The following is a 130,641-nucleotide window of genomic DNA, read 5'->3' on the forward strand; positions in this document are numbered from 1 at the left end:
GGGATCTCAGGTCACGGGATGCCATCCAAGCCTCTGCCGCCATGACGGAGGGGTGGGGACAGAGGCTGTGATTTCCTAACAGAGGTGGAGAGGTGTGCAGGCAAAGGGGAGGCAGCAGTGTCCTGGGGTGGGGGTGGGGGGCAGCTCTGGGAGGGGCGCCAAGGAGCTCAGTGGCATAGCTCTTTCAGGGGTTCAGCCACAAATCCTGCCAGGGCTGTGGCAGACAGCATTCGCCAGAGCAGAAACTCAGCTTTCAAGCAAGAGGGAAGATCATTTTAAAAAATCTAGCAGAGACCCAGGGCAGTCAGAAGCACTGGGAAGGTGTGGAAGGAGGGAGTGCAGAGGGTGTGGAAGGAGCCGGGAGAGATTCCGGGCAGTGATGGGCGATGGATCCTTCTGTTGGGTAAGCCTCCTTGTGCTGACCAGATCAGGGCTGGCAGCATGGCTCTGGAGCTGCTGGTAGAACTCACAGGTAGCCTTTCTCAATCCCCTAAACCCAGAGTGCTTCAACCAGGTAAGGCCCTCTCCCACACCCTCAGGGGGGAGAACCCAGACTCTGGAGGGTCAGAATCCCCAAGAGCACAAGATAGCGGTCACCCTGGCAGCCACTCCTCTCCTGCCCCCCACCAACGTGAGGAGGGAAGGCCATGCTCTAGGCTTCCTGTCACAGGAGGGGCAAGGCTGGGGACAGATGCAGTGTCACACCATGGAGCTACCACTGCTGTGGCTGCCCCTTTTCTCCACTAGTGGGCCACTGGACCTGGGGTGGCCCCCACGGGCTTCCTCTCCTGCCTCCGATGCACCCCGTGACTGCTAGCTAATGAGCTTATGCTCCACAGGGACCTCACAGCCCACATTCATATTTCCTCTTCATCCTCTAGCTTGTCACATGTCCCGGGTCTCAGGAAGGTTCCACCTTGCACCTAGTCATTTAGCCCGGACTCCTGTGGCCAAGAAGGCTCGTCCCTCCTTCACCCGCCTCATGGGGTCACGTAAGGCCTTTGCAGGTGCTCAGGGGTTCACCAAGCGGAGAAGGCTGGTCCTTCAAGGCTGTGCCATTGAACTGCTGGGTCAGAGCCTCCCTGTGCAGACTCACCTCCACCAGGACAAGACTTCACGAGCCCACACCAGTCTCTAAATGCTGCTTAAGAGCGAGCAAGGGCCAGGCTTTCAGATCTTCCTTCTCCGGGGCCTGTGCATGCTGGCTCCACAGTGCCTCTGTGGTCTGCAGGCCATGACTGAACCTCTGTCCCCTGCACTGAAGTCATGGTCTATATGTGTTCCCCTACCAGACCAGAGAGGGACGAACGTGCTCATGCTTGCTGATGTGGGGCGGAGCACAGTGACACCGCATGACACGCAGAGCTGTTAGCTACCACAGATGGCTATTGGGGTTCATGCCAGAGAGCCACTCTGCAAGTCTCACAGGGAGACTCCTGCTAGGCTCCAGGTTCCGGCAGGAAGATTGCTAGTCTGCTTGCAGATGACAGTGACCAGATCTGAGGATGACCAGAAGCCAAATCCCCCCAGCCACTGTGAGAAGAAGTACCAGCCTGCATTGTTATTTCTGGAAACTTCTTTCTCAAGCTGGTCATTTATGAAAACTTCTCTAGCTCTTGGGTCAGATCACAGCTTGTTGTCTCCTCTCCTGGTTGGCCTTGAAGTCATTGGTGTACCCGACACTCACTGCTCTGGGTTAGGTACAATGTGTTGTTAAACAGTTTTGTAAACCAAGCCAGACCTTCAAACAACTTGGCTTCTCTCGTACTCAGTCACAAATGTACCATAAATGCTAGGCCTTGTCCCTTGTGTGGTCTTTCTGCTTAGGCCGTATTTAATCCTCAGGTCAGGGCAGTCCATCCCCAGGCCAAGCCTGCAAACCTGGACACAATCACATACAGGAGATCAAACAGAAACGTTTACTTGGGAAATATTTTTAACTTTATATCTATAAACCACAGATTGCAAACCAGCAACCCAAATGCCATATTTGCCAGGAAGGCATTTATTTGGAAGTATTGCATTAAAATCTTCCAACTCGGATGCCTTTAAGATGGGCACTTCTTCCTTCTTTGCCTCAGGCCCTGGCTGCCCTGATGGCTCGCCCTCCCCAGCCCTGCTCATCCATGAGCCTGCTCAGCTCTCGAAGCCTTTTGAGCCCCACCTAGACCAAGCATCCTGTGAGGTCCCAGAGGGCCCCAGGGACTGAGGCCGGGTGGTCCCTGAGACCCGCAGAGTGGCTCTTCGTGTTACTGAGACATGGCCTTGACGAACACATTTCCATCTCCCTTTGCTCTTTTGAGACTCTTGGTGAGGATTCCTGGCCCTGGGAGCCAAGGATGCAGGAGCCTCCTGGTCAGGGAGATTCCAGGAGGGGGACCCAAGGGGCCCCAAACAATGGGTTTGGGTGGGGTTCATGCAGCAGCTTCTGCCAAGCGAGGGAGTTCTGAGAGTGCATGAGACCCCGCAGACAGTTCCTATATTTTCACAGCCAATGAAAACCGGCTGCTGCAGCAAAGGCTGCCGAGGGCACCAGCTATTTTTAGCGCTCTTCTCTGCCACGCTGGCAGAAGCGCCCTGCTCAATGGCAGGCGATGGGCTGCGTGTGCTCAGGGAGGAATGCAGCCCCTGAAGCACTTCCAGGGAGAGTGAGCTTCCTTAGAAGGCAGGAGAACGTGGATGGAATGGCTGAGGGAGGCGAGGGGACGCGTGTCCATCCTTGAGATCTCTGGGGACAAGCAAATTTGCGAGAACCTGCCTATGAATGTGCTTACGCGAAAAATAGATTATTCTGAAACTCCAAGGAAAACAAGGATTTAAGTGATAATTAGAATGCACTGGGGAAGGACTGTCCTGTGTGGTTCAGTTGTGTCTGGGACCCTGGAGCCACTCACATAAACTCCCTGCCGACACTTACTTCCCGAATCAAAGCCTTTGGCCAATTGGTGGCAATTGATGCTAAACAGCCCCGGTCTTGAATGCAGGCTTTTCCCAGGGCAGCCTCACAGAAAGAAAGTTTCTGAATTTATTCTGAAGCAGAGCAGAATAGAGTGTAATTAGAATACATTTTAATTTGGGATGTTGATTCTGAATCAGATAAATCATGTATTTGTTGCTGTTTCTGGAAAGGGCGAGTATTTATTTTTGTTACCCTGAAGTTGTGTCTAGTAGCATCGATTCCCTTGACGAAGGGGAAATACAACAGACTGTTTATTGTGTGTGAATGAAGACCAGGCTCTCTGTTGCCAAAGTGCTCTTTTGCTTTCCAGAAAAACAAAGATAGAGACATTATTGAGGTCTTCCTGCACAGCCTTAAGCTAATGCCCAACCATATGCTCTCCAGTCCCCACCATAGGTCGTAAGCCTTCCATCTGGCCCAGGAATTAATGAAGACCACCAGGAAGTGAAGAAGGTGGGACCCGGTGTGGCCTGGGGTGTCTGCTGCAGCCACCAACGCCTGACTCCGGGGGTTCAGCAAGGCTGAGGCCGCCGTGGACAGTCACATAATGAGCTGGCTCTCCTGGATCGCAGACAGGGAGCCACAGTAAACTCTCAATGTCATCCCATTAGTTCAAGTGTCTGCTTCTGACGAAACTGCAAATCTCTGTTCCTGTGGCTTTGCTTTTTCTTGGTAAACTACCAAGAAAGTTGCTTTAGAAGAATGGAGCACACACCGCTGAGTGAACCATGCAGTCCCTGTTAAATGACACAAATGGCTGTGTGTCACGGGGGCACCCAGTGCCACAGTGGCTGAGCCATGCCCTCCTTTCCAGAGCCCCGCTGACCCACGCGGAAGCCCATCCATCCTGCTGGTGACTGGCATGGGAAGACCACGTAACCTGATTCTGACCATAGGACTGCCACGCGCTTGCTTCAAGTTTCCAGGGCCTTCCTATCATGCCAGAGTAGAACCAGCAGCTCCTTCCCCAGGGGGAAGATTTAGGGAACCTGGCGGGACTGTCTTGCCTTTTGAATTTCAGTCCATAAATCAACTCAAGAGGTCTTGCCTTCACCCCCAGGGCTCATCAGAGTCCCCTGCAGGGGACGTGCCCTCGTGTACTGAGGGTTTGCGGTTTGCCTTCCATCTGACCTGCCACGTGGGCTGCACAGGAGCAGGGGGTGACTGCTGGTGCCCCCCTGGAGTGGGCCTTATCTAACTCTGGGCATGTGTGAGGCGTTTACTGGATGAGGGTTCCGATGAACTCGTGTGCGTGAGGTTGTGAGCTGCCACAACTCTCCCGAGTGAACAGACGGGAGGACTGTTTCCTCAGAAGGAGGTTGATGGCTGACAGCTGTGACGGTGGCTCAAACCCAGTTTCAGTTCCCAAACTGAAGAGCGGCAGAGAACTGGGCACCCAGAACCACCAGGTGCACACATGTCCCAGGCTCGTGGCCACTGTAGCTGTCCCTGGACCACCGGACATCAGGTGGGGTCCTCAACCAAAGGACCACCCTCAGTGCAGTCCTGGGCTACAGTATCGTCTAGGAAGAGCTCAGGACATCTGCTCTGTCTGTGAGTCCCTCCTTCCTTTCTGTTAGAGAAACCAGAAGTGGACAACAAAGTCTGTCTGGCCACCGTCCTTGGGAAGACCCTCGCATGTCACTTGATTTTGTCTCCACTTCCAGCTCTATAGGCTCATGTCCCTGGTCATCAATGTTGTTTGTGGCTTCTCCTCATCCCACCTCTGGGTCACCTGGACTTCCAGGGGATGGTTCCAGGTGTGCCCACACCTCTCTGCCTCAGTGATCCACATCTCTCCGCTCAGGGACTTTCCCCACCGCAGTGTGTACAGGGCAGCCCAGAAATGCAGGAATTTAACACAAGGAGAGACAGAGCCAATAGATAAGCACCAGCTTCCTGTTCCCTGTGACATGTCCCCAGCTCCCCAGAGCTCCCCAATGTGACTGAGCTCTGGGCATGCACAGTCGGTCACTTTCTCTAAATTAATACACTTTTGTTGACTTTATCACTCTTTGTCTTGCTTCTCAATGGTCCCTTTGTGTGTCTCTCTTACCTTCCCCCAAAGAACTACCTGCTGCCCAAACATGCCCAGGGCCTGCTTTTGGAGGACCCAAACTAAGACTGGGCTACCCATGACCAGTCCGCCTCCTGACCTAAGCCGGCCAGCAGCTGCTCTCACTCCAGTCTCCAGGAGCAGGCATCCCTGACTGGTGCCTGGGCTTCTCTTTCTTCCTTGGTGCTGGTTCTGTTTCCAGTATCTCCTGGAAAATCGTGCAACTGTGGAGATGGATCATCTTTTGAAAGCAGACGTGCGTGGCCAGCTTCCTGTGTAGGTCCAGACACATGGTCCCAGCTGACTTTGTAACAGCAGGTGGAGGCTCCCAGGCCCCTGCATGGGCAGGAGCCACTTGGAGAGCATGCTCTGTGCACACAGGGCCTTGCTTTTTCCTATCACTCACCACCACATCTTCTTCCACAAGAACTAGACTTAAAACACTCCTCCTTCCGTGTTTTGCTCTTCGGCAACACCGTGCCCACGATGTGAGTTGTGGAATCTGAATACCACAAGAGGGGTCTCCGAATGGGCCCCACGTGGGCCTCTAAGGTGAGACCACACTTGCATGTGATTCCAGGCACACAGGGAGGCCCTGGGAGTCCAGCGGGCCTCGGAGCTGCTCGCCAGCTGCAGTCAGCCCAAGGGAGGGGGGAGACCAGCAGCTTCGAGGCTCATCCAGAAAGGAAACCAACAAGGAGCAACCGGAGGGCCGCGCCTGGCCTGGGCCCAGCTGCCCGACACCACGGCCAGCTCCTCACTTCCCCAGAAGCCGCACCCAGCGAGGTGGGACCCTGAGACTGGCCCCTGGGGAACAGCAGGGTCCAGCTGGAAGTCCAACAAGGGAAATTTGGCAGGGAAATAGGAACCATCCCCTAAAAATGAGTCACCACAGGGAAAGAAATTTAAGATGGATCTCAATGTTCATAATATGAGCTTCCTACAAAAAGCTTGGCCCGGCTCCATGGCTGGGATTTCTTTTTAATTCTATAGAAAATTGTAAAGAAGAATGGAAAGCAGAGCGCAGCTGCTCCATGGTCCAGTCGGATGTAGATGGACATGGAGGACTGGGAGGGCCTGCAGCAGAGACCCGCAGAGCCCTCGTGACAGCCTGGACAGGGGCCCGGGCACTCAGCTTCCTCCCCAAGGCCCAAGGCAGAGGCACTCAGTATAACAAAAAAGGGACAGAAACTACTAGGAGGGAACGGGTCAGAAAGACCCTCTCCGTCCCCAAGGCAGGAACGGAAGGTCTTGGGAAGGGACAGAAGAGGGTGTGCTTTCTCCCAGAAGGACTACGTCTCAGATTCAACCTCCAGAGCAACATCTAGAAACCTCGAGAGAATGACGTTGAGGGTGCCTTGGAAAGGAGTATGCCCTTGGAGCTTGGGGAGAGTTGTTGGGTCACAACACACCCATCAGGTCACAAACTGGACCATTCTGACCCTCTGTTTCATCATCTGTAAAACTAGGTCAATGACTGCTGGTCAACAGCAGTGTGTGAGATAATGTATGAGCACCTGGTGCTGAGCCTGGCGCCCAGAGCTACGAGATAAAGACGGCGTGACCTCACCCTGTCACACTGGCCGCTAGAACAGCCCAACACCTCAGGGCCTCAGCCTGGTAGAAATTTATCTCAAGATGCCGCAGTCTTGGCTGGGCACAGAATCACGAGCCACCACACCTTGTAGATTCAAACAGCAATTCTTTATTCCCCAACTCACACCGGCCTCCACACACACACGTTCTGGGGAAATCCCAGTTCTGCTGCCGCCCAATTCACCTACTCCACGAGGCTTTCTTTTCCAATACTTTCTGAATCTCACGAGAACTCAACGGGAACAAGCAGCAGGAACACCCTAATCCCAGCAGCAATAATCTTCAACCTCCAACTTCCCTAAAACCCCTATTGAATTAAACCGGGAACGCCCTAAACCCAAGGACCGGGGATACTTCCTCAAACCTGATCAGCTCTAAACCCGGATGTGCCTTCCTTGAGCAAGGTCACCTGACATGCAATGTCAACAGCGAAATCCATTTAACATGGGGTACACTAGCAAGGAAATTTCGATGCGTCATTTCTACTTGGCAATGGCCCTCAGCATCAAGACCCAAAGCAGTGTTCCTGATTGGCCAGCCTCCTTCTACATGGCAAGCCAGAGGCAGACCCAGAGAGTGCTGGGTGAGCGTTAGGGTCAGGGATCAAGGAAGGACACGGAGTCCTCCATGTGGTCTGGCCAAGGAGGGGACTTGGAAGGAGAGAGCAGCAAGCTGTCAGGGGTGCGAACTGCAGGGCTCAGATGGCACCCGCTGAGCCCTAAGCTGGACGGATGATCTGACAAAGGGTTTGGCTTTATTTGCTTTGTGGGAATAAATATGAAAAACTGAATGCAAAGATCATGCCAACCAGTGCACGTACGGGACCAAAACGCAGCCAGGCCCACCTCCGGCTACACTTCTCTGCCGTCACTCATTCTGGTCTCCCAGGAGTGTCTGCAGCAGACCGGGCTGCCCTGGCACCTGGTCCACACACGGCAGCCAGGGTGCTTTGCAGCTCACAGCCCTGTGCAGCCCTGGGGCCGCTCCCTGTCCTGCGACCCCCGGCCCCAGCCTCCGTCTGCCCCACTGAGGTGCCTCACTGTCGGGGTCCCCTCTGCCCAGAGCTTCCTGGGTCCTTCCTCTGCTTGGCCAAACCTGCCTTCTCTATGAGGCCTCTGTGGTTCCCAGCTGAGACCTGGTGACACAGTCGTGAGTGTCCCCACCCAGTGTTGCCAACCACTTCCCTTGTCACCTGCCTGTCCCCACAGCCCTCATTCATCATCTTCCACAGCAGCCTGCCCTTTGTTCATGGGTCATGTTCACTGGGCTTTGTCTTCCTCCTCCCCGGGGCGGGGTCCAGGTCTGGTTTCCTCCTGAGCTCCTCCCAAAGCCCAGAGCGGCACAGAGCCCGTGCCAGCCGCTGCTGCGCAGGTTGATGCCACCCATGAGTTGCTGGATGTCACTGAACAAAATGGAATTACGTGGATTTGGAGTGGCTGGGCCCACAACTGCCCTCCACTTGAGGGGGAACTCGCGCTGGGTTACAAGGCAGGTTGGGTGGCGGGCTAGACGCAGGGCAGCCAGGAGGGTGCTCTGGGTGAGCGGGCTTCTCAGGGCTCCGGTCTCCCTCCTGCAGCCGGCGGCTCTCACGTCTGAGCATCCCTGGGTAGGACTGAGGGTCTGGTCCTGGTCATAAGAGCGTCCCCTCCTCAGGGCCACCAGGCACCAAGTGCATAAGAGGGAGAGGACCAGGGAGGTTGCATGACCATTCTTCTCAGCCGCCCGCCCAGCCCCACAGGGGCCCACCAGGCTCAGTCCCGTGAGACACTCCAGTGCCCACCTGTGCTGACCCTGAGACTAACGCTGTGGAGCTGGGGACCAGTGACCAAACGGCTCAGTGCAGACCGTAAAATAGCTTAAATTTACAAAGGGTGTGGTTTTCACATCAAAATATGTTCTAGCTTAAAGTACCTGGTTGACAAAGGTAAAACGAGACAGAAACGGAAGAAAGTCCTTCCTGGTGGGGAAGTGGCAGGGGGACCCCCTCCTTCCACGGCGGCCGAAGCCCTCTTGAAGGCTGGGGCATCGTCCTGTGGGTGCTCCCAGCTTCTGGGGCCGCCCAGGAGGCGCACCCTTGGTGCCAGGGCCTGGAGGAGGTAGCAGAAGGTGTCGGGGACATGCAGGTAGCATCAGGAAATGGTGTGGAGCCAGGAGCAGGGCAGCCGTGAGGGTCCGAGGGGAGAAGAGTGGGCTCCAGTCTCAGGTGCAGCCAGCCACCAGGCGGAGGGCAGTCTCCCGGGAACTCGCCGACCCGCCCCTCCCCTCACAGCCCTCGCCACCCACAGGCAGCGCTCTGTGACCTCTTGGGTGACCCCAGGCTGTGTCACAACACCTCATGAGAAGACCAGCCACAGGGCTGCGTGTCCTCTGCGTCCACTCTTGCTTCCACGCCCACCCCTGCCCTTCTTCAGACCTCAGGATCTTTGAAACTTGCCACTTGGGGAACCCCACCGACTTCTCGTCAGCCACCACCTGCCCGTCTCCCTGTCTACCGTGGTCCCCCCAGTCCATCCCAGCTGATCCCAGTACTCACAAGGACCATCCACTCACCCTCGCTCCTCAGTTCTGGGGCCTCTTCGCCTCCACCCCACCTCCGTCGCTGATGTGGACAGTTACCCCGCCTGTCCCCTCGGGTAACCAGAGTCCCCCTACCCTCTACTGCAGCACAGTCCCCTCCCAGGATGCCCAGGTCCACCACTGGGACCATCCCTGGAAGACCCCACACCTGTCCTTCTCTTTATCAAATCCACCTGGAGAAGCCCCAGCCCTGGCGGAGGCCAGCTGCCTGCCCTCCTGTGTCTACGTCAGAGCCGCCACAGAAAAAGCACCGTCAGGAGGCACAGAGGCCCTGTGACCACCAGCCCCCACAGGCAGCCGGGTCCGCCTCCACGCCAGCTCACCTCCCAGCAAGTCCCCACTTCCCACCCCCCGCAAGAGCTCTTGTGAGAGCCCCTCCCTCCCCAGACCCCTGCTGTCCCTGTCTCTGGCCTGTCCCTCTTTCCCCTGAAGAGTTCTAAGCCATAAGAAGAGCTTTGTCATATTCTCGCTCCCAGTTCCACAAATGGCCTTTGTCCACCTTCTCTCTCCCTCCCCCGTTCTGAGGGTGGAACTTCACTTCTGGCTCCGTTTCGTCCCTCTTCAGGTTCAGCAGGCAGGTCTCCAGGGAGCCACTCTGCCCTGACCCCATAAGTCTCCCCTCTCTCATTAGGCATTCCCAGTGACACAGCCCTGCACTGGGTATTGGCCCCACGGTATGTGGCATGACAGAGACCTTCTGCACGGCAGCCCCCAAGGACGCCCTTGGGTCTGTACAACCCCTGCCCATCCACCACCCAGTGCCTTATCTGCCCCACAGCCAGTTCACCCAGCCATCTACCTGGAGTGTGTCATCTCCTACTCTCTGACTCAACTGAGACTCCAGCAGCCTTGAGCTGCCCAGGGACAGGGACAGAGCAGAGCACAGGTGAAGTGAACTGAAATCGGGGGTGGGGTGGCGTGCTGGCGGCAGAGGGCCTGTCTCTGGAGCACCTCAAGTGAGTCCTCCAGCAGTGGCCCACCCAGCGTATTTGTGGCACGCCTGGAACAGGTCTCAGAGTGCCATGGATACAGGTCAGCGGGTCTGACCACTTCCCTGGCTCTGGAGGCTGCGTATATGAGCCTCTGGGCCACGAGCATTCTCCTACCCATGAGGCCTGGGGCCAGTGTCCTCATAAGCAGAGGAACCAATGAGCCACCCTCCAGGGCCACCAGCCACCAGGGGCAGTGGGTGTAAAAGACCCCAGCCCCCTCACCTCTCCGCTGAGCTCCAAGGCACAACAGAGAGTCAAGCTCCCGCACTTTGTGACAGTGGCCTTCCTGTCCCCATCTCACTCCTGAATTAGCTGCTCAGTGGCTTCTTCGCGCCTCCCAGGAAGCTGAATCCCCAGATCAGAGTCTGCTTTGGGGGGAAGCAGGTTTTGATAACGCAGGCCACGCTATGTCCAGGCAGATCAGTCATCAGGGAAGACCACGAGGGGCAAGGCAGGGCTCGGCCCGTGGCGGAGGCACACAGCTCTCTGCTCCTGAAGTTCCACAGGGTTGACATTGGGTGCCTGGGGGACCCTGTTCTCCCTGTGGATCCCCAAGGGCCACAGCTCAGAGCCCTGAACTGGCACTTCCCCAGTAACTGCTGAGACAGAAGACGACAAGGGAAAGGTCCCCGAGGCCTCAAAATGGCAGAGCAGACTTCTGCTCAGAGGCCACACATGTCCTTCACCTCCAGTGGAAAGGGACAGACATTCAACGGATGCTCTCCCTGAAGCTGAGGCCCTACCAGGCCTTAAGACCACCCTCAAAGACTCAGGGCCCGTGGCAGGACAGGGTCTGCCTCCTTCCTCCCACCACCACTGCATCTAGGGCTGGAGACCAGCTTACGCTGTGCCCACCCAACCACTGGCCCCGTGGAAAGAGAGCAGTGGCTAAGCAGAGGGTTGGAGGTACGAGACATGTTTATTTCCCAGGGAGCCAACAAGCAGCTGGAGGCCAGCTTCTCACTGCCCCTGCCTCCGGAGGCTGGGCTACTGGGTGAAAGAACTCAGTGCCAAGAGCCTGTGGACGACCGACAGGAGGGGGAGGATTCACCCACAGTCAGCTCCCCCAGGCTAGGCCCCTGCTGATTCCTCCAGAGAACTAGAATCTACCTCCGCAGGGCGTCGGCTCCAGCCACCTGCCGCAGGTGGGACCACGGGCAGAGCAGGGCAAGAGAGCAGCGGCAACAGTGGCCCAGCTCAGCCCTTGCCTTGGGAGTGCAGCTCAGAGGCTCAGCGTGGAACTCCACCACCTGCAGGAGAAGGGGGCTGAGAGCGGCCTCAGCTCCCTCCAGGATGCATCTCGCCTGTGCTGGGAGCAGGATGTGAGGTGTCAGAAATGCACAGGACTCAGCCTGAAGGTCCAGTGGTGACAGTTCTGTGGACCGAGGATGACGAGGGGTGGCAGGATCTGGCCAAGAGCTCACCACGGGGCTGCTACCAGCCTGCCAGCCACAGACCGGCACAGCAGAGCTGGGAGCCGATATTGGGGATGCTAAGGCTGTGCCAAAGGCGGAATAGTGACACAGTTAAAGAAAAGTCCTAAGCCACCATACCTTAGGATGGGACCTTATTGGAAGTATGGTCAGTGCAGGTGTAGCTAAGACTGGGACGTGCTAAGCCGGGGTGCGAGCAATCCAGCCTGACTGGCATCCTCACAGGAAGATGCCGTGTGGAGACAGAGGCACAAAGAGCAGCCCCGTGACCTCAAAGTCACAGACCGTGTGCTGCCACTGCAAGCCCCGGGGCACCAAGGTGACAGCCACCACCAGAAGGAAGAGACAAGAAAGGGACGAGGATGGAACGAGGACCAGGAAGGACCCTCCCTCTGCGGTTCAGGGGCTCATCCTTGACAACGGTGAGAACTGACTTTTGTCTTAAACCACCAGGTTTGGGCCCTTTGTGACGGCAGCCCTTGCCCACCCAGGCAGACGGCTTCGAGCCCTGCACCCCACCTGCTCACTCAGACCTTTGCTCGGGCCAAGAGCTCGGTCAAGTACACGCTGCCCAAGGGAGGCTCCAGGCATATTCACCTGGGGGGCTCAGGTACTGTGGTAGTGGCCCTGAGAAAGTCCCCAAATGCCCATTTCGTGCCTACCACTAAAATCCTTTGAGGGGCTCTGGGTGGGTCCACTGGATGCTAAAATAGGGATCTTCAAAGACAAGGGGTCAGGCCTGACCCAGAACTGGAAGGGCCAATGGGAATAAAGGAGCAGCTTGTGGTGCTGGTACTCAGTGGTGCTGGGGAAGGGCACCCTGGGATGCTTCAAAGACCAGGTGAGACCACCTGCCCATGAAGGCTCCCGAAGGGTCCCCCAAGCTTTCATTCCACTGGAGCTACCCCAGGGTTCCACTGGGCCCTCCAGTCCCAACAAAATGAGACACACTCAAATCCCCAACCTCATGGGCCACAAAGCCTCGAGTCCTTCCCAGGATTCCCACGAATTCCAGTAGAGCTCAGCCCACAGCATCCTTGGCTTCTCACACACGGACATGGCCACAGAGCTCAATCCCTCCCCAGTTTCTACAAAGGTGCCCCCACTCCAAGAGTCTAGAACTTTCCTTCAAGGATCCTGGTGGGCATCCTGGGCCTTGGGGATCCTGCAACCCCTCAGCTCCGCATGCCCCACCCTCCCTCCTGCTGTCCGCCCTCCCACAGGTCACGTGGCAAAACCACCCTTCAAGCCATCTTCCTTCTGCTCGCCAAGGTTCTGGAGTCCACCTGCAGCACCATCGGGCTGCAGGCATTTTGCTGGACACATTCCCTTTTCTTCCTCGGGGGACGCCAGCATGTGTGTGCGTTTTGTGGATTATTTCTGAAGGTAGGAGGAAAAGATTCCCAGGGAAACCACTGAGGCAGGAGCAAGCCAAACCCAGGGAAGAGTCACTGTAGATGTGGACAGGTAGGAGGCTGAGGCTCTGGTCAACCCAAAGGTGGAGGACAGAGAGCATGGCGACCTGCGCTCCTGAGATGGGAAGGCTCCAGGGCCCCTGGCTGTGCACCTGAGGCTGGATCCACCTGTGCCAGCCGCCCACCTGGCACAGCACCCAGCACAGCCTGGGACCAGAGGCCAGGCAGGGCCGTGCCTTATGACCCTGGGGTGAGTCTGACAATCCTTGCTCTGGACACAAGACAGCCAAGGGCCAAAGCACAACACTTTCAATATACTTTATTAAAAAGTTTCTTTGTATAAATTTCCTAAACATTTTAAAATTAAAATTAAACCCCACCCCTCACTCAAAATAAAAACAACAACATTAGAGGAATGCCAAAAATATTCCCTATCATGGCTTGCTTTTAATTCTTTAATTAAGGCTTTGGTCCCAACAGTGCACACAGGTCAGGGGATTCTGCTTTCTTCTAACTAGAGCACTTGTTAGAGGGTTGAGAAGAAGAAATTAGCTCAAAGCCTAATCCAGGAAACTGGGGATGAAAAGGTTGGCTCTTGTCTCTGCATCTAAAGTTGCACTTAACTAAGGAGGAAATGAACCAAGCGTAAGCAGGTGGAGCAGCTGTGGTGTGGGGTGTGACGCTCTAGGCCACTGGAGCCCCAGGGGAGCTGCACCAGGAATGTTCACACATGGCCCACGGTGGAGAGCTGTCACAAGTTCCAGGTGCAGACGTCACTGCAGGAGACGAGGAGCGAGGGTCCACAGACTCGTTTAGCACCATATTGACAGACAGGTTGCAAGGCAGAAGGTTCCTCCAGATTCGAGTGTCACTCAAAGCATGAAACAGCACAGTGCCGGGCTCCCCGGAGCTTCTGCAGAGACAGCTGGAAAGGCCGCTCCATCTCAGAGGTATGCGTCGCGCCAGCGCGCTTAGGTGCCAACCACGTCGATGACTCCAGGTTTGGTGAGCACTGAGCGTGGGGGAGAGAAGAGGATGGGGAAGCACATCACTGACCAAGAAGGACGTGCACTCACCAGGGCATGACCCCACAAACTCTGCTGTTCACCCCTTCACGCTGCCTGTTCAGGAATGTCCCTGGTACCCCATGACCTGCTGGGCTGGAGCCTGGGGCTGTTTGTGCCCTCAGAGTCCACACACCCTCCCCAAGTCATCTACCTGGACTTCATGCCAACTGAACTCTGCCCATTGTGCACTGACCCCAGGCCTCTGCCCAGCTGCTTAATTCAAATACCAAGTATGTTGCCCAAGGGGATGGACATATATTGGATGGGCCCAGAGTCAGCATTGTTATTTACAGAAAGCAAAATTACTTAAAGATAAGCATATGCGGGGATTTATCTTTGGTGTTATTTCTAATTGATCATGATATTATTTTTCTCATAATCATGTTTGGTGCAATATGTTGAGTAACGGGGACTTGGTAACATTTCTGAAGAGTGGTAAGTAGTTGGCCAAAAAAAAGAAAGTATGTTTCTAGAAAAAAAATGTAATTTGAAAAATTAAATTCACAGAGGTTTGTTTGTAAAATTTTAAATTGTGCTTATTCTGTATCCTTATCTGAGGATACAGTTTATCTTTTTTCATTTGTATCATAATCACTGTAATTCAAATATTCCTCAAGGGCAGTTATTGACCTGGTCTCTTATTTGCGGCAGCCAATCACAGAGAATCACTTACCATGACCGCAAACTTTTTCACATTGTTCCTGTGATTCAAAGTTGTTTTCGTTTCCACCACAGCCTCCGAACCAGAACCTGGCGCAGTTCTTGGTGCCTGGGTCATAGTACCACTTGAGGTTGAAGTCCCTGCAGGTACCTATCTCCATGGGCAGCTTACATATATCTGCAGTTACAGGGGAGAAGGGCCTCCATTAGGCTCCATTAGACTGAAACACGGCCAGCTGCAGTCTAACCAGAACACTGGGCCAGGAAAACAGGTCAGTTTCCACGAGGAAAAGCCCCTTCCCCTGACTGAGCCTGTGTCCTCGCTGACATGGGGACAGAATAATCACTCAGCTTTGCAAGGAATGAACAAAGCTTCCCCATGGTTCACGGACGACGCTGGAATCCCAAATGTTAGCTCTCCTCCTTGGAAACTGGAAACAAGATGAACGGCTGATCCTCTTCCCACTCACGAGACCGCTGACTCCCTGATTCCTTCTATGCTGATTCCTCAGAGAAGAAACTGATTTAAACCATGTGGAGCTTCCCATTCCTTGGGAAAACGGCATTTAAATAACAGCTCAAAACTAAAGCTGCTCACTTCACTGCAAGCCAAGTAGACTGGAAATCAAAGGCAAAGTGGGAATGAAGAACCTGTAAGAATGTGCGTGTGCTCACACACATGTGCAGCTGAGCTTTTTCGAGAACTGCCAAATCAAACAAGTTCAAACAACTACCACTGAGGCAGAATTCACCACCGCCAAGACGCCACCGAGGAGCATTCTTCCTCCTGTTGAGGAAGTCAAGCGGGCCACGGTCCCTCCCGGCCTGCAGAGGAGAGCTGGCAGCTCAGGCACGCTCCGATGTCTGTTTACAGAGTTCTCTGGCAAACTCCAGAGGAGATACACGGATGTCAACTGTTATCTGAAAGTTTGAAAAATGTAAACCTCCTTGGGACAAAACTCCCTGGGGTGGATGAGGCTGCGTGTTTGTGTGAGTAGCTCATGAGCCTAAATCTCCCAGCTCTGCCCAGAACAGCGGCCATCCCACTGTCCTTGATCCCTAGCGAGGCACAGCTGTGGGGTGGGGGCAGTGTGGGCACCTGCAGTTGTGACCAGCACAAAAGGGGAAAGAACCCAAAGTCTCGGGGTTGCCATCAAATCTTGGGTCAGCTGTGATGCAGCAGACTCTAAGCTACACAGGACCGAGGCTCAGAATTGTCTCCAATGACCCTGGCTGCTGAGGGGAGGCTGTCCCGCAAGACTGGGGGCTGCCAGCGCTTCATCCACACCTCCTAGGTGCAGACCCCTTCAGAGGTGGAGAGAGCCAGGGGCCACACCAAGAGCTTTCAAGGCCCAAAGACACAGAATAAAATGGCAACGATTTACAACAACCACCTTCTTCCTCTCGAATGTGCCTGGGGCCTCCAGGGTGCTGTGCAGGGAACCGAGCAAGGCAAGACTGTGGATCGCTGGACAAGCTCCCCGCTCACCGTGGAGCCCCACAGGCCTGAGAGCCAGGCCAGCTGTCTGCTGGGCTTTCTCCTCTCCTCCTGGAGGATGCCCCAAATGGCACACATTTATTCACAATTTTAAAAAGAAAGAAAGAAAACCAAATATCCTCAGGGTGCATCTGGTCTGAGCACTGCAACTGATGGTCACACTCCGAAGCAGAGACGGACAGACCATCTTGAAGACAGCAGCTGCTCTTCAACCAAGTAGAGCAAATATTTATAGCTGTTTATCTGAACTTGTGAGGTTCAGTTCTTTAAATTATTATTAAAAGTCAGATTTTCCCCTACTACTCCATCTTGTGCTAAACAATGATCTATATCCACAATGGAACTTGGCTAACCAAATACTGTGTTTCATCAGGACTAAGAAATTTTAATTTTAAGATGCAATGCTATTTTCTGTTCCCAGAATACTACCAGCCAGGCAGGATATGTGGTCAGTTGTAGGTCACATTTCAGTTTCAGAAGTGTTACAATGAGGGGAAATGTGCACCTTATAGTCAATAAAATAAGTAAAAGATGAGTGACCACAAAAATGAGCTCCTCCAGATTGGCCCAGTGACGTCTGCTTGGACAAAACGTGACCAGTTCACAGACTGCCAATGTCTAGAACAAGTAATACAGAATGTTAATTATTTTGGTGAGTTTCTGCATTGGACTCTTCCTTAACTCATATGGGTAAGCCAATAGTTTAGGACTCTTTTTGCAATATTGCATAATGTAAACTTCCTGGCTTTGATTTTGTTTGGACACCTCAGAGAGGTGCCTTTGGTAACATCTAAATTTCTATACAAAGTCTCCTTAGCCAAAATTAGATGGGGGAGGGGAGAGGTGGCAACAAACCCTAAAACCAAAATTGACAGCACATGGTACTGTCAGCTGTCCTGGTGACAAAGCCTGAGGCTCGGTGCCTGGTATGAACTCTCGATGTTCTTAGGCTGTGATGCGAGTGAGAGATCTTCCCATCACCTCTAGCTAATGGCCATATCTGCAGGCAACACATGGACCCCAGGAAAGGGCTGGGGTGTGACTTTTTAGGTGCTGAAGAAAGCAAAGGTAGAAAGGGTTTTTTTGTGTGTGTGTTGGATGGAGGAAGAGGATTAATTTTATTTTGTTTAAAAAAAAATACAAGTTTTGCTGGGCACAGTGGCACGCACCTATAATCCCAGTGACTTGGAAGGCTGAGGCAAGACGATTGCAAATTGGAGGTCAGTCTGAACAACTTAGTAAGAACCTGTCCCAAAATAAAAAATACAAAGGGCGGGGATGTGGCTCAGCCGTGGGGCACCTAGATTCATTCCCTAGTACTGCAAAAAAAACTTTTACCATTTCAAACAGAATCATGTAGTACTGCGAAACCTAGGATCCTGAATGGCAGGTAATGAGGCTGTAGTCCCACTAGTGGAACCAACCCTCGTTGCCAGTCAGGGTCTTACACTCAGGGTCTTGCAGGAAGCCATTTCCCTCTAGACCAAACAGGGCCAGGACTTATGTGGGAGACAAAGAATCCCGTAGCCACTCTGTCCAACATATGTGCCCGTGTCTGTCAAATTCTCCATAAGCAGGCATCTCTTGGGTTGGGGGTGTAGCTCAATGTAAAGCTTGTGTTTAGCTTGAACTCAACCCCTAGCATCAAAGCAAAAACAAGATTCTCTTAAAATGTGGCTTTTGAAACAGGAAAACGTTAATGTACGCAATGGAAAGCTCAAATATCACTGCTGGTCATCTCCTTCCCCTGAATTAGATGCCTAGGGCCAGGGCCTTTCATTTCCTTGTGTTCTTGCACCAATTTCTAAATGGACTCAAACATGGGTCCAAAATGGTAAACTAGGGCAAAAAATGCAGGTTGTCAGGTGGAATCTTTTATTCATGGAAGTAAAGAATTGCTAACATTTCACACTGAGAAAGAGACACACCTTTGTGAATCTAAACTGAGTTTGTAATAAGTTAATGGTCCGTAAGATAAAATGAATCAAAATGCATGCATGTCCATTTGGAAAAGCTGGTTTTAAAACTTAATTTTGCCTGAGTTGTTTAGAAAATACATCTTGAAGAAATAATGCATATTGTGATCATTAATAATTGGATACAAATTGTACCTGCAACTATAGAGTGTAGTTACTCTATTTTTTAAAGTTATTTAATAAGGAGTGATTAGTTGACACTCCCTTCTTCAATTCTAAAAAATATAAATATTATTAAAGTATTTTACTTCTGCTGAAGAGAGTGTCTAAGAGGATAAGCCGGGCAGGGGACGAGGCTGGGGAGAAGGGAAGACCAGCTTTCATCTCTTTAATTCTAGTTACCCCTTCCTTGCTGTTGCGGTCCATTTTGGATTTCAATCATTTTGAAGTAAACATCCAATTATTTTAATTCAAAAAAAAGCTCCCAAGAGTGGCATGCATGTGGGGGCACACCCAATGGTCATGGCCAACGTGAACTGAGTACCTTCTCCCGGCCAAGCGCTGTTCTACCTCTGTGCAGGCTGCAGAGATCAAGGGTGCAGGGCCTTGCTCTTAAGAAAGGCAGGGAGCTTGCGTCTCCATGCTATCTGAATCACTGAGTGGGAAATCCACACACAGGCACGTGCACAACACACGTGACATGGTCAGAGAACACGCTCTTGAGTGACGGGACCCACCAGTGTCAAGGGTTCAGTGTGTCAGACGCCCTGCATTCTGAGGGAAGCCCAGGCTGCCATCTCAATACCTCTTCTCTCTCTGTCATGTGGGGAGGAGGTGCCTGCGTTGGGAGTCTGGCTGGAAGACAGTCTCCTAGTTCTGAGACTTGCAACTCCACCAGAAAAAACAAAAACGGCCCCCTCAGACTGTGTTTCAAGATTAGGTTGTGTATGTTAGCTCAGCGCTGTTTATCCATGCTTATCCTTCTGGACCACACATACGAGAACCAGAAACTTCCCCAGGCTTGCCGACTTGTGGTCACTCCAAGTCATGTTCTCTCCGTGAAGCACAAGTTTGCGAGACATTTTACAACCTCCACTACCAGGGACGGAGTCAGCCCTGGGCTTGGGGTGGGGGCTTGAGACTTCAGCGCCTCGGAGAGTGCACTGGGTCTGCCCGGTTCACGTTTTGGAGGAATCTGGTGTATTCCTTGCAACTTCCCTTTGAGGTCAATCCTCTTGTCTGGGAAGCCTTTGTGGGGTTCAGAAACTGGAGCTGCAGGACAGTCCTTTGATGCAGGACTCACGAAGCTGCTTATGAACAGAAATCAAAACTTGAGTCTTCTCCCAGCCCTACCGACATCACATGTGCCTACCTCCAGCTTCTTAGCTTGAGTTGAAAACCACAGGATCAAAATCTTTTGTCCAGTCTTTTTATACGATCTCTAAGAAGCTAAAACTTTATTACCCCATCTACTAGAACACCTGGCTTATTTCCATAAGTTTATATTAAGGAGAGAATGTCCTAGTTTTCTACCAGCCTTTCCTTTTAAAAGGTGAAAGAAATTTAAAAGACATGTGGCCATTCTGACGGACCAATTGCTCAACTTGTCTCCAAAGGCAAACTATAATTCAACAGTATTCAGTTCTGTAAGTAGGTCACTTATCAGCCCTTATTAAACACCAGTGTGTAACAGCCACAATTCCCACGTGAATCAGTGACCCTCCTAGTAACTCTGTGCTTGGCATCTCTACGGGTGGTCCTGTATGCGGGGATTGCGAACATGCTGGTGTGTGTGGACACAGCGAAGGTCTGTCAGTGGAAGAAAGCACTCTGGCAGGAGGCCTCCACTGCCCAGCAGCCCCAAAGAGGCAGGTATGGAGTTACCAAATGCTCAGAACCATCTAATTTGATTTAAATAGATGAAATGGGATGCATCCACTACAGAAGCATGAGGTAGAGAAATGAGCATCATTTCAGAGACTTACAGTGGAAAAGAGTAAAATGAGGAATCTACAAGACAGATCCAAGAACCACACAAGATAGTTCAGAATAATAAAGTGCTGTTGCTTCTCTCAATGCATAGTAAATCTATGCCACCTGCTGACTTGTCACACAGCCTCAGCTGCTCCTAAATCTAGCACAGCATGAAACCAGCCACAAACACCCTCCATTAGAATTCATTACAGAAGTACCCATTGTAACCCAAGATGGTCCTCCTCCTGAATGGGGTGACACAGCAAAAGTGATTGAATCGTTTTCATATGTTCTCACATGTAGCAGAAACTTATGCTTTGGGGTCTGTAAAACAATGTTATACCTAAAATCCCATGGAAGACCATGGGGTAGGTCTACCGGGCTAGCAGGCCCCCAATGATACGGTCAGTGACCGTAAGGTTCTGCCTCAGAACCAGGGACTGGTCGTGGGCCAAGGTGACAGCAAGGTCATAAAAATAAGAACTAGGGGGCTCAGGCTTCTCCCAGTGGAGTTTGGCACTGTTTTTATGTTACTACCAAATCTTTTGCTGCATACACTTAGGCAAAACAGTGACCTCTTTAGTGATCATCTCTCAAGGACGAACAAGGCCAGCAACAGCTGTGTGTACCCAAATCATGGCTACCCCATCGCTGATAAATGTTAGCTGAGCGCACACCTGGGCTCAGCACCCGAGAGAGCAGAACACGAGAGCAAGCCAGGCTGTGTGCTCAGGACCTGGGATCACAGCACCCCAGGGGTCACATTCAAACCCAGGCATCTCACGGCTCCAATCTGGACCATCCTGTTTTCTCCCAAGCAGTTTCATTTATGGGAGTGAATCATGGAGGGGACAAAGCCTGCTCTTCACACCACCATAGACCACCATCCACTTGAGTCTCCAACAAGGCACAGAGGATTCGGCCTGGAGCCTTAGAAGCAACTCCCACTCAATTTCCTCTGCAAATCTTGTGGCAGGCAAGGTACAGCTTCATTTACAGCTGGGAACATGCAGACTGACACCATCTGGGCCTCTCAGAGCCAACTTGGAACTTTCCCCATAGAGGTCATGGGAACTAGACCCAGGGAGAGGAGCTAGAATCAAGACTTTGAAAACTTTAAAATTCTTGGAAGAATTCCCCGAGTGCCCCCAGAGCACCTCATTTTTGTAGCTTACCTGTCTCAGTAAGAGCCAAGGGTTCTGTGTTCACCATTAGATTGATGGTTGCACTAGAAGCTGACCTTGCTGGTTGTGGAGGTGGAAGTGGAGGCTGAGTTTTCCCTGTAAAAGAAAAATGCATGCAAACCTAGGCAAACCAGAAACCAGCCACCGAGAACTCCGCAGCAATCCAGGCACAGCGGCCTTCAGGGTGGGCCACTGAAACGGGATTCAGAAGTCCCCACATGCTACTTATGCTGTGGTCTGCAAGGTGACATGGGTTACCAAGCAGGTGGAGGAAACCCTTTCATCTCCACTAACCTCTTCCACAGCATCCAAGAAAACCGAAGGCCAGGGTGGGGCAGGTCTCTGACTCCTGGGGATGCTGAGCCTGACCAGTGGCTGCCAAGGGGAATCACCCCCCTCCCCCTGTGATCCCCCCCCCCTTGTGATCCCCCATCTGAGTCACACTGGCCTGAAAAGAAGAGGGACCTGGCCTGCCTCCACCACCCTGGAGCAGTGGAGGTCAAGAGGAAGGAACTCAGAAAGAAAGAGAGGGCCCCTGGGAAGGCAGTCTTCAGTGTCGGGCCGAGCTGGCAGAGCATGAGACTGGGGGGCCAGGGAGGCAGAGGCTGCTGGCCTCGATGCCCTGGGAGCGAGTCCTCATAGTCTCTCCATTGCTCCCTAAGAAGGTTGTGACTCACGGCTACTTTCCAGGGCCAGGTGGGGCAGCAGAGACCCCCACCTTAGCAGGCTGCTCTCAGGCACAGAGAACCTGGTTTCCTGCGTACAGCAGCCAAAACCCAAGAGCCAGAGCACATTCACATGGAACCCCCTTTTATTCTGTTGCTCTATAAACTCAGGGTGTGACCAAAGCACCCTGGATTCTTATTTTTCCATTTAAACGTTGCTGGTACTTCAGGGTAGATGCCATCACGATGGCGCCCTCCTGTCCCACTGGGTATCCCATGTAGAAAGCAGGCCCCGGCTGCCCGTGAGGCCACCTGTACTCACTGGTACTGAAGCTTCCTTGGTAGATGGCTTTGACCTGTGACCGCAGGTAGCAGACCACCACCACATGGTAGGTCTGCCCGGCCAGCAGGCCCCCAATGACGCGGCTGGTGACTGTGAGGTTCTGCCTCAGAACCAGGGACCGGTCGTGGGCCAAGGTGACAGCAAGGTCGTAAAAATAAGAACTAGGAGGCTCAGGCTTCTCCCAGTGGAGTCTGGCACTGTTCTCGGTGATCTCAGATACCTGGACTTCTCGGGACGCCTTAGCTGAAAGACAGACCAGAGCAGAGCGTGGAGGTAAAGAATAGGGCCTGTGGGACTGTGCCACCCATCGAGGAGGACACCTGAAAGCCATGAGTCAGCACAATTGATCCGGAAGTTGAACTAATTTCTCCTTCAAGCTCCTGAGAAATACTGTCACACTCAGCATGTGTGAAACATGAAGTTCACTAATTAAGAATAATTAAAAGCCTCATTACTCACCAGCAAGGTACATAACCTCCTTTTGAAAATCTCCATTGTTAAGGGGATACTTTGAAAATGCGAGATCTGGAGAGCTACAGGAAGACGCTCAGGACAAAATGAGCCTTGCCATTTAAAATCTAAGTCATGAAACTTTAGGGCATAGCATGAAATTCTGTTAAAGGGATTTCTGCTTCCACTCTGCTCATGAACAGAAAGCAATTCCCACCTTTCCTGAGCACATATATTCTGCCTGATGGTCCTCTACAGGGGTGACTTTCTTAGCATCTTTTAGTATCCACTTTGAGGAAGATAACCCACACACGCTGGGCGCCTCGAACCCAGCTACCTCTCGTACCTGTCAGAGTCGGACACGCATCTTTCCTACGTTCAGGAGCTTGCAGGGTAGTCTTTGGGCGAGGATGATCACCCAGATCGTAATCAATACGTAATATTGCCACAGTGCACAGCCTGAGACCCTATTCTGTGACCGTATGCCTCACAGCAGGGACAAAGTTTACGATCACCAAGGGCGATCACCAACCACATTCCTACTGCAAACCGGCCTCCAAGGGCATGCTCAGAGGGGCCTGTGAGGGTGTAGCAAGGCAGCCCCAGCTGGGCTTCTTACCCATGGGCTTGGCAGCAACTGGCTTGGTGGCAGCTGGCTTGGCCTGGGACCTAGGAGCCTCGGGCTTGGTGGCTGCTGGCTTTGCAGGAGGGGCAGGGGGTCTCACAGCTGCAGGTTTCGCCGCTGCCGCTGCCTTAGCCACCACTGCAGGTCGGGCCGTGGCCGGCTTGGTGGCCACAGGCTTGGCAGCCGCGGGCTTGGCAGGGACAGGCCGTGCGGCAGCTGGCTTGGCAGGCGGCAAGTTCACAATGGTGGCTGGTTTTGTTGTGGTGGTCACCGGCTTTGTTGTGGTCACTGGCTTCATTGTGGTCACTGGTTTGGATGTTGGACTTGATGTAACATTATTTGGAATGTTTCTGTTAAAACAGATTAAAGGTTACCTCCACCTGTAACTTTGCATGTTATCTAAGTAGGCGATGACATCAACCCAAGGATCTACGGGAAATGTGCTGTTTTAGCAAAAATGCTTGCCCTATAGTTTTTTAGAGATTAGGCATAGTATTGCACATGTTCAAAGTTTCTTAATTTTAGAATCTGTAACACTAAAAAAAGATATTGAATGGCATCTAAAAATAGAATCCTTAAAAATAAAGCTTACATGGTACTATAAGAACATCTGACATCTTATTTTCAATTTATTTTTAAAAGACAGAAACAAGATATAAGAGAATAAATAATATTAATAGTGTTCTAATTATAACACTTAACAAACTGAAACATACATTAAAATTAAATAAAATTAGTAATTAGTTATTTTCACTGTAAAAAGGTGTCCACTCATCAAAATGCCACGTTGAACTAGAAAGTTAAGTTAGCATATAACATTTTGCTCCTATGGCTCATTGTTGGCTGAAAATGTGTGTATCTTTTGTTTGTGTCAATTTTTGTGTATGTGTACAAAGCAACAGTGGGCTGGGGTCGTGGCTCAGCGGTAGAGCATTAGCCTAGCACATGCGAGGCCCTGGGTTTGATCCTCAGCACCACAAAAAAATAAATAAATAAAATAAAGTTATTGTGTCCAACTACAACTAAAAAATAAATTTAAAAAAAATCTACAACAGCATCAAACAATGCAACAGCACAGATCCATGCTTCATTCTTGCTTTTAGATGAAAATTCAACTACTTTACAGCTGTATCATGCTACAAATCATATGCAGGATATTTTCAAGCTGATATCATAAAAGTACAAATACTGTTACTTTGTTCATTCAGTTCTCCTAAAGATGAGACAGTTGAGCCAACTTTAGAGAATATTTCAGAAAAAAATGGGGTCCATGGAAGGCTGGAAGAGTAGATAGAGCCTGTGAACCTGGATCCGGCTGGGCTGGCATCCCAGTGCCTGGGGAGGGTCGTAGCTGCCTTGGTCATGACTTTCAGCGTACTAGGCAGGGATTTGGCACCACTCCCTCTGACGATGGGGGCAGGAGCTGAAGGACTTACAGAGTGATAGAGAGAAGGGTCTGCAACAGAGAGAGGTGGCTCTCCCGCACCCCCAGGTCAGCTGGGGAACTGACTTTAGTTTTCCAAGGATGGTTTCACTTCTCATCTGGTGCAAAGAACCTCCACCCCCACTTAAGTGTGACATACTGTGGCAGTCCCTTAAGGAGCACAAACAGCTGACACCCACATGAGCTCAGCTCCTGCAACCATGTCCCCCTCCACCCCACCTAGTCCTCTCATGTGGCCACATTCTCCTCCTCTCTGTTCCTAGAGTTGGCACCAGAAATGGAGCAGGGCATGGGCCATGGAGCAGGTCCACAAGCAGCAACACCACAGTACAGTGGTCCTCCAGTCTCCCAGCTCTCGTTCCTCTTCCTGGAAGGCATACATGTTGCCTCCCAGGGCTGCCACCTCCACATGCTACTGCAGCATTAATAATTGTAAGATTATTACAATTATTAATGCTTTGCTTAATACTTTTTTGTATTCAGTTCTTACAAAATCCTATCACACAGGGCTGGGGTTGTGGCTCAGTGGTAGAGTGCTTGCCTAGTATGCATGAAGCACTGGGTTCAATTCTCAGCACCACATAGAAATAAAAACAAATAAAGTAAATGTCTATCAACAACTAAAAACTATTTAAAAAAAAAAAAAGAAAAGAAATCCTGTCACACCAGTTACGATAGACTATTTGGACATACGGCCTCAAACATCTACTTTCTCTGTGTCCATACTCTGAATAATGTGACACACCAGGTCCCCCCTTGTCCTAGTTTTCCACCGTTAAATCTAGGCCAGTTTTTGGACATGGGTTTTGGCTAACAGATGTGGTAGAAGTCAGCAGTGTACCAGGTCTCTTAGGTTTCAAGATTCTTGGCACACTGCCACCGTCTTTCCATGGTACCAGCCTGGTCACCTTATAAACAAACAGGCTAGCCTGCTGGAAGATGAGAGACCCATGGAACAGAGGTGAACCAATCCAGTGGAGACCATTCTGGACCTGCCAGTCCATATCTACAAGTGGCTGACCACAGCACACTCAAGAGCCCAGCAGAGACCAGAAGAACCACCCAGCTGAGCCCAGCCAGAATTCTAAATGAAATAAATAATCATTGCTATAAGCCATTCCACTGAGTTTTGGGTAGTTTGTTATGCAGCAAAAGCTACCCAATATAACAAATTCTTTAAGAACATCCTACATTACCTTTGAGACATCATACTATCTGAATTTCAATGTCCTCCTCCATAAAGTTAGAGGATGACCTCTGCATTCCACCTATAGCACCACAAGTTTTTAAAAATAATTATAATCACTTACACTTGTTTGTGACCAAACTTCATAGCAGTTGCTGGTTGGTCCCCTTGGAACCAATCACACTGTTTCCTAATATCTGGGGACAAGTAAAAAGCATTTTCACCTAGAGAAAAACAAGAAAAAAATATTTGAACTGCACATGAGTCACATGAAAATTAAAATCAGTCTGATAGGACTAGAGATAATGCTTAGTTGGCCATAAATATTTATCAAATTGACTGGTTCTTCCAGACAAGCTAAGCCCAGTGATGTTATCCATTAAGGGTGATGGTACAAGATTCATACCCCATCTCAGGCCAGTATGTTCTACTTGGTATTTGAGTGATTGGGTCAAAGATGGTACTCACTCAATGTGAAGAAGAAGACAGGAATAGAAGAAAACTCAAGAGGAGAGCTTAGCAAGTTCCAAACTCCAAAAGTCAAATTATAGTCCAATTACAGTTCATATTTTCTCAGAGCTTTGCTCGATACACTTTTGTTTTTAACCTTCTGAAGATAGGAACAGCGATCCCTGGGTGAACGTGTGGCTTTCCTTTGCTTCACGTTTCCCTGGTGTGTTCTGGGGGAAAGGCCTTCACAGACTTTCCCTTGGACCATAAATACTCAGCGGGGCCCTGTGTGTTCACACTTTGTAGAGCCCCCATCGGGGTGATACACAGCCTCTGCTTGTTTGACTATGCATTGTACCAGACCCCCCCAAAAAAATGACCAGTGGTCCAGATAACAGATGGCCCAAGTTTGGCATCCAGGTTTACCAAGCACAGGCCTTGGGAGAGGGAGTACCCACAGTGAGCTGGGGCAGACAGGGTGAGTTTTGATGCATTTGATAAGAAGGTGGGGGAATATTCTAGGGAGGAACATCCCCAGTGGCAAAGATACAGGGGAAGCAAGCATGGGCCTGGTGGCTAATCCCAGATCAATGCCCCCCACAGGATACACTTCTGTAAGGCATCAGCTTATTGGGGCATGAATAATGAATGTCTGGTTGACCCCCGTGCCCACCCAGCAAACCTCTGGAACACCAATAGCATCTTACGGCAAGGAGGTCCCCATCAAATTTGGGATTAAAAATGAGTAAACGAGGACCAGGACTGTTGTCTGTGTGTCCCCTGCTGATGCTGGCTCCTAAGAGCATTTCTAGCATATGACGGCATCACATCTACTTGTTGAGCAAATGGACATGTTCATGTCAGCTCACTGGTATCTCTCCTGTGGCTACCTGCCTGCCCCAGTGGCCTGGACTCTGGGGCCAGCACAGAGCATGGCCAGACAAGTGCTAGGCTCCGCAGGACTTACTGCTGACAAAGGACGGCAGCAGTCTCCCAAAGCGCATCAAAGGCTCCTCGTTGAGCTCAGTCGACTTGTCCACTAGTTTGAAAAAGACATCGTTGGGCTCGCTGGCAAAGCCATACACCTCCTTGACGTTCACCTTCCTGCCAATGCCCAGGACCACAAAGAAGTAGCCCTTGCACTTGGCCTGGAGGACAGCTCTCTGGGCCTCCTCCAGCTGCTGCTGCTGCATCTTGCCTGTCAGCATCAGCACCACGATCTTCAGGTCCCGGGGGTTGGGGGCACTTTCAAAGACGTTCTCTATGGTGTACTCGATGGCACTGCCCAAGGCCTGGGTCCCCTGCAGCTGCGTCATGCCCCGGCTCAGGAAGTCCAGCAGCTTCTCCTTGGAGCCGTAGTCGGTCAGGGAGAACTCCACCCGCACAGGCGGCACGCTGGCGTTGCTCACAGACTCGAAGGGGGCTTGCTGCACGACGGCCACCCTGGCAAAGTGCTGCGAGGCCTTGGGGTCTGGGCTCAGGTCCAGCTGCCTGACCAGGTAGCCTATGTACTTCTTCATCTCGTTGAACTGGAACAAAGTGGTGGCCTCTGAGCTGTCCAGGATGAAAGCCAGGTCAATGTCCTCATCGCTGCCTGCTGCTCTCCTGTCCCTGAAGGCTGGCCTCCAGCTACCAAATCCGCAGGACGGGTCGATGTTGCAGATGTCTGCAAAGAAGCACGGCAGCCCATTTATCCTGGGCTCCCGCAGCAGCCCTGTGGGCCTCTCTGCTGGGAGTCTGGGTACTCAGAACTGCCACCCAAGACGGAAACCTATGATCTCTCAACTTGATTGTGGCCAGATATCAGCTCTCACCCCCTAAAATTCATTAGAAGAACCAATCAGTAAAGCACTCCCTTTATCATCTCCAGACCATCATTTCAAACGAAAAGGGAACATTATCTCCATTCTTCGCCACTCTTTGAAGAAATAGGTTCTAAAAGGTCACTTTAGCCAAACATTTTAATCCCATATTTTAAGGCTGTAACTGGAATGGGGCCACCTTCTCCTTTGACTCCCTCTAGAAGAGAGGCTCTGTGTGGGGAGGTCCACTTTAAATAAGGAGGCCCCTCGTCGGCATTTCATTGGCCCCCAGGAGCCTCTTAGTTTAACTCCAGCGCTTCAGACAGTCTCACTAGGAGGTCCCCCCTGGCTGTGGTCCTGAATCGCAGTGGATAGACTTTCCCCTGGAGAAGACCTTACCCAGGCAAACGTGGCAAGTGAGCACGTTCTTCAGGAAGTCCGTGAGGTCCCTCCTTGCAGGCAGGACGAGGGCGTGCCCCACCGCTGTGTTGTTGATCTGGTTTAAACAAAAGGAGATGCCTGGTATGGGAGGGTTGGTGACAGGGAACTATTTGAACATACAGGAACAAATCCAAGTCACATCAGTGGACCAGCTTCCCAGGGGCTCAGAACCTTCCACCTGGGTCGGGGGAGGGGAGTGGTGCTGTCTAAGAGGAAGGCCCAGGGCTTGTTCTAAGGGATGGGCTGAGTTCCTGCACCTTCTGCTGGGCCTCATGTGAAATGATTCCACCTCTCTGGGGTTCTGTTTCTTCAGCTCTATTACAGGGTTATGGTACCTTCCCGCTAAAGGAGTTATTTGGTGGATTAAACGAGATGATGTAAGTCAAACGTCTGGTGTGTCCTCTAACAAATACCGGGGACTTAGATATTGGATTACTTTTAGCAACAGCAGCAGTTGGCAAATGTGAGCCCCATCCAGTCCCCACCCTTTGAGGCTTCGATAGTGACCAAGCCCACAGGAAATCACTCCCAGAAGGGAAGAGCTCTGCCCATCACAGTGGCTGGCGTGCAAGCTGTCACTCCTCGTCAACTTGAGTGAGAGAGTGAAGGATAAAGGAAGAATCCTTTCTTCATTCCAGAAACCCCACTGTCAAGAATCACCTGTGCGTCAGGTCACTCCGCCCACATAGGGGGGAGGCATGAAGAGGGAACCCTCACAAACACAGTTCCAACTGGACCCCAGGCCCAGTGTCCTGTGCTCAAACTGGACCACACAGTCCCGCAGGATAAGGCACTGAGGGACGGTGGCCATGGCCACTGTCCCCTGCCCATGCAGGCAGAGGGCAACAGAACACCATGTTGAAGGGAAGACACTGGACACCATCACCCCAGCCTCCCCTTACAGGAGAGAGACCTAAGGCCCTGGGAGGGCAAGCAGGCCAGGAGGGGACCAGCACCAAGGCCCCGGATCCAGGTCAGGGGCTCCTGCCTTTCGTACCCCTTGACCACATGCTTTGGACAGACCCAGCAGAAGTGGCCCTGGATAAACATTAATTCATCAATTACAGCAAGTCAACGTTAGTATCAGCTGGGAAGGGCACATGTCCCAGAGGCCCAGGGAAGGTTGGCCTGGCCGTGCACATTGGGACCAGAAGGGACACGGCCACACCACCCTCTTGGGAGGCAGAGGGAATCCACCAACACTGACGCTGGACTCGGTGATGAGGCCCAGAGCCTCACTAGCAGGTCAGAGCTGCAGACCGTGAGGAGGGACCTGGAGGGGTGGCTGGCGCTGCACCCGTGCCAGAGCCTCGGACACCTACAGAGGTCCTCAGCTTGGCCTCACCAGGACGCGAGTCCACCCTGGAGAGCGGGGTGTGCTGAGAAGCTCCCCGGGGCGGGAGGAGGGAGAGGCCGCAGCGGCCGCGGAGCCCAGACCTGCAGGGCGCTGACGAGCTGCCGGTCCTCCTGGCTCGTGAGGAACAGCGGGGTGATGCCCGCGTCCGAGAGCTTGAGCACGGCCTCGCGGAGCTGCGGGGAGGCCCTGGTGGGCTTGTTGCTGAAGAAGACGGCCACCTTCCGCATCAGGAACCCACTCCTCACACGCTTAAACGTGTTTCTGGCCACGAAGGACATGGCTGTCTCCAGGCTCTGCTGCTTGGATGTCAGTGGCACCTGGAGGTTCCTGATGCTCTCCAGGAGGGCGGACTTCTTCCTGGAGTCGGCAAACCTGATCTCTGTGGTCACCTCGCTGTTGTAGGTGACCACAGCCACACGGGCCCCCCTGGGGCAGTTGCTCTCCGCAATGGTCAAGCCGTCCACCACCTTCAGAAGAACGTCTCGCATCCGGCTGAACGTGTCCTGGGTGACCCCCTCAGAGGTGTCCAAAGCAAAGGCTAGCTCCGTCGGGAAGACGGGGCATTCCAGGGGCCCTGTGGAGAGTGGCGGGTTGGCAAACAGTACTCACTGGAAGGGTCTTCTCTCCTCAGAAGAGAGTGGTACCACCGCAGTCACTTACCATAGCAGCAAGCTAGAAGGAGAAGGAGAAGAAATGGTGAAGGGCAGGTCTACGGCTTGAGGGTTCAAAGGTAAAGATACACGTGTCAGGGCCAAGAAGGTCTGCACTTACGGCATTTGTCTTTGATGCTCTGGACAAGGGCACATTGCTTTAAAAGAAAATGGAAGAGCGTGTGAGGAGAGCGGGAGCAAGGCCGGCAGGACAATGGTTTGCTCTGGACGCATGCAACTTACGTCAATGGAGTCGCCTCGATTGCCTTTGTGACCCTGTAAAACCAATGGAGGACAGGCTGAGAGGCACAGCTGTTGTGCGGATGTGGCGTTCAGAGGAACTGCCTTTGGCCCACGCTAATGTGACGGGAGCAAGGCAGACCCTTGGTAACTTTGGCCACTCCAGCCCCTCGCTCTAAACTCGCCTTCATTGCTCGGACCACACAGCAGAGAAGACCCAGAACAGCAGTGCGTCCCTTGGGGGGCAGCCTGGCTTGCAGAGTAGCTGCATACCCTCATCCTAGGGGCCTGTCACCCATTAATGGCCAGTCCACACCTGAGCCTGAGCCTGGATACCCCCTCTCCCGAGAGGAGAGCTTGCACACAGAAGCCGGGGGAAGGCATCGCTAAGCCATCCCAGGCCCTCGGGGTCCACAGCCTCCCATCTCGACTGGACTGACCCCACCTACCCCCGGCTCTAAGGACAGAGCTAGGCTGCCTCAGCAGCTCACCCCAAGGCCTCATACCCTGACGGCCACCCTGCTCCACCCAAACAAGGCCCTTCATCTGTCCCTCCAGGAGTCACTTTTACAACCCAAAATCACCTTTTCTATTCACCTGTGAACCTCATCAATTTCAATCAGAAACAAAGTAAAATAAGGACACAACGATATTAGTAAGAGTCCTCCTGGCTCCTGGTGGAAGCATGGCTAGTGGCTTCTCAGCCACATCTGGAGATCCCATGGAGATTCAGTGGGCAAAGGGAGACTCCCCAAACCAGGACCTGACACAGGTAGACCACCCCCATGAGATGCAAACAAGACGCACTGAGTTTGCTCTTGTTTTCCCCTCACAGGCCGATATTAGGAAATTATAAGGCAAATCACAGCGTTCCCTGGACTGCAGAGAACCTCAGAAAACACTTGCTTTTGGTTTATAGGCTGGGGATCAGATCAGGACCTGGTTCATCCTCAGCATAGGCTCTGCACCTAGCCACACCCAGCTCCCAGGAAACAGGTTGTTTAAAGTTCCTTGTTATTCCAAAATTCAAAAGTTCTTTTCCCCATTATAATATCAGAAGGGCAGTGTTTTCTCAAAAAATAACAAAACCCAGCCCATTCTTGTGAGGAAAACATGGGGGAGTCTCTAGGGACCCATGGAAAGCCCTCAGCCTTACCCACCCCTGGGCTGAGGTGGAGCTAGATGGGTACTTACGGATGGTCCCGGGTAGCCAGGGTCTCCCTTCTGTCCGACAGCCCCCGGAAGTCCTGAATTTCCCTAGAGTGGGTAGAACAGACCCTGCTCATTCCCAGCTCCTGCAGCTGGGAAGGATGGTGAAGGCGATCGACCCAACATCCCACACCCCCACTGAGTCCCCACCCAAGGGATGCAAACGCCCCACAAGTCAAGTGCAGAACAAGGGATCTGGACACTGGTGTCACTTCACATGACTGTGTTCTCTGGCAGGTTCAGGTGGGACAAAGGCTTGCCCACCAACCAACCAAAGGGTTAGCTCGAATGCCCAAGAGATTCGGTCACCGCTAATGAGTAGAGGATCTCTTGTGTGGATGACTGATCATGCTTCCAACTCCACCTTGAGTAAACATGCCTCACTTGACTGCCTTCGCTGACCACATTCACAGCGCCATCACCCTCACTGCCCACCTGCACTGCAGGCTGGAGATAAGTCTTAGCCATGTTCGCCTCCGCCTAGAGCATGGGTCCCTAATTCAAGACCCGATGCAGTCTTAGGAGGGCAAGGAAAGTCCACTGAAGAGAGAAATCCAGATCCGGGAGCAGCTAACAGAAGAGGAGGCTCATCGCCAGAGCTGCAGAGCCTGTGGTCCAACCAGGAGCCCTCGTAAGTGGCCCCGACACCTAGCAAGCCCTGCTGCCCCACTGTCCGGGGCCCTGGCCAAATGTGACTGCACAGACTCCCAAAGTCCCCCGACTTGAGCCTCCCTCACGACCCACTGGGGGTGACCGGGGGCTGGGCACCTTGAGGCATCCTAGGGGAGGGGGCTCTGAGGACTGCCCAGTGGGCAGGAGGGCAAGGAGGAAGGTCGCAGACCACAGCCACAGGGGGCCATGAGACACTGGCCTAGGACCTGGGGCTCCTGCTCTTTCACCCCATGGTGGCACTGGCCAGGCCCAAAGGAAGGGCAATTTCCCGGGCCTTGGCAGTTAGTGATGCTGTTCTGCACGTAGCCATTCCCAGCTGCGGCCCAGGCCCAGGCGAGCTCACCCTTCGGCCTCTGATGCCTTTGGGTCCAGGTGTTCCAGCTCCCCCGGGCTCACCAGGGACTCCCTGGAAGAGAACCAAAAAATAGCACATCAAGCTCTGGAACAGAAGGTCCAGCTGGGGACCGTGGGCAGGACTGCCGTGAGGCGTCTCGACCACACTCTCCAGGACAGCCAGGTGGTGACGGACTGGCTTCTTCAGGGCTGCCAGCGTCCTGGTGGCACTTGCTGACAGCCTGGGTTATTTAATCAGCAGTGAGAGAATCCCATAAGCTACCGCATTTTACAGCTTCTCAAGTCCTCTGGTTGCACTCTTACTCCAGGGAACCGCACGAGTGCTGTGCTGTCACCTCCTTTTGCTAGAAGAGGGAGTACCCCGGAGAGGGTGGGGTCTTTCCCAGGGAGGTGGAGTGAGTATGTGGCCACTGAAGCCAAGATGATGTGATTTTTGGTTCACAGACACACAGACTCCTGCAAACCCCGTGCTGAGGCTCCATTTCCAGGGAAGATTTACCTTTGGTCCTGGGTACCCAGGGAATCCTCTTTCTCCCTGTAAAACACAAATAAGTGACTCAATATTGGGTACCAACTTAAAATCACCTAGAATCATCAAACATAAACATCTATCACCAAAATACAATGAGATTTAAACAGAGAATTCTCTAAATCATGAGACAACAGGGACTTTTCCAGAGCCTCACAGGACATACTTTTTTGCCTCTGCGTCCTTCACTGCCAACTCCATCTCGCCCGTCATCTCCCTAGAAGGACAAGAGAACATCACTGCCTGTGCCCCTGTGGCCACTGAATAGCCACCTTGGCTGCCCTGCTGCTGTCCTGAGCAGACAGTCCCCGAGGCCCTGAAATGTCCCCAGACCAGGACCAGGAGAAGGAATGCGTCCCACCCTCCCCCAACCTACGGGTGTGTGAACAAAGCCATGTCCAGAGGCGGAGGGCACAGAGGACCTCTTAGCAACCCCGGGCAGAGGACTGCGAATATGGAGAAGGATGAGTGCTCTGAATGAGCGGCTCGCCCGCGAGAACTGCAGCCTGCAAACATCAAGTACTGTTGGACGCAGAGCTCGGCAAACCAGGGAATCCTAGAGTTGGAAGGAATCTTGGGGCCACCTCACGAACATCATCCAGGAGTCTTTGAGGCTACTAAAAACAGGGATCATGAACCCAACTCTCGGGCTCTCTTGGCTCCTCTGGGCCCAGAGCTCACTCCCCCATCTCTGAGCCCCTTCCTGTCCTCCTGAGGCACCCTGTCCAGATGACTCTCCTTCCAAATGCCTCCTCTCCATGCCCACCACCTGTCCCCAGCCCTCTCCTGTGGGACATTCAGAACGAGCACCGTCAACTCCTCGAAAAGCATCAGAACAATTCATATGAAATCTACATTGATACATCTAAAATCAACACTTTGATAATTTACAATTTTAAATAGACACCAAGAGTTAAAGAGCAATCACCCCAAATGTCCGGAAGCAGACTCAGGGAGAGGTTGCTTTCAGTGATCTGAATAGATCTTAAAGTCTGATTTTTCCCCTCTGCTTCTGAGACTAAAAGTAATAGAAATAGGATTTTTTTTAACTTCAATTAGCCGAAGACAAGAAACACAAGAGAAATATTTTAAAACTTGGGGTTCATAACGTCTGATGAGCACAGTCTGTACAGAGTTTTCAGGTGTAATGACTCATTTTAGAAAATTCCCAGCGAATCATAGGTTTCCTTTTCCTACACAGAAACATATATGACAAAATCACTGTTAGCGAGACTTGTATGAGTTTAGATAACCGTCTCAAAAATTAGTAATGATGATTTCTGTTCCTAGGATGTCTCATTCAGAAGAAACAGTCTCCCTTGGACTGAGACCTTACCTAATCCAATCCCACGTTAACCCAAGCACCTGAACTTGTTTGAAGAAAAGCTCCAGCAGGTCAAGTGTGTGGGGTCTAAAGTTGCTTCAAGCTCTGGAAAACCCCGCCTTCACCTAGCAGAGAGGCTCCGCACTCCCTTCCTCGCCAATTAAGTGAGGCATTTTGAAACTTACGGGCTGGTTACAAGCAGCAGATTCCAGGATTTTCCGTCGTATCCCCAGTAATACAAAAAGCAATGCCCAGTCGCCTCCCATGGGAACCGAGGTCCCAGCTTCCCTACTGCCCCAGAATCAGCAGCGCACAGAGTGCCCGGGCCTTACCGTCTCCCCGCGAGGGCCGCGGTTCCCGACTCCTCCCTTTGGCCCTGGCTCTCCAGGCTCGCCCTGGACACGAGAGGACGGGGGGGGGGGGGGGACACGGTGAGTGAGGCTGGGGCGCAGTGGCTCCAACCCTGCTGCTGCTCGGCCGCTGTCCCCCAGGGCCTCTGAAAGCTCAGGTTCTATGAGGTCATTTATAATTGCAATGAGCCAGACGCAGAAAGACAGACCCCAGTGTCCTCCCTGACGTGCAGAAGCCATGAGAACAACTGAGAGGAGAGCAAGCCATGGTCAGGAGGCTGGGAAGGTGCAGGGGACGGAGAGGCTGGGCCACAGCAACCCACGCAATTGGAAAGGGGAACGCGTCCTGTCGTGTGGCACAGGAGGTGTCCAGCTTCAACGTCATTGTACAGCTCCAGAACACTGGAGGAGTCAGTCCATAGGTTCCCACCACGAAGACACACTGTGCACTGCATACCCACATGGAAGATCACACCGCACCCCTGATAGGTAGTTACCATATGTCAATCTAAAAAGTCACATGTATTGTTTAAAACTGCAGCATTCATATGTGGAGCATGAGAAAGAAGTCAGAGGGTTGGCGCTTATTCCCCCAGGGCGCTCCCGCCTTCTGGGGAAGAGTCAGGTGCTCAGCCCTTGTGGCACAAGTCCCTGGGGTCTAGGTCTCTATGACTTCACAGTGCACAGAGCTGCTGCGTGTGCTCTGCCCAGATGTAAAAATCGTGGCGCCCTGTGGTATTGAGACCATGCAGAGCTGTGCCCAGCTGCTCTGGGGAACCGGAGGACACTGCTCCCTCAGCTGGCGTCAGGCAAGAATGGACCAGATTACCAGCCAGCGAGTGGGGGGGGGGCTTGGTCAGGAGAGAGCAGCCCACTGGGCGGGTCGTGGTGAGCACCGTGATGGGGCTGGTGAGTGCTGTCCGCAGGGCAGCACGGAGGAGGAGGCATGTGAAAACTAAGCAGAGTCTTCAGTGAGGCCGAGGGGACATGTGCCTCCACCCAGGTCCCCGCCCTCAGAAAAGCTCTTCCTTGCTCCAGACAAACCTTTCTTCCCAGGGGACCAGTTCTGCCACGTTCTCCAGGAACCCCAGCAGGACCTCCACTTCCCTGTGGCACAAGGAAAGGGGTGTGTCACGAAAGGGTCACCATCCAAGCCCACGGGTCCCTGAACCCCAGCTCCTCCCTGTGTGGAGGTCAAGCCCAAGGGCAGGTGAACTATGCTGCCTACGGATCCCAGGCACTTGACGTTCAAAGGTTGACATGCACAGAAATGGTTGGTGCCAGTCTCAGATATCAGCATGACCGCCCAGAGCCCTGGGTCAGGACTCTGCATGTTGAAGCTAATTCACATGCAAATGTTAGGTTCCTAACAAGCCCCTGACTTTATGGGACTGTGTTTCCCCTTCTATGCTCCACCCCACAATGGGCAACTGGTATCCAGAGGTACTTAAGTGTCTGCTGAGTGAATGGGTAAATCAGTGAATGAAAGTCAACCTTACAACGGGTGCAGCCTACACAACCCAGCAACGGCCCTAGAGGAGCCGATGGGAAGCACAGTCTCATGGATGCTTCTGGGCTATTGGTAACTTCAACTATTTGGGCAATTTTGCACCTGTGCCCTTGAATTCTTGGTTAACCAGAAGTTCAACAAATGTTAAAAAAAATACAACCCAGAAACTTAAAAACTAGTTATTTATCTATTCTCAAGAGATAAAGGACTTTCTAAGCAATGACTGACAGCTGTCACCGAGTGGCCTCCACACCACACACTCCTTCACACCTGGTAGGTACACGAGCAGGGCCACCAGCTGACCAGCCACGGCCACGTCCTGCAGCCAGTGACGACATGGCTCCCTGCCTACCATCTCGGGCATGAGAGAAACCTGAATGGGGTGGGGTCCTAGCACTGGAGCCCACTCAACAATGGCACCTTGCTTCTGCTCTTCCATGGCTGAGACACATGCTGACACCTGCAGTCACAGCAAGCTCACACCTTCTGCTCTGAACTGCAGGTGGAGGGACCCCACACTAAGAGCTGAATTAGAGGGGCTCTCTCTGGGGGCCCAGCGTGAGGTGTCTGCTAACATTAGCGTATCTACCCATTTTAGTAGATTTCATTAGATTTTATCCAGTTCCATCCTGAGACTCCCGAGATGAGGCACTTCCTCCCCTGTTTGCCACCCAGGGCTCACATTTGGGAGAAACAGATCAGGACACAGAGGTCACTGGATCACTAAGAAATGGGGTCTCATTTTCTCCCACTGAGAGGACCGAAGATAGACCCAGGGTTTGTGTTGCAGTCTAGAGTTGAGGGACAGGCCCACCTACAGTCCCATCACCCAGGAAGCCCCAGCCTGGCCAGGTTCTGGGCCATCTATTTAGCTACAGAGGGGAGGTCAGATGGAGACACTTACCCGAGGTCCAGAAATACCTTGCTCCCCCATCAGGCCTGGAGGACCAATGGGACCAGGTGGGCCCTGAGGAGTGAAAGACCACTGTAAGTCCTGCTGAGGGGACCCATGTGACCTTTACGCATAGTCACCAGAGGTGGAGACAACCCAATCACTCAACAGTTGACAAATAAAACCACTGTGTTATGTCCACGCAGTGGAACATTACTCAGCCATGAAAAGGAATGAGATTCTGGCACATGCCACACATGGATAAAACTCAAAAATCTTTTACTAAGTGAAAGGTACCACACTCAAAAGTCACCCATGAAATGATTGCATTCATAAGAAATGTCCAAAATAGACAAATACATAAAAACAAGGACTGGTGGTGACCAGGGGCTTAGGGGGTGACTTTGTACAAAGTCACTTCGGGGGCTAATAAAAATGCTTGAGACCACTGCACAAGACTGAAGGCACATCATACCCCCAACTACACATTGTCAAATAGCCAATTCTGTGTGCATACCACCTTGATCTTAAAACCACGAAACACCAGGGAACCTGGGCAGAGTCACAAGCCTGTGACCGTAGGAGCACCCACCTGTGCGCCTCTGGTGCCCTGCTCTCCCTCGAAGCCCAGCTGGCCTGGACCGCCCCTGTTGCCCTTTGGGACAAGAGAGGAAGAGTCAGCCTGGCTCACAGGGCCACACAGAAACACAGCTCTCCCAGGCCAGATGACAGACAGGGTCACCTGGGTCACCCCGGGACGAGACACCAGACACAGGCAGCCACCTCTGCACGTTAAAACGTCTCTCACCCTGCCTCACCTGATCCTCAGGAGGGCTTTGTGAAATGAGGATGCTTTAGACCCACGCCTGTCCCACGCCTGTCCCTCACAGGCCAGAGGACCAGCTGAGGGACATGTCAGGGACATCCCCTGATCAGTCATGTCCCCTTCATTTCACCCCCACGCTCCCCTGGGGACCTTTCCCCTATTGAAGGGGCTGAGTTCGAGGGGCTGGTAGAAACAGTGGCCGTGACGGCCCAGGAGGGCATCTGACCCCTGGGCTGGATGTGCCCAGCAGTAAGGGGCAGCGTGCCTCCAGGAGAGATGCCCAGCCTGGACTCACCTTAGCTCCTGCGGGTCCCCTTCGGCCAAAGCCGCCCTGTGGAAAGTCACACACTGTGAGAGGAGACGGGGACTCTGGCATGGACCCGGGGCACCTGAGCCCAGCCCGGGTATCCCCACTGCTGGCCCCAGGGTCAGAAACTACGCCCAGGCACCGGGGGGACCCGCACCAAGGACGCCCACCTCACCCCCACCGCAGAGAGCCCTGCTTCCTTGTCACTCTTACAAATCAAAGGGGAGTTTCCAGAATCACTTCCAATCCGCCAAGCAGCACAAGAGTCCCCAGCCAAGTGCAGTGAGGACCGCGGGACAGCGACCTGCCTGGCTTCCTCCCCTTCCTCAGCCACAGCGAGCAGCAGGGACAAGGATGACACTCGCTGCGTCCAGGTCCGACCCGTCCCTGAACCTGGAAGTCCTGTGCACTGAGGTCAGCCTTGTCCCTGGGACACCTGTTCCTGGACACGCCAGAGGTGGCTCTGGTTCCGACACGTGCACTGGCCCGTAGTAACCCAGAGGTTCAAGACGGGAGCTCGGGAACGTCCTGGATCATCTGTGCAAGGCCCCCTTCCAAAGGGGACACCCTAGAGTTTGGTCTGAGGCCCTAGTGCCCACTGACTCATTACCCAGGCCAGAGGCAGGTGTGTGAAGAGTCATGTCGCCCAGTGGCTGGGGGGACGCAATTCATCATTTCAGTTCATCACAATTGAAGCCAACTGTCTGCACCCTGCGCTTCAAGTCATTTCAGGAAACTGCTTACAAACCGAGTCATGAGAGCTTATGGCCACCAGAAATGAACATTTCCACGTTTGTTTTCCATTGTGTAACTCTACAGCATTATAATGTTCAAATCTTTAAGGTATCGTTTTCAATATTTGCTGGCCTGTGGATTTTGGAAGCATGACGAGTGTTCAGTTGATTACAAGGGAGCCTGTCCCTTAGAAAGCCCCTCACACAGTCGGCCACTGGGACCTGAATGTGCTTCTGCTATTCCCACGGTGGCTGGGGACCCATTCCCAGCTGCCCAGGCCCAGTGTAGCTTTCATCCTCTGTTCCTGTCAGAGCAGAGACCTGCCCTAGGCACATCATAAATGACCCAGTCTGTAGTATTCTAGCAGCACAGCCCAGAATGGGCAGATAAAGATGGCCTCAGAAATCCCTGTAAGGTTACTCAATGAAGAGCCGCTGAGTGACCGGGTACCAGGCAGTGCTGGGCAGATCATGTGGCACTTGCTGAGAATCACCGCAGGGTCCCCAAAGCCCTAAGGTACTCACATCCTTCCCAGTTTCTCCTGGACTTCCTGATACGCCGTCTCTCCCTGGGAGACCCTGGTGTGGGGGAAAAGAATGGCGTGAGATGCTGACCCACAGAGATGAACTTCTAACCCTGGCACAGTGCCCGAAGGGGTCAGGAAGGGTCAGTCCCGGGGAAGAGCCTGTCTGCAGGAGGAGGAAGTGTCAGCCTCAGGTCCGTCCCCACTTCCGCGAGCCTTTGGCTTGACCCACACTTCCATAAATACCTAAGGGGCATGTGTTCTGCCAAGGCACAGCCTGCTTGGCAGGGGCTGCTCTGGCCCTGGAGATCCCTCAGAGCCGGGCACATACTCGCCAGCCTCACGGGGCCTCTGCTGGGGGCCACATGACTCTCACATCAAAGGCCACAGCATGGCCTCTGCAGCTGCTGCTGAGCCAGTGTGAGAGTCATTTCTTCAGCCCTGAGCTCAGGGGAACAGGAACAGAGCACGGTACCATGGGGCCGATGTCACCAGTCTCTCCTTTGGGTCCTCTCTGCTGGCTGTCCCGTCCTGATTCACCCTGAGAACAACATGAGCCAGGGAATGAGTCTGTGTATCAGGAAAGCCACGGCCCTACGGCCCAGAAGTATCAGCGGTGACGTGAGCACAAGGCTCTGCAGCACAGGGCCACATCCCACCCAGATAGCATCCATCCACTGTGACGGAGCCGAGCAGGGCGTCAGCAAGCCGCTCTGGGAGGAGAATGCCCAGGTCACTGGAACCTGTCCTTCGTCACAGAGGCTGGGGTCCCAGGGGACAGGCGGGTCAGAAGTGGACCCTTTTACAGAGCCATAAAACAAGGAAAGCGGGAAATGGTTTCCAAAAGCAGATTTAAAGTGTCCTGAGACAGCACTGTGGAAAGCCTCTGAGGTCTCCCTGTGACACCAGCGGCAGATGCTCCTCTCTGTGGCTGGGGACAAACGTCACCCAGCAACCCCGGGTTGCAGGAGGAGCACAGCAGGCACAGGAACATATCACGGGGTTCCAGTGAGGTCCCTCCTCCCCATGCCCCGCTACCTCCCCACAGCTCAGGACAGATGAGAAACCTTACCGGGTCGCCGCGGATGCCCACGTCCCCTCTCTCTCCTTTGTCTCCCTTAGGTCCTTTGTCACCCTAAATGAACACAGAAGTAGAAGCTAAAAGCTCAGCGTTTTGGAGGTTTTTAAATGGATTTTATTGAGTGTATTTGAGGTTCACAGCATGATGCTATGGGATATACGTAGCCAGCAAAATGATGTCCACAGTGAAGAAAACGGACATTTCTTGTCACACACATTTACTTTGTTTTCGTGACAAGAGCAGAAGAAATCCGCTTACTCAGCCCAGATCCCCAGTACTGTCCTACTCCACCAGCTACAGTTGTACTGAACACCAGGTCCCCACACTCCTCACCGGGTTTTTGTCTCGCCCTGAATATCCCAGGCTCCGATTCCTGCCCCTTGACTGGAACGGGGTCACCATGTGCTCACTTGACATGAGGGCAAAACCCCTTCTACATGTTTCTGAATTACTTAGTGAACCCACAAAAATCTACTGGGGAGCCAGGCACTGGGGACTTATTTATAACAAAAGAAACTCAGTCCCTGCCCTGTGGGACATACTCTCCAAGCCAGGAGATGCTGTGTGTTGTGTCAGAGATAGCTGGGGACTTGAGGGACATCCGGGTTGTACCTGCAGGGAGGAGGTCAGGGAAGGCTGCCTGGAGGAAGTGGGCTTATCGCAGATGAATAAAGGAAATACCTAGGTCCTAGAGGGGATGTTCGTGTTCCCTCCATAAGCGCAGCACTGTGGAAGTTCACCTACCCGTCTCCCTGGGCTCCCCTTCTCTCCAGAAGACCCCGGCAGCCCCTTGTCTCCCTGCCAAAGACAACAGAAAAATCACACAGTGCACAGCTTCCGCTGTGGACCAGGGGGCTCGTTTCTAGAACTTTTGGGACCCGGAGTGGTTTGACTCAACAAGTAAAATCACTCACCTCTTCCCCATCGAGACCGTCCAGGCCGATCTCTCCCAATTCGCCCTGAGAGGGAGCAAGGCAGACAGGTGAGTGTTGGGGGAGATGGGGAGACAGACGGGGGGAAGTTTTCCAAAAACAAAAACGAGCACAAATACCTTCTCTCCTGGGAATCCTCGAGAGCCCTGGAAGGCAAGGGACGGGAGGGTGAGTTCTTCCTGCCCGGCTGGGTAGCTGGGGCGAGGAGGCCGGAGGCCGCCCCCACCCCCCTTGAACCCCTAGTGTCTGAAAACTGCTGCTTCGGCTTCCTCTCTTCGTCATGTGGGGGCCATGAACTGATTTGCCTGGGGCTGACACTGGCAGGCGGAGTGGCCCCGAGAGAAGAGATAGTACTCTCAAGGCCAAGGCCAACTGAGAGACTGAGGGGTAAAGGGCCTCCCTCAACACCTGCCTGGAGCTTCAGCACAGAGGAGAGACTCCGGCAGCACCAGCCGATCCTTGGCTTTCTGGCTCTCCCAGGCCCAGGGCGCGAGGCCACCTGGCCCTGGCCTCCCACCGCCCTCGTGACTGTCTCCTGACTGCTCTGTATTTCCACGGCTCCTCCGTTCCCAGGCTCCCTTCCAGCTGGGGCCAGCTCCACGCTCCTGACCCACCCATCAGGCTGCCTTCTGATGAGGCCCCGGCTGCCAGACACTGAGAACGGAGGGGCTGGTGTGTCCTCCTGCAAGCGCGTCAGCCTGAGCACGTGTCACCCTGTGAATGTGTGTCACCCTACAAGCACCAACCTGACCCCACACTGTACCTTCACTCCTCTCTGGCCCGGGCAGCCCTGGAAGCCTTGAGTGCCGTTCACACCAGGGGGACCTCGCTCGCCCTGTTGCGAGAAAGGAAGCATCAGGCAAGCTGAGCCCTCGTCCTGTCTCCCCAGCCCTGCAAACAGAGAGCCAGGGAGGGGTTTCCCTGCAACGATGCTTGTGCAGTTTGGGGAGTCAGAAGGACCTCAGCAGCCAGAACCAGGCCTGGAGGGACCTGTAGCTGCCCTAGAGAGAACAGGCTACGGGAGGGTTGCAGCTCCAAAGGGCACTACTGGCCCCGGGGTGGCCCAGGGAAGGTGCTGGACTCTCACAGAGGACCTGTCCTCTCGCCACTCCTCTGCATGGTCTTGGCCCCCAGCTGTCCAGTGGGGCCAGGCCAGCATCTCTGCAGGGGTCCTAGAGAACCCACCTACTTCCCACGACCTCTTGTCCCCTACTCCAGGGCAGGACCTTGTTCTAGGGTCCCAAAGCCTCCCAGGACCACATCTGTCCCAGGCCCACATCTGGCCCAGGCCCTGCCCCCAAAGGCCCTGCTGGGGGCTCTTCTACCCTCCACAGCCCCCCAGATACTGAAGAGGGATCCAGAATACCCCACCTGGGAGACGTTCCCACAGGAGTGACCACAGCCCTGCCTAGTGCCGTGCTCGGCTCTCTCACCTCCACCTCTCTGTTCCCTGGTCTCAGCTTGGTAGACTCTGCTGGCCCTCTGTCTCACAGACGAAGCACGTCCCCACCCCCACCCACATCTGTCACACTCACATTATGACACTACTTTCCACAGCGTAGAAATCTGAGGAAATCTGTTAAGGATGTTGGAAGAGAATTTTTCTCTCAGAGAGAAGCCACCAGCCACCGCACAGCTGATGGACACAACTCACCCCAGCACAGAGGGGACAGGAGACAAGAGCTTAAGGGACAGGGCAGCGTGCACTTACTGGTCCGCCCTCATCACCAGGGTAACCTCGGTAGCCATCTTCTCCAGGAATGCCCTGAAACACAGCACACGGTCCCTGTTAAACCCGGGCTCCTCCTTCTGCATCCCTCCCTGGGAGCCCGTCGCTGGGCAGAGTGGAGCTGAAACCCAGCAGGGCTTCGGGTGTTGCCTAGACTTTAACGCCTCTGGGCTGTCCCTTGACGAGGAAGCCTGCTGGCTTCCTGCTAGAAGCCCGTGCTAAGAACCCAGCTGCCCAGCACAGGGAGGCCACCAGACGCAGTGCCACTGTCCGTAGTAGTTTAGGAAATGAGGAACCAGTCTATTAAAGAAGAGATTCCCTCATCCCCTGGAAGAGGAGACTGGCAGACGCGTGGACCTCCCCGCACCTTCTCCAGCAGGCCCTAAGCAATGCCCCCTCCTTGCCACATATTAGAGAAGTGACCCAGCTGAGTCATGGTCGGCTTTGAGGCAGGTGTAGGCTCAAGTCTAAGGGAGGGTCAAGTATGCCACACACCTTTGGCCCGATGGTGCCGATGGGCCCGCGGTCTCCCCTTTCTCCAGAGCACTTGCAGGGAACCCCACAGCAAGCCTTCTCAGCAATGTTGTCCTGCCAAAGTGAAGAAGAGCACAGGGTTCAGACAGCAAGAAACGGCGAGCCAAAAGTCATGAATATGCTGATAAAGATCGAGGCTGACACATGTGGGCTTCGCAGTGTGAGACATGGTCACCCAAGGGGCAGTCCCGCAAAGACAGGCCTGGCTGAGGGTTCAGCTCCACGAACAGCAGGAGGGAGTCACCAAAAGGAAAGAAAAGAGCAACCACAGTAAGGTAGATTTCCTCCACTAGGTCCCCATAGTGGCCACGTTTCTAAAAGCTTCCAACACAGACAGCCAAGCTTCAAATTTGAAGTATAACTACCCCATGTTTAGAGTCCAGTGCAAACCTAACCAACAGACTGCATCTGGCCAGGACTGAAGATGGTTCCAAAACAGAGAGGCAGGGCATGGCTTCTGCAGAGCTGTCCTCCGAGAAAACGGCACCAGCCTGGAGGGGACCCTGGAGCCACCGTAGGTTGGAGCAGACACAAGTGGCCCCAGCCACTGAGCCGCAAAGGCCACAACCCAACTCCAGGTCACCAGGGCCTGGAACACCCCCCCACACACACACTTCACACTTCTGTCCACCCTACCGCCTGACCTGAAGAGGCAAGGGCACAACCCAGATGCGTTTCCATCTGCTGAGCCAGCGGAGGCCACATGCGTGTTCTTGCAATAAGCTTCCTAGAGCTCTCACTTTCTCCCCTGTCCCAGATTCGTCAACTGACTCGACCCAGTAAAAACTTCTAACTCCAGCCAGGAAGAAGGTAGGAGGGAAGGAGGGGCAGAGGCAGCTCATCCCAGCCACTTGGTTCTCTATTGCCACCATCAAAGAACCCTAGTTCTCCACTGGGGCCTGCCTCCAGCATCTCCCAGGCCACGAGGCAACTCCGCCTGCTGAGAGAGGCTGGGCTGGGTGAAGAGAAGCCTCAGGGGAAGGCAATGAAAGCTGCCCCCCCCCCAGGGGCCTTGGCCTTCCTTTTCAGGTGACATCTTGTTTTCATCATGTAAATTCTCAGATACTGGGGGGGCTGCTGCCTGTCCGGGGCTGGTCAGTGGCAAGCTTCTGCCTTCCCAGCAATCTTACGAATGCAAAGTCATTATAAGAAGCTACAATTCTCCAGGAACCGTGGCACACGCCTGGAATCCCAGCAGCTTGGGAGGCTGAGGCAGGAGGATCACAGGTTCAAAGCCAGCCTCAGCAGCTTCACAAGTCTATAAACAACTTAGTGAGACCCTGTCTCAAAATAAAAAATTAAAAATATAAAAGGGGGGGTTGGGTATTTAGCTCAGTGGCAGGACACTTGCCTGAGGAGCACGCGGCCCTGAGTTTGGTCTTCAGCCCTGGTGGGGGGGAAAAGGGTGGACAGGGGTGGCTGGGGACGGTGCAAAAAAGCCACTGCTCCTGGGCACAGAGGACTTCCTGGCCGCGGGTCTGCAGACCCACCGACCCACCTTCCAGCTGTTGATGCTCCAGCTCCAAGCTGGCTCCTCAAGGATCCACACACAGGGCAACAAGGCCGGTCCCAAGTGAACTGAACAAATTAAATCATCACCCAGAGCCCTGTCCCCGCTCCCCAGGCCATAACTGGCTTCCTGGTGTTGAGATGCCAAAACCACCATACCTAAATCACAGCAAAGACCTCGAAATAAAACTCACGAGCTGCTCTGCCAGTTCATAATCTAAATCCAGCAGGTTGAGCCGCAGGGGCCTGTCATACATGAACCCTCGCCCGAACTCCAGCTGCGTCAGCTGCTCCAGGTTGGCTACCCGCTCCAGGCCCACCAGGATCAGGGCGTGGACTCCTGCAGGAGAGATGGGCACTCAGCTCACCCAGGCCTGTCAGAGCCGCCACATGGTTTTCCTGGCTGGGTGGTGGTTGTTGTTTTAAGCAAATTCAGCATAAATTTGGCTTTAACATGCTTAATCAAACTGATGAGCTGCTGTAAAGAGTTGGAATACCGACCCTGCAGACTCCTCTGAGCCGCTGTTTCCAATGTGTCATTAGCTAAACTTTTTACTTTCAAGACAGGAAACGGCAACCTGAAGGGTCTTCACAGGTTCTCAAGCCCCTCCTACGAGCAGGGGTGTGCCGTGGGGAAACCACCACGGCCCCCCCAGTCAGGTAGCACAGTCTCCTCTCAAAGCTGGGGAAGTAAGCTCATGAGTAGAAGGTTGTTAAGATAAATCCTGCTTCCGCCAACACTCCCTGAGCCCTCCCTCACAGCCGCTGCTCTGAGAGTCAGCGCTGCCAAACTCAAAGCAGATGAGCACCTGACGGCAGGCGTGTCTGCTCACCCGGCCCTGGCGTTCACCTGTCTGCTCACCTGCCCCTGAGACTTGCTAAGTTCACATATATCATTTATCTTGTCTTATTCCAGTGTTTTTTAACTTAAATCTTGCAGTGTCCTTGAGCTGTGGAGTTTTTGCAGCACATGCATTTCTAGCTTATGTAACGGGCTGCGACAACTCAACACTTGATTCAAACGCATCCCCCTTCTAGGTATTCTGCCGTCTTCATGGGTCTCAGAGCCTGAGGGCCTGCCCCAGGGGTTGGGGATAAAGCCATCCCTGGCTCAGAAAGATTTCCTGTCAGCCTCATCCCACAGCCCCAGGCCGGCACGGAAAGGCCAAGATGCCAGGGAGAGTCCTCCAACTAAAGCTGCCCATGCCCCGAAGACTCCCATCAGCGGTTTCTCTCAGCAGAGCAGCAAGCCCTGCCTCGCCTGGGCTGGTTCTCGCGGGTAGGAAGCCCCTGAACCTACCTTCTTGCCGGAGTGCCTCGGAAGCTCTATGCAGGTCGGCCAGATCCCCGTCTGCGCCATCAGTGAAGTGAATGACCACCTGCAGACCAGAGAGGAGTCAGGCCCTGCCTGAGTAGGAGAGAAACTCCAGGCTGGGGAAGGGGCCTAAAAGGGTCTTGTCTAAATCAAACTCCTCATTTTACAGTTGAGGAAATTGGGGCCGTGGTCTAGGATGTTGTACAATAAGAGGTCAGAAATAAATGAGTACAGTTTAGTGCTTAGTTAATTTTTAAAAACACAAATAGTAATGAAAATAAATCAGCTCACCTCATTCTCATCTCCTATTTCTCAGATGTGATATCTACAAATGGTGTGTGTCTGTCTGTCTGTCCGGGGCTGAACTGTGCTCTCCTCAAAACCCACACACCGAGGTCCTAACCCCAGCACCCAGAATGTGCTATGCTCAGAAGGAGGTGAGGAGCCATAAAGTGAAGCGAGGTCTCAGGTGGCCTCTAATCCACAATGACTGGTGTCCTTTCCAGTTTAGGACACAGTAACACAGCGGGCAGCCAAGTGCACCAACAGAAGCCAGGCTCAGAGAAAACCCACTCTGCTGACAGCTGAGGTCAGACTGCAGCCTTCCTTGCTAAGAGGAAATAATAAATTTCTGTTACTTAAGCCACCCAGCCTTCAGTACTTTGTAATGAGATCCCTGACAAACAAATGGTGTGTGCACATTTCATGCCTGTGTATGTACATATGTAGGAACACATACACACAGAGAGACACAAGCTGAGAACGTGCCTTATTTAATGGGCAGGACTATCATTGAACATGAATGAGGGCTGGGGTGTAGTTCAGTGGGTAGAGCACTTTCCTGGCATGCACAAGGCCCTGGGTTCAATCCCCAGCACCACACACACACAAAAAAAAACACGAATGAATCAGAAATCCAACTCACTCAAGCTTCACTACTGATACCAAGGATATTTTTTAGAGCTTAAGTAAAGCTAGCAAAATTTGACATGAAATTATGACCAGTCAATCAATGAAGAATTTTTCCACCTGGGCACGAAAAACCCAGTCCTGTGCAGAGTGTGAATGTGAGAAGAACTGGGGCCCCTGCTCCCTAGAGACTCCAGAGGCTGCACAGGGAGTGTGGCCCGCTCACCTTCACGCTGTCTGGCGAGGACTTCTGGAACCTGTTCTGATAGACCTTCAGCGTGTCAGCGGTGAGGATGTAGGGGTGCTGGTTGCGCATGTTGCGGAAGGCCTCAAACAGCTCTGGCTGGTACTCCTGGAACTCAAAGGCCTCCACCGGCCCCGAGGGTGTGTTGGCTACCACCGATACCCGCACGGTGGGCAGCTGGCCACCACTGCAGCTGATTCTTTGCATCTGGCTGATCCTGTTCAAGATGATGTCCATCTTGGACTCCAGGCCCTTCTGAGTCACAAACACATTCTGATCTCTTGATCCATCAAACCCCAGAATCACATCCAGATTACAGGCTGAAAAGGAGAAATGCACAGTTCTAAGTTGAAGCTGCCAAGAATTCTACTTCTACCTGCGATAGGCATAGTCCTGGCCCAGGGAACCGGGACACTGGCTCACGAGCCAAAGATCCTCTGTGTAAGAGCTCTGAGAAGCAATAGACCTGCCTCACACAGGGAAACACGAGAGTGGCTGCAAGAAACCCAAGTCTTGGGCCATTTAATAAAAGTTCAGGCTTCTGAAGGTGCTATTTTGGGTGTGGTGATATACAGCTGGCATTTGTGCACCAAGATTGTGCACGAAACTATGAGCACTTCAGAAAGCAAATCCACCGATCTTAAACAATTGATCCAATCAACCTGTAATCAAAACCAAAGATGAACACATCTGAATTATTTGTGGAATTTAAATAATAGGAGTGGAGCTGAGGGTATAGCTCAATTGGTAGAACTCTTGCCTCACATGCTCAAGGCCCTGGGTTCAATCCCCAGCACCACAATAAATAAATAAATAAATAGATAATAAGAGAAAAAGTAAATCTTTTATAAGGGCAAAGAAGGTTGACTTAATCTATTATCCTGGGAGGAGACACCAGACCAGTGGTCAGAGGAGTACCAGGGCCCACCCATGTTGACATAAGTAAATACTCAGAGCCACCAGTTGCCACCATAGCCAGCACTGGGATCTGGGTAATCCAGATAGCTGAAAAAAACCTGCAAACTTCAAAGGGAAAAGGTTGAAAATATACACACCAGGGATCAACGTGCACACGGGGTTACCTTTGGAGACGTCGGTCACACCAGGACATAAGGTCTCATGCATCGCATCGTGCAGTGTTTCCAGGACCTGCTCACTCAGTTCCGACAGCTCCTGGACATTGCCCACGCGGAAGGCTGTGGCACTGTTGGACGCAATTTTCCCCACCTCCTCCGAGTCGATGTTCCTCACACCGACTGCAAACACTTTGACGCCTTTCTGGGTAAGCGCCATGCTCACGTCCTGAGCATCCTCCACCGACTTCCCACCGGTGATCACAAAGGCGATCTGAGGGACCCTCTGATCCAGGCGGCTGCCTGCCTCAGGCACAAAGTGATTCATCCTCAGGTGCTCCAGGCCCACCCTGGTGTTGGCATGTCTACCCCCTTTGTAGACCACCTTGTTGATGGCGTCAATGATCTGCCTCTTGGTGGAAAAGTCCCGCAGATAGAACTCATCCGTGGGGTCGGAGTTGTACTGGACTAGCCCCACTTGGATGGAGTCGCCGTCTTCATAAACCGTGTCCACAATTTCAGACACGAACCGGAGCACCTCCTGGAAACTGTCCCTCCTGAAATTGATGGACCCGTCCAACAGGAACACAATGTCTGCTTTCTTCTTCTCTATAGGGGTCACGACCAACATGGGGAGAGATTGCGTCTCAGTACCCGGAACATAAAGGCACAAAACATCAATCAAAAAAAGACATGCAAAAGAGGGCACTGTGCCAGGAATTCCACAGGGGTCTGGTTCTCGATGTCTAGGAAATGCCATGAAACCTTCTAATTCGGGTCAAAAGTAAGTCTCTGTCAGGAGTCGGGGGAGACAGGTGAAGGGCATGGCAAGGAAGGGCTAGAAAGACAGACTGGAAAGTGGAAAGTAGACCCTGGAGAGGATTAGGGGGCCCATCTATTCATGATGCAGAGCCTGCTGAAACCAGTGGTTCTGGTTCTAATCAAGCAGCAGAGAGTCCACTGAAAAGGAGAGGAAGTTGGAGACAATGTGAGAGGTACAGATGTGGCACAGCCAAGCTAAGAGGCAGGGAGAGTCAAATGGAATGCAGATCCTTCTAGAAGCCCAGTCCTGCTCATGCACCAGGGATCTGAATGTCCATTTGCCCAGAGGAGGGCAAGGAAAGGGTGGGTAGTGGAGGCATCCAACGTGCTCTTGGCATCCCCACAGGTGAGGGCCAGGAGCACAAGGAAGAAGATGCTGGTGGACACACCTGAAGGCCAAGGAAGGAGGCCCAGGTGGACTGTGCTGAGCGTCCCATCTCTGGGAAGGCCCTGATTTCAAAGTGATAGCCAGTGGGGCATGGTGTGTCTGACTCCGAGACGCTGTCTCTCCTGAGGGCCAACGGTTAGATTAGCCCCCAGTGCACCCCTACAGAGCCCACCGTGGGCTGCCTCTAACCGTGGGAGTGACCAAGGCTGAGTGACCATGTGCTTTGGGGGATATGTTTCCCTCTATTTCAACTTTTTTCCAGTGTTTAGTTTCTAATATTATCTGCAGAAAAGGCCCTGAAAGAAAATTATTACAAAGAATGCCGATTATATTTTAATTAAAAGTCATTGATGGTCTACTGGTAGTAGAGGGTCAGAGAGCTCCTACCTGGCCTTGAAGGAGGCGGTGTCTCCACGGAAGGCCCAGGAGTAGCCCCAGAGGGTCCAAAGGAGTTCATGACCCTCACTTCTATGTTGGGGAGATCTCTGAACTCCCGCACCGGGAAGACCAGCCTCGAGTTGCTGGCGATGGTCTGCAGCTCGGCCCTGTCGACGTTCTGGTCTCCTATTCCCAAGGTCATGATCCCCGAGGAACTGATGACCTTGGAGAACCTGGAAACGTCATCCTGAGACCTTCCACCCAGAACCAGGACCAGGTGCTGGGGCACGCCGTCTTCTATCCGGCTCCCCGCAGACTTGACGAAGAGGTTTCTTGCCACGAACTCCAGCGCTTTGCCGGTGTTCCGTGGAGAGCCGCCGCGGAGCCTCAGGCGCCGGAGGGCCTCCAGCATGGGCACCTGGGACTTGTAGGTCTTGAGGTAGAACTCAGGGAAGACCTCGTTGCTGAACTGCACGACCCCGACTCTCACTCTGCTGGGGCCGATGTTGAGTCTCCGGACGATCCTGGTAATAAAGTCCCGGATGTTGGCAAAGCCGTCCGTCTGGACGCCCTCGGAGCTGTCGATCAGGAAGACGATGTCCGCAGCGTCGCTCTCCACAGCTGAGGGCACAGGGAGGAGAGGGAGGTCAGTGCCCTGCTGCCCTTGCCCAGCTCCTCCTGCCTCTGCTTCTGCCCCACCCCTGGGGCTGGGTACGATGGCGGCACTGGGGCTCCGCCCAGCCACTGCGGCCACGGCCTCTCAGGCCTTTTAAATGAACCAGGGAAGGTCGGGTGCTTCTCACTGAAACAATTTCCTCTCTTAAAATACCTCAAGTTCCCCCAAACCTCCCTGGGTTGACCCTTTTCTCATCTTGGCTTTGTGGTCTGAGTTCCTACTAGTTTTTAAAGTGTAAGCAGCATTTGGAAAGAGATCCTGGAATAAAACCCTCTACAGAGTCGGACGCCTAGAACAGGGTCCTTGGAGAGGAGAAAGACAGAGATCACTGTGACAGTCCCGAGAGGCCCAGGTCCACCCCTGACCCCGGCCTGTACTGCTGCTGACTCAGCCCTCGGGGCGGGTCTCCCTGAGTGCCACCTGTCACGTTAACAACCCCCACCAACAGAGACACCCTCATCTCTTTTGGCCACGTATCCCTAGGATTTATACAAAGTCTTTATTTTCATGATTATTGCCCCAATTCTTTACATGAATTGGTTCTTAACTACAGATTGAACACCCCTTATCCAAAGATCAGAAATCTAACATTTGAAATTTTTTGAACAGAAATTTGTTTGTTGTTGTTTTTTTTTTTTTTGGACACAGAAAATTTCACACTGACACTTTGTTTCATGTACAACATTATTTTTTAACTGAATAAAATCAGTTTCAGACTATGTACATAAGGTGTATAAGAAACATCAGTGAATTTTATGTTTAGACTTGGTCTCCTCCCCAAGGTCTCTCATTACATATATGCAAATATTCCAAAACCCAAATAAATCCAAAATCTGAAATACTACTAGTCCCCAGCATTTTGGATTAGGGACACTCAGCTTGTACAAAATTAACAAAAATGTCTTGGGAAAGATGAGCCACAGTTTCCTATTAGAACCTAGATGTTTCTCAGATGTCATTTAAGTGAACTAATATGTTGCCACCTGACAGATGTCCACCTGGCTTGGTCTCATCCAACCTGGAAGAGCTGCACAGTGTAACTGAGATGACCGTCTCCGAGCCATTTACTGGGAGAGAGAAAGTAGCTCTCATGCTGGGAAGCAGGCCCAGCACACACAACCTGGGGGTCCCCTGCCAGGCCCAAAGGACCCCGCAGAACATCAGCATCAGACAAGGCCACTCTGGTCACCATAGGGAAGGCAGAAATGAGGCTGCTATAATCGTATGTGAACACAGACAAAAACATGGGAACTATCCAAACCAGAAAGGTGACCGCACTGCTGTCCGGGTGGGCAGGGGTGACCTGCTTCTTTTCCATCTTTACCCTGTCTTCCTAAGGTAGCCCACTGAAGAACTACCTCCACCGCGTGGCCACACCCAGTCCACACCAAAGTCCCACTTCCTTAAGCCTTCCACAAAGTGGCCTGGCACAAGCTCAAACCCATGGCCCTATTACTGAGACGCCCATCCTCCCGTGGGACATCAAGGGACAGAGTCAACCTGTCCAGTCGCTGGCCATCCTGGGGGCGCCTGGCTGGAGGTGTCAAGGTGGAAGAGCACCCTTTATTGTAAATTGTCACCTTTAGCCAGGCCTTCGAGCCTACTCTCTTCCCCATCAAAAACACCCGGAGGGAAACCACCCCACCCCACCAGTCTTACCCGGGGGAGGATAGCGGGTATTTGCCAGGATCTGCTGTATCTGCTCAGAGGTCAGCGTGGTGATGGGTGTCAGCAGTTTCTGCTCCAGGCTGGGCAGCTCTCTGAAGGTGCTCACTGAGAACACGTACTCAGGACTCAGAGAGATCTTCACCAGCTCCTCCCGGTCTGCGTTCCTGGCTACGGTGAAAGGGGCCACCCCAAACTGCTTGAGCTCCACAGCACCGTCCTCCACCTCGTCGTCAGACTTGCCAGATGAGATAAGAACCAGGAACTGCGGGACACCCTCTTCTATCCGGCTCCCCAGCGGCCTCTTGAAGATGTTCCTGGACACGTACTCCAGCGCATTTCCAACGTTGACCTGCCTCCCGCCCTTGGGCCGCAGCCGCCTTACCGCGTTCAGCACCTCGTCCTTGCTGGCGTGGGCATTCAGCAGAAACTCCACCTTGGGGTCCTCGCTGAACTGGATGACTGCTACCCGGGTGGTGTCGAAGCCCACGTCCAGGTATTCCACCAGCCTCTCGAGGAGGGAGCGTATGTGCTGGAACTCGGGGCCAGCACTTTGAGACCCATCAATGAGGAAGACCACGTCCTTCTTGCTCCCAGTTCCTGTGAACCAAACATGATCTTTAGCATTAACGAAGCACATTAGAATATCAGTCTAAGGAGCAAGCCCTGTGCCCCTGAATGTCTGTACATGAGAGGCAAGAGGAGGAACAGGCAAGGTCAGGACAAGTGCCCCCAGGGAGCAGAAGCTGTAGGAGCTTGTCACCAAGTGACAAGGATGTTTCCAGAAGGAGGGAATCTCAGCTGTGGCAGGTGCTTCTCACAGACTGGGTAAGATGGCACCAGAGTGGGCATCCAGCTTCAGCAGATGGAGGGACAGATAAGAGTGTTTCCTATGGAGGGGGAGGGGGAGCAACAGACTGGGGGTGGTCAGAGAGGATTGAGGGGAGATGTCCAGTGCAGCTGGAGGGGACACAGGGGCACAGAGAGAGTGTTCAAGAGAGAAGGAAGCAGTATACTGGTACCATGAGTGGAATCGTGCCATATGGTGGTACAGGGTGACGTAGGAGAGAGAGAACTGCAGAGGACGCCCTGGGCAGGGGAGGAGAAAGTGTCCACAGAGACAGAAATGGACCATCCCAGACAGGCCACCACGGAGACACGGACACGGCCAGTGAGAGTCAGGGGAGTCTCTAGAACTTCTCTTGGATTTACTTGTATTTTCTTGGTGCAACAGGACTCTAGGCCACCAGCTGAGAGCAAGATGAGAAAGGAGAGGTGGGGAAGAAACAGGGTAGGAAGAAAGGAGAGGAAGGGGCGTGGCCATTCTGAGGAGTGGGAGAGGGAATGGACCAGGAACCCAATGGCTGCAGAAACAGCATCTGTGTGTGGAGTAAGTAAGAAGCTGAACGCACAGGCTTCCAAAGTGCATCCTCGCCCACACCAGGCACCTCGAGGGGCATCCTAACAGAGACTCCTGCAGTCAAGGTTTGGAATGTGCATCCGCCTGCTGCATCGGAGATGCACAGGTGCACCAATCGGAAAGAGGAAACCATCTCACTTTGTCTCACTGTCTCCCAAATTTATCTTATTGCCACCACTTCCGAACATTCATGCAAGCCGGCGGGCTCACTGCTGTCCTACAGAAGCTGACCCAGTGCCCACCAGCCTCCCTTCCCTCCCTCCTTCCCCACAGGACGAGGCACCCTGCCACCAGCTCCCTTGTCTCTTTCTCACCCCACCTTCCTTCAGGGACACTCTGCTCCCTCAGCACTGTGACTGCCCCTGCCCAGGAGCAGAGACAGCAGGCACTGGGCGGGCTTGTGTTGAGGGAGGATTCTTCTTAGTCCCCTTCCTCTCGGCCCCCAGGGCTCCCGCCATTCTCAGGCTTATTGTACCAGGTCTGGCAGGGAAGAAATAGAACACCCCTTGGCCCAGGGGCCAGGGGGCCTTCCCTCCAGTCCAGACGCTTCTCATTTTTAAGAAAAATTCAAAACTAATGTTTGTACTCTGGCCCAGGAGAGGCCAATATAGCAGAGGCTCTGCCCACACTTGACAGCAGAGTGCCTGTGACCAGACTGTCTTCTGAGAGTGGAGGGCTGTACCCAGGCTCCTGGGGACCACGCAGAATGAGGCTGAGCTGGTGTGGCTGACAGCCCCTTCAGACAGCTGCAGAGGGGCTGCCTGCAGATGAGGGAGTCTGAGCCTCAGCCAGGATATGTCCTCCTGCAGACTTTTATTTGGCCAAAAACATGAATCTTGGCTTCTCCCATGAGACCTAAAAAGGCACATGGCTTCTAATTTTTCACGTGACTCTAGTTGTCACTCTATGAGGTGGTGGAAGGAAGATTGAAAGTACCCTGTGGCCCACAGTCTAAACACAGATCCCTGATGATTTCAAGGAAAAAGGGCCCACAGAATTCTCCACTAACCTGGGCTCGGTGGTTGCGGGAAAATCGGCTGCAACCTGCTCAGCTCATCACGGCTCAGCTGGGTCACCCTCTCAGAGATGACCTGCTGGACAGTGCCCAGCTCCCGGAAGGTAGGGATGGCCACAGCGAAGTCTGGGATGAAGGAGATGGTCTGCATCTCTGAGATGTCAGCGTTGCCAATGCCAATGCCGATGGGCACTGCCCCGCCCCTCTTCAGGACCACCGAGGGGCCCCTCACATCATCACCAGACCTCTCAGCCGTGAGCACGATCAGAAGCTGGGGGACACCCTCTTCTATCCTGCTTCCTGCAGAGCTGATCAGGATGTTCCTCAGCACAAAGTCCAGGGCGGCCCCGGTGTTGGGGACCGGCCCGCCCAGCAGGGTCAGCCTGCGGACAGCACTGATGACACTCTGCTGGTCCATGTAGGAATTCAGGTAGAACTCAGGCCTGGTCCGGTCACTGTACTGCACCAGGGCCACGCGGACGCGATCAGGGCCCACATCCAGGCTCTCCACCACTCTCTGTACAAACTCCTTCATCAGGGTGAAGCCACTCCTGACGCCCTCAGAGCTGTCGATCAGAAACACCACGTCCTTTTCACCTGAAACTGGGAGGGAGACATCTGATGGCTCACCGGGGACCGGGAGCAGCAGCTTCACACCCATGTGGCACTGCACTTCATACCCATGAGGCACTGCACATTGCCCCCAAGGAGGGTCAACTCCAAAGTCCTGAGAGGGCAACAGAACTTTGCAATGGGATTCAGTGAAGGATTGGTTCTGCACAGAACCAGGAAGGAGGTGAGAGTGAGGGAGGAGAGGATGGAGCAGAGGTCAGAGAGAAGGGAAGACACCCCCTGCCAGCTCCCAGGATGGAGATGTGGCCATGGGCCAGGGAACACAGGTGGCCTCTGGCAGCTGGAGAAGGTGAGGTAGTAAATGACCTCCAAGTTCCTCCAGAGGGAACACACACCCAGTGATGCTGGTTTCCGATTCCTGACCTCCAAATTGTCAGATAATAAATTCATTTTATCAGAAGCCACTAAACACGAGCTGATTTGCCATGCTAGCAGTGAGAGGGACACACCACTGTACAGAGCCCTTCCACCTGGGCAGAGCTGCTGATTTCACAGGTGAACTCGAGGAGAAGATTGGGTGCAGAGGAGGAACATGGGTGGGGGTTGCAGGGCCACATCACCGGAGCGCGTGCAGAAGGGAAGGCAGGTGGTTGGGCCCAGTCACAGGTGGATCATGGAAGAAACACAGCCCAGGAGTCAGCAGCCACCCAAATCCACTGTGGGCAGGACCCGACCACCAGTGCATATGCTCCAAAAACTCAGTTTTTAACCAAAGGGATACTTTTGCAATTAATCACTCTTTCTTGCTGCATTTTTATCATCAAATAAAAAAGTGGTTAAATGCAAAGCCATGGTAATGTAAATCAGCAGTTGAAATTTCAAATACAACCTTCACAGGGGGAATTTATCTGCCTCTTCCAAAACTTTCAATTTTGAATGAATGAAGTCAAGGGATTAAAACAGTGAAGGAATTAGACACCGGCATTGGAGGAACAGGAAGACAAAGACAGTTTTAGCTCTGATATAACCATGTCATATGGCTTCTATTCTGCAGATAGTAAAAAAATTTTAAGCAGGGGGATTTTAACTATTGATATCTAAAGCTTCATAATGCATCTTATTATGAGATATTCTGATGCCCTTTAAAATAATCACCTGAATTCTCTTGTTTTCCCCTACGAAATAGATAAAAGAGTAAAGTGTGGAAAGAAGACTCATATTCTTTGGCTCCTGCAGAGACCACCTGTGGTTTCCCATTTTCCCGTGGCCCCAGGAGGGCTCCAGGCTATCTGAGGACCCTGGGCTGGGCACTGGAGAATCCAACTGCAGAAGCCACCCCCAATGCTCTGCCCTACCTGGTTGTGGGGCTCCATTGTGCACAGATTTCAAGAGATGGACAATCTGTGGCTGAAGATCTCCGATCTTGGGGAGGGACTCCGCAGCCAGGATGAAGGCGGAGGATGGCACTATGCGCTCCAGCTCGGCAGGGTCTGCGTTCTTGGCTTGTAAGATGAAAGGCACCACCCCACTCTGCTTCAGGTTACTTGCTGGCCCATCCACGGAGTCCGAGGACCGCCCAGCCACCAGCAGCACAAGGAACTGCAGCACTCCATCCTCGATGCGGCTGCCCGCGGACTTGACGAAGATGTACCTCTGGGCATAGTCCAGGGCGTAGCCCAGGTTGAGGGCTCTGCCTGTCTTGATCTTCATCCTCTTCACGACATTCAGAATGTCGGGCTTGTTTGGATGCTCATTGAAGCGAGACTCCACCTTGACGTCATCACTGAACTGAGCCACTGCAATCCGGGTCCCCTCTGGCTTCACATCAAGCTCCTCAATGATCTTGTAGAGAAAGTCGCGGACAACAGGGAACTGACCCACGAGGTTGGCTGAGCCATCAAAGAGGAACAGAATGTCTCTCTTGCTCTCTGCAAGGGAAGTAGATCAAGATGCAGTGAGGAAAGCAATCCTGGCAGTGTCACACCACCAGCGTTTAACTGTGGGCCCATGAGACTCCCCTGAGGGTCACTGTACCAGCAGGAGAAGAGAACACCTGCACTACTTGTCAAGAAAGGTGCTATTCTTTTGCACATTTGCAAAAGAAAAAAACTAGGCTGGTCTACTCAACCCCACATAGCTTCCTCATCAAAGCCCTGAAAAACCCTCTTCTGCCTCAGCGGGCCCCTGCAGGAGAACAGAACCATTTCACACTGTTACCAATGAAACTACGGGAAAGGTGGTCCTCACTGTACTTTTGCTACAACTTGCCCTGTCTGTGACAGAGGATCCCCTGTTTGCACCACAGGTCCCTGGGTGGCCATGTACCTGCTCTAACTGGATTGTCTTTTCAATGCCTTTGGGTTTATGGGATAGTTAATAGCTAAATAGCGCTGGTCGTTCCTGAGTGGGTCAGGTCTCTGCCAGTGCTTTCCAAGCGCTATCACTGGGCCTTGGGAAATATGAAAGACAGCCCACAGGAGGCTACACCACATCACATAAATACTGTGTCCAGTTCAAACAGCCCTTGGTTCTGTTTAGACTGGGTCTCCAGTGGTTTGATCTTGCACGCAGCTCTGTGATGTCAGTAGGCTGGTGGATCAAACATGTGCAGTCTCACTGCCACAACGATTTGCAATAATACACAATGATGCAGATTCCCTCTGGGAAGCCTTCCAGTGAGCCAAGGTGCATGGGTGACTTTTTGGATCTAGCAGAGTCTGAACACACAGATACCATATAAAGAAAACAATTTCAATTTTTAAATGTCAACGCATGCCCCATGCTCATGTAGGGTCTCTCTCTTTTCTCTCTCCCCTCCCTCCCTGCTACCCTCCCTCCCAGTCTGCCACCTGGATTTTCACTCCAGAATCTTCCTAGGCTTTTGGAGGGGGTGCTTCTGAATTAAGGCTGAAAGGCATGGACAGAACTTTCATTAACTGTCCTCCTAAACTGGCTGGTACAGTGTCCTCAACCCCATTCCAAACATTTCAACCAAAGTGGGCCAATGTCTTTCTGGAGCTCACAACGCTCCGAGTTCAGATTGTCCATGACCTTGTCCGGCCAGGGAGGCATGTGAGGAGGGCGGGGCCGCGCCGGTGGGGAAGGGGTTTACCTGGTTGCGCGAGGGGGACTTCCTCCACACCTCCGCTAACATATGTGGTAAGGGGTTGGATCAGCTGCTGAGGCAAAGCTGGCAGGGAGCTGAAATCGTCCATGAGGTACACCAGGCTGGGGTTAAAAGCAATGTGCTCAAGCTGGGCCTTATTCGCCTGGCTGACCCCCACACAAAAGGTCAGGACGCCTGCGCGCGCCAGGGCATTGGCAGCTTGCAAATAAGAGTCATCAGACTGCCCAGCCGTGAGCAGGAGCAGGAGCTGCGGCACGTGTTCACGGATCCTGCTGCCGCCAGCCTCGGTGAAGTGGTTGGCATGCACATAGCTCAGGGCCGAGCCTGTGTTCAGGCCCAAACCCCCCTTGAGCTGCAGCTGCCCCAGGTGAGCAAGCAAATCTGACTTGGTCTGGTATGTGTCTAGTGAGAACTCGGTCACGGGAGTGTCACTATATTGCACTACACCCACGCGAATATTGTCACTTCCAACATCAAGGCTGTTAACTAGGTTCATGACAAAGTCGCGCACATAAGGGAAATTGGCTTTTCCAACGTTGACCGATCCATCCAAAAGGAAGATGAGATCCCTTTTGTTTACGCGAACTGCGGTGAAGCACAGAAAACAAAGTGAGACATACACAACACGAAGGCTCTCCATGTGTGCCTGCCAAGTACACACATGCCAACGTTTAGCACACAGAGGACGTCAGCGTGGCGAAGCATGCCCCTCTCAGAGAAGACGGCAGGTGGCTGTGTACTTCCCTCTAGCGGAGGCTGGAGTTGGTGAGGCACACTGATAGCCAAGTGTACAAAACCAAGTGGACTCACAGACACAGGGCCAGGGTAGAATGCTTGCAACCACAAAGTCATCAGAATCCCGGAAACAGAACGTTTCTTCCCTGGAAATGAGTTCTACAAGGGGCTGGCTGCTGCATGTCTCATCTTATGTGTGCAGGCCTGGGTCCTCGGGACTCACCTCTGGGCTCCTACAGGGAGATCCCCAGGGAAGCTCAGGAGCAGGTAGCTCACGTGACCTGAGGAGGTGGGTTCCTAAGCTAGCAAACCACCAAAGCCTTTCTCATGATTTGTCATTCTCCACTGAGCTCCTCTCCTGCCAGGGAGTCCCAGTGGCACTGGACAGCCATCCAGCCACATGCCCCCAGGTAGTTCCTCCCCCCAAAACGACAGGATCATGGGCAACCAGGAAAATACTTGTCTGAAGTTATACACATGAACAATTAAAAGCCACATTCTTAAATGAGAGCCCCATAGACCCACCAAATCTGTGAGTCCCACATCTATAGATTCAACCAATCTCAGATCAAAAATATTTGGAAACAATTATGTCTGTACTGAGCAAAGTATGGATTGTTTTTCTTGCCATTATTTCCTGAACAATAAAGTAGAACAGGTATTTACACAGCATTTACATTATGTACAGTGCTATAAGTAATCTAGAGAGAACACAAAGTACCGGGAGTATTGCATAGATTATATGCAAACACTGCACATTTGACATCTGAGGATTTGGGTATCTGCCCAGCCCTCGTGGATACTGAGAGATGATTGCTTTTCTCCAACAGACTTCACATGTATATTTTCCCATTTACCCCCAACGCCTCACTATAATTTAAACTAATATTATTCCATGTTCATCAAGCTGAACGTTGGCTATAAAAGAGTGGATCAGGAGTGTTGGGAATACAGAAGAGAGAGGTGTTTAGGACTTCTGGAGCTGTGGAGTCTGGAGGAGAAGCAGGCACCCATGCAGCAGGGGTCATGCACCCAGCACCCCTGTAGTGGAAAGGCTGGGAGGTGGGAAAGCTGGCTTCCAAGATGTTCATCTTCTCTTTATTGAATCAGAGGACTGCATATGCCCAATCCATGGGCTCAAAGGCTTTTATGTTGTCTTTTGAAACAATGGCACTGAGGATCGTGTTAATTGGGAGATTCGAGGACCCGTGGGGTCTGGTCTTCACACCCACCCATTCAGCATGCTTTCCCATCAGAGGGACCCCTGAGAAGTGAGAGGAGACAGGGTGAGATTTGAGGCCCCTGCATCCCCTAGGGTCGGAGGGACCCAGGCTCCCCCTTGGCGGAGGGGGACAGGAGGCTGGTCACCAGTAGGAAAGGAAGGACACTAGGCCCCAGATCTGAGACGTGACTTCCTTGGCCAGAAGCCACACAAACAGGTGGCCCTGGCCCTGAAGTTTAGGTTACACAAGCTGATTGTTCAACATTGTAAACCCTCCGTCCTCAACCCAGGGGAAAAGGAAGTCTAAATAAATCTCATTGGCTACAGTTGTTTTCACCACTGAACAAGCGTCTCTCAGCTAAACACCCACAACGCCATTTCTCTCAAGGGCTCTGCCTGCAGCTACCCTGCGACACGTCTGAGCCCGGCCACCATACCTTCAGTGGTTCCAGAGAGGGTCCGCAGAGGCGCCAGCAGGCTTGGCAGCACACCCTGCAAAGAGGTTACCCGGAACTCAGCGGGCTTGAACACCAGGGAGGAGTCGAAGGCGATCTCTTCCAGCTCCGCTGGGTCGGCAGCCTGGTTCCCGATGGCGAACGCCATGATGCTGCTCCTCTTCAGCTCCTGGGCGGGCTGGCTGACCTCATCTAGGGACTTACCACCTGTGATCAGCACCAGGAGCTTGGGAACCCCCTCTGTGGCCCGGTAGCCGGCCGAGCTGATGAACAGGTTGTTGCGAACAAAGTCCAGAGCAGAGCCCGTGTTCAGGGCTGGGCCTTCCAGGGGCTTCATCTTCCTCACGGCCGAAATGACTTCCCTTTTGGTGGGGTGGCTATTGAAGTAAAACTCGGGCCTCACAGTGTCTGCATACTGAGCCACTGCCACTTGGATGAGATCCTGTCCGATTTCCAGCCTCTGGAGGACCTTGGCAATGAAGTCTCGAATGGCATTGAAGTTGGCCAGGCCCAGCTTGGAAGAGCCATCCAACAGGAAGACTATGTCCCTCTTGTTGACCTCGATGACTGTAGGTAGCAACATGGAGAGGTGAGTGGAACAGCCCCACCAAGCACACCTAACAACGACTCTCTACAAACACCTCCACCTACATAGGACGCTCCCCATTGGCTCTGGCCAATGTGACGCCGTCAGGGAACACCTCAGGAGGAGTTTGTCAACACACAGGCGTCAGCTACATTACCTTCCTACCGGGTAGCAGGCTGGCTCCCCTCCCACCCTGCTACTCCTAATCATTTTACAAAATAACTGCACAAAAACAAATTTAGGTTCAGTAACCACCTGCTTAGCATTCTGTCACTGAAAGGACAGTCAGTTCTCTTCTGCCACAAATATCTAATTTGGCCAGAATAAAGCCAGAGCTTGAAGAAACAACTTGCGTCTGCTCAGAGAGCCCTCTGGATCACAATCTTAATTTCAAAATCACACATAACCAACTGTGAAAGCTCTATGAAAATAAATATCTTCAGTCTCTCTAGCTCTCTATTCCAGGACTCCTTTTTTCAGGGAAAAAAAAAATGACTTGACATCATAAAACCTAAAAAGGGAAATCAATATCAATGCAAGCAAGTGCCACAGAAGTTTTCACTTAGGAGACCTGGGTTGCAGAGGCCTGGAGTGACATCTTAAGACGATGGTAACTCAAAGACCAACCACAAATCAAAACACCTCAACGTGACCCCTGCCTGTGAACTCTGGTCCAGCTGCTGTTTCAGAATGAATGCAACCTGCTCCCCTGGCAAAGAACTCTATTAGACCTCAGGGACCACGCCAGGAGCCTGGTGGGTGTCCAAGATGGGTAAGGGTGCAATGGGTGGGACCTGATGGGGGGTGTTTGCAAAAGGGCCCCCGTCACTCCTTCCATCAGACAGCTTGTATGGGAGGTGGATTTTGTGACACCCAGCGGAGGAAAGGTTTGGGATGAAGGTGATGCTGTGTGTTAAACACAGCTCATTCCTGGGTGTGTGGACTGGATGCCAGGACCGTGGTGGCTAGAGTCAGAACAGTTGGCACATGTTAAGGAATGGTTTTAGGACAGCCACACCTCATTGGCCCCAAAAAGGGGGACACTTGGGGCACCGATGACTTATGCAGTCACTCAGCTGCCCTCAGGCATAAATGTGCGGGACAACATTTCACCTCTCCTCACTGACCTGGTCATGGTCATGAGCAGACATTCGGGGCCTGCTTTTTTTCCTTCAGGTTAGAACTTGCTAGCTCCCTGAGCTGCTCCTCTGGTTCTGGTTTGAAATATCTTTGCAGATAAACCTGGATGGGTAGCTATCTAGTGGAGTTCTCATGCCCTGGTGCCATCGGGGGTGCTGTGGGTGACACACACATACATACGTAGTCCACAAGGGATGCCCCACATCTGTTGTCACATGCATTGATCATGTATATCACATAGATCAGATAAATGGACAAGTGTTCATGACAGCCATCGGCTGGGAGGTGCCTCCCTGCAGCTAGTGGCCCCAGTTACTGTTATTCTTCATAAGTGACAGCGGTGGCACAACATGCAGAACGGGGGGAGTGAAGTCTCACCCTCATTTTAAGTGTGGTACGAATTTGAGCACCTCCTTCCACAGTGTCACTCTACATCCCACCAACGGGCCTGAGGGAAGGACAGATGTCCGGATGTGGCAGACAAGGAACCCAGAGAGCTGGGAATTGTCTTTGGGAACTCAAATGCACACGGGGACTCTTGATTCTGTGCCAAAAGTCCCCTTCCCTGAGCAAGAGGCCACTTAGGTTTGACTTGTGTCTGAGGCCCTGGGAACTCAAACGCCTGGACCTCTGCCTAGCCGCCACACAGAAAAATACCAAGGGCTCCAAGACTGGCTGCATTCCTGCCTGGGTTTCATGGCTCTGCCACTAGCCCCCAGCCCCCACAGAATCAGGTAGCTCCTCCAGGTTGGTTGGTTGCTTGCTTTTCTGTGAGATGAAAGGGCTGTTCATGGACTTCCTCAGCCCCATCATACAAACCGGGATTCTCACGCCTGTCTCATTGGAAGCCACATCATGGATGCCTCAGTGTCTCCTTCTGCCTGACCTGAAATGCCAGCTCATCGGAGCCATCCTTTCTCTATGGCATGGTTCTGCTGGTCTCTTGCCTCCTAGGGAGGTGCACTTGAAGGTCCTGTTAATCAGTCAGCTCTGCTGTTGGATACTGTTCAGCCCTCATCTCCAAGACTCAACCCGACACCCCCAGGAGGCCTCCTCCCCTGTACCCCAAGAGCCCAGGAGTTGGGGTGTCCTCACTCTTCCAGGTTACTGTGTCCAGCAGCCCTCCTGAAGCATCCTACCAGACCACCCTTCCTCCAGCTGCCTTCCTGTCCATGCTACCCTTACATCCTCAGTGACTCTGAGACACCAGACACCTGAATACCTCAGTACTTCCAATACAGTGTGTCCTCCTGTCCACACAGCACTGCTTCTAGGGCCACAGCTGGCCTGTGGTCACCAGAGATCACACCACCTCTGCAATCTCACACACCCACACACTGCCCAGCCTCCGTCCTTCCAGCCCACCAATGCTGCACACATCTCCTACCGTCACCCTATCATCCAGCCCTTTCTAACTCACACCTCTCCCCTGCGCCCATCTCTGCGGGCTCTCTGAGCCACATTTTCCCATCTCCCTGAGAAAGACTCCACCCTGTCCCCCTCTCTTCTCCAGGCATCACCCCAGCAAGATGGCGCTCCTGGAAAAATCCCCCCACAGGGAAGCTTGCACTCCACACCTGGAGTCCCGGAAGGCACACGGGCAGCCGGGGCCCGCCTGCACCCTCCAACGCTTCCCATTCCCCAGAGGGTCATCTCCGACCCCACTCTCTGCTCAGTCCTCTGCTACTGCCTTGTGAGATGTCACCTCAACCACCACTGAAGGGGAGGGAGCCCCTCGGCCCCCAGCACCCCGTCTCCACCTCCTAGCAGCCCACCCCATCCTCACTGGGTCTCCTCCCGCCCCACCACCACACTGCCATTGCTCCCAGGACCCCGTCTCCACCTCCAGAATACCTCCCAGGGCACTACCCTCCACCAGGACCGTCCAATGGCTAATCCTGGTCCTCTGATCACTGTCAGTGTCTCCCTCCCCATGCACACACCCCTTCCTTGAGCTGTCACCCACACCCCTGTGTCTCCCGGGTGGCTCACTAGGCCTCCCAGGCCCCTCTGTCACCCAGCTGTCCAGTCGTGATTGGCGGCTGGTCCCCAGGCCTTCCTTCTGCAGCCATGCCCACCCCAAAGCCTCCTCCCTCTCAGGCTTCTCCTCTGAACCCAGATATGTGCCATCCCCGACTGCCTGGCGCTCGCCCCACCCTTGAGTGCCCACAGTGAGGCCGCAGCTCTCCTCCAGGCACGCGGCTCGTGGGAGGTCCTGGGAAGGGGCCACGCTCCTCTGTGGCAGGGTCAGGCTGCCTGGTGCTTGCACCCGCACGCCCTCCCCTCCTGGCCTCCTTTCCTTCCTGCGCCCCAGAAGCCACTCCTTTCCCCAGGAAAACCCACCTCGTGCCCCAGCGACACAGGTGAGCAGGGTTTTATCACAACGGTTATCTTGCAGCCTCAGACCTGGGCCTTCACTTAGTCAGCCAACGAGAGCCGTGGAGACGTGTCGCCCCCACAGGAGCGTCTCCGTCCCAAGCCCACTCTCCCTTGGCCTGCCCTCTGCTGAGGCGCAGCAGGGAAATGAGGGCAGGTCTTTTATCCAAAGACTCTTCTTATGAGAGCCTCCCGGTGTGTGGGTGACGCTGGAAAGGGACTGGGGGTTTCTAGAAGACACTGGGGACCAGCGTGCCCCAGTTTGCTGAATGGCATCCGGTTGGCCTGGCCAAGGTCATGAAGTCGATACGTCTAAAAAGGGGCTGACACGGGGAAATCTGCGCCTCTGAGGTGTCTCCCATGGTGACTGAATGTACATTTCTTAAATGACTTGGATTTTGTTTAAAATGACTCCAGGTGGCTGTCTCGCCAAATGCCTTCCATTTGAGTACATATCACAAATGTCTGAGAAACACTCCACAGAATGGACACTGTGCTGTCCCTTACCTTCATAAGGGCACTTCTCAATGCCCTGGTACAGAAGGACTTCAGGGACATGGTGCTCCTTTGTCACTTTGTGGGAAAAGACTGCCTACGCACACACTTCTCACACTGACTTAGGGGTCAATGCTTTCTCAGAGTCGGGTGAAACCTCAGATCCAATTTCAGGATGACCAGGTTGACAGGAGAGAGTACCATGAGCTCCAAGCTCTCCAAGCACCGTCACCGTGCCTCCCACTCTAGGAAGACCTTCCCACTCACTGTGGAGGGTCGCTTCCCCAACGCTGCAGCAGTGGTGACCCTCACTGCGGGAGCCAGCTCCTCGGGGCAGGACAGGACGTGGGTACTTACAGCTCTCCTCCGGGGAGTCACTGGTGCCCACCTTACTTCTATCAAACCGACCCACAACACCTCCCACCCCGCACAGAGGGCCAGAAGAGCATACGTACCTTGTGTGACAATGGTTGGCGGTTGCAGCACTATGTGCCTTTGGGCCACGCCAACAATGTAGGGCAGTAATTGCTCCTGGAGATCCCCAAAGCTACGGAATTCCGGGACAGTAAACACCAAGTTTTCATCGGTAGCTATGTGCTGCAGCTCTGCCCTGGAGGCGGCCTGGGCTCCGAGGCCAAACGAGAACACGCTAGCCTGCTTCAGTGCTACCACCCCGTCACCAATCTCGTCACTAGAGGGCCCGGCACTTATGAGAACCAGCACCTGAGGGACCCCTTCCTCCACTCGGCTGCCCCCTGCCCTGGTGAAGTGGTTCTCCACCAGGAAGTCGAGGGCCTGGCCAATGTTGGCCAGCTCCCCGCCCGCAAACGCCAGGGCCTTCACTGCCTCCAGAACCTGAGCCTTGGAGGAGAAGGTGTCCAAGGAGAACATGGTTCTGGGCTCATCGCTATACTGGACCACCCCCACTCGGATCTGCTGGGGTCCAATTGAGAGTCTCTCAAGGAGATTTATAAGGAAGTCTCGAATGACTGCGAAATGGACACTTCCGGTGTTGTTTGATCCATCAATAAGGAAAATAATGTCAGCAGAGTCTTGTGCTTTAAAAGAAAGAAATGCAAAAAATGTGAAAGCGTTAGAACAAGTGACACATGCATCATTCGGTGTTCTCACATGTTTCTTTGGAAACCAATAAGAAACACGAAATACAGACAAACAAACCACACGTCAATTAAGGAACGTGAAATTCTCATTGAGTTCTGCATTCTGAATGGATAAGAGGCAACTTCTTGGAACTAGCAGTGTAGAACATGCACAAATTCTCATTTGTGACATCTTTGTAATTAAATTTCAAAACATCCTACGTACTTTTTGGAGGAAGAAATCTCATTTATATATTCTGGAAATTTCTACTAAATTTGGAGGGAAATGTAATAGCATGGGATTGTGATTGCCATCCCTGCAGGAGAAAATTAATGAGTTAAGTCACGAATCCAAAGATGACTTCTCAATTTTTGGTTATTTCTCCTGCCTCCTCCAGGGATAAGGATTTTTATGTGAATCCACAGCCGTAAACAGAATCCCAGTTTCACAACTTTGTGAATCAAACTTCTGGAATGTTAAGTGATTCCTTGAATAATTACTGGTCATTCTTCCCTTAAAATCAAAATGGCGGAGCACCTGCAACCTTGTGGGTCAGAATTCAAACTGCTTTTAGAGTTTTAATTTTAAAATACTCTGATAGATTGGGGGCTTGATTTTCTTGCCCTGAAGCCATTTATCTGTATGAAACTCAAATGCAGACCTGGAATTGGGCTGGATTTTTACTCATTTATTCTTGCCATTGCCTCTGTATTCAGTCATATAATGCAGAATAATGTTAAGCAGAGTGATATGAAACCAGTCATGACATAATTATCCAACCTTATTTTTATGACATCCTAAACTGATTTCTAGCAGGACCACATGCATCTGCTAAACCTTACTCAGAATTAGCTCTGGAATCATTTAAAGGATGTAAAAAGGACTGACCAAGACCTCCTCCTCTCCCCACCATAGTGGCCATGAGCCTTCCATTCTGCTATGGAGAATGGGGGTTACACAGAAGCACTGAGCAAAAACTGGCTACCAATAGGCCTTCAAATCAGAGCTAAATACTGCAAGATCTCATTTAAAACATATAATCAGGCTGCTTTAAACTAGAGGAAAAGCAAAATTCTTCTAGCAAATGTTTTCTATAACTTGGAAGAGACTTTATGTGTGCATAAATGTTTACATTCTGGAGTTCTAGAAAGCTATATTAGGGATATAATTGTAATATTATATAGAAGACCATTTGTTCTGATCATTTTAATGCCAATGAACACTGTACATTTAAATTTTTTTTCCTTGTGCAGTGGAACTGTTTTTATCCTCACTGTGGAAAAGGATGCAAATCCTGTCTCATAGAACTGAAGTGTTCTCTAAAGAAACGATGCTCTACCCAAGCTTGCCCACGGGCCATACCAAAGCAGAAGTGCCCAACCTGGACCTGCTCCTCTTCCCTACATTCATGAGGGCCTGATAGCACCCTGCAAGTTTATTCTCTGCACAGGTGACCGTGGTAACTTGGAAATACTCCTAAGATACAAGGAGAGGAGAGCTGTTTTGCTATGTATAAAGATCTCGTGCTTTCCATAATTGTTGCACAAAATCATCAAATAAGACTGGGCCTTCGAGCATAAGCTTCCTGAAGGCCCCTGGGCAGGGGCAGAGCCAGGGAGTATGAACCACCTAGCGGGCCACAGAAATGGCTGGGTGGTTGCAAAAAGCAGATGCTCTGCACATCACCTCACAAACTTCCTCAACGTTTCCAGGTTGAAACCCATGGCCCTGCAGGACACCAAAAGAATTGCCACTTACTCAGCACATGGTGGCATTTGAAAGAAAGGTACCTGTGATCGGTATGGCAAATAAAAAAAAAAAATGACACCTACGTCATAGCATGACACTATTCCTTCTTCATTTATTACTTAGTTGGGTTGCCATTCATAATAGTTTAATAAGAGAAGTGATCCCTGGGGGAAAGTAAGTGAAAATTTCTCTCCTAAGAGACTGAACGTCTGCAAAAGCAGGTCATAAAAACGTTGGATAATTTGTCATCACTGAATAAAACCCCATACTCTTACACACATGGTAATGGGACACACAGAGCATGCTTTGTTATCTGGAGAGCCAAAGCCTCAGGCAGACCCAGGAGCCCTGGGCACTATGGAGAGTAAGGTATACCAACAACCAACAGTAACTCCAGGAGAAGTCAGACCTATCGACAATTTGAAAATTCAAGCATGTCTGGTTTTTCGTCTTTTTGGCTCGTGGATCCCCACCCCTGATGGCATTTTCTCTGGAAAAGTTTCACAGTCTCCAAGGAAAAATCCCTGGCTCCTTCTGCCCAACTGGAGACACAGTTTTCCTGAGCACTGTGTTGCAGGCAGAGTGCCTCTCTTAGCTCATGTGATGCTCCCCTTTCTAAGAAAAAAGCCACGTTTTTATTTCCTATAAAGCAAACATGAAATTGTAGCTCAGTTTCATGAAGTTTTGAAATATTCATATTTTGCAGAAAAAAAGAAATTTATGCTGAAATCCTCACTGCTGCCTTCAGCTTTTGTTTTAGTCGGGCTGTAAAAAGATTGGTGAAGGGATTTTTTAAAACATAACCAGTGAAGATGGATTAACTGAGTAGAATTCATCTAGAAAGTGGCAACCATTAACATTTTACGTATAAAATGTTCTTATTTCATGATCAAGAACACCGTAGTAGGAAAAGTTCCCAAATAGACCAGAAATGAGGAAAAAGCCCTCGCTGGCTAGCAGGCCCTAGAAGGCCCTCCTCGGGCCTTTTCCCAGCGCTGTAAGTGGAGACAGTCCCACTCTGTAGGTCTCTAATTTTTACTTTTTGCTGTGGAGCATGCGGTGGGCGTGATGCCAGAGGCGTGGCAGAGTGCGGTTAATTAGAAAAGATGACGTAAACAGATCCAGAGTCCACCTGGGCTGCTAGGGGCTAAGACACTAGACGACAGAGATGCTTGCTTGGCGTAAAAACAAAGGTTTTCTCTTCTGTGTGGAAACGCACACCGTGTTAGGGGCTCACTCGGCCTCTGCTGTGGTGACCTGGGTTTTGTCCATCTACGGAACAGCTACACCTGCCGGCAAACTCAGCTACGCCTTCTCGTGAGTTTGCCAAAGCATCAGTTTAAAAAACGCCCCTTTCTCCATGGATCCCTGCCCTGTCCTTGACATGGCTGCTGTGTCCCTGTACGCCTAACGGAACGGGTGAGTGTACATTGACTGCTGCGGCAGAGAAGGTCGTTCAAGGTGCCCTTGCCATTCCCCTGGAATCCGATGTTCCTCCTGGGGTCATCTTGAGGACACCACCTTCTTTTCCTACCATCTAGCAGGACCACTATTGGGGTCACCACCAGGGCGGAGGCAGGGAAGACTCTCCAACTCTCTTATCCCTTCTCCTGGGAAGCCAGGAAGCTCCTCTTCCACCCTGCCAAGTCCAAATCTGGGGACCACAGGGAAGGCCGTGTGAGAAGAGCCTTCTGCAACACCTCGGGGTTGGCTGAGGGCTGGCTGGCTCCGAAGCCCCCGGTCACCCAAGCTCTCCTGCTTGCTCACCTGGCCATCTCTCTCCCAGTCTGCTATGAAAAGCCATGTCTGGGATGTTTCCCTAGCGCTGCCCCGTGATTCTGACCACAGTAAAGACAGCGCTACGTTTCTCCAGGTTTCTTCTGCTCCGTCTGCCCTTCCCTAGGTCCCCCCGTGGCCCCCGGGGGTATGACGTGTGCCTTAAAGCCTCATCTCCCTTTTCCTGCTGCTTCCAGTACCCTGGTGGACAGGAGACTGACTTTGCCCCTGGTCACCTCCCCCGGCCCTGTCTCTGCAGCCCTCCTGCGGTGACCACTTTCCAAGGCTGAGCAGGAATCTGCCCCTTGGTCTCCCTCCCTCCAGCCACCTCCTCCATGCTGTGCCTACCTGGTCCCTGCTGTCCCTTCATTCCTTCTTCATTCGAGAATGCTCCCCTCCCTCTGTAGCGAGGCACACTCAAGAGTTTCCCCATCTTCCTAAATGACCGCGGATCCATCAGGCTCCACCAGCGTCCACTCTGCTCTCAGGTCATCTCCAGAGACTCTGAAGTCCGTGTGGGTGACCCCACTGAGCCCCAGTCTCTCAGCCTCCTCTCCCCAGTGGGCTTGTCTATGTGTCTCTGCATGTGTGGCCACACTGTGCACATCACCTGAAACCCCACCAGTCCCACTGTCTGCCCCAGAAGTCCCCTCTCTACAGGTGGCATCTCCTGTTGACAGGTGGCTCTCCACACTCCTGCTGGCTGCTCCTGCTCTCCAGGACGCCATGCCGGCTGTTGCAGGAACTCACAAGCCATCCCTGCGCTTCCTCCCCCAGAGAGTGTTCTCCTCTCCTCTCTGCCTTTCCCTCTTTGCCAGCTCCAAACCTGGGAGCCCCTTTGATTCTGAGAGGGCCTGCGGCATCTGCAGCAAGTCAGGTACCCCGCCAAGGGGTCCACGCTAACGGGGTCCACACTGAGGGTCCCTCAGCTGGCGATTCTGACGGCAACTCGGCCACACTTCAAGTCCGCAGCTGTTTCCTGAGCATCGTGTGGGCCCATCTCACCCCTGAGCCCTCCCAGCACCCAAGCCCAAGGCCACCCTCTGCACCCTCTCCTTCATGGGGGTGATCCACCACAGCCCTGCTGGCACTCACTGCCACTTCAGAATGTGAGGACACAGCCCCCTCCTCTTCCCTGCCCTCCGTGTGGAGCTGCATGTCTCCCTCCTTCCCCCGCTAACCCCCGTCTGCTCCACCCAGAACGCTCAGCTCTCGGCTGTCAAAGGGCCACATGGACTCTGGACTCTGCTCTAACGCAGGGCGTCCCTCCACCCTGCTGTCCCCACTGCGGACACCTAGTCCCACACACTATCAGGGCTACTGTGGTACCTTCTGGAATTTCACTTATCAAATTCCTTCTTCAGTGCACTTAGCACTGGAAGGATAGTTAATGGGCTCAACAAACTGATGGCGATTAGCTCTGCCACGTCACTGTGAATAGCACAGCGAGGTGATATCCATGCATTATGGATCCTTCCAGGATGGCCAATGAGGGCCATTAGAACCCAAAGAGCCTCCCTGGGCCTGGCCACACGTACAGCATGGTGGACACATACACCCTCCAGGCAGGGCCAGAGCCCGAGGCTGCCCCGGCTGGACTTCCCCAGCATGCCCCCTGCCCTTTAGGACTCGATTTCTTCCAAACAGATTCATACTCAATCGCATCTAGGGTTCTTCCCACTCGGATTCTATCAATTCTCTGAAATGAATTCAGAAAAAGGGCAGAACAGAGGAGCTTTCTGCTCTCCACTGGACCAGAAGGTGGACGTTCTTTCCCTCTCTGTTCATGCCCCTCCTGGCACGGAGCTGCCTCTGGGGACACAGGTCTCTGTGCCCAGAGCAGTTTTGGGGGTGCTATTCACCAGATGCTTTTCTAAGGAAGCTGAGGTCTCTTTTGTGATCTATTGGAATTCTGCTTTTAGCTAAAATATCAGCTGTTTCAAAAACAAAGGCCTCCTCTGGATGTGGCCAAGTGCCGTGTTTGAGAAAGCGGCTCCAGAAGGTACGCAAACCTTTGTTTTTAAGCCCATGAACAGTCATCTCTCCTACTCCCCACCGTCTCTTAGCCAGGACGTTGCTTTAAGGCCAGCAGTTGCCAAGCTCAGCTGCAAAGGACAGCAGGGCAGGAGCAGCTTGGCGATGTTGCCGTTACCTGTGATGTCTTTAAAGGTTTCCGTGTCCCCAGCCCTTTCTGGACGCACGGATGAATGCACACAGGCCACTAAGTTTCCTACTATGTCATGAAGTGAGGTCAAGTTCTCTAGGTTGAAAACATGCATATTGACTGGTTCACTTGCTATTTCTTTTAACGCTCCTTCATCTGCATCCTCAACTCCAATGGCAAACACGTTTACATCAGCAGACTTAAGTCCCACTGAGGGGAGAACAAGGCCGTCCTCTGAGCGTCCATTGGTCACCACTACAATAACCTGGGGCACTCCGTCACCAGCCCGGCTTCCAGAAGCCTCAGAGAGGTGGTTTTGAATTACGTATTCTAATCCTTTTCCAGTCTGATTGCTTCCCCCAGAATAAGACATGTTGGAAATGTGGGAAAGCACTTCTTGTTTAGTGCGGTATGTGTTTAACAGGAACTCGGTATGAGGGTTTCCGTTGAACTGGACCAGAGCAAAATGGAAATCATTCTCTCCCACAGCTAAAGATTCTATAACATCATATAGAAACTCTCGAACAAGTTGGAAATGTTCCTTTCCAATGCTCCAAGAGGAATCCACTAGAAATATTACATCAGCAGCGGCACCATTTTTGACATCTTTAAAAAAAGACATTGGTTTAGATTTTTCTACTGTTCAAGCAATTAAATCACTTCCTATCAGTGCAAAACTTCCTAAACAATCCAGCTGATGCTATGCTGTTACTGAAGGACTCACACTTGATGCAATTCAGGCAGGTGGACTTACCTGGGGAGCAGGGCCCCAGCCCCATGGAATCAACAGCTGTGGTGCCCGGTCACAGCCCAAGTTCCACACTGAGTGACCACATTCAGGGCCAGCAGCTTGCTCCAGAGTGGGAGAAACCTCCTAGGTGTTTTTGAACTCAAGTACAAGATTCGCCACAGTTGGACCCCCAAGACCCTCTTGACCAGACCAAAGGGACCTCTTACCATGGTGACCAGCTGTGGCCTTACAGGCTCATTCCTCCATCTGGGGCATAAAATTGGGCCTTGACAAGGAGGTGATGTGACTACTACATTGTTTTACCTGAACTGACCCCTAATGTTGTGGTTAATTTGCAAAAAATAAACAAGTACATCTTTTTTAAGTAGCAAAGAACTGTGTAAATGTAGAGAGGGAAAAGGCTCCTTTTTCTCAGATTTCTGAGCAGGGAGGAAGCTTCTCTAACTAGTTACTGTGTAAAAGGCTTCACAGACACAGAAGGGCACTGATCTTGTTCACAGGGGGATCTGGCTCTTCCTCGAGGGTAGGGACTCGGGGCAGCAGGCCATCAGTGGCCCAGAGACAGGCCCACACACCAGGCAGGCTCCTGGACTCTGCTGACCTCGGGCTGATCAGAGGCTCCAGCCCACTCCCCTTCCATGGAGGGGGCACTCACCTGCCCATCTAGAGCAGCCTGGCCCCGGGGGAGAGGCCCCATCAGAGACCTGCTCTCCAGGCAAAGGAGAGGGACCCAGTCCATGCCTCACAACTGGCAATGCAAGATGCTTTTCTCACTTTTCTAAAACTCTAAAGCAAACTCTGAATAGGATCTCTAGGATGGACCTTATAAGAAAATGGCTTTAGGAAACAGATGTGTAAAGATCCTGTGATGCTAGAGGAAAATTCCCTGTGTGCCCAGAGATACCGAGAGGGCGCTGTCTCTCCCCCAGGGACAGCCTTTCCCCCTCAGTGTCTGTCCCCTTCCTGCCTATGTGCTCAGGGACCCTCCAGGGGCAAGCACACGGGAAGCTCCCCCGGAGGTGGGACTTCTGAGATGCCAACCTCCGCTCCCGCTCAGGAAGAGCAGGCCTCTTTCGAGCCACCTCCACGGTATCAAACTCAAGTTTTAGGAAAGGGTGAAGAGCATCCAAGGGGTCTGTAAGCTGAATCCACCTCCTACGACAAATGGCTGGTCTAAAAACAGGCCTAAGCTCTCTATGGAGCTTGTGATGGCTGAGATCTAAAATCCGAACAGGATACTCCTTTTTATAAAGTGAAGGGCACTTCTGCACCTTACCTGCTTGTTGCTGTTGGGCATAGGTCATGGAAAAGCCTGAGAGAAAGAGGAAAAGGATGGCCACTATGGGCAAATGCCGATGCTTCCTCATTGTGGATTTGTCTAAGCACCAAGTCTGAACCTAAAAGAGAAAATAGGGCAGAAGAGAATGGTTGAGTTTTCTAATTCTCATGCTTAAAAATTCCTCAAAATATGATACTTTTTATGACCTTTTAGACCTCCCAGGGGGGCTTTGTATCTGATCCATTTTTTAAAACCAGCAAAGAATAGACAGATGATAAATAGGTAGGTAGGTGAGTAGATGGCTGGACGGATGGATGGACAAAAACAGGTACACAGTCATGCACCTCGTGGCTCAGGGACATACAGCTGCAGACACACACAGGGAGGGACCCAGAGCTGGATGCTCTGCCATCTCTGTCTTGGAAGCCTTAAGAGAGGAGGGAGGCAGGAAGGGCAGTGCGTGTTGAGGTGGCCAGGTGGAGCTCTGTCCCAGGAGACCTCATGCCTTTTGCAGACGGGTCATGGATCCCCTCGTAATGAGCTGCTGACTTCCTGGCTGGACGTTCTTGCAGAGTGTGAGGAGCACGGCCCCATTTTCTGATGGACGCTGACAGTGGTTTCACCACAAGCTGAAAGCATCCTCTTTATACTCATCAATAACAAATGAACCAAGATGGTTCCCGCTGTGAAAAGCAGTTTTATCTACACATATGAATGGGCGTCTTTGAACCTAATGATGACATTATTTTGACTGTGTTAAGAAGTATGCCTTCTTCCTCCCAAACCGAGGCAGGCAGAATTTGGAAACAGCATATTCCTGAGCAAATGGTGGGAAGAAAAGGCTCCTACCTGGCCAGGAGCACAGGTACTCGCAGAAAGGTGGCAGGGTGTGACAGCCAGCTTCTGCTTGTAAATCAGGTATAAAGGAGTCACTGAGGAAGGCTGCAGCTCGTGGAGAGAAGGGGCTTTGTCCAAGTCAGAGCGTGAGCATGGCCCAGGGTGATTTCAAACCTTGCCCTCTCCCTGAGGCTATCCAGCACTTGCCCCGCTGGACGCCAACAGCCACCTCACGGTGGAACAAGCCAGGGAGGTTCAATTAACCAGGCTGCAGAGCCAGACCCGAGGGCCAGCTGCTTGCCACAGTCTCCTACACCGTGCACCAGCTGGTGGCTGCGCTGTGACTCCCAGGCAGCACGTTCAGGATCATGTGGCCTTGGGAGCCGTGTCATCAGAACCCCCTGCCAACATCCTCCCTGCCTACCTCAAGGCCTCGCATGGGTGCCCTCGCCCTCCTCTCCCCAGTCCAGAGAACATCCAGGGGCTGAGAACTTCCCTCCAGAGAGCTGCCCTGTTCTTTCTGCCAAGGCTCACGTGCCCCGGCCAGGTCAGCACATCTTTTCTCCTCCTCTCAGCTCAAGGCTCTGGTTTCTCCTGTCTAGGCTCAGCTACCACAGGACCTGTGCTCAGAGGCCCCAGGACCTGGCCTCACACTTGGCTGTGTCTGTCTTGAAATTCTTAAGAACTTTCAGAGGAGACCCTCCTTCCCACTGGGCACTGGTCCCAGAAGCTGTGAAGCTGATCCTGCCTGCAGCCTGCATGACAGAGACTTTTCTTGCCCAGACTGGTCAGGGCTTCCCTGGTCAGGAGTTGAGGTGACAGTGCTGACGGAGAAGGGCATTGGCAACACCCACAGTCTGGAATGTCATCAAGCCACTGTTTTTAATGTTATCAAAGTCGTTCAGCTACCACATGCCAACTTGTCCTCATTGACCTCATTACCTTCGCCTGATCCTTCTATGTAGATGCCTACCCCATGCTTACAGTGAAGAACTAGGGTTCAGAGCCTAAATGACCAAAGTCACACAACTGATGAGCCACCTGGTAAATGGCATCTGAAGATTAATGAGATGGAGATAAGAAAAAAAAATGGTTCTTTTTTTCTCCATGGCAACTCCATGATTACATGACAGCTGTCAATCTAGTTTAATAGCCTCCATTTTGGTTTTTAGGATTCACATAAGGAGCCAGTGGTATGGGGAAGACAGGTGCCTGGAATCAGATAAATCTGGATGTTGGATCTACCACACTCTTCCTTGGAAAGGTCACTTAATTGCTCTAAGCTTCCATCTTATCTATAACTCGGGAACGAGGCTAACACCTCTCCTGTGAGGAGTATACAGCCACCTGCTTACTAAATGCCTGATGCAGAAGAGTAATAAGAGCCATTCTCTTCCAAGGCAGGTTCTTTCAGCATTTCCAAAAGGAGATGCCATGGAACCTCAATCCATGAAATGTTCTAGGGGGAAAGGCAACAGAGTTTGGAACGCCCTGGATCCCAAGCCTGCCTGAATACAATACTCTGAGCACACAGCAGCTCTGAGAAGTAAGAGACAACATAAAGAAATCCACACTCACTAAACTCAGAATTGACCAAACACGTGCTTTAAAACATCTTTTTCATCAGTAATTATTCACATCCCAGGCAACCAGGTGCACAGCTTGGGAGCAGTGGTCTCTTCATGACTGAGTGTGGTCTTTCTGAGTCCTTGCTTCTGTGAAGCACCAGCTGAAGTCCTCCCCATCCGCCCAGGCATCTACTGCACCTGGGCCATGCTGATTCTCTTGGACTCCATTAACTGCAAGTGTGGACCCGTGTCCCTTGATGGCAGAGCTCACACCTCCCAGTGACCAAGCCAGGGGAGCTGGAATTTGAAGATGGCCATAGTTTCTCCAAAGAGTCCCAGAGGAGAGGCCAGAGCCAATCTCATCATCAGCATCATGCATCCATTAAAACTCTCATTTCTTTTTTTCTCATACTGAGCACTTTTTTCTCATACTGGGCACTCCGATACTGCAAATGATATGAGGTAGATCACAGTTACATAAGAAGTTCCATTTGGTTTAAGAAACTGAAATGCATTTACTCTAAGGAGATTGGGTTACCATCACAATTTATATTCCATTGTTACAGTATGAAGGTTTAAAAGAAGGTCTTCTAGTGAATCACAATATATGAAGACACTCAGCATCAATGTGAATAATTATTTCTCTCTGGTTTGCAAATACCTGTTGGATTTTCAATTGCAACTTTTAAAATTGTGGTATCCCCAAATCCCAAATGCCTGCATCCTGGTTTCACATCCCCATCTGGAAGATGCTGTGACTATTCCTGAGCAGGCTGAGGGATGAGAGTAAATCAGGCCTGGGAACTGGCTGGCACAGCCTTCCCACTGTTGAGAAGTTGTAAGATGAGCAAGACTCAACGGTAACTGGAAGAAGTGAGGGCAGAAATGCACCCACAAGATGGGTAACCTAGAAAAATGAAATCATTTCCAGAAATACACTCTCCATCAAACTGAATCATGAAAAACTTGTTTAACAATCTGAACAGACTTATAACTATGGTGGAGTTTGAATCAGTTATCAAAAGCCTCCTACAAAGAAAAGCCCAAGAGCAGAAGGCTTCACTGTGGAATTCAACCAAACGTTTAAAGAAATATTAACACCAACCCTTTCAAACTCCTCCAAAAAAATTAAAGAGGAGTGAATACTTCCAAGCTTATTTTATGAAGCCAGCATTACCCTGAAAACAAAATAAAGCAAAGATACTACAAGAAAAGAAAATTACAGACCCATATCCCTAAAAGAATATTGATGAAAAATTGTCAAATACTAGCAAACCAAATTCAAGGATGTGTTAGAAGGGTTATATATCATAACAAAGTAAGCTGTACTCCAGGAATGCAAGGATGGTTCAACACATAAAAATCAAGGTGATACATCACATTGATAGAATTAAGGGCGTAAATCACATGATCATCTCAATTAATGCAGAAATGCATTTGAAAAAATTGAGCAACCTTTAATAATTTAACAAAACCCTCAACAAAATAAAAGGAAATTGCATCAGCATGATAAAGTCCATGTAGGGAAAACCCACAGCTAGCATCTTACCCAATGGTGAAAAGCTGGAGTCTTTCTAAAATCAGGAAAGAGGCAATTATACCCTTTCTCACAACTTCTATTAACATAATATGAAAAGTCCTGCTCTGGACAAGAAAATAAAATTAAATGCATCCAAATTGGAAAGGAAGAAGTAAAATTATCTCTGTTCACAGGTGACATGACCTTATATGCAGAAAACCCAAAAGATTGCAAAAACACGTGCACACACAGATTGAGAGAGAGACAGAGAGAGACAGAGAGAGAGAGAGAGATTTATAACTAGTAATAGAATGCAGCAAAGTTGCTGAATATAAAGCCAATTCACAAAAATCATTTGCATTTCTATACACTAACAACGAAATATACAAAAAGAAAATAAACCATCCCATTTATGACAGCATCAAAAGGAATAAAATACATAGAAATCAATTTAACCAAGGAGGCAAAAGATTGTATCCTGAAACCCACAAAACAGTGCTGATTGAAATTTAAAAACATATAAATAAATGGCATCCCCATGTTCAGTCACAATGATGTGGAAATGTCCCCAGGCAAAGTCAAAGGTAATCAGACTCGGCATGATCCCTATCAAAGTGTCAAAGGAACTTTTCAGAAACAGTAAAAAATACTAAAATGGGAATTTCAAAGGATCCCAAATAGCCAATGCAATAATGAGAGAGAAGCAAAGACGGAGACTCACACTTCCTGATTTCAAAACATACTACAGAGCTCAAGGGATCTAAATAATATGACACTGGAATAAAGACCAATGGAACAGAATAGAAGCCCAGAAACAGAAACTCCCACAAAGGGTCAAAGGGTCTTTGATGGAGCACCAAGGCGATGCAGGAGAAAGGGACAGTCTCTGTAACCAACAGGGCCGTGAGGAGTGAGTGTCCACACCCACAAGAATGAAGCTGGACTCTTGCCTCCCACCACACACAAAAGTAAACTCAAAATGGATGAAAGGCCCAAATGAGACTATACTACTCCTAGAAGGACACATGGGGGTGTCTTCATGACACTGGGTTGGCCACCAGTTCTTGGACATAATACCAAAAGCAGTTCAACAAAGCAGAAAATGGAAAGTGGGACTATATCAAACTGAAAATGTTCTGCCCAGTAAAGAATCAACAGACTGAAAACACAATTTAGAGCAGGAGAGAAAATATCTGCAAGCCATATATCTACTAAAGGCTTAATATCCAGAATATATAAAGAACTCAACAACAAGAGGAGTAACAACTAGAGTTTGTAAATGGGTAAGACTTGCAGATGGATAACCAGTGTATGAAAAGATGTTCCACACATCAGTCATCAGGAAAGGCAGATCAAAGCCACATGGAGATATTACTCCCATTAAGATGGCCACCATCAAAAGAAGAAAACATAAAATATATCTCCATGAGGACGGGGAGAAGCCGGAAGTCTGGCGTAGTCGGCAAGAATGCAACATGGTGAGGCTGCTATGCAAAATGTAGGCAAGTTCCTTAAAAATTAAGAATATGGTCCAGCCATTTCCTCTTATGAGTATATGCCCAAAGGAACTGAATCTCAAAGAGCAGCTCCCACATGTGTGTCCACCGTGGTGTTATTTGTAATATCCAAGAGGTAGAAATGACCTAACTGCCCATCAACAGATGGACAGAGTATGGTGAGCGCACAATGGACATACCCGGCCTTAGGGATATCCTGTCATAGGCTAGAACACAGGAGAAACTTGGGGACATTGTGCTAATCCATCAGTCACAAAAGTCATACACTGCATGATCCCTCATAAGAGTATTGAGACGTAGCCAGACTCCTAGGGGCAGAAGGCATGGTGGCTGCCCAGGCCTGGGGCAAAGGAGCTGCTACTCTGCACATAGAACTATCTTGCAAAATCAGAAAGCCCAGAGATCTGTGGTCCATGCAGCTAATGCTACTGTACTGTACGCTGAAAAGCAGTTAAATGGCAGATTTTATGCTGTGTACTTTTACAATGAAAGGAGTAAATGAAAAGATAAGGCCCAGAAAATCACCTGCCAGTTTTCAAAAGCCTGGTAAGTATGGACCCTAACATGCAGCCACCGAGTTAGCAGGAATGAGTGTTGGGAGCTTACTTTTTAGTTTAAGAACTAAAAGGAGAAAACAGGATTCGGATTCCACTTTTGTTTTTGTTCTAAATAACACTGGGGGAGGGAGAGGAGAGGCCTGGTCAAGGCTTGAGCCTTAGGAAGGGGAGACTCAGACCCGCTGCCAGGGCCGCACCTGCCCTGACCAGCACCCCTGAGCTAGGGAACAGCTCCAGCCAAGCCCAAGCATCTACTTCCTCCCACCACAGGTCTCTGGGGCCTGTGATCCTAGTGTCATCCACTCAATGAGGCAAGAGTGCCATTTCCCCACACAGTTACTGAAGCCAAAGGTAGGGAGTCTCGTGTCCTCGTCTGGCCATCTAGAAATGGCAGGTGGATGGGTGACTGGTGGATGACCATGTGGCTTGCCATGAGCAAGGCAGGAGTCTGGGGTCCAGATGGGTTGCTACCAGGATGGCAGGGAGGTTTAGGGAGGGCAAAGCCCCTTAGGGAGGCTGCCACCCAGGGACAGGGGCAAAGCAGGCACAGAGGAATCCTGAAGCTCAGCCACGGACTTGCCATTGACCCCTCCTGAGTGCAGTCAGGCCCCCCAGGGAAGAGGGTGTGGAGGGTGCAGGCCTGGGCCCCACCTGCCAGAGTTGGTGGGACGGAGAATGAACCATAAACAGCGAATGAATTCCAAGACTCGCTGCGACTCTGGGTTTCCCAGGAGAGTCAACCCCTGGGGTGAAACCACCCTTCCCTGTGATGCAACTCGGGAACTGGAAAGCAAGATCTCAGCATCTCAGCAGCCGAAATAGAGCCCCTTCAAGGCACCCTCCTCTTGGAACTGAATTGGTGATGAGAAGACAAAGCTGTCCGAAGAGCTCAGAAGCAGTCACCCACAGAGCATGCTTCTTCCTGCAGTTAGTGACAGCAGTGAGTGGTGATAATGGGAAAGCTCAGCCTAACCCTTGGCTTGAAATGGTCGAGGCCTGTTAGGCACAGATGCGAAGGACACAGAGGAGCAGCGGCCCCATCTCCGGAGGTCAGTACATTGGCGGGGCAGTCATCCTGAGTTCCAGTGATGTTCCAGCCACAGTGGGCCCAAGGCACTCCCCACACACAGCACAGAGCCCACTGCATGGCTGGCTGACTTCTCCCTCCACCACCAATGACCATGCCCACAGCCCGTCTGTGCCCCTTCACTCTGGACACCCTTCATACCCACGCACTGGCCTGGGAACCTCTGGACCTTTCCCTCAGGCTCTGCCGCTCTCCCCACACTCTGTTAGACACCATTCCTGAGAGTTTCTTCAAAAACCCAAAGAAAGTAGAATGTCTGTGCTTTTTGTGAGCCCTCAATTAATGAATGATATACACTTTTAAATAACATAAAAGCACACTGCACTCTGTGCTAGTCTTGATTCTTTCTGTTAAAACTGATCATCAGGCCGGGTATTATGGCTCATGCCTGTAATCCCAGCCATTTGAGAGGCTGAGACAGGAGGATGGCAAATTCAAAGTCAGCCTCAGCAACTTAGAGAGACTCTGTCTCAAAATAAAACGTAAAAAGGGCTGGGGATGTGGTTCAGTGGTTAAGTGCACCAGGTTCAATCCCCAATACCCCCCCCCAAAAAAAAATGATCATCAGATTTTCTTTTAGAAACAGGGCCTCGCTAAGTTGCTGAGGCTGGCTTTGATCATCAGACTTTTGATCATGAATAAGCATCTTGCTGAGATCTTCCCAGGAATATAGTCTATTCTTTCCAAAATTACTTGTGACGTTGTAATTGGTCTAGACCAATGTTTTAATATAGTACCCACAGATTCAAAGCATCTGTGACTCTCCCACAATTGTGTACAAAACTGTTATCTGTGAATGAGGGGTTTCCTGGGCATAGGATCCATGTTATTTGTGACTCTAAAAGGCAACTATGCTGCTATCTGCCCACCTACCCCAAAGTTTAAGCATCATAACTTCAGTCAAAATTTTTAAGGCAAGGATCTAGGGGTGTAGCTCAGTGGTAGAATATGGGCTTAGCATACCTAAGGTCCCGGGTTCAGGCCCCAGCACCAAAAAGAAAGCAAAGAAAAATAGAAAAATAAAATAAAATTTAGAATCATCTGAAGATTTTAATGCAAATCTTTTAGGAGATCCTGTTCGATTATTTTAAAATATCTCACCCATGCAGGAGATGCAAGATTTTAAGTCGCATTTTTGTTCAAGAATTAGGACACAAGAATATCATAGGGTCTCATTACAAAGCACTGTGCTATATAATAATCCATGTGGGAGAAAACAGAACATGAGGTCGGGGTGACCAGGCTGGGCCTGGGCCATCGCCCTGACTCTAGGCAACCACCCTGGGTCTAGGGCAATCACACTGGGCCTGGGCGACCACCCTGGCCCTGGGCCATCACCCTGGACCTGGGTGCAGGACGGGAGCACAGCACAGCCTCTGCAGGCAGTGTGGACAGCATGCGGGTGAAGCATGCACAGAGCAGTTTCCAATCCTGGGTTTTTAGCCCTCCCTGTACCTCACATGCTGAATCCACCAGTTCTGTCATATGTTAGACATGCGTGGCTCTGTACAGACTTTCCTAGTCTTCAACGATGCTCAATAAAATCAACAGGTAACAGGATGAGATCTGTAAAATCCTGCTAAGCCTACTTCAACTGTTCTCTAAGGAGAGTGAATTTCACATGGGTCTGTATTCATGTGTGAAGATGCTTCTTGCCCCAGGTTGATCTCTAGAAGAGTAGCCAGCTCCCAGAGCCAAGGGCTTCCCACTAGACCCAAAGCAATTAAACGAATACTCAACACACAGGAATCTTTGTTCTGGAATCCACCCAGGTACTGGGAGAAAGCAGGGGAGGGTAAGGAGGACAGGGTGCAGCAGCTCCAGCTGAGAAGCAGGTCCAAGGCCCCTGTGGCTCTGAGTCATTGGCCCACTGATGACCAAGCCACTTGGTCTGCTTATGCTGAGCTCCCAGGTGGGAGAAACGCCCACCACCGTCTGAGCAGCCCCTGGAGCGGTTCCTGGGCTCTTGCCCAGCTGAGGCATATTTGTCAATGCTTTTGTTTGCAATTAAATCTATTCTATTGTTTATCATGTCCTGGAACCTCAGTTTTTAAAACCAAATTTCCTGGCAACAAATGGTGGAGAATTTTTTCCTTTAGATTAGTAAAAGATGTCAAAAACCACCCTCCAAATGATCACTCAGCTCACCCATTTAATAAAGGGGAATGAATCAGCCATCCCACCTCCTTCCCCTTCCCATGTCCTTCCCCCATCGCCCCCAGGAAGGACAGAGAACATACCACATAGTCTGGGCTTCTGTCCCCAAGGGGGATTCCGTGCCTCCCCCCAAGACCCAGTTGTGAAACCAGATGAGGCAAAATGATTCAGAGCTCAGACAGAAGCAGAACCCGAACCCAGAGCTGCACTTCCACAGCCCAAGCAAAGAAGCCAGGAAACCCACAGGCTCCCGGGGTCTCCAGGGGAAAGAGACTTCCTGGTGGTGGCGAATGTCTGAGCTCTTCTTACAGAGATGGAGGAGGAGGAGGAGACCTTGTCCCCAGGCAGCAGATTCAGGAAGAGAAGCTCATGACGACCCGTCTTCCCAGTGGGCCCCTCTGACTCCTTCATCTTCACCCTGCCTCGTTCTCAGAAAGATTCAGGGCAGCTCTTTCCACTTAGTTGCTATCCACTGGAACGTGAAAGCCATCTCTTATTATGAAGGTCACCCTTAGCCCTGAAATCACATTCAATCATATTCCAAAGACTTTCCCAGGCCATTCTGCAATTCTGTGAAATTAGTTTTCATTAAGCCTACTCAAAAGCTTGTCATTTTCCCCGTCTGGAAATCTTTTTAAAGAAGGAGACCCACACATGCACATGAGGAAATAATTTTAAAACAAAGGCTTAAATGCATCCAGAGCTCCCATTCTGAAGACTTTTATTTGGTTTCCTCCAAGCACTGATTTTTAAAACCAGGCTGTTCAACTCTCTAGACGTAGGGTTAACTCCTGCCTGCCCTGTGTACATGGGGGCCGCAGAAACAAAGACCACACCAGACACACACCCCCACTGCAAATGAGAACTCGGGTTTCGTTAATTGGGACGCCCAGAACCTTCGTCTTTGCCACATGCCTTTCTCTACTGTGGGAAGGAAATCCCCTGGTTCTCTCTCTTTCCCAATCTCTCTTGCCTGAGTCCCAACAAGGACATAGGAGAACATCTTTGAGTTCTCCCAGAGCAGGGAGGAGAAGGATGGAATTTAATACGGCTTGCCCTTTGACAGACCTTCGGGAAATCCTCGAAAGCAAGTGATATGGAAGGACTTGAGGAAAACCTCTCCAAAGAAACTCGTCAGAAGCTGGTTTTCTACCTTCTATTTTAAAGCTAGGATCTTGCATTTCTCTCCTATGGAATCACTCTAGGGGGAAAAAAAGAAAAGAAACAGACTCCATCTCTGAGTGCATGTCCTGTGACAGCACCTTGTCCCCTACTGGCATTCTTGTTAAACACTGAGTAGCTGACTCCAGACCTTCCACTCTTTCTGGTAAAATCCAATACAGTGATACGTGAAGCAACTCAGTGTCACCACAGAGCCACGGAGAAAGAGGAGGCTCCCCTGGCAATGAGCGTCTCCATGGGGGAGATGGCTGTGCATTGACACAGGTCCTGCACAGTGAGTGTCCTTCTCTCTACAGAGGCAGCCCAAGAGGCTTCAGATTAATTGCCCAGATATTCAAAAATTTGCTTAAAAACACTTTCCCAGCACCCAAGATAATGACCATGAAACAGAAAGCCCATGGCTGCTTTGCTTGAGAAGCTAGACACCAGCTGATGTCGAAAGCATTCTGCATTCTTAAATACGTAGCAGCCACACAAGACTCGCTCTCCATTTATCCTGCTATTGATAACCACGAGGCAGACCTCAATCCGTAAGAGAAAGCACCAGCAATTCAAAAGCAACTGCACAAACACCCATTGCCTTCCCACCTGGACACCCCTGGCTGTGGATTCAGATTGGCACTTTCCTACTGACCCCCACCTCTGCCTTTCTTGACCAAGAACTTAGGGGGCAGTGGCCTCTTGGAAACCATGGTGTTTTGTTATAAATTACTAAAGCGAAGTGGCTAAAAGTCTCCCGCATCATATGAAAAAGTTACATTTTTGTTCTCTGATTCATAATCAAGTGCAAAAGAGAAAATTCGTCTCTAAAATAGAGACCTTGCAAAATTCTACTTCCTTATTGTCTCGGCAGGTAACAGCCCGTTGATCTCTCCCAGCCTGACTTTCATGTGTCCGTTAAGCCTCATCACTGGATCGGGCAGAGGGCCTGAGCTTTCTACCTTCCTTCTGTTGCCAGGGGCTCAGGCCCTGGGGTGTTCCGCCCAGCTCACCACCAGCACCACCCCCCACCTGGTGCCCGCTCAGGACCATCTGTGGGTTCAGCTAAGCTGGCTGCAGCTCTGGGGATGCTGGACTGCTGAATCAACTAATGAACATTCCAGAAGTAAAAAACCAGTTTCCTGGAATGGTTTCCCTTGAGCACTGAGTCATCTCCAGCTGCTGTTCAAGTTTTAATTCTGAAGTTAAACTGACCCATGGGTCTTCTGTCCAGCGGCCAATTCCTTATACACCGGGCGGACGGCAATCGGTTGTGTGGCACACACCAGAGGATCTCACAGAAGTACTTCCCATTGAAGTTTTCCCTGCCCTTCCCAATTCTCCAGCGTTTCTCTGTATTCCATGCGTCTGAAACTTCAGGAGAACCGCAGATTACACTCTGCTAAATGCAGCCAGACCCCTACAAGACTATTTGCCTGTGGGAGAGGGTTTGGCAGAATTTTTTGTATTTGTTTCAATTTTTTCTTTTTTCTTTCCATTTTTTTTAAACAACAGTTACTCCTCTGCTCAATCAATTTAAAAGATGTTGCTCCAAAGAAAAAACTAGTAAGTGCAAAGAGTACCTTTCTCCACCGGATACTCAAAAACATACTCTTAATCAGGGTACCAGCTCCAGATATCTGCTCGTGGGGCAATGTCAGACAGCGCAGAACACTCAGGAAATGCTAGGTTTGCTTCTGCTACTTACTGGGTCTGAGACCAGCCATGTACCTCCCTGAGCCCCAAGTTCTCGCCTGGAGTGTAAACGTAAGGAGGAAACACCCACCAAGACCATCATTTTCAGTATTTCAAATAACCAAGCAGAAATCAAGCAACCTGAGGAGCAAGGGCTACATCTCAGTCACTTTTCCCCTCCCCTGATCTTGAAGCTAGTGCCCTAAGAGCCAATGGATCTTATTAAGCCAAATAACTATGAGAACACGCAGACCAACGCGAGGCACGTTGCTTTGCTCCAAGCTGAAATTCTGTACCTCGGGTTCCTAAAGCAGTTAACTCAGGCTAAAGTCTTAAGTCTGAGTTTCAGTGATACATCTTTGAATTAGCAAAGACTTTAAATTGGAACATTCATAATTACAGCTTGTGTGACTTTCTTAAAAATGTTAAAACTCGTTGCCCATTTGGAGAAAATGGCAAAAGGCAGGAAAGGAATGCTTTAGGAATTACAAGATTGGCTAATTTAAATCTCTCTTTTAGTGTTAAACTTTGTAATAGCTCTACGTGGGAACAGAATCTGACGTGAATATGCAAATACACTTTGGTTCCCAAGCACCTGCATTCACTTAAACTTCTGTAATGAGATACGAGTGAAATTCTTCCTTCAAAAGCTCTCCTTTGCTCAATGCACAGTGGCTTCTGAGCACAGAGCACCTCCCTCCAAGGCCATTTCACCGCAACACATTCACACGTGTGCATAGATGAAAAGTAAAATTCTAAACTTATGTCCACCTCAGATAGTATGAACAGTCACATTGATAACAGTAATAACATATTGAAACAGGTTCTATGCCTTTCCTAAACTTGTCCACAGCTCTGCAGGGGTGTGAATCAACTGACTCCCTGCACAACCCCACCCTAAGAAACGCCATACGCCAGCAGATTTTTCTGGCCTGTAGAGGAGTGCACCGCCCTCTAGAGGAAAGATATCAAACTACACCTTCAGGCCCTGCTGTCCCTGTGCCTACTGAAAACTTCATCTTCTCCCAAGAACAGACTGTGAGACCAGCATGTTTTGCAAATCACATTAAAAAACAACAACATAATGAATTCCTCTTTACAAAATTTTTGTCCCCTCTCAGAATAAGCAATTAATTACTATGGGCTCGAAGGGGCAAGCACGTCATTTGTCTCTTAGGATTTTTACAGTGGAAAGAGGAAAACTTCATCTACAAACCAGGGAATAGAAATAACCTTCCTTTAGTGTACAGCTGTCCAAATTGATGGAAACCTTGTGAAGCTCCCTTGCTTTAAAATTTGAATCTTTTAGGGCTTTGATTTCCTTAGCTAATAATAGAATTTCTAAATGTCAGGTCACTCCCCAAATCATCAACTATTTGTGCCACAGCGGTGTGTTTTTACTGCCTGCTTTCCACAGACAGGACACTGTGTAAAGTTCGCTCCCCCAAAGGTCAGTACGGGAAAGCCCGCCTGGGACACAATGTCCCGTTCAGACAGGGACACCACCTGCCATTCTTCCCCAGGAGATACCACATTCCAGCTTCTTCTACAAAGAAGTGACAACTAATTTTCGAGTAAAATTATTACGGAAGTTGTTAGTATGCCTGCAAGAAAGTCTCATACAACAGAATCCATGACTTGCTGGAGCATTTTAAATCGTAAATGTGGAATTTCACAACAAAACTGGGTGGGGGGGGGGCACAGTCCACTATTACAGCTGCACTTCACCCCGTGACTAAACGCTCAGAAGTGACAAGGAAACGAGCCAAGGCCCCGTGGCAAAAGCCCTCCACCAGCTTCCAGAGATGAAGGAAATCTCATTTCAAACTGGCTCTAAGCTCCACAACCAGAACCAAGATCAAGATGATTTGTCTGAACCGAAATCAATGATCACTAGGCAAAAGAGCAGAGGACCTTCTTCCTGCTTTACCATAAGTGATTATTAAGTTCTAACATCAGAACTAAAAAAAAAGGCACAGAGCATAAGTCAGGGAGATGCATGGGAATAAAGCAAAATGTAGAAGTAAGGCCAGCTCCTACTCAGGTACTTCCTCCTCTCAAAAGTATCATTAAGACTCCAGGCGGGTGCTGGCCCCTGGCTCCTCACTACGGCATGCCCTGCCCCCGCAGGATGGTGTCTTGGCCACACCCTCCAATTCCCAGATAGGAAAAATCCCCAAGAGCCACCGATAGCACCCAAGCAGGCGTGGTGACCCCCCCAGCTCTCCTCCCCACCCAAAGGCCACTCAGTGGCTGCTCACTGTCATGAGTGAGGAAGAGAGAAAGACACATAGCCACAAAACGCCTTGTCTAAACAAAGACGTCCAGACACAGTCTCTCTTCCGTAAAAGAAGCGCTGCACCTGGAGGCCCACGCCTTCACCCCCGCAGTCAGCCCCTCGCAGAACGGAGCAAACTCAGGCCTCCAAGGCCTCCACACCTAGAGATGGCCTGAAGGAGGACCGGCCAGGGTGGTCCAGGCAGGGCCACCACCCCTCTGCCGTCCACTGCACTTCTCTTAGCTGGCAAACCCTTAGGGAGCCTAAACCAGTGTCCCTGCTGTTTCTGATAGAACCTGACAGGAGGAATTCCCATGGGGACCAGTCCGGGGCGCCTTCCAAATCTCGACACACACCAGGTGGGGACCCGTGTGCTGGGCTTTCTGGGTGAGCCACACACCATCCAGGAGCCTCTGCCTCCTCTTCTCTAAAGCCAGCGAGTGATGCCCCAGAGGCTTCCAGCCTCGGATCTCTCCATTACCTTCTGCCCAGCAGAGAACTTGGAAGGTCTGATCATACCAGCAACAGCCCACCCACCCGTTTTCAAGACCACTGTGTTTGGGAGCAATAGAACTTTGATTTCAAAGCCATTTCTGCTCAGCTTTTTGCAGCATTAAGAATAGGTCCTCTGGGAGTTGGAGACTGTCCATCCACATGTGCCCTGAGCCCCCTTAAGGCTCTGAGTCCCTGGGGTTCTCATTAGTGTCACCGTGGTTAGGGAGGGAGGCTGGTTGGTGTGGGGTGCAGGTACTCCCCCAGACTCAGAGCACTTTGTTCCTAGGGTCCAGGCCAGCCTGTGAATCTGCCCCCAAGCTTGCTGATTTTTCAGAGTGAAATTCTGGTTTTCCCTTGACCACACCCCAACACTCCACAGGGCCCTCTCTGTGACCCCACCCCTGCCTCCGTTGAAGTGGATTTTCTAACATAGGAGGCTTGAACTGGGTCCCCAGACAGGCTGGCCACCATCAGTGGATAGTTGCCATCCTCAATGAAAGAGGGTCACCCCACCCGGCATCTTCCCACCCAGGGAATAGCCCTGGGGCCTCCCAGCTTGGCCCTGGCCTCGCAGTCTGGACAACACAGGCGGCCTCGGCCCCAGGAGCCCTACCTTATCCACTCGGCCTGCTGCCGGGGCACCAAATTCCTTCTCCTCCTCTGACCCCAGCAGCCCCTCAAGCAACCCCAGAGGACAAAATCTCCAACAGGAACTTCAGATTCCTAAAAAGATGAATCCCTGATCGGGGCTGAGGAACTGTGGACTGGCTCTGAGCCTAGGCATCAGGGTCACCCCAATCTTGTAAAGATCCTTTGCATGGTGGCCCAGAGCAGAAGGTCCGCTGGGCACACCCTGACCTGGTGTCCTCCTCAGAGAGCCAGAGAAAATACCCCGATGGCTCTGCTCAACAGGTAGCTCTGGATCCCCAGCAAGACACTTCTGCAAACAAAGCAGATTCCAGCTGGGCTTGAAGGAGGAGGCACTCCAAATCAACCATGAGCCGAAGCCCTCTGTGAGGGACAAGCAGGGTGCGTGGACAGCTGCAGACACCCAGCTGGAAAGGAAACCGTGTTCTCCCAGGCAACCCACGACCTTCACCACGTTAGGAAAACCCAGTGGCCACAGTGAAAAAGAAAGATCTTCGGAATCTTCCAGAGACCTGACACACGTATGGAACACGGGTGAGCAGAGTGAGTGTCAGCCACGGACCACCGAGAAGCAGCCACCTCCGGCTTACAAAGCCTTCTCCCTTTTGCCCGTGGATGCAGGGAAATCGCACTTACCCTGAGCAAACCTGGCCACACGTCCCTGTGCTTCCCGAGTCAGTTCTGTCTGGCCAGATGCATAGTCCACGCTCTCCTGCCTCTTCCCGGCCTTTCTCCACCCGAGGGGGCTCCGGGAGCAGAGGAGGCCGCTTCTCCTGGCGGTGCCTGTGGAGGCTGAGCCTGGAGAGCTGAACGGCCTTTGGTTGAAGACTGAGCTCCACACTGGACAGGGTCCAGGGGTACAGTCAGGCTTCCTCAGCTCCTCCTCCTCCTCCTCCTCCTTCCTCCAGACCCCTCCTCTCCCCCTCCTCACTGCAGAACTGACCCAACTGTAAATGAAAACCAGACTCCAGGCTCTGTTGCTTCTGGCCTCTCTTGCGAGCTGACGTCACCCTCTGAACGGTGCGCTCGCCTGACAAGCGTTTAGTTGGACTCCTGCAAACCCCAGCTCTTAAAAAAAAAAAAAATGACCATTTCTACCCATCACCTTTTGGGCCCAGCCCCTGGTGGCAAAAAGAATGAATTTTGGAATTTTTTCGTAGGTCTCCATGGTTTTCCTGCCATGTTTTCCAACACCATCTGAAAGGAAAACAGGAAATGCAACCCCCCACCCTCACCACACCCTCCTGTTTCTTCTTGAAGTTTCTGAATTGAGACTTCTCCTAATAATCTCCCCTTTCAAATATAAAAACTGGCGACTAAAACGGCCTCAGTTTTCTGCTGACCAAAGCTCTGTTTGCCAAAAAAGGAAACTACATTTTTAAAAAGCTGTGAGCTGGTTCTCACTTGGGCACACATCAGGGAAACGCAGCTCTTGAAGGACAACTGGAGTTCCTGCAAAGCTTGCTACCTTTCAGACCACAGTAATAGATGTCGGCAGCCCTTTCAAATACTGGTGATTAAGTGAGAAAACCATAGGGACCAACATTCTCCTAGCTAGCACATCGTGAACCTCAGCAATCCTAACCCTCCTTGATAGGCACGTGCCTTTTCCATAGGTGGAACTGGGGTCCCGTTTTACAGACGAGAAAAGCCATCTGCAGACTGGGTGAGTGACATCGGCATGGTCCCTGGGGTTAGCAGCAGAGCTCAGATCAGAGCCTTGGACAGCCCCAAACTTCTCACTTCACCGCGTGAAAAGTCCGCTAAAATATCCAAAGGACGTTTTTGACATTTTTGAAATCCTCCCAAAGTCGAGTTTGAAGAGAGAAGTCGTCATCCCTCCTTCCCGGAGGCTCTCTGTCCAGTGAGGATGTCAGGGTGGGCAGCGGAAATGGAGACCTGGATGGTGGGGTTGCCCTGCCCACCACCTCCAGGTCCCAGGGATAGAAACGCACTGCCTGTGACCCTGGAGGGACAGCATTCCCTGCAAGGGGCTCAGCAATGCCCCCACCAGTCCTCCCTCCACCGCGCAGGTGTGGGACGGCCCCTCAGGAGCGCCTGGACATGGTCCTGGAAGTCACTGTTACTTAAAGGGTAAGGGTGGAAAGCTATGGAGAACAAGACTTAAAGACAGGCCCCCCCTGCCCTAAGGAGCTGAGCTCTTAACATTCATAACCATAACCCACACCCTATCCAAACTGTGGAAACTGGTGGCGAATGCTCCTGTGCTACCGAGAACTTTGGTTCCTATGGTGTTCTCATTCAGTCACCAGCATCTGAGATTCTCACTGAAATTTCCAGGCTCTGTTGGCCACCTCGTCCCAGGAGGAGGCATCTCAAAAGTCAGCTCTGGCCTAGACATCAAGAACCCCTGGGTCTGCGCCTGGCCACCCGAGGGAGCTCACAGGCCACTGAGGGAGATCACAGGACACTGAGGGAGATCACGGGACACTGAGGGAGCTCACGGGACACTGAGGGAGCTCACGGGACACTGAGGGAGATCACGGGACACTGAGGGAGACCACGGGACACTGAGGGAGACCACGGGACACTGAGGGAGACCACGGGACACTGAGGGATATCACGGGACACTGAGGGAGACGACGGGACACTGAGGGAGATCACAGGACACTGAGGGAGATCACAGGACACTGAGGGAGACGACGGGACACTGAGGGAGACCACGGGACACTGAGGGAGCTCACGGGACACTGAGGGAGATCACGGGACACTGAGGGAGACCACGGGACACTGAGGGAGATCACGGGACACTGAGGGAGACCACAGGACACTGAGGGATATCACAGGACACTGAGGGAGACGACGGGACACTGAGGGAGATCACAGGACACTGAGGGAGATCACAGGACACTGAGGGAGACCACAGGACACTGAGGGAGATCACAGGACACTGAGGGACACTGAGGGAGACCACGGGACACTGAGGGAGATCACGGGACACTGAGGGAGACCACGGGACACTGAGGGAGACCACGGGACACTGAGGGAGACGACGGGACATGAGGGAGATCACGGGACACTGAGGGAGCTCACGGGACACTGAGGGACACCACGGGACACTGAGGGAGATCACAGGACACTGAGGGAGATCACAGGACACTGAGGGAGACCACAGGACACTGAGGGAGATCACAGGACACTGAGGGACACCACAGGACACTGAGGCAGGTCACGGGACACCGAGGGAGACCACGGGACACTGAGGGAGACCACGGGACACTGAGGGAGGTCACGGGACACTGAGGGAGATCACAGGACACTGAGGGAGATCAGAGGACACTGAGGGAGATCACGGGACACTGAGGGAGATCACGGGACACTGAGGGAGACCACGGGACACTGAGGGAGACCACGGGACACTGAGGGAGACGACGGGACACTGAGGGAGATCACCGGACACTGAGGGAGATCACAGGACACTGAGGGAGACCACAGGACACTGAGGGAGACGACAGGACACTGAGGGAGATCACCGGACACTGAGGGAGATCACGGGACACTGAGGGAGATCACGGGACACTGAGGGAGATCACGGGACACTGAGGGAGACCACGGGACACTGAGGGAGACGACGGGACACTGAGGGAGATCACCGGACACTGAGGGAGATCACGGGACACTGAGGGAAACCACGGGACACTGAGGGAGATCACGGGACACTGAGGGAGATCACGGGACACTGAGGGAGATCACGGGACACTGAGGGAGACGACGGGACACTGAGGGAGATCACCGGACACTGAGGGAGATCACGGGACACTGAGGGAGATCACGGGACACTGAGGGAGACCACGGGACACTGAGGGAAACCACGGGACACTGAGGGAGATCACGGGACACTGAGGGAGATCACGGGACACTGAGGGAGACCACGGGACACTGAGGGAGATCACGGGACACTGAGGGAGACGACGGGACACTGAGGGAGATCACCGGACACTGAGGGAGATCACGGGACACTGAGGGAGATCACGGGACACCGAGGGAGACCACGGGACACCGAGGGAGGTCACGGGACACCGAGGGAGGTCACGGGACACCGAGGCAGATCACGGGACACTGAGGGACACCACGGGACACTGAGGGAGATCACAGGACACTGAGGGAGACCACAGGACACTGAGGGAGATCACAGGACACTGAGGGAGACCATGGGACACTGAGGGAGACCACGGGACACTGAGGGAGACCACGGGACACTGAGGGAGGTCACGGGACACTGAGGGAGATCACAGGACACTGAGGGAGACCACGGGACACTGAGGGAGACGACGGGACACTGAGGGAGATCACGGGACACTGAGGGAGGTCACGGGACACTGAGGGAGACCACGGGACACTGAGGGAGATCACGGGACACTGAGGGAGATCACGGGACACTGAGGGAGACCACGGGACACTGAGGGAGCTCACGGGACACTGAGGGAGATCACGGTACACTGATGGACACCACGGGACACTGAGGGAGGTCACAGGATACTGAGGGAGATCACAGGACACTGAGGGAGATCTCCACAGGACACTGAGGGAGATCACGGGACACTGAGGGAGCTCACGGGACACTGAGGGAGACCACGGGACACTGAGGGAGACCACGGGACACTGAGGGAGACGACGGGACACTGAGGGAGATCACCGGACACTGAGGGAGATCACGGGACACTGAGGGAGACCACGGGACACTGAGGGAGACGACGGGACACCGAGGGAGACGACGGGACACCGAGGGAGACGACGGGACACCGAGGGAGATCACCGGACACCGAGGGAGATCACGGGACACCGAGGGAGATCACGGGACACCGAGGGAGACCACGGGACACCGAGGGAGACGACGGGACACCGAGGGAGACGACGGGACACCGAGGGAGATCACCGGACACCGAGGGAGCTCACGGGACACCGAGGGAGGTCACGGGACACCGAGGGAGGTCACGGGACACCGAGGCAGGTCACGGGACACCGAGGGAGACCACGGGACACCGAGGGAGACCACGGGACACCGAGGGAGACCACGGGACACTGAGGGAGCTCACGGGACACTGAGGGAGACCACGGGACACTGAGGGAGACCACGGGACACTGAGGGAGATCACGGGACACTGAGGGAGACCAGGGGACACTGAGGGAGCTCACAAACCACCTGTGGCACCTAACTGTCCACCTCTGGGACCTCATCGGCCATCTGGGCTCTCAATTTCTGCCTGAAGGACCTGGTGGCGCTCAGAACCTCTCAGTGCAGTTTCCCCTTCATGCTGTTGAACTGGCCCTTGGTCGTCTTCCCTTGCCCCCAGGTCCCGTCCTGAGCTGCAGAGTCAGACAGTTAAGAAGTCCTTTTCCCAGAATCCCTGGAGTCGGAGAACCGACAGGGATCAGGTCTCCCCACTCTGGTTCAGTGCCGTGGTGTCTAAAAGGTGGACGGGAGGCCCTAGTCATGTCTCTCCGCTGTGTCTGGCCTTTGTTGGGGGCAGGCAGAGTGTGCGAGCCTAGGCACCTTTCCCAGTGTCCCTTCACAGGCAGCCAGGCACAGTGGCGCACACCGTGCCTTCCCTGGGGCCTGCCTGTGGACGCTGGGAGATGCGGGGTGTGGACAGCAGAACCCAGCGTGGCAGCCTGAGGGAGCCCCTGTCTGGCCCCCCACGTGCAGGTGGGACCTGAGCTTGGCCTGACCCACAGAATATGGCACAGGCAGCGGGTGCTCCTCTCTTGACTTGGCTCCTTCACACCCCACACAGCAAAAGTAGGGGGAGAGGCACTCCAGTGATCTTTGATGTCCCCCGAGACAGCACTGGGGAGAGCGGTTCTCTTGCTGGCTGCTCCGGTCCAAATGTTTTCATCCTCCCAAAATTCATGTGTTGAAATCCTAACTCTCCACAAGGTGGTGTTGGGATGTGGGGCCTCTGGGAGGTGATTGGATCATTAGGGTGGAGAATTATGACCTTAAAAAAGAGGAAGGTCCCTACCCCCTTTCGTCACCTGAGGACACAGGGAGGTGGCACCGGCTATGAACCAGGGAGCAGGCCTCACCAGATGCCCAGTCTGCCAGTGTCAATCACAGACTTGCAGTCCCTGGAACTTAAGAGATTGAGAGGATCCTGTTGATCCTTCGCCTCCCAGTTTGTGGAGGTCTGCTATAGCAGTCCAGATAGGCTGCCCTTGAAGAGGTCCACTGACAGCTTGTGAGAGGAAGGAAATACGGGCCCCCAGGAGCTGAGCGCAGCCCCTAGCCAACACCCAGGGAGGCAGAGACATTGATGTTACAACCACAAGCAACTGAAGTCTGCCAACAGCTCCAGGAGCCTTGTGAAGACCCCCAACTTCCAGAAGGATAGTAGCCCTAACCAGCACACGGGTTTCAGACTTTCGAGCCCAAGTCGAGGACCCAGCTAAGCCAGGCCCAAATCCTTGGCCCACCTTCCAGAATCGGGCAGTGCTGTGGTGTCCTGGGAATTGTCCCTGGAGGCCCAGGTCAAGCCCACACCTCCAGGCTCCCAGCCAGCTCCTGTGATGAAGCCGGGTGCTCACAATAGCAGAGTGTGTCTCTTTCCTGGGAGCCCTGGCTATACAGGCATGTCACCTCTGCGTTGCAGTTGCCTCAGTTCTACCAGCCTATGCTTAAAACTCCCACAGAGCTGACAAAGAGGTACGAGAGGTCCCTAATGGCCTGTAGATACTGCGCTTCATCAGATCTGGGTCCATCATGTGAAGGGTTCTCTGCGCCCAGATGACTCTCACCTTCCCCCCCCAAAAAAATGCACTGTTTTAGTTGTAGATGGACACGATACCTTTATATTTTTTTTTAAAGAGAGGGTGAGAGAGGAGAGAGAGAGAGAGAGAGAGAATTTTTAATATTTATTTTTCAGTTCTCGGCGGACTCAACATCTTTGTTGGTATGTGGTGCTGAGGATCGAACCCGGGCCGCACGCATGCCAGGCGAGCGCGCTACCGCTTGAGCCACATCCCCAGCCCCACGATACCTTTATCTTGTCTATTTGTGTGGTACGGAGGATCAGACCCAGATCCAGCCTCATACCTGCTCAGCAAGCGCTTGATCCCTGAGCCCCAGCCCCAGCCTGGCCTCTCACCTTTGAGCTTCTCCTAAAAAGCCAGCTGCTATCGCTGTTCTTCTATTGTGTGGCTTTGTTTTCGGTCTGAATCAAACTAGCAGATGCACAGTCGACCCGCACAGATGCAGACTCGTTAGGTGAATGGCAGCATTTCATCTCTGCGAGGAGATAATGTGGAAGAATGCACCAAAACGGAATTTGAATCCATTCTTCAAAGAGATGCGGACTGATTTCTCCCAGCATATCATCCGTTAATGTTGGCTCAGCATAATGAGCCTACATTGATGGAGAGGGGAGGCGGGCTGTGCCCTTCAGTCCTCTTTGTGACTACAAAGTTGTAAATGGCATCTTGGTTGAATGGAGACCATGACCTTGTGAGAGCCTTGGGAAATGTTATTGGCAGACACCTTGGGAGTAAGGAACTGAATGAATCACCAGCTCATGAGAAGAAGCTTCCGGAAGTCCACATGATCGAGGCCCTTTTCCACTTCACATCTTTAATAATGCTGCCCCAGGTCATTCTTCACCACTACCACCAGCACCGTTGCCATAATAACCCAAATCCCATAATAAGCACTGATAACATTAACAGAATCGATGGGAGACAAATACCACTATTGTGACCTTTGTCCCCAGTTCAGGGATATGTGACTTGGGGACCTGAAGCTCTGAGCTCATGATCCCTTCCTGAATACAAGAGGACTTCTCTGCTGTTAGCCTTCAAAAGGCCTTCTCCAGCCACAGCCACACGGAACCTCAGCCCGGGGTTGTGGCTTGGCACCTGAAGGACCTCCCTGTCCTTCAACAGGTTTGGCAAAGAACGAGCAGATGTGGAGGCCACAGCAGAACAGGAGGGTCAAGAAGGACCCAGTTTGGGCTGGGGATGCAGCTCAGTGGTAGAGCACCTGCTTAGCATGTGCAAAGTCCCGGGTTCAATCCCCAGCACTGAGGCCACCACATGCCGTTTCCTAGCAGGTCTGCACGCACAGTGATCCAAACGGATCTGCTTGGTGCTCTGAGCCTCCCCAAGCAGCAGGTGGAACACTGACAGGCTGTCTGGAAATGAGGCCCCCAGGCCTGCCTTACTGCTAACCAGCCCAGGTCTCAGGCATGCCAGTGATAGCTTGTGACGCAGTGTCCCCATGCACAGAGTGAGAGGAAGCTGGGCTCCCTGCTACCCGGACAGCCCGGCATCACCCTCTCCCATCCCGGGGTCTGGGCTTCCTCCACCATTCCTCACCCCTCCCTTCTCTCTCCACCTCTGGACTGAGCTGTACCCGGCTGAGGGACAAGGACACAGATACCATGGGTCAGCTGCCCGCTCCAGCTCCCTAAGCACTTTGCACATTCGTGTTGGTGCAAATCTTTCTCTATTCTGCTGCACAAGTAATGCTGGACTTTTCCACTTTGGGGAGGACCATCAAATGGCATTTCACCTCAAACTACTGGAGCCCAGCAGGCTATGAAGGAACCCCAGGTGCCAGCAGTGAGTGGGTGTCGGTTGGATCACGTGCCCAGACCTACTTCCCTCAATTTGAGAAACATGCTTCACCTACTTTCATCAAGGGCTCAAAGAGAGCTGCCAGCTTCCAGCAGATCCTTCCAGCACCCTTCCACGGGGCCACTGGGTGGTCCAGGGATGGACATGTGACAGGAGTGACCCAGTCAGAGCCCTCACCCAGTTTCCACTTGCACCCTGGGCCAGCCTTGGGCCCTCTCCACTGTGGTACCAGGAACTGCCATATTTGCCCCCTCTTGGAGACAGAGAGAAGGTCTTTTACCTGCCCAGTCCAAACCCCCTGGTGACCGGCCCCAGAGCCTGGCCTATGGTTCCATCCAACTCTGCCTCCAATCATGTGAGCCAAAAACCATTCATTTTCTTCATAATTCAAGTTTGACTCCTGACACCTCGAGCAGAGTGCTGATGGACACACTCACAGAAGCGTGTACAGGCCACACTTTGAAGTAAGTCCTGAGCTGGCAGACCAATCAGGCCATCTCCATAGTCCCCACTGAAATCCTATGACTAATTCTGCCATAGTAAATATGTCCCCCCCACCACGGTGATTTTCCTTAAAGCTATTTTTCTAATCAAAACAGACAGGAAGTGAAGTCTTTTTTGCCAAGGACATGAAAACCTGAAATGTAAACCAGAGGTCAGATGCTTTCCCCAAAGCATCAAACAGGGAGACAGAGTAAGGACTTGGGAGTGGTGAGGTGGACCTTTGACTTCATGTAAAGGAAGACTCTAAACAACATGTATTCTGCAGAGAAAAGCCTAGCGTGGAATTCTACATGTATCTGGAATCAGTAACACTGGGGGACACATTAACCCCTCCCCCCATGGGGGGGGGGGATGAGATGACTACACTAAGCTAGAAGAAATATGTCAGCACTGAGCTGGCCCTAGGAAAATTGGTGTAAATTTGCCTGGTTAAAAATATAGCATTCTTCCTAGAATTTTGTGAGCTATAAATGGTGCTCCGCTGATTAATTTTAAGGATGTGGAACCCAAATGTAAGAAGAGCCAAGCAACTTTTTGTAGTTGATTGGAATTCAAAAATTTGAACAAGATGTTTGGATACATAATTATAGGACTACACTGAAGCTCCAACTCGATCTTCTTTTTTTCTGTTTGAAATATAAATTTCCATTTGTAAAGGATGGGTGGACCGGTTCTTTCTGTAATAATCTTAGCCTTGGGATTGATTTTCTTTAGCATGAACTCAGACATCTACTCATTTTAGCTTCAAAGTCATCTCGGTTCCTTCATTCCTCCATTTATTCACCAAATGTGCACTGAGGGGCCATTGTGTGGGGAAGAGTGGCCTAGGAGGAGGAGGTGATGCCGAGAACACGGGCATGGAGACTCTTCTCCAGGGTCTGCTGCGATCCTGGGGAGACGGGGCTAAGGAGGCCTGGGCAAAGGCAGTGCATGTGCTCAGGGGGCCAGAGAGAGAGCGCCCCACCTACACTGAGAGAATTAAGGGGCTCCCTGAATTAAGGGGCTTCTTTGGCTGAAGGCCTTGAAAATAGAAATTTAAAATGCAGAGACAAGAGGCAGATGCTCGGCACTGGAGATTCTGATTATTTTTCAAGAGTGACCTGAGGCCAAAACCACAAGTAGTTGGGAGTCTAAGTAAGCAGAACAGGATCCTAGATCTGCACCCCATAACTTCAAGAGAAATTAACCCAGAGATGTTCCAACCACAGAAGGACAAGGGTGAGATCCTACCCTGACCAGGGCAGTGGAGGAAGGGCTAGGTCACGTTGCCGCAGGCCCCTTGCCCACAGGAACATCCACAAGCAGCAAACACACTGTGTGCAGGGCTGCCACAACAGAGCACCACCCACGGGTGAGACCTGTGCTCTCACTGTTCTGCAGGCTGGGAGTCTGACATCAGGGACTAGCAGGCCCCACACCCTCTAAATCTGCACAGGAGGGTCCTTCCTGCCCCTCCACCCGTGGCTCCAGCCATTCTCAGCTTGTGTTCCCTTTTGCCAGTCTCTGTCTTCCTTGCTGCCAGGCCTCTCCCGTGTGCCTGTGTCACATGGTGTTCCCCTCTGTGTCTGTCCCTGCTCTTCTCATTAGGAAGCCAGTCATATGTGATGAGGGCCCACCCCACTCACCATCTAAGTAATTGCATCTACAAGGACCCATCTCCAAGTTAGGTCACATTCCAAGGTACTGGGGGGTCAGGACTTTGACACATGTTTGGGAGGACACAATTCCATCCAGAACACCCTTCTAGCAGAAATGGAAGAGTTGTCCAGTGTAGGAAACGGACTGGGCCTGAAGAAAAGACAGAAGGTGCTAATAGATAGTCTACCAGAAAAATCTAGGCATGTCCTCACCTGACTGAAAACCTGCTCATCAACAGATGATTCCACAAATGATGAGCCTCCAGTGATCATTTTGGTGCCTTGTTCCTAAATATGAGAAGCCAATCAATTCATCCAATAAAATCCTTAAATCCCTAAACAAGAGAGAAGGAAAAGCAAGAAAAGAAGGGAAGGAGGAAGGGAGAGGAGAACTCAGAGGAAACGCAAGGCAGGAGAATTGAGGGACACTCACCAGGAACCCAAAGAAGGTACTGCACACAGGAACAAGAGAAGGGACTTTAACAAGAATGAGAAATTTTACATATGAAACTCGCCACAGCAAAAGGTGAAATCAATAGAAGTTTATGCAAGATTCACTAAAACAAAAAAAATTCCTAAGAAAGAATAATAAAAAGTCAAAGAGAAATAATAAAGCAGGAAACAGAGGAAACTGCATCAGGAGGTGAGTGCCTGAGAACCAGGAGAGACAGAGAGAAGAACAGAAAACACACCGCGGAAATCACGGGCAAATAATATGAAAAGAAATACCAGGACTTGAGAGGAGGGCATGAGTTTCCAACCAAACAGCCGAACCCGAGAGGAGAATCCCCAACAGGACACACCACTGTGGCACGTCACAATACTGAGAGCAAGAGAGGAACCTGAAATTCTACTGAATGTTAACAAGAAAGACAAACAACCTTGGGTATGAGGAATAGGCTCATCCTGAGATACACCACAGAGAGTGGAAAAGCAGTCCTCAGGCTGTGCCTGCCCTGGTAACTCCATGGTGTATAGAACAGCAGTCCTCAGGCTGTGCCTGCCCTGGTGACTCCATTGTGTGTAGAATAGCAGTCCTCAGGCTGTGCCTGCCCTGGTGACTCCATGGTGTGTAGGACAGCAGTCCTCAAGCTGTGCCTGCCCTGGTGACTCCATGGTGTGTAGGACAGCAGTCCTCAAGCTGTGCCTGCCCTGGTGACTCCATGGTGTGTAGAACAGCAGTCCTCAGGCTGTGCCTGCCCTGGTGACTCCATTGTGTGTAGAACAGCATTCCTCAGGCTGCGCCTGCCCTGGTGACTCCATTGTGTGTAGAACAGCAGTCCTCAAGCTGTGCCTGCCCTGGTGACTCCATGGTGTGTGGAACAGCAGTCCTCAGGCTGTGCCTGCCCTAGTGACTCCACGGTGTGTAGAATAACAGTCCTCAGGTTGTGCCTGCCCTAGTGACTCCATGGTGTGTGGAACAGCAGTCCTCAGGCTGTGCCTGCCCTGGTGGCTCCATTGTGTGTAGGACAGCAGTCCTCAGGCTGAGCCTGCCCTAGTGACTCCACGTGTGTAGAATAACAGTCCGCAGGCTGTGCCTGCCCTGGTGACTCCATGGTGTGTGGAACAGCAGTCCTCAAGCTGTGCCTGCCCTGGTGACTCCATGGTGTGTAGAACAGCAGTCCTCAGGCTGGGCCTAATTCTGAGCTCCTCCATCTCATAAAGCAATAGTTTGTCATGAGCTACTTCGAGTCCAGGTGCTGAGGTAGATGACACCACAACTTGTTTGTACAAGTGAACAACCACCCTCTGCCCCACACCACTGTAGGCATGAATTGGTAATTAACTTCTATGCACCAACTTTTCAAACTAAATCAAGGAGCACCTGGTCAACCACATTGGGAACATCAACACTGGAGCTCATCAACCTCACCAGTTCCAATCTCCTCACTAGAGACCCATAAAAAGAAGAGCCCCCCAAACAGGACACAGCGACCCTCTTACCCTGTCATCTGGACCCTCATCACGAGCCTTGCCCAGGAAAATCACCACAGCAAAACCCTCCCGCTCCCTGTCCTTCTGGGCTTCCACAGAGTGTGGTCTCTCCTGCTGGTGAAGACCTCACGTGGCCCGTTACAAGCTGACACCTGAGCTGACACTGAAACTAGTGTCCATCTGGACCTCCTGCCTTGGCAACTCTGCAGAACTGTTGGGTTAAAACCCCATCTGACCCCCTGCGGTGGCGCTGACTCTGCCTTCGACTCTCTCTGCCTGTGCTCTTGGTCAGCATCCTGTGACCCTGCGGCCACCTTAAATTTCCCTTAGTTTTTCGGTGGCCTCTTAACATACCCTTGTGTGCAGGACGATGTGTTACTTGAGTGTTGTGGATATTAGAAATTAAGATTGGAATAAAAAATCTTGTGTTTGCCAGGTTTATGGCTCTCAGATGCCCCATGAGTACTCAGTAGTTATAGCTGCTGAAGTGGCTCAGCCTGTCCGTTTATTGTCACTTGATAAATTCTGACATGGTGGAAGGGCACGAAGTGTGTGGCCTCCCTCACTGGCACCCCTCGTTCATGGCAGGGGCACATACAGGATGAGAAGTCAGACAGCCTAGGAGCCAGAGGCAGCACCAGAGGCCAGGGATGACCGGACAGTGCCTTGAGAGCCGGGTGATATCCCCAACTGGACGCAGAGGTGCAATGAAGACATTGTTGGTGAGGGGCCCAGAGAGTTCCTAGCTGTCACATTCCAGGAGTCCACTAAAGGATGCATCCCACCAAACTGAGGGAGAAACCAGGGAGGCGGAAACCACTCCAGGAGCTGGGCTCCACAGGAAGTGCAGAAAGAGGCTTCCAGGCAGATGGTAAGACCACAGCACCTTCAGGAATGTCAAGATCAAGGTCAAAGTCCAGTTCAGCAGGCCAGGGCAGGGTTTCCAAAGGGAGGCTGAGGAGTTCAGGAAACAGGTTAGAGCTGTGCTTGACACTGAGGGAAAGGCGTCTGGGGATCATGCAGAGCACGGACGCACACTCACGATGGTGAACACAGAAGGTTATTTAACCAAAACTCGTGGCTCGGTTATGAGGGAGCCAGAGGGGCTGGCCTAAGTCAGAAGCCCTCATGTCCACAGAAGAATGTCAGAACATGCTCATAACAGAGGCAGAATGGAAGAGGCGTGCATTTCACGAGATAGATGGAGGCCAAAAACTCAGAAGGAGCTAGAAGCCTGGAAGTGGCCTGGGAAGGCGGGCAGAATTGCTGGATGTGGGTTTGCATGTATGAAACAGAGTATCCCTTTCTGAAAAGGGAGAAAGCCAAACTCACTAAAATCAAATAATGTAGCTCCTGGTTTCACTGTTCATTTTCAATTTTCTGAAGATGATTAAAGGGTGGAAATTGAAAAGGGGGTTCCAGTGATGGCACCAAGTTTCTCTGTCCCAAAGTCCTACTTTCACTTTGGAGAAATAGATTTTTTTTTTTGGCTTAAAATTTTTCAGGCATCAATTTGTATATGCATGCCTGCTCCAGTTTTATCCTTTGAAGGAGAAAAGAAAAGCCCTGCATGTTCTCCAAATCCACAGCACCCTTCAAAGCCGCCACAGAGGGTGACGGTGTGGGTGGCCAGGCAGAGTCCCTCTCTGGCTGTGGGTCCCCAGGGCTTGCCCTGAGGGAGCCTGCTGGGAGGCGAGCCCTCATGGAAACCGCTTTCTTCTTTATTCCACAGCTGAGTGTCGCCGTGGGAACACACAGACTGTGTTTTGCCAAACGGATTTCACAAACAGGTAGGTGAGCCTGGCCCTCGGTGACTACCTGGCCCTCGGTGACTTGCGCATGCTGGGGGGTGGCATGGGGTGCTGCACAGCATACACACGGGTGTTCACCACGGAGACCCATCATACCTCAGGGTGGCCTGTGCCACGCCACAACGCCTTCAGAGCTGTTTCAAGCATTCTGAGACAGGGGCCTTAATGAAGGAAGGGTTCCGGAAACTTCTAAATATCACAGTTAATACCTGATAAATGAACTGCCGTTTTATGTTCTCTGGAATTTTTTTCTGTTTAGAATAGTCCAAAAGATCATTTCAAGAGTTGCTCCAAAATGTATGTCTATTTTTTTCAATGAAACCCACTGCAGCTTTGGTGTCTTCAAATACTGGAGCTGACACCCATCAAACAGCCCCAAAGAAGGTGTCGTGTGCTGGTCTCAGGAACACCTCCATCCTGCCGATCTCTAACCCTGCACAAACTGCAGAGAGCAGGAGGTGCCCTGCTAACGGGGGGCGTGTCCAGGGCAGCGGTGCCCCCACGGCTCTCTGCAGCGTGCAGCACTCCGGGCTCGCCCACTGACGGGAGAGAGCCCCCGTGCTGGAGCTGCCCTGTGGTCCCTGCGGGTCCTTCTCTTCCTAGGAGACGTGCACACCCTCCAACCGTCACTGACAGATTCGAGACCCAGCCCCATCCGGCCTGAGAGCACAGAGCCTGACCAGGAACCAGGAAGATCAGCTGGAAGGGAGGCATCGCCCACCTCTGAACCAGCGCGTTCAGGACGGGGCTCTTCCCAGGCTGTGCACGTGTGGGGTCCAGCTGCCCCACGACCCACGACCCCTTGCCTGCAGCAGGAGGAGGAAGTGGATGCTCCAGGGTCAGAGCTGTTGGATTCAGGGATGGCCTGTGGTCACGCAGGGCTGACTCCTGGTCCAGCGGGCGCTGGGTCTGAAGCAGTTGTGCAAGATCATCCCTAACACAGGGGCTTCTGCACCACATCTGTCTTTTCCTAAACTGTCTATTTTTGTGCTTCTCTGGGTCAAATCTTACTCTTATATCTGCACCCCAGAGTCTGAATTAAAATTTTTGAAACTTATAGCAACATACTGATAAAATGAGTCTACACTGCTGACACGGATGCCTACCAGTGCCGAGTGCTGCTCCCCCATGTTGAAGTCTGAACATAGAGAAGCACAGCGAGGAGGGATAGAGAGCAGAGTTTATTTAAAAAGGGGTGACATAGGCTTCTCCCGGGAGGGAGGAGGGGGCCATAGCTGGTGTCCTGGTGTCCCCAGAAGCAAGGTGTTCTGCCCTTTTTGTTTTTGTTTTGTTTTTAATAACTTTATTTATTTATTTACTTTATGTAGGATCAGACCCAGTGCCTCACCCATGGTAGGCAAGCGCTCTACACTGAGACTCTGCCCTTTTTATGTGTCCTGGCTCCCTTTCTTCTCCTCCTCTTCCCCTAACCTTTCTCCTTCCTGCACACGTGACTAGGCCCAGGACTAGGCCCAGGAGTGCTGGTGGGACGGTGGGACGGTGGGACGTGTGATGGCCCAAAGGTGGGACACAGGTGGGCTGAAGGGGCAAGGGCAGGATGGGGCAGCCCAGGACACCTTAGTTAACCACCTTCTGGCTCCCTGTAGGCAGGGGCAGTTCCTGGGATGGTCACCTTGGCAACGGGCTGGAGCAGGGCAGGTTCTTGGTCAGGGAGGAGGAAGGGCTCTGAAGGAACTCACATTTCAGTCCCTCAGGGGACAGTCCCCAACATCCCAGACTCAAAATTGGCCTCCTTGATCCACCTGACTGGATCTACCTGTCTACACTGCCTGCCTGTCTCATTCTGGCTTCACTGCTATCTAATGTCTCACCTGCCTCTACTTGATAATAATTTTCTAAAGAATCTTAATATTACAGTACGGTGCTGGTTCTTTATTTTTCTTTATTTTAAAAATATATATGTGTTGGGCTGGGGTTGTGACTCAGAGGTGGAGCGCTCGTCTGGCATGCGTGAGGCACTGGGGTCAATCCTCAGCGCCACATAAAAATAAAAAAAAATAAATAAATTGTGTCTACCTTTAATTAGAAAATTATATATTTATGGCCAAGAAAAGGTATAATGAAGAAATCTTCTGAAGCTGTTGATAAAATTCAAGAGGTTCAAAGTAGAAGGAGGTCAGAGAATTCAAAAGTCACAGCCACCCATGTGGAAAGGGAGGGGCGCAGGCCCAGAGCGTCCCCTCTGAGGAGGCCAGGCCAGGCCACAGCTAGCCAGCCCACGCTGCCTGCCGGGATGGACGTCGGGAGGAGCTTTAAGGGTCCCCAGAGTCAGGCCAGTCAGGGGATCATCGCATGGCCACCACCACTTGTCAAACATCCACAGAGCAGCTCCGAGGTCGGGACTCAGCTGTTAAAGACCGACTGGACCCGTGTCTGGGCAGCCTCAAGGCCAGTCCCCACGCTTGATCTTGGAGATGCAAGTGAGGTTGGGCCAACCAGCCCCTCCCTCCAGCCCTGTCACCAGGCTCGGGTGACATTGTTACTTAGGCTGTTACAGAGCCAGTAGCCACAGCACAATGGTCCTTCCCAGCCGGGACAGGCTGGTTTCTGTTCATCCCCCAGACATGAGGTCCTTCCCTCACTTCTCCAAGGTGCCGCCATCCCAGTCCCTAAAGCGTCTGTGACTGGGAGTCTCCTACCTGCTTCGAGCTGCTCAGCCAGTGGAGAGAGAGCAGGCCTGCCCAGCTTCCAGTCGCTTCTGGGTTGGGCTTGGCTCTGGTGTTCCTCACACCAGCAGTGCCACCCGCTGCCCAGGTGCCTCCCCGCCTCATCCTCATGTTCCCAGTCTCTGTGTCACTGTGGAGAGACCTGGTCTCTGGAAAGTGGGCCCCCAGGTCAGGAAGCCTCCTTGGCTGTAGGAGCACCCTGGGTTGGGGATAACCTGTCACCCCCATCAAGCAACAACAGCCAGCAATGTGGGCCAGCCCAGTGCTGCACCACCTCCTGCTTGGCCTCACCCAACCGGGAGAACTGCACGAGAGCCTGCCCTCACCGCCTTCTGCAGTGAGGAGCCTGAGCTCCAGCAGGGAGCAGCTTGCCCGTCTTCACCTTCTAATAGTTGTGAAGCTGAGATGTGCCCAAGGAGGCCCAGCCCTGCACACCCTCCCCAAGAGGGGACAGGAAGAGAGATGGGCCTGGACAGAGGCCAGCCCTGAGGTGCTCGGCCCAGGCAGAGCCACAGCTCCAGGCTGGCCTCCCCATCCCTCCTGCATGCTGAACCTTCTAACACCCCCCATGCACACACACACACACACACACACACACCACACACACCACACACACACACATACACACACAAACACACACCCCACACACACACCCCACACACACACCCCACACACACACCACACACACACACACACATACACACACACACACACCACACACACCACACACCACACACACACACACCACACACACACACACCACACACACACACACACCACACACACACACACCACACACACACACACCACACACACACACCCCACACACCACACACACACACACACACACCACACACACACACACCACACACACACACACACACCACACACACACACCACACACACACACACACCACACACACACACACACACCACACACACCACACACACACACACACTCCTCTTAACACTATCACTCTGGCTGACAAGAACGGGAAGAAAATCAAATTCCTCGTTCCTACCATGAGCCAAGGTGCTGCCAACCAAAACCATTTCCCTCAACTCAGCTGGACATTGTTGGGTGGCAGAGGAGGCACACTTGGCCAGATCTGTTTGAAGGACTCCGTGGGCCTCTGCTGCCCAGGGTCAGTCTGAACCATGGTGCATTGGGAGGAGAGCATCCAGCCACACCAGCCCGTGTGCCTCCACAAACCTGGAGGACTTGGTCATCGAGGTAAGAAAACATCAGGACTGTCCAGGCCACAAGAAGATGTGGTTGCAGAGCCACATGGAGCCTCAGCCCCAAATCCCAGCCCTGCAAGCCCTGGCATCCACAGCCTCACTGTCCTGTGGTTCTCCCTGAGGGCTGCTCCGTCCTCTCACCTCACCACCATTTTCAGCCTCAAGGTGTGGACAGCCTTCTCCTCTCTAGATCTCTGTCAGAAGGCCCCGACAGGGAGACCTGCCTGTCACAGAGCAAACCAACTTTGGGTGTTCTCTCGTGTCACCCACACCGTCTCAGGGACTCTGAGTCACAACCCTGCCACACTCACTGGCTGTAGCCCTCGGCTTCCATCTGATCAGAACCTCTGGAGCTCCTCTGCGGGCCCTCAGAGAGCCACCGGATCACGAGCCTCGAGAGAATGAGCATGTGCATGATTCAGGCTTGATGTACAAAAGTTAAAGGCAGAGTAAGCACAGGGTTGGCAGCAAAATTTTCTTCCCCAGTAGTCCCAAAAGCATGTTGTCCCCAGCTTAGCGGCAACTTCCAGCACAGGACGTTGAGTATCCCTACTAGACTCTGGGGCGCTGATGCCCTAATCCACCCCCATGGCAGGACGGACGCGCCCAACCCAAGCAAGCCTGCCCCTGGCACCACCGCAGCCTGTCGCCCCGTCGCTCCCCCGCCCGGCCCTTGCTCCCCACTCTGTCTCCACAGCATCTGACTTCCTTGGTGCTTCCTCCACTGCCAGCCTGCACTTATCCCCCAGGCCTGAGAAGACCAGGATATCAGAAACCCGGACCCGCGTCAAGAAGGAAGACTGACTTCATGGCAGAAATTGACGAGCTGATTCCAAAACCCATAAGAATTTAGGGACCCAGATATCTTGAAAAAGCAGAACAAGCTCTTCCTGGTTTCCAAACTTACAGTAATCAGTAGCCGTCGAGGCAGTGAGGGGCTGGCCTTTTAAGGGACACTTGGATTAATGGACTCCAACGGGGTCTAGGGAAAAACCCTTACATTGTGTTTGGCAAGGGTTCCAAACCATCCCAAGATGAAAGACATCTTTCCATCAATATTGCCGAGACAACTAGACATCCAAAGGCAAATGGAAGCCAAATAGAAATAAACTCAAAATGGACCAAAGACCTAAGTGTAAAGGTTAAAACTATAAGATGCTGAGGGGAAAAATAAGGGGTGATCGTCACAACCTTAGATGAGACAACTGAAGAAAAAAATAGATAAACTGAATTTCATCAAATTTAAAAGTCATGTTTCACAAGCCATTTTCATAAAAGTGAGGAGACACACATAACAGGAGAAAATATTTGCAAATCAGAGATCTGATAAATGATTTGTAGCTAGACTATACAACTGGCCTTTACAATTCAACAACAAAGATAACCTGATTTAAGACATGGGAGGAGTGCCAGAAGATATGCAGATGGCCAATAAGTGCATGAACAGACCCTGAGCATCACCAGCCACAAGGAAAGGCAAATCAAAGCCACAGGGACACCACGGAACCTGCACTGGGGCAATCACACCGTGAGTACCGGCGGGAAGAGGAGCTAAAATCCTCACACTCTGCTGGGGGAACAGGAAGCAGTAGTGCACCTCTCCAAACAGCGAGTTCCTCCCAAGGTCAGAGACTTACTGAGTGCCGCAGCCTTTCCTAGGCAGATACATTCCCAAGAGAATTGAAAATACGTGTTCACACAAAAGCTTCTACGCACATGTTCATAGCACAAGAGTGGAACAGCCGACGCCCGTCGAGCCCTGAGGAGGCACAGGGCATGTGATGGCTGCGCAGAGGGTCACAGGACAGTGACACGGAACAGCACGATGAACCCCAAAACCACCACGTACGGTGAGTGCTCGCTACACGCGTGGCTGAGAAGGCCACTCGAGCAGAAAGACGAGTGATGGCTCAGAGCTGGGGCAGGGGGTGGGAGAACGAGGTGGGATGGATGGGGAGGGAGGAGAGAGAAGGTGACAACGTGACGCAGATCTTGTCTATCCACCAGACAGCAGAGAAGCACAGGGCAGGTGCAAGGCGGGGGCTGTCCCTGGCCTGAGGAGGGGACTGGATTGTACACACGGCTCTTCAGAGACTAGCCCTGGGACTTTGGGTTGGTTACTCCATCTGAGGCCCAATTTTCTCTACAATGAAATAACACCCCACCTTTCTGGACTCAGGTTGTCACAGAGATTGGTTCAAAGGCGTAAGTAGAAGAGTTCTGGAGGCCACAGAATGTTCAAGCAGGTGCCACACGTCGGGAGCCTTGGAATTTCTCCGAGTCCTGCCTTCTTTGCCTGGAACTCTCTGTACATTTGCCTCCCTGGCGTCCTGGACAGAGCAGACCCTCCGCCAGCCAGCAGTCTGGGCTCTATGCTCATGCGTGGCCCCCTCTGTGCACTGTGGGGTGACTCTGAGCCCCTCGTGGACAGGACAGTAGCTCCTGCAACCTTGTGCAGAACAGGGGAGGGGACGCTGAGGTGGAGAGAGGATGCTGAGGGGGAATGCCAGGGACAGACAGAGCCGGCTCCTGGAGGCGACAGACAGGAATGTGGGCTCTCTGCAGTGACTGCATGGACAGGGAGTCCGTCCACAGGTGGGTGGGGACAAGCCCGGGTAGATGACACAGCACTGAGTAACTGCCCGGGAAGCAAGCCAAGGAGGGCCAGGTTCCGTCCCACCCGGCCACCACAGCCAGACAGGAGGGGCAGGAGCGCAGGGCGGAGACGAGTGGGCATGGTAAGTGAGCACTCGGAGGAACTGGCACAGATGCACCTTGTTCCAACTGCTCCCGCAGCCCCGCCTCCAGCCGCGAGGTGAATGATGACCACGGAGAGGCGCCAGCAAGGGCGGCCACTGAGTCAGGATTTATAAGCAACGGTGAAGTTCTTTTTCCACTGGCCACAGTCATGCATGGCTGCGATGCTGTAAACAGTGACCGTAACCAGGAGCGAGCATCCCCACCTCAACGTCTCCTTGGCGCCCCTCTCCCGCCCTGGGCAGGCACCCCCCTGACTTCTCACCTGCAGTTCCCACCCCCAGGAAGCAAACAGGATCACCTGGAAAGACACACAGACGTGCAGTGAACCTGCCACACACCCCTGTCTGCAGCCTGTCTCCCAGACAGACTGAGGAGGAGCAGGTAGGGAGCCTGGTGCCCCCCGCAGGACTTCTGGGCAGCAGCATGGCTGGGGGCCTGGCGGCTGCTTGGTTTCCTTCATTCATCACTCACTGGCTCAGACACCTGAGTCCTCCCTGAGGGCACCGCGTGCAGACTTGCAGGGCAAAGGATACAAACCCGCACAACTGCACGTGGTCCTCGATGTGGAAGAGGGGCTTTTGGAGCCTCAGGATCCCTTGCCCCCTTTATCACCTTCAAAGTCCCAAGGAGTACCCTCACAGAAACATGCCTGTAACTGTGCCTGCCCATGCCTACCTGTCAAGAGTCAGCAACACGGAACAAAACCCAGAAGCCTCCCCTGGGAGGGCTGTCTAGGCTAGGCCCAGAGCTGTACTGTGGTTACCACACCACTGGGCCACCCCAGACCTTGGGGTCCATTTCAGGTCAGGAGAGCCCATCTCCAAGCTGCTGCGGGTGCTAGTGGTAAAGGCTCACATCTGCAGCCTCACCTTGGGGGATGCTCCGTAGCAATAAGAGCCACCTCCCCAGAAGAGCCAGGAAGTTATGTCCCCTGCAGAGGGGAGGCCCAAGGCAAAGGCTGGCAGAGGCAGAGGGCAGAGCGCTACAAGGCTCTGAGCCACGTGCAAGCCCTCGTGGCTGCTCTCCCCCTGAACCCCTGGCCGCCGTCCTGGCCCTGCCCTTTCCTTGCCTGAGGCCCTCACTCCCTTACCAATGTCTCCCAGGGCACAGGTGGACCGGCATCAAAGTGCCTGAAGATGCAAGTGATCACAGGTGGTCGGCCCTGAGCTGCCATCAGACATGCAGTCCCCACCCACTCATCCTTCCAGAGGCCACTGTGGTCAGACCGCGCCAAGCTCCTACTCTCTTACCTTAGGGGCAGGAGTGCAGGTTCATGTGGGGTGCCTTCTCCAGGATCTGGGGCTGAAGGATCCCAGTAGGAAGAACAGCGCAAGAACTGAAGGATCCTACAAAATTCAAGGGACAGCGAAGCAGCCTTTGCAAAAGGCTCTGAGCAGAGCAAGGGCCGCAAGCCGGGGCCTCCCCGTGCACCACCCGGGGACCTACTGAAACCCTGCTCCCCGCCGTCCCAGTCCACCTCCCCACCCCAATTCAGCCAGGCAGGTCTGGTGGGCCCTGAAAGGCTTCCTGGGGAGGAGACGCCTAGGAGTCCTCCAAGTGGAGAGGCAGTTCTGGGGCCTCGGCAGAGGAGACTGTGTGAGTGAAGACGTGGCCCTGGGGCAGGAGGGCCCCGGAGCCATGTCGTGGGTATGGAGAACCCCACACTATTGGGGGCAGCTGGGACAGGAGGCTGGTGGCAGGTCCTTATTGAGTCAAAACGGGTGGAAGGTGAGTGGATGCCCACGATGGACATCTGCTACACAGCCACACTGGTAGGTTCTAGAGGGCCCTCTGAGCGGTCCCCAGCTCTCCAGGGGTCTTTCCTCTGCCTGGGATCCCCCTGCACCACCCTGGGAGATAATGAGTGAAGCCCTCCACGTAGCATGGGGCCACTGGGACTTCACAAGTCTTCCCAAGACTCAGAGTGCCTTCTAGAAGCCTCCCTCACTACCCTCTGTCCAACCTGACATGTCTGTGGGGTAAAATGCAGATTGACAAAGAGAAGGCTTCTTTCCTGTATGGTCGTGGGACTCATGTCCCCAGGGTCCCCAGGGCAGGTTCCGGGCTGTCACATGCCACAGGGCAGTGGGGCCCACCCTGGGGGACAGTGCTGCAGGCCTCTCTTCCCTGGCCCCCCAGATGGAGTGGCATGTGCCTCCACCTCTGGGGGATGGCACCCGGGCAGTGATGACAGCTGGGCGTCCCCAGAGGGGCAGCCCTCACATGCTCCAGAGGGCTCTCCAGCTGGGAAGGAGCTGCCCCTCATGAGTTCTTGAACATTCCCTGAGCATTTACCATTAACCAGCACAGGCCAGGAGCCCACAGCACAAGGGAACCACACACGTGGCCCCAGTGCTGGTGAAACTCAGAACCAAACACAGGATGGACAAAGGAGGTGCAGCGTGGAGCTTGGGGCCTTTTCTCCTACATCCACATGTACAATGACTGGAAGCGACACGCACAGCAGAATCCATAGGAATGCAAAGCTACCCTTAGAAAAGGGAGGAGGCAGATGGGGTGGGCTACAGTCCTCATTCAGGGATTGCTCTCTGTGCCATCAGCCAAGGCTGCCCCTGACAGGGTGGCTTAGTGTTAAAAGATGGAGGGACAACGTCTGCAGACTTTAGTCACTCTCAGCCTGGCTGATCAGGCAACTTAAGATTTCCTCTCCTCTATTGCTGGGACACACACAGACCCAGCTTCCCCTGGACAGCAAGCTGCCCAGACCGTCCACTCTGCCCCACCTGACAATCCTATCAGGAGAAGGTGCTTTAATGGGTAGTTCACCAAAAAGTATCGGGAAGAGCACGGAACCGTTAGGTCTGCCCTCAAGGATGCACCTGTGTAAAACAAACGCACTTTTTTTAAAATTTACTTTTAATATCCCAAACTGATAGGAGAATTTTAAAATATCGTAGTAAGCTCCTGTCTTCCAATTCTTCAGGATGGGGGCTTTCAGAGGTACCCCTTCAGGGCAGCTGCACTCCTGTGGCCCCCCAGGCACCTCAAACAAAGGGACTCCCTGGCTTCCCCATGGAGGTGTGTTCCTTGCCAAGTTCTCAGACCCCAGCTCAGGGCCAAGTGACAAAAGTGGGTAAGGAAGGCCATTGTCTACAGACACGTCCAAACCAAAGCTTTGTCTCAGATGCCCTGTAAGAATTCTTCCTATAACCAACTTTCAAGATGTCACCTCTCCGTTCAGAGCCCCATCATGTGACATTCTGCCCAGCGGATGTCTCATCTCCCCTTATTCCAATGACTGTTTGGAAGAAGTGTGTATGTGCATAGTGAGGAGTCCCAGGTCACTTTAGAAAAGGAAGTCCGCTATGAAATATGTCTTAATCAATTAGCCATCTAATTAGCACAGTATGTGGACATTCAGATTCCAGCTCTCAACTGTCTCCGCTGGGCCGTTTCCTCCCTAAGGGACTGAGGTCGGCATCTCATAGCTTTCTGGAACCTGGAGGAGTTCAGGGGCGCGTCTAAGGCCTGACATTCAGAGCTGGCCAGGTCCTAACTCCCTTCCCCACAGCTCGGACATCTGGCAGAGCTGGGGAGCCAAGGAGGCCCGCTCCTGCTCTCCTGGCCCCTGAGGGTCCACACGGCATCCAAGCCCAGGCAGCTGGGCTGATGGGTCACATGCTTCACGTCCCAGTCTTTGGCATCCACACTGGTGTGTGTCGGGGATGGGGGGTGTTTATACCCATGTCTCCCACGGCAGGTCTGGGGCTCCTCAGCTGGCCTCCCCCTCCAGAACCCTCTCCCTTCCCACGTGGCTATGGTGCGGGAAGAACTCTGAGGACCTAGAGAGAACACCCTGTTACCCTCCAGAGAACAGGCAGGATCGCCAGCACTTCAGAAGGAGCCAAAAACCTCACTCGTTGTGTGAAAAATGAATTTTAAGATGTTGGAGAAAATTTCGTTTGAAACAAAACACGTTTCATGAGCCTTGTAACCTCCACTGGGGAAGGGGAAGGCTCAATCCTATCACCTGCTTGCCAGCATGGAAGGGCCTGAGGGTCTTCGTTTCCTCCTGGCTCTGTGTTTCTGATCTCTCTGCTTCTCCTCACTCCCCACCCCACCCCACCCCCAAAAAATCCTGAGTTAAATAAATTTCGTGAACTCCTTACAGTGTAAATTTATTAGAGCATTAACTAAATTATAAATGTGTCTATTCAAACAAGGGCCTGGCCAGTGAAATTTTAACCAACTACCAGATTTCCAACTGTTTTCCATTGACCCATATATTAAAATAGTAGAAGGCTTTGGTCTCATGAGATTTTTGGAAAAGTCTGAATCCAGTAGGAATGACGCTCCAGTTGTGGAATTTCCCTAGGCAACAGGCCCCAAACAGAAAACGCTAGCGCTCCTGAAGACCAAGACAGAGCTGCCGGTGCCCCCACACCCCTCTCCTCAGCCACTGTCTTTGCTGCTTTAGTTTTACTATTGCTTTGAGATAGTCCTGTGCATTTTATTACTACGATTTAAGTAGCATCCCAACCCCTTTGCCTGATGTCAGCATGCTGGCCCCTTCTTTGGCATAGGGCTGTGCCCTATAGAAATGCCCACCTTAACGGAGCAAGCATCCTGCTTCATCACCAGGGTCTGGGCAGTCAAGGGACAGCCCCTGGATCAGCTGTAGCAGGAGGTCAGAAACAATAGCAATGGTGGCCAGACAACAGGTCAACCCCACAAGACTAACCCAGGAGGGATCAAGGTCAGCATCAGGGTCCAGCCAAGGGTTCACGAGCCTGGAGATTGTCACCCAAAGGGAGGTGGAGATGTGTGTCCAAAAGAAGCTTCCCTGTTACCACGACACTCCACATGGCGCAGAGTGAGTTCCCCGACTGACAGCAGGGTTGCAGGCAGCCAGTTCAAGTTGGAAACACGGCCTGCAGAAAGCGCGTCTCATACACCTCCTCTGCAGAAGGTCCTGGCCCAGCCACACAGTGCTCTGTGGTTGAACCCCTCGTGGTGGCAGGGCCGCCTGGGAGCTGCGCTTGCTGCCACTGCCTGGCGTCACAGGAGACTCAGACCACATGCTGCTAGCCTGGAGAAGACAGCGTCAGAATTCAAAGTTTGTATCACTTTCAGCGTGCGTCTGAGCGTGTGTCTCTTCATCATCATAAAGTTAAAAAAAACTGAAGTCAAACTCATCAGGGACCCTCTGTGCCTACTAAATGAATATGGAGTAAGAGATGGTCCCTCCTTCGCAGTTTATCACCCCTCCTTTTAGTGTCATGGAGCATGGAAGTCCCTGGAGACCCAACATGGTGGCTGTCTCCCCTCGTCTTCATCCACAAGGCTCTGTGCAACACCACTCCACGGGGATTTAGGTGGGAAGAGGAGATTTTCCAGGAGCCTAGGGAGTGTGGTGGGCCAAACAATAGCACCCCACAGATATATGTCCATATTCTGATCCCTCACCTCAGAATGTGACCTCACGTGGAAAAGGGGCTTTTGCAAATCTTGAGGCAAGATTACCCTGGATGACCTAGGAAGACCCTAAATGCAATAAGCATTGTCCTCATAAGAGATATAATTCCAGCCACTCAGGAGGCTGAGGCAGGAGGACTGAGAGTGAGGCCAGATTCAGCAATTTAGTGAAGACCTCAGCAATTTAGCAAGACCCTGTCTCAGATAAAAAACAAAATGTGCTGGGAATGTGGTTCAGTGGTAAAGCGCCCAAGGATTCAATTCCCAATACCAAAAAAGAAAGAGAAAACAAAGAGTATTAACACTGGCACTGGAAGAGAGCAATCAGATGGAAATGGAAGAGAGATTGGAGTGCTGTGGCTAGAGGTCCAGGAACACTGGGTCCATAAGAAGTTGAAACAGTCAGGAAGGATCCTCTCCCGGAACCTCTGGAAGGAGCACAGCCCTGCCCATACCTGAATTTCAGACTTCTGGACCCTGAACTCTGGAGGAACTGAACTTTGCCAAGTTTGCAGTGGTTGGTTCTGACAGCCACAGGACACTCATAGAGTGGGGTACAGAGGGCCAGAGGAGGGACTTTTGGCTGGGGGTGATTTAGATCCCTGAGCCCATCCCTGGAAGCACCCCCAGAATCAAAGTTGGTGAATCAGAAAAGCGCCCCTACACAGAGCAGTTTTTGAGGACCTAGGACCCTGGTGGACACTGCCCATGACCCAGACTGGCTGGCTGGGTCTTTGGTCATCATGGGAGTGGATGGCAGACTGCCAGCCCCAGATGTCGTCTGCCAACTGTGCAGCCATCAGGAGCTGATCAGGGCCTTGTGCTCTGACATTCAGCCAGCCCTGGGGGTGGCCCCACATCGCAGGCGGTCACCTGCCCAGATCCAGGAAGAAAGGAGCCGCTGTACTTGAACTTCAAGACCAGACTGGAACACGGTAGACCCCCTCCAAGCAGGGAGGATTCCAGGGAAATCCTAGTTTAAATTTTAAACTAAAAAAAAAGAAGAAGAAGATGATGATGATGATGAAGAAGAAGATGATGAAGAAGAAGAGCTTCAGTTTTAAGCTCCTGAGCAGAAACTTTCCATTTCCATCTTCTCCCCAAAATCACCTTTCAGCAAGGAGAGCAGGGACATAGGGACCCAAAACGTACCTTCAGGGAAGCCAGGGAAGATTTCTAACCAGATCACAAGATGAAGGCAGGAAGCAGGGAGAGCGAGGAAGGTGGGGTGAGAGAAGCTGGAACTGGAGGCCCTGTGGGAGGGAGGCCCAGGAGGGAGGCCCAGGAGTGGAGGGCTGGCTGCTGCAGGACCCAGGGAGGCCACAGAACTGGAGGTGCGGGGCCAAAGACTGTGGGTCCTGCACCAGGCCGGGGCTGGGGTGCCTGCCACTGGGGCATGCATGGTTCCAAACCTGCACACGGAGCCCCCCACCAGGCTGCACACCCACCTACCCTGGGAGATGGGAGGTTTATTCCCAGGACGAAATAGACCAGAGGATCCAAAGCTGCAAGGACATGGGCAGAGAGAGATACAAGAGAGGCCAGAATGAAGCCAGCCAGTAAGGCCTCAGTGCACTGGGCAGGGAGACCCTCCAGTCCTGCCCTCTTGCCCCGAACGCCAGCAGCACCCACCCCAGCCAAGGAGGTAGGGCATGTCCCTTCTCTAGAGAGACCAACCTGCCCTGGAGGAAGTGGCCTCAGAGACCAACAGCTGGGGATTCCGAAGAACACAGCAGCTGGCTTCCAGGTCACCCCTCAGTAGAACCCAAGCCAGCCGCCTTTAGGGACTCTCCCGCCACCATCCTGAGGCCCCAGTTTAGATGTGTACATAATGTAAAAGTCAAAGCCCAAATCGGGGGGGGGGGGAGGACTGTGAATTAAAGCCAACAATGAAGACAGCACAATCCACCTTCAGAGAAGCAAGAGCCAGAGCCATTTCAAAGATTTTTAAAGCAAGATATTTAATTGTAACTTGGTTGTTAAAAATAAAGTCATAACAACAGCAAAAAACGTAGCAAAGGGAATAGACAGTAAAGCCAACAAAATCTCCAAGAAAGAACAGAACTAAAAGGAATTGACAATGGAAAATAAAGGTATCACCATCAAAGCACCAGTCAGCCCCAGAAGCCTTGAAGCCGAGAGGAGACATTAAGAAATCAGGAACGCAGGTCAGCTTCCTGGAATCAAAGGGCTTGAGTTAGCAAATCGAAAGGGACTGAAAACAACTCAGCTACTGCCTTTAGCCCGTGTCCCCTCGCCAGGCCTCCCTAATGCCCATTTTGGGAGAGGACACCCTCATGTTCCCAACCACCTCCCTCCCTCTGTTGATAAAATTGACATTCTTGTCTCATGGTTTTAAAAGATTTGGTAATATTGACATCTGGTGCTGTTCCCACATTGAGTAAAACATCCAAAAGTTGAATCTAAGAGTTAGAAGCCCACAGTCACTAACCAGAGATGCACCCCCACCACCCGCTCAGTGCAAGTTTGTGTCTCAGGAGGGTACTAGGAGTGCCGTACTGCTCTGCCACACTGCACAGCCCACGGGGGGGACTAGGAGTGCCGTACTGCTCTGCCACACTGCACAGCCCACGGGGGGGACTAGGAGTGCTGTACTGCTCTGCCACACTGCACAGCCCGGGGGGGACTGGGAGTGCCGTACTGCTCTGCCACACTGTGCAGCCCGGGGGGGACTGGGAGTGCCGTACTGCTCTGCCACACTGCACAGCCCACGGGGGGGACTAGGAGTGCTGTACTGCTCTGCCACACTGCACAGCCCGGGGGGGACTGGGAGTGCCGTACTGCTCTGCCACACTGCGCAGCCCGGGGGGGACTGGGAGTGTCGTACTGATCTGCCACACTGTGCAGCCCACGGGGGGCCTGGGAGTGTCATACTGCTCTGCCACACTGCGCAGCCCGGGGGGGACTGGGAGTGTCGTACTGCTCTGCCACACTGCACAGCCCAGGTGGGGACTAGGAGTGTCATACTGCTCTGCCACACTGCGCAGCCCGGGGGGGACTGGGAGTGTCGTACTGTTCTGCCACACTGTGCAGCCCACGGGGGGGCCTGGGAGTGTCATACTGCTCTGCCACACTGCGCAGCCCACAGGGGGGACTGGGAGTGTCATACTGCTCTGCCATACTGTGCAGCCCACGGGGGAACTGGGAGTGCCGTACTGCTCTGCCACACTGCGCAGCCCACAGGGGGGACTAGGAGTGTCATACTGCTCTGCCACACTGCGCAGCCCACAGGGGGGACTAGGAGTGTCATACTGCTCTGCCACACTGCGCAGCCCGGGGGGGACTAGGAGTGTCATACTGCTCTGCCACACTGCGCAGCCCGGGGGGGACTAGGAGTGTCATACTGCTCTGCCACACTGCGCAGCCCACAGGGGGGACTGGGAGTGTCATACTGCTCTGCCATACTGTGCAGCCCACGGGGGAACTGGGAGTGCCGTACTGCTCTGCCACACTGCGCAGCCCACAGGGGGGACTAGGAGTGTCATACTGCTCTGCCACACTGCGCAGCCCAGGTGGGGACTAGGAGTGTCATACTGCTCTGCCACACTGCGCAGCCCGGGGGGGACTGGGAGTGCCGTACTGCTCTGCCACACTGCACAGCCCACGGGGGAACTGGGAGTGTCATACTGCTCTGCCACACTGCACAGCCCACGGGGGGACTGGGAGTGTCATACTGCTCTGCCACACTGCGCAGCCCACGGGGAGACTAGGAGTGTCATACTGCTCTGCCACACTGCGCAGCCCAGGTGGGGACTAGGAGTGTCATACTGCTCTGCCACACTGTGCAGCCCACGGGGGGACTAGGAGTGTCATACTGCTCTGCCACACTGCACAGCCCACAGGGGGGACTAGGAGTGTCATACTGCTCTGCCACACTGCGCAGCCCGGGGGGGACTAGGAGTGTCATACTGCTCTGCCACACTGCGCAGCCCGGGGGGGACTGGGAGTGTCGTACTGCTCTGCCACACTGCGCAGCCCGGGGGGGACTAGGAGTGTCATACTGCTCTGCCACACTGCGCAGCCCACAGGGGGGACTGGGAGTGTCATACTGCTCTGCCACACTGCGCAGCCCACAGGGGGGACTGGGAGTGTCATACTGCTCTGCCACACTGCGCAGCCCGGGGGGGACTAGGAGTGTCATACTGCTCTGCCACACTGCGCAGCCCGGGGGGGACTGGGAGTGTCATACTGCTCTGCCACACTGCGCAGCCCGGGGGGGACTGGGAGTGTCGTACTGCTCTGCCACACTGTGCAGCCCACGGGGGGACTGGGAGTGTCATACTGCTCTGCCACACTGCGCAGCCCGGGGGGGACTGGGAGTGTCGTACTGCTCTGCCACACTGCGCAGCCCGGGGGGGACTAGGAGTGTCATACTGCTCTGCCACACTGCGCAGCCCACAGGGGGGACTGGGAGTGTCATACTGCTCTGCCACACTGCGCAGCCCGGGGGGGACTAGGAGTGTCATACTGCTCTGCCACACTGCGCAGCCCGGGGGGGACTGGGAGTGTCATACTGCTCTGCCACACTGCGCAGCCCGGGGGGGACTAGGAGTGTCATACTGCTCTGCCACACTGCGCAGCCCACGGGGGGACTGGGAGTGTCATACTGCTCTGCCACACTGTGCAGCCCGGGGGGGACTAGGAGTGTCATACTGCTCTGCCACACTGCGCAGCCCGGGGGGGACTGGGAGTGTCATACTGCTCTGCCACACTGCGCAGCCCGGGGGGGACTGGGAGTGTCATACTGCTCTGCCACACTGTGCAGCCCGGGGGGGACTGGGAGTGTCATACTGCTCTGCCACACTGCACAGCCCAGGTGGGGACTGGGAGTGTCATACTGCTCTGCCACACTGTGCAGCCCACGGGGGAACTGGGAGTGTCATACTGCTCTGCCACACTGCGCAGCCCACAGGAGGGACTAGGAGTGTCATACTGCTCTGCCACACTGTGCAGCCCGGGGGGGACTGGGAGTGTCGTACTGCTCTGCCACACTGCACAGCCCACGGGGGGACTGGGAGTGCTGTACTGCTCTGCCACACTGCGCAGCCCACGGGGGAACTGGGAGTGCCGTACTGCTCTGCCACACTGCGCAGCCCACAGGGGGGACTAGGAGTGTCATACTGCTCTGCCACACTGCACAGCCCGGGGGGGACTAGGAGTGTCATACTGCTCTGCCACACTGTGCAGCCCACGGGGGGCCTGGGAGTGTCATACTGCTCTGCCACACTGCGCAGCCCACAGGGGGGACTAGGAGTGTCATACTGCTCTGCCACACTGCGCAGCCCGGGGGGGACTAGGAGTGTCATACTGCTCTGCCACACTGCGCAGCCCACAGGGGGGACTAGGAGTGTCATACTGCTCTGCCACACTGTGCAGCCCACGGGGGGCCTGGGAGTGTCATACTGCTCTGCCACACTGCGCAGCCCACAGGGGGGACTAGGAGTGTCATACTGCTCTGCCACACTGTGCAGCCCACGGGGGAACTGGGAGTGCCGTACTGCTCTGCCACACTGCGCAGCCCACAGGAGGGACTAGGAGTGTCATACTGCTCTGCCACACTGTGCAGCCCACGGGGGGCCTGGGAGTGTCATACTGCTCTGCCACACTGCGCAGCCCACAGGGGGGACTAGGAGTGCCGTACTGCTCTGCCACACTGCGCAGCCCACGGGGGGACTGGGAGTGCAGTACTGCTCTGCCACACTGCACAGCCCGGGGGGGACTGGGAGTGTCATACTGCTCTGCCACACTGCACAGCCCGGGGGGGACTGGGAGTGTCATACTGCTCTGCCACACTGCACAGCCCAGGTGGGGACTGGGAGTGTCATACTGCTCTGCCACACTGTGCAGCCCACGGGGGAACTGGGAGTGTCATACTGCTCTGCTACACTGTGCAGCCCGGGGGGGACTGGGAGTGTCGTACTGCTCTGCCACACTGCACAGCCCACGGGGGGACTGGGAGTGCTGTACTGCTCTGCCACACTGCGCAGCCCACGGGGGGACTGGGAGTGTCATACTGCTCTGCCATACTGTGCAGCCCACGGGGGAACTGGGAGTGCCGTACTGCTCTGCCACACTGCGCAGCCCACGGGGGGGACTAGGAGTGTCATACTGCTCTGCCACACTGCGCAGCCCGGGGGGGACTAGGAGTGTCATACTGCTCTGCCACACTGCGCAGCCCACAGGGGGGACTGGGAGTGTCATACTGCTCTGCCACACTGCGCAGCCCGGGGGGGACTAGGAGTGTCATACTGCTCTGCCACACTGCGCAGCCCGGGGGGGACTGGGAGTGTCATACTGCTCTGCCACACTGCGCAGCCCGGGGGGGACTAGGAGTGTCATACTGCTCTGCCACACTGCGCAGCCCACGGGGGGACTGGGAGTGTCATACTGCTCTGCCACACTGTGCAGCCCGGGGGGGACTAGGAGTGTCATACTGCTCTGCCACACTGCGCAGCCCGGGGGGGACTGGGAGTGTCATACTGCTCTGCCACACTGCGCAGCCCGGGGGGGACTGGGAGTGTCATACTGCTCTGCCACACTGTGCAGCCCGGGGGGGACTGGGAGTGTCATACTGCTCTGCCACACTGCACAGCCCAGGTGGGGACTGGGAGTGTCATACTGCTCTGCCACACTGTGCAGCCCACGGGGGAACTGGGAGTGTCATACTGCTCTGCCACACTGCGCAGCCCACAGGAGGGACTAGGAGTGTCATACTGCTCTGCCACACTGTGCAGCCCGGGGGGGACTGGGAGTGTCGTACTGCTCTGCCACACTGCACAGCCCACGGGGGGACTGGGAGTGCTGTACTGCTCTGCCACACTGCGCAGCCCACGGGGGAACTGGGAGTGCCGTACTGCTCTGCCACACTGCGCAGCCCACAGGGGGGACTAGGAGTGTCATACTGCTCTGCCACACTGCACAGCCCGGGGGGGACTAGGAGTGTCATACTGCTCTGCCACACTGTGCAGCCCACGGGGGGCCTGGGAGTGTCATACTGCTCTGCCACACTGCGCAGCCCACAGGGGGGACTAGGAGTGTCATACTGCTCTGCCACACTGCGCAGCCCGGGGGGGACTAGGAGTGTCATACTGCTCTGCCACACTGCGCAGCCCACAGGGGGGACTAGGAGTGTCATACTGCTCTGCCACACTGTGCAGCCCACGGGGGGCCTGGGAGTGTCATACTGCTCTGCCACACTGCGCAGCCCACAGGGGGGACTAGGAGTGTCATACTGCTCTGCCACACTGTGCAGCCCACGGGGGAACTGGGAGTGCCGTACTGCTCTGCCACACTGCGCAGCCCACAGGAGGGACTAGGAGTGTCATACTGCTCTGCCACACTGTGCAGCCCACGGGGGGCCTGGGAGTGTCATACTGCTCTGCCACACTGCGCAGCCCACAGGGGGGACTAGGAGTGCCGTACTGCTCTGCCACACTGCGCAGCCCACGGGGGGACTGGGAGTGCAGTACTGCTCTGCCACACTGCACAGCCCGGGGGGGACTGGGAGTGTCATACTGCTCTGCCACACTGCACAGCCCGGGGGGGACTGGGAGTGTCATACTGCTCTGCCACACTGCACAGCCCAGGTGGGGACTGGGAGTGTCATACTGCTCTGCCACACTGTGCAGCCCACGGGGGAACTGGGAGTGTCATACTGCTCTGCTACACTGTGCAGCCCGGGGGGGACTGGGAGTGTCGTACTGCTCTGCCACACTGCACAGCCCACGGGGGGACTGGGAGTGCTGTACTGCTCTGCCACACTGCGCAGCCCACGGGGGGACTGGGAGTGTCATACTGCTCTGCCATACTGTGCAGCCCACGGGGGAACTGGGAGTGCCGTACTGCTCTGCCACACTGCGCAGCCCACGGGGGGGACTAGGAGTGTCATACTGCTCTGCCACACTGCGCAGCCCGGGGGGGACTAGGAGTGTCATACTGCTCTGCCACACTGTGCAGCCCACGGGGGGGACTGGGAGTGTCATACTGCTCTGCTACACTGTGCAGCCCACGGGGGGGACTGGGAGTGTCATACTGCTCTGCTACACTGTGCAGCCCGGGGGGGACTGGGAGTGTCGTACTGCTCTGCCACACTGTGCAGCCCACGGGGGGGACTGGGAGTGTCATACTGCTCTGCTACACTGTGCAGCCCACGGGGGGGACTGGGAGTGTCATACTGCTCTGCTACACTGTGCAGCCCGGGGGGGACTGGGAGTGTCGTACTGCTCTGCCACACTGTGCAGCCCACGGGGGGGACTGGGAGTGTCATACTGCTCTGCCACACTGTGCAGCCCACGGGGGGACTAGGAGTGTCATACTGCTCTGCCACACTGCACAGCCCACGGGGGGGACTGGGAGTGTCATACTGCTCTGCTACACTGTGCAGCCCGGGGGGGACTGGGAGTGTCGTACTGCTCTGCCACACTGCACAGCCCACGGGGGGACTGGGAGTGCTGTACTGCTCTGCCACACTGCGCAGCCCACGGGGGGACTGGGAGTGTCATACTGCTCTGCCATACTGTGCAGCCCACGGGGGAACTGGGAGTGCCGTACTGCTCTGCCACACTGCGCAGCCCACGGGGGGGACTAGGAGTGTCATACTGCTCTGCCACACTGCGCAGCCCGGGGGGGACTAGGAGTGTCATACTGCTCTGCCACACTGCGCAGCCCACGGGGGGACTGGGAGTGTCATACTGCTCTGCCATACTGTGCAGCCCACGGGGGAACTGGGAGTGTCATACTGCTCTGCCACACTGTGCAGCCCACGAGGGGACTGGGAGTGTCATACTGCTCTGCCACACTGCACAGCCCAGGTGGGGACTAGGAGTGTCATACTGCTCTGCCACACTGCACAGCCCACGGGGGGACTGGGAGTGTCATACTGCTCTGCCACACTGCACAGCCCACGGGGGAACTGGGAGTGTCATACTGCTCTGCCACACTGTGCAGCCCGGGGGGGACTGGGAGTGTCATACTGCTCTGCCACACTGCACAGCCAGGGGGGGACTGGGAGTGCCGTACTGCTCTGCCACACTGCACAGCCACGGGGGGACTGGGAGTGCCGTACTGCTCTGCCACACTGCGCAGCCTGGGGGGGACTAGGAGTGTCATACTGCTCTGCCACACTGTGCAGCCCACGGGGGGCCTGGGAGTGTCATACTGCTCTGCCACACTGCGCAGCCCACGGGGGAACTGGGAGTGTCATACTGCTCTGCCACACTGCGCAGCCCACAGGAGGGACTAGGAGTGTCATACTGCTCTGCCACACTGCGCAGCCCAGGTGGGGACTAGGAGTGTCATACTGCTCTGCCACACTGTGCAGCCCACGGGGGAACTGGGAGTGTCATACTGCTCTGCCACACTGCACAGCCCACGGGGGGACTAGGAGTGTCATACTGCTCTGCCACACTGTGCAGCCCACGGGGGGCCTGGGAGTGTCATACTGCTCTGCCACACTGCGCAGCCCGGGGGGGCCTGGGAGTGTCATACTGCTCTGCCACACTGCGCAGCCCGGGGGGGACTAGGAGTGTCATACTGCTCTGCCACACTGCGCAGCCCGGGGGGGACTAGGAGTGTCATACTGCTCTGCCACACTGCGCAGCCCACGGGGGGACTGGGAGTGTCATACTGCTCTGCCACACTGCGCAGCCCGGGGGGGACTAGGAGTGTCATACTGCTCTGCCACACTGTGCAGCCCACGGGGGGACTGGGAGTGTCATACTGCTCTGCCACACTGCGCAGCCCAGGTGGGGACTAGGAGTGTCATACTGCTCTGCCACACTGCGCAGCCCACAGGGGGACTGGGAGTGTCATACTGCTCTGCCACACTGCGCAGCCCAGGTGGGGACTAGGAGTGTCATACTGCTCTGCCACACTGCGCAGCCCGGGGGGGACTAGGAGTGTCGTACTGCTCTGCCACACTGTGCAGCCCACGGGGGGCCTGGGAGTGTCATACTGCTCTGCCACACTGCGCAGCCCACAGGGGGGACTAGGAGTGTCATACTGCTCTGCCACACTGTGCAGCCCACGGGGGAACTGGGAGTGCCGTACTGCTCTGCCACACTGCGCAGCCCACAGGGGGGACTAGGAGTGTCATACTGCTCTGCCACACTGTGCAGCCCACGGGGGGACTGGGAGTGTCATACTGCTCTGCCACACTGCACAGCCCGGGGGGGACTGGGAGTGTCATACTGCTCTGCCACACTGCACAGCCCGGGGGGGACTGGGAGTGTCATACTGCTCTGCCACACTGCGCAGCCCGGGGGGGACTAGGAGTGTCGTACTGCTCTGCCACACTGCGCAGCCCACAGGAGGGACTAGGAGTGTCATACTGCTCTGCCACACTGCGCAGCCCAGGTGGGGACTAGGAGTGTCATACTGCTCTGCCACACTGCGCAGCCCGGGGGGGACTAGGAGTGTCGTACTGCTCTGCCACACTGTGCAGCCCACGGGGGGCCTGGGAGTGTCATACTGCTCTGCCACACTGCGCAGCCCACAGGGGGGACTAGGAGTGTCATACTGCTCTGCCACACTGTGCAGCCCACGGGGGAACTGGGAGTGCCGTACTGCTCTGCCACACTGCGCAGCCCACAGGAGGGACTAGGAGTGTCATACTGCTCTGCCACACTGTGCAGCCCACGGGGGGCCTGGGAGTGTCATACTGCTCTGCCACACTGCGCAGCCCACAGGGGGGACTAGGAGTGTCATACTGCTCTGCCACACTGTGCAGCCCACGGGGGAACTGGGAGTGCCGTACTGCTCTGCCACACTGCGCAGCCCACAGGGGGGACTAGGAGTGTCATACTGCTCTGCCACACTGTGCAGCCCACGGGGGAACTGGGAGTGCCGTACTGCTCTGCCACACTGCGCAGCCCACAGGAGGGACTAGGAGTGTCATACTGCTCTGCCACACTGTGCAGCCCACGGGGGAACTGGGAGTGCCGTACTGCTCTGCCACACTGCGCAGCCCACAGGAGGGACTAGGAGTGTCATACTGCTCTGCCACACTGCGCAGCCCGGGGGGGACTGGGAGTGTCGTACTGCTCTGCCACACTGTGCAGCCCACGGGGGGCCTGGGAGTGTCATACTGCTCTGCCACACTGCGCAGCCCGGGGGGGACTGGGAGTGTCATACTGCTCTGCCACACTGCGCAGCCCGGGGGGGACTGGGAGTGTCATACTGCTCTGCCACACTGCACAGCCCACGGGGGGCCTGGGAGTGTCATACTGCTCTGCCACACTGCGCAGCCCGGGGGGGCCTGGGAGTGTCATACTGCTCTGCCACACTGCACAGCCCACGGGGGGACTGGGAGTGTCATACTGCTCTGCCACACTGCGCAGCCCGGGGGGGACTAGGAGTGTCATACTGCTCTGCCACACTGCGCAGCCCACGGGGGGACTGGGAGTGCCGTACTGCTCTGCCACACTGCGCAGCCCGGGGGGGACTGGGAGTGTCATACTGCTCTGCCACACTGCGCAGCCCGGGGGGGACTGGGAGTGTCATACTGCTCTGCCACACTGTGCAGCCCGGGGGGGACTGGGAGTGTCATACTGCTCTGCCACACTGCACAGCCCAGGTGGGGACTGGGAGTGTCATACTGCTCTGCCACACTGTGCAGCCCACGGGGGAACTGGGAGTGTCATACTGCTCTGCCACACTGCGCAGCCCACAGGAGGGACTAGGAGTGTCATACTGCTCTGCCACACTGTGCAGCCCGGGGGGGACTGGGAGTGTCGTACTGCTCTGCCACACTGCACAGCCCACGGGGGGACTGGGAGTGCTGTACTGCTCTGCCACACTGCGCAGCCCACGGGGGAACTGGGAGTGCCGTACTGCTCTGCCACACTGCGCAGCCCACAGGGGGGACTAGGAGTGTCATACTGCTCTGCCACACTGCACAGCCCGGGGGGGACTAGGAGTGTCATACTGCTCTGCCACACTGTGCAGCCCACGGGGGGCCTGGGAGTGTCATACTGCTCTGCCACACTGCGCAGCCCACAGGGGGGACTAGGAGTGTCATACTGCTCTGCCACACTGTGCAGCCCACGGGGGGCCTGGGAGTGTCATACTGCTCTGCCACACTGCGCAGCCCACAGGGGGGACTAGGAGTGTCATACTGCTCTGCCACACTGTGCAGCCCACGGGGGAACTGGGAGTGCCGTACTGCTCTGCCACACTGCGCAGCCCACAGGAGGGACTAGGAGTGTCATACTGCTCTGCCACACTGTGCAGCCCACGGGGGGCCTGGGAGTGTCATACTGCTCTGCCACACTGCGCAGCCCACAGGGGGGACTAGGAGTGCCGTACTGCTCTGCCACACTGCGCAGCCCACGGGGGGACTGGGAGTGCAGTACTGCTCTGCCACACTGCACAGCCCGGGGGGGACTGGGAGTGTCATACTGCTCTGCCACACTGCACAGCCCGGGGGGGACTGGGAGTGTCATACTGCTCTGCCACACTGCACAGCCCAGGTGGGGACTGGGAGTGTCATACTGCTCTGCCACACTGTGCAGCCCACGGGGGAACTGGGAGTGTCATACTGCTCTGCTACACTGTGCAGCCCGGGGGGGACTGGGAGTGTCGTACTGCTCTGCCACACTGCACAGCCCACGGGGGGACTGGGAGTGCTGTACTGCTCTGCCACACTGCGCAGCCCACGGGGGGACTGGGAGTGTCATACTGCTCTGCCATACTGTGCAGCCCACGGGGGAACTGGGAGTGCCGTACTGCTCTGCCACACTGCGCAGCCCACGGGGGGGACTAGGAGTGTCATACTGCTCTGCCACACTGCGCAGCCCGGGGGGGACTAGGAGTGTCATACTGCTCTGCCACACTGTGCAGCCCACGGGGGGGACTGGGAGTGTCATACTGCTCTGCTACACTGTGCAGCCCACGGGGGGGACTGGGAGTGTCATACTGCTCTGCTACACTGTGCAGCCCGGGGGGGACTGGGAGTGTCGTACTGCTCTGCCACACTGTGCAGCCCACGGGGGGGACTGGGAGTGTCATACTGCTCTGCTACACTGTGCAGCCCACGGGGGGGACTGGGAGTGTCATACTGCTCTGCTACACTG

At 53.2% G+C, this 130,641-nt stretch overlaps 1 protein-coding gene across 6 annotated transcripts; it reads right to left on the bottom strand.

The window, feature by feature from the left end:
• Positions 1-13,330: 13,330 nt before the first annotated feature.
• Positions 13,331-91,871, bottom strand: COL6A3 (collagen type VI alpha 3 chain). Of its 6 annotated transcripts, XM_081261453.1 has the most exons (44): positions 91,586-91,871; positions 75,428-75,548; positions 73,389-74,006; positions 67,066-67,668; positions 61,996-62,580; positions 59,587-60,186; positions 57,830-58,402; positions 55,896-56,504; positions 53,461-54,066; positions 51,135-51,746; positions 49,547-50,146; positions 48,447-48,784; positions 47,297-47,375; positions 46,191-46,336; positions 44,449-44,541; positions 43,936-43,989; positions 42,988-43,059; positions 42,344-42,370; positions 42,207-42,251; positions 42,037-42,090; positions 41,284-41,346; positions 40,687-40,752; positions 40,213-40,266; positions 38,942-38,977; positions 38,413-38,475; positions 37,833-37,895; positions 36,463-36,525; positions 35,401-35,463; positions 33,911-33,961; positions 33,715-33,750; positions 33,205-33,267; positions 32,175-32,237; positions 30,984-31,016; positions 30,862-30,898; positions 30,751-30,762; positions 30,171-30,664; positions 28,692-28,788; positions 27,458-28,156; positions 26,165-26,264; positions 23,405-23,760; positions 22,315-22,578; positions 21,319-21,423; positions 14,769-14,933; positions 13,331-14,040 (listed from the first exon to the last, which is right to left on the bottom strand). In XM_081261453.1, the coding sequence occupies exons 2-44, from the start codon at positions 75,516-75,518 to the stop codon at positions 14,000-14,002; spliced, it is 9,492 nt and encodes a 3,163-aa protein (XP_081117579.1). In that variant the 5' UTR covers positions 75,519-75,548; positions 91,586-91,871; the 3' UTR covers positions 13,331-13,999. The 6 variants fall into 6 exon arrangements, with proteins under 6 accessions (XP_081117579.1, XP_081117581.1, XP_081117580.1 ...); XM_081261455.1 differs by lacking the exon at positions 73,389-74,006 and having other exon boundaries at positions 91,586-91,869; XM_081261454.1 differs by lacking the exon at positions 59,587-60,186 and having other exon boundaries at positions 91,586-91,869.
• Positions 91,872-130,641: the final 38,770 nt, after the last annotated feature.

The sequence above is a fragment of the Spermophilus citellus genome (genome assembly GCF_964194105.1).
Source record: "Spermophilus citellus genome assembly, chromosome: 11".
NCBI classification, from domain to species: domain Eukaryota; kingdom Metazoa; phylum Chordata; class Mammalia; order Rodentia; family Sciuridae; genus Spermophilus; species Spermophilus citellus.

Coding starts and splice junctions, on each gene's coding strand:
- COL6A3 (XM_081261453.1), bottom strand. CDS start 75,518: ATGAGGAAGCATCGGCATTTGCCCATAGTGGCCATCCTTTTCCTCTTT. Junction 37,896..38,412: donor AGGGCACCAGAGGCGCACAG/GTGGGTGCTCCT, acceptor TTCACTCCTCAG/GGCCCACCTGGTCCCATTGG. Junction 14,041..14,768: donor TGAAAAAGTTTGCGGTCATG/GTAAGTGATTCT, acceptor CCCCACGCTCAG/TGCTCACCAAACCTGGAGTC.